This window comes from Miniopterus natalensis, chromosome 8, assembly GCF_054644295.1.
Source record: "Miniopterus natalensis isolate mMinNat1 chromosome 8, mMinNat1.hap1, whole genome shotgun sequence".
Taxonomy (NCBI): domain Eukaryota; kingdom Metazoa; phylum Chordata; class Mammalia; order Chiroptera; family Miniopteridae; genus Miniopterus; species Miniopterus natalensis.
This window is the reverse complement of record NC_142088.1, coordinates 44,979,803-45,121,532: the sequence shown is the minus strand read 5'-3', so window position 1 is coordinate 45,121,532 and position 141,730 is coordinate 44,979,803. Positions and strand designations below refer to the sequence as shown.

At 36.4% G+C, this 141,730-nt stretch overlaps 1 protein-coding gene across 1 annotated transcript; it reads right to left on the bottom strand.

The window, feature by feature from the left end:
- Positions 1 to 65,761: 65,761 nt before the first annotated feature.
- On the bottom strand, positions 65,762 to 138,779 carry SCN7A (sodium voltage-gated channel alpha subunit 7). The gene is given in 25 exon segments (XM_087819802.1): positions 65,762 to 66,828; positions 69,497 to 69,767; positions 70,107 to 70,207; positions 71,309 to 71,450; positions 72,220 to 72,273; positions 73,010 to 73,288; positions 75,981 to 76,088; positions 78,037 to 78,210; positions 80,806 to 80,960; positions 81,612 to 81,717; positions 82,818 to 83,252; positions 87,810 to 88,166; positions 89,640 to 89,813; positions 90,919 to 91,157; positions 91,850 to 91,943; positions 99,149 to 99,349; positions 101,748 to 101,889; positions 103,633 to 103,702; positions 106,644 to 106,850; positions 111,895 to 111,986; positions 113,381 to 113,509; positions 114,564 to 114,654; positions 115,004 to 115,115; positions 118,702 to 118,943; positions 138,702 to 138,779. Coding segments are annotated over 25 exon segments (5,052 nt in total). The 5' UTR covers positions 138,712 to 138,779.
- Positions 138,780 to 141,730: the final 2,951 nt, after the last annotated feature.

The following is a 141,730-nucleotide window of genomic DNA, read 5'->3' as shown; positions in this document are numbered from 1 at the left end:
ACAAATATTTGAATTTCTTGTTTCTTTAATTGTGATTAGTAGGATTAATATATAATATTTCATTCTTTTAAGAACCAGGAGAGTAATTACATGTTCGTAACTCTATAATAATCTCAAGCTCTGTTTTATATTTCATCATTGAATCTCTTACCTGTAGCTAACTTAAATTCTATTTATACAAAATTAAAATTAGTCCAATAAACCATTTTGAATGTCTGCCAAAATCTGAATCAAATTAGGTCAGATCTAAATTACTTAAGACAGTGGACAAATGTAAAAATAAGTAAAAAAGAATGTTTTATTGGTGCTTACTGTCGGCAAATGAAAAACTGCTTTGAAAATGTCACTTCTCTGGAAACAGTGATATTTTCCCCAGGGTAAAATTTTGGCTGGAACATCATTCATTTTTAAAGCATTCTCAAGACACAATGGAATCAATACATGAGCATTAAAAAAAAAACATTTAAAAATAATTTATACTTAGCATCAACAATGATAACTCATGTTGATAATATATCCCCTCAACATGTTATGATGAGAATGGCACTTGTACATATATAGTCTTCCTCCCCAAAACTCATAACTTAGATCTAATCATGAGAAAAACATCAGAAAAATACCAAGTCAGGGATGTTCTACAAAATACCTGACCAGTAACCCTTGAAATGGTTAAGATCATCAAAAACAAGAAAAGTCCAAGAAACTGTCACAACCTAGAGATGCCTAAGGAGGCAGGATGGTGAGATACAATATGGTATTTTGGATGGGATCTAGAAAAAGAAAAAGAATAGTAGGGAAAGACTAAGGAAATGTGACTAAAGACACTAGTTAATAACAATATTGTATCAGTATGATTTCATTAATTGGGGTAAATGTACCATACTAATGTAAATTGTTAGTAATAGGAGAATCTGAGTATAGGAACTCTGTCTTATCTGCAGAATTTTCCCATAAATCTAAAACTATTCCACGATGAAAAAGATTATTTAAAAAAAGAAATCACAGATGTAGAATTACACTAATGTTATATAAAGTTAATAATGTCTCAGTAAACTTGACTTTATCAAGTAAATACACCGCCATCATCTATAATGTACCTAAGGGATAACAGACCTACAAATTCAAACTACTTTTAATTAAAATGGGTCATAATTAATACATAAAAATAATATTTTACAAAATACAAAATAGCATCAGTTTGATCAATGAAAGATCCATTAGAAATGTTGATCAATTTTTTAAGTCATTATGTTCGGGAAGATAATTTCTATAAATGTGCCCTCTTGGGTAAATGAGCTTACGACTTATAAACATAGAACTAGACTGGAGTCACAATGTCTGGGTCCTAACTATATTTGAGATTCATTATGACTAAGTAGGCTAAAAAATACATCTGTAAGGGATTGTGTGTGCTTTGTTTTAGAATAAGGGTAATTTAACTCACTTGGTAGTGTTAAATACACTAAATATTTTTTTAAGCTGTTAAATTAAGGCTTCATTATATATGTCTTAATGATGCTGTTACCATACAAAAAGCTCTCTTGGTGTCTGTGCTACTCCAGGAACTGTGGAGTAACAATGAGATGAAAGAAACCTACGTGACTCAGAAATTCCCATTTTGCTGACAACTGAACAACCGATAATCCAACAAAACAAGGTGACAGACAGCTCCACTTTGGTCATCAGGGGTACGCTTAGCCATTGCTTAAAACTATCAAGACTCTTTTGCTACCATGGCATTTCAAATCTTCTCCTATGGTCAGTGGCATCCCCTCGACCCTTTCCCATTCATAAACTCTAAAATCCCATGATAAATAGAGAAAGACATCATCAGGAAAGATGAGAGGCAATGTTTACTCCCTGTACGAACTGTTACAGTAAAAGCTTTCTCCCATGAGAACTGAAATACTTCTACACGAGCCTGCACAAGTTCTGCTCTACATCTGCTCTACATCTCAGCATCAAAGGAAGTGGTGGGAGTCCTTCCTACACCCAGCCTCAGCATGTGAGAGGAATATCAAGATCATATAAATCCTATATGTTAACAAGGCAGATAAAGCTGAAACATTCAAAGACAAGAGGCAGTGCACTATCATCCAGTAGCTCTACTATTTAGATAAGAAAGTGAAAACTGCTAGAGGACTGAATCTGGCAATCATAGGAAAAAAATAATTATAAACCAGATTTGAGCCCAGTCTTCTCTGCTCTCTGAATTGTAATTAAAAGGTCTCTCAATAGTTTTTCATTTTACTGATAATTGAACACCTGAGAACATCACTGGAGGAAGCAGCAGACCCACCCTGACTGTAAGGAACACACTTGCAAATCTGGGTCCATCTTTGGCAGAATGCTTTGGTAGCATTCATGTTACGAACCAAGATTTTTCTGTTAAGAATAAATGTTACATCACATTGAACACCAAGACAACAGACATAAACTGGCCTGCTCTGGCAAGCTTAGACATATGCTCATCTGAATTTTGAGAGGTCCTTGGAGAAATTACCAAATAGGACCTAAGATCCTGGCACTGCCTAGTAATATTTTCCTTTCTGTGGGAACAAAGGAGACTGTCTTGATGATTATTTTTTATCAAGGTACACCAAAGTTAACCTGTGTTTTTCTGGAAGACAGATTTCATGGCTGCAGAACAGTATTAAAATAAACATGAGCAGAACTTAAATCTTAAGTTATTAAGATTTAATCATACTGACATTTGCTCCTGTTTGGAAATCCTGCACCTTGCTTAAATGGCATCCTCATGAGTCTTAGAGCTTGGGCCTCAGATAATGAAAGATTCCCAATTTCAGTTTTCCAAATACTGCTTGGCATTGCATTTAATATGCACTAAAATATGACTCCCCCCTGACTAATCTTTTAATTTGCTGTCTTGAAATCTGAGTTATTTTGATCAAAATAAAATACATATTTTTAGCTCTAATTATGGCAGACACTCCACCACTTCCCGAGGATCATCAGGTTATTACACCTGAAGAAATGCACAAATTTTCAAATTACCAATTGTTCGACCTCTGATGCTTTATCTTTCACTTTGCACATTCAATAAAATCAATAGTTATAACCATTATATTTAGATATTTAGGTGATGGCCACATTATTTGTTTTGTTACTTGAAATTTAAAAGTTAACCAAAACTTTTACACTTAACTAGGCAGTCAGAGGACTGGAATTAAGACAGCCTTTATAAATCTACATACAGTCTTCTTTTTTCTCAATATAACAACTCCATTTGCTTCTAACTTTATAGAGTTTCTTAAAATGGCATCGGAAATAAACAGTCAAAGATTAACAGTCAAAAGTTATTTATCAAGTAATTGCCTATCTTCCTCAGGGACTTCTCTAGTACCTTTCACTAGAAAGCTAGTTTGACCAGGATAACTGTCCCAGCCCCCTGACCCATGATAACTCCTAGTGGTTCCTCACACCTCATCAGTACTAAGGAGCTTTCCTTGACAAGGTAGGTTTGGACACTTCTCTGTGTCACCTTAAACTATAGTCCATAAATACATAGCTTCACTTCACTGACTGTTAGAATTAGATTATGAAATCCTAGAGAGCAGTGTATCCTTAGCCTGTAATTGTGTTGGAACAAAGTAGACCTGCTGCTTGACTTCATAGTCAGTGGTCCCTGACAATCCATAATATTATAGGAAGTAAAAAGATCCTTCTACAGTGAGGGAGTTCTGTATTTTTATTCCAGTGCTGGTTGCATGATTTGTATAATTTGGAAGAATTCATTGGACTATATATTTACCATATATGTATTTTTCTATAAGAACAGTGTACTTATTGAAAGGAAAATGTGAAATTTAAAAAGACGACAAACTGTGAGAATTCATCACTGTACTAAAATATATATTAAAGGAAGTGTTTAGGCAGAAGGAAAAGATCCTAAAAGCAGAAAAATGAAAATGCAGAAAGAACTGAAGAACATTAGAATGGGTATGTATTTGTGTCACATCAGGAAAAATGGACTCTACCATGCAAAGTGAACAAATACTAAACAAAGCAATAATGATCATGTCTTATGGATCTTAAGACTTTGTGGAGTAAGATGAATTCCAATTTGTATCTTTTCTTAAATCTTTCAATTAGTATATACAAACTAGATTTTCTTTCATCTAATTTGACTTTCAATTATTTCAGTCTACAACATTTGAGTGGTTTTATTATTAAGGTAATTGTTCTCAGGTTTTTTAAAAGTTGATGGAATTTTTCTCTGTTGTGAAGAAAACACTGTCCACAAATTTCCTTACAGCAAACTGTTGATAAAAATTACTATTTTTCAAAGTATCCTTATTTTGAAAGACCCTATAACTTAAAAGTAATTAGAAAATTAATCTTAAATGACCAGTCATCAGTTAAATTATCTGCAATATTATTTGCATTAAAATTTATTTTTTTAAATGCCATCGAACAACCTACTAGCAGAATTAACAAACTATGCTTTGGGGATTTTTATTTATTAAGATACCAAAGACTAAATCAAGAAGACCTAAATATTATCAATTCCTTATTGTTCAAATTACTAAGACAAAATGAAAATAATCTTGATTTTAAGATGACCCCCCCCACAGGTTATACAAATAATGATTGTCACATATGTGAAATCGCATGATGCTAATATTTCTTTCCTATGTTCATTCCATGTGATTTACTCTTCAACCATATTTTTAAAGTGACTACTAAGTGCTAGACACAATGCCAGGTGCTGGGTACACAAGGACAAATTAGGCATCCTTGGTCCTGGTCCTTTGGGACCACAGTCTATTGGGGAATGTGGCAGGTAAACAATTGCAATTCAGTTATCATCTGAAAGCAACGAGCACACACCACCCGGGAAAGGCACCTGACCTGGACTCGGGAAGGGAGGCTCTGATCAGGGAGGGAGTTGATGTTCACTGTTCTTTATCAGGACGAAAAAGTACCCCTAATAAGTCCTCTCCCTCGACACTCTTTATTCAGATTATTTGTTAAGTGCTTGCTATGGTCCAGCAGCTGTTTTTGTCATTTTTTAGGTTTTTCTCCAGTCTGATCATCTTCACTACTCTTGGCTTTTCCAAACAACAAAAAATCATCTTTGGCTTTGTCCTTTCATGTAATTCGATATGTGTAACTTCATAAACTCTTTACATTCTATTTCTAGATTTATCTAAACTCAGGCTATTCTAATTTAAAATAAAAAGTTTGCACAACACTTGTAAGACTGAATAAATACTTTAGCTATTTTGTGGATAATATAAACCAAAGTTCCTGTACTCTATAGATTTTTTTTAAATCTCGGGTTTAGAGAATTAAAACTCCCCAGTTCATGGCCCATTGTCATCATTGGCCATGCAAACCTCTATTAATATTATTTCTTTGTCAGCCCCATATTCTACTCCCCACCACTCCACCCCTTTTCCATTCCCATCCTTAGGCAACCATCCAAATGTGTTTACTGTGCATCTTTGTGTTAGTGTGTTCTCTTGAAAATTGAATATTATCTTAGATGTACATATATTTAATTTACATTAATTGGGCTATACACCTCGTTCTGTTTCTTTTTCTTTTTTTCTTTACTAAGCACTATGGGTTTAAGATCCATCCATGCTACTCTAAGTACATCTAACCTATATTTCTAACTACTGTACAATTCTTCAATGTACATTATCAGACACTGTACCTACTTGCTCTCTTAGTTGGAACAAGTGGGTGCCATCTAACCCCCACAACCCAGAGACAGATCCAGGTTTTATTGGCCTGTAGCTTATACAATTGGTGGGAGAGACAAAAATGAAAACTATAAATACAAATTAGATACAAAAATAATTAATAAAAGTGACCTCAGAAATTAAATGGATAGCCCATTTTTAAAAAACTAATACCACAAATTCCAAAATTGAATTAATGAACTCGCGTGCACACCTTTGTAATTACTTTCCCTCCGTTTTTACCTTCATTTTCTTTGATTATTTCTTTACAGGGCAACCATTTTGAAATAAAGGGAACAGAAGCAACTTAGTCTTTAGCATGACTCTGTGTGTGTGTGTGTGGTGTTTTTATTACTGGTAATTGAGGAAATTATTTCAAATATTTTTTGTCCTTTTATTTCTTTTTTTCTTGGAGCACCAATAAGTACTATGAATAACCACTTAGTGTCAGATACTGGGTAAGATCTGGGAATTCAATAAGACAAAATGCATTGCCCTCAAGTTTAACTGCTTCGTTTTAATATAATATATTTTTTAGTGCATTGCCTCTTGCACTAATCTCATCTTTTCATAATATACTACTTTGTAGTTTGCTCATCAAATTAGAGAATAGGCATATTTGGGTCTACAGCACTTGGGAATTCTCTAAACTACAGAATTACAATTTCATAGTTAGAAATGTACCACAAATTATCTCTTACCTCCAAGGGGAAGGGCTAACTATTGCCATTTGGTGGCACTTCAAATGTAAGACGACACTATTTGAAAATCATACTACTTGAGGTAAAATACCTTCTTATGCTTCAAGTACATAAGACATATACATTTTAACTATTCAGTCACTCCAAGTCTGATTGCAATACCTGACCAATCTTATTTACTTAATTTTTAATCCAAAAGCAAATTATAGATGGGTGTATGCATATTATGTGTGTGTATATGTTTCTACACACACATATATTTGTTTATATGTTAATTATTATTATTATGTTTATCCATCATCCAGGATTTTTTATTTGGAATGAATGGGGATCTCCCATTCTGAGTAGCAGTGAGGGAACCAGAGACCCACCACTTACTGTGGGAATTCAAGGTGAACTATACTTCTTTCCACCTTTGCAGTGTGGTGAGGCCAAACAACTCCTAAGCTTATCCAAATGGGTTCCCTTGCCCTTTACTTTGATCCTGAAATGAGTGAAGCCAGGGTGGAGGGAGGTCTGGCTGGGATTCCTCTGTGCTGGGGCCTTTGTGCAGCTAAGGCAGAATCGTCCCCCGGTCCTGGCCAGGAGAGTCTGCCAAACAGCCTTCAGTCCTCTCTTCAGTCTGCTCGTTTCCCCTCCCGCCCATCCAGCTTCCCAAATCCTCCCAATGACTGTGAGAACCCAGCACCTTCCAATCTCTCTTTCGCTTGAGTTAGCGAGCATTTGTTTCTCTTGCTTTCTATAAAGATTCTTAATTAATATGGAAAAATTATTTTGACTCATTGTGTTCTGGAAACTAGACAGAGCAGTTTTGCTAAGCGATTAAAGCATTTCTTCTAAATTTACCTGAAAAATAATTATGTAACCTCAAAAGTTATGATTTAAAAGAAAAATAATGTAGTCTGAATCCATTTCATATGACTTAGTTTATAAAATAGATATAATTATTTTGCCTATAATCTCTATAGTATTTTATTTTATAGAAAAAAGTATTTCTATTTCTGTAAAATAAGTAGTTCAAAACTTCTATTATGGACTAAGTTCAATCTTTAACCCTCACTTTAAATATACTACTCTTCTATTTCCACCACTACTATTCTCAGCCTTTAAAGGAATCATGGACATGTACGTGCAATAAACTCAAGCCCATTCTCTAACCTGACAGGACCATAATCCTTCAATGTGACCTGGCTGGAAGACAGAAGCACCAGAGCAGGAAGGCAGAGAGTCTGGGTACTCAGTGGCTTTGCACCAGTTTTAGATACATACGTTGGGCTTCTATTAAGTGAAACTATGAAACCTTGGCATTTGAGCTGCTGTGTTCAAGTCTCTATTGTTAGCAGCTGAATATAATTCCAAATAGCAATAAAGCTGCATTAAACAACTATCAAATTGACATTAATGATTCACAGTAAATTAAACTGCTTAACTCTGAATCAAGTTATTCTTAATAATACCATATACAACACTGAAACACATTTTACATGCTCTGTTTTTTCATACTTATCAAACTTTATTTCGTTTTTCACAATTATTTCTAATTTTAAGAAATTATCTTACTCATTGTTTGACATTTTACTGAGGTTGGTTCCTCAAGAAGCAAAGACTTTATAACTTGGAAAGGGGTATAAAAACAATCCCATAATTGAACAATTTTAATACCATAATTAATATTTTTTCCAAAGAGACAAATAAAGCACAGGGCAACTATATCCTAGGTAGCACTCATAAGGAAGTTTAAAGCACAGCAAAATATCAGTTTTACTTATAAGAAAAATACTATTCTGTAGTATTTGGAGCTTAGAGGAAATCTAAGGTAATATTTTAATAGTTTAATTGAGAGGTAATATTTTAATAAGATTCCAACAATTATAGTATATATAGACCTTGATCCAAATGGTCTGCATATAAATGGCTATATTAAAACAATTCTTTCTAATTGAAGTTTTCCATGACCAGTAGTGCTAAAATCTATTTTATAGCCTAGAAATAAAATGAGAATTTGAGTACTTAAGAAAACTACATTAATTACTATTCACCAAGACTCAACAATTATTAACCATCTTGATTTAATATGCAAATTTCAGATGGCAATTATCAGACTTATTGTTTTGAAAGGAACAGGATGCAGCAAAGCTAACATTAAAATTTTAACCATCAACTGACTTTTAGGATGCAGCAAATATTTTAAAATGCAGCAAATACTTTAAAATATACCTCACCCTAACAGGGCACAATATTACTTAGTGCCTTAAACACACTTCTCCTTTCCATGACAAAATTTAGGGTAGATAATAAAAAACCCTTTGTCATACATATTTCAGGCATAAATTATCCTGGTTTGTGTTGGCTTTGTTTTGGGGTTCATTGTTTTGGGGCATGACTTTATTTATTTATTTATTTATTTATTTATTTATTTATTTATTTATAAAAGGGAGAGAGAGAGAGAGAGAGAAATACTGATGTGAGAGAAAAATATGGATCAGTTGCCTCCCACATGTGCCCCAACCAGATCAAACCCGCAACCCGGGTATGTGCCCTGCCCAGAAATAGAATCTGCCACCTTTTGGCGTACGGATGATGCTCCAACCAACTGCACCACACCAGCCGGGGTGGGTATGGCATTTTTAAGGCTATGACAATTAAAATTCTGTACTGGGAATAAATGCTACTTGCTAAGTTTTTCATTTTCAACCATTATAAATACAGTGGGAAAGCTGATTAAGATTCTAGAGAAGTTCTTTTCACAATTTTGGACCATAACCCATAGTACAAACTGTATTTTATACTGTGTCTGAGTACACATATTCACCTATATCTAAAATAAAGCTTCACAAACAATATTTATTTTTACTATATAATATTCACTGATGTCCTTTCTCACAGTCTATCCCATCCAATTTTGTGTCAAATCTACACCCTACAACTCACTAATCCCACTTAAAAATACTATTCTAGAGTGTTTGGAGCTTAGAGGAAATCTAAGATCTCTCAGTTCACAAATAAGGAAACTGAAATGTCACCTAGAGGGTTACTTTGTCAAAGATGATAGAGCTGCCCTGGCCAGTTTGGCTCAGTGGTTAAAGCATCAGCCTGGGGACTAAAGGGTCTCGGGTTTGATTATGGCCAAGGGCACGTACTTCTGTTGCAGGCTGGATCCCTGACCCAGGACAGGGCGTGTGCAGGAGGCAACCAATTGATGTGTCTCTTTCACACCAATGTCTGTCTCCCTCTCTCTCTCTCTCTCTCTCTGAAAAGCAATGGAAAAAATACCCTTGGGTGAGGGTTAAAAAAAACAAAAGATGATAGAGCTGTGTAGATCAGAGCCAGGACTAGGAAAAAAAATAACATTAAGTGAGGGATGTCTGTGTCTTAAGAAATTCAAAATATGGAAGTATATGGCATAGAGTATGTACTGTCAAAAAGGCCTTGACATCAGAATCACTGAAGTTTTTAATTGATGACTCATTTGACTCTTTTCAGCAGGCCTGAGTTTAGAAATTCAATCAATGAGTAGTTTATCTGCTAAACTGCCCTCGTAATTAAATAAACAATCCTCAGAAACTTAATTGGAGAATGCCTACCCATCAGTAACACCCAGAAGCTACACTGCTTCTGACACGCTGCTCTTTGAAAATCTAATTTAAAATGACAGGCAGGTTGCTCTTGACGTCCTTAAAGGCAGGAACAAGTCATTGCAAACTCTCTGATATTTAATGTGCCATAGAAAAGGCTCATTTGGTAGGTAGCAATCTTTAATTAACAGTAATATAATTTGGGAATTTCTAAATTCATAATTTAGAGTTTACTATAATTAAATATGAATAAATATGCAAATATCGGTGAAGCGAAGGGAAAATTAAAGAAATGCCTTGAGCCCTGGCCAGTGCGGCTCAGTTGGTTGAGCACTGTTCCATGCACTGGGAGGCCATTAGTTTGATTCTCAGGGCACATGCCTGGGTTGTGGGGCTGCATGCCCAGTGGGGGGCATGCAGTAGGCAGCCTATTATATCAGCATATTATATCTCTCTCATCTCATCAATGTTCCTCTCTCTCTCTCTTTACCTTCCTCTCTCTCTAAAATCAATAAAAAAATATTTGAAAAGAATGAAAAAATCAAACAAATCCCTTGAGAAGGAAATACATTTCCTTAGTATTTTGTTGAAGTAAAACGAATCTATAGGTCCATGTATTTTTATAGGCCCCCTGCCCCCAAGTACAGTAAGTTTATAAAGGTGGTGGAGAAGCTTCTTAAACCTATTACCTTTCATTCCAATATCTGACATTGAGTCTACATATTTAAATAAAAAGGAAATACATTAACAACAAATTTGGTACCCTTGCATCTAAGTGTCTGCTCAATAAGTAGTATTTGTTAATTAACTGCAAATTCACCATTGCAAAGAAGAAAGTTAATATCAGTATAAAAATCATCTTAAGATGTATCTGCTCTTTTATTTTAATAACCTCTATATAATAAAATGGTAAAAACGAAGTAAATGGGAATCTTAGTACAGAATATAAGTCCATATAACATTTCTTATGATATCTCTTTGAAATTAAAGCCTACTGTCTATAGAGGCAGCATATTATACTTGGGAAATCATAAGCTCTATCGTCACAAAAGCACAGGTCTGAATGCTGGCTTTACCACTGCTATGTGACGAGCAAGTGACATGTTCTCTCACTTCCTCGGGAACTATACGTCTCATTTCACTGGTGAAGAACTGACCTGGCTGATTTGTTGGGGAAAAGGGCATGAGATAAGACCTGTCAAGAAACAGATTAGTTTTATTCTACAGCATCACAGCAGGGAGGGAGGCAGGGAGGGAGGGAGGGAAAGGAAGAGAAAATGAGAAACCTGAAAACAAAATCTCCAAATAATAGAAACTGGGAAGAATTTACTTTTAAAATCTTATAATTTATACTGACTGCATTTTACATGGAGTTTCCTCCAAGCTATATAACTTTCACAGTAATACGTATTATTTAAAGGAAACATACATAGTATTTTTAGCAAATATTGTCTCTACATCAATCCTACTACTACTTCTCACTCCATTTTACTTTCCCTCTTTCAACTAGTACTATTGATTCTTGGTTTTCTATTTTTATTTTATCAGGTTTCTAATGTTACAGACTCAGTATTCTAATCATATCATAAAATTTATTTCTTGATGTACAACTGTATACCAAGAATATGGCATTGTGTATTCCTGCTACCATATTCTAGGTACACATTTGTATTCAAGAAATAAACTTTGATACTCACTTTTAAAAATAAAGGCACCAGTTTAGGCAGTATGCCTAAATACGAACATGGGTCTCTTTTTTCTAAGACTCTCATATGGAGACACTGGTAAGAGTTCATAGGAATTAACTATGCTTATCTGTGAGTAAATTCTTAGTTCACAGGTGCTATGGGAAAAATGAAAGATCCAATTACAAAGTCTGAAAGGTTTCCTATAATTAGTGGCTATTAGGTTACTTTTGCTTATGACACAATACAGAGGAAAGGGAAAATGGAAGAGGAATTGCTGTTTCATTTATTATGTTCCTAATTGCTTTTTTTTTTTTTTTTTTTAACTAACAGCTTATATTTCAAGGAAGCCAAGCCATAATCATTTCATCAATAACATTAACCTGTCATTTCATTCAGGAAATATGAGGTAAGTTCTGGTCTTCACTTTAAGAATACTAGGAGACTCTGGTTTTGCTTGCATGGTCTTGTAAGCATACTTGCTGAATAATGTGTTCAATACATAGGAAATGTCTCAGACTTACATTTCTGTGTGTGTAGGGCATAAATATCTGTCAAAGTAATAATTAAATGAGGGATGACTTTGTACACTTTCCAAAAATCTTGTCATGATGATACTATACTCTGACATTTGGGAAATGATGATGTCTTACGAACAGAAAATAAAAAGCAAATAAATGTATATGAACGCCTATGCACAGAGAGGCTCAGTTCAGGTCCTACACCCACCACCAAAACCTCCCTGGAGAGCTGTGGCAAACATGTGCCCATCTATTCCTACCTTCATACTACAAAAATACCTTTAGTACATTAAGTACATCTGGTTTTAAAAATAGCACGCTTTCGCTCTGGCCACTGTGGCTCAGTTGGTTAAAGTGTCCTATATACCAGGAGATTGTGGGTTCAATTCTCAGTCCGGGGCAGGTGAGGGAGCAACCGATCAATGTTTCTCTCTCACATCAATGTTTGTTTCTCACACTGATTTTCTTCTCCCTTCCTCTCTCTGAAATCAATAAAAAAAAAAAATGTTTTTAAAAACTAGGATTCTTTCAACACAAAGATTAACTGTGACATCTTCTGTATAACATCTTTCTAGCTGTTATAAATTAACTACATAATTTAGTGCAAGTGAAAGGTCTTACTCATATGAAATAATTATAAGAATGATTTTTCTGAGGGTGAAAAAGCAAGCACATAAAAATCTTGTCATATCCATTGCTAGTTTTACAAGAGAAAAGTATATGTTTGGGAAAGCTCATTTACAATTCTACCTGATGTTTTATTTTGAAAGAAAATCAGAAGGTAAGTATTTATATATGGTAACCCCAAGCTTTGAGGGGACTTTATATATGTCACTGGAAATGTCTGGGTTTCATAAAAGAAGTTCCCAATTGATGAAAAACATATGGAAGATGCTTTTTCTGGGAAAGAAAAAAAAATTGTGGTCTTTTTCCCCCAAAGAATTATTCTATACATTTCAAAATCAGGCAGTGGGGGAGCCCTTGGTTCCAGGAACAAAGCCTAATATTAGGGATTATGGGTCAGACAAACTTGAGTTTGAATTCTAGCTCTATCATTTTCTGGTTATGAGTGATAGACAAGTGCCTTTTAGTTCTCTAAGCCTCGGTTTCCTCATCTAAGAAATGCCCATCCTCATTATGTTATTTTTCTGCATTACAATAGATGTTGCATATAAAACCATCTGCTTTATATAGATACTTTATAACAAAAAGTGCATTAGGGGTGCTGAACAGAAGAACAATTCAATAAACATTAAATCCCAAAATGCTGAGAGTCAATTCTATGTTTGTGTGAGATGCAGTAACTAGTAACTAGTTCGGGTCAGGTAAGACTGTGTGAGAAAATGTTTTTCCATGTAGAATGCAAAATATTCCTACAGGGACCCAATCCATTGCATTAGCTTCAGTAGCATCATTTTCCAATCAACCAGACTAAACTGGCACAGATGAATACTTAATTGAAAAACTATCAACCACATCGCATTACTTAGAATAAATAAAGCATCATTAAAACCATATTTCGATATATTTTTAACTTTGTAAAGCTTTTTAGTGTCTATTATTTCATTTGAATCTGACAACACTGCACTGCCAAAAAGATACCATTAACCATCACCTAGAGTTAACAAAATGTGAAACATGAGAAACCACAAAGAAAAGCCTTTTGGTGAGAAGGCATCTGGTGAAACTAAGGATTTGTAATTTTTCACATTGGCTTTGAAAGGGGTCCGGCTAGTCGTCTATCAGGAATCATTCAGCCTTTCGAGAGTACTGGGCTTGGTCAAAAGAAACCAGAGAATGAATTTCAAGATGTACCTGAGCTGTATAAATAATCATCACACTAGCTATTCATCAGTATGTGTTAGATCTTGTTGTGCAAAAGACAAAAGAAAATTTCCTGTTGCTTGGATATTTTTCCCCACTGCAAATAATATCTGATTTATTTCGAAATGCCTTTTAGTGCCTCTCATGTGTGTTTTATGGAAAGCCACCTAAATCCTTCGTGCAAACAGAAAACAATAATCACGATGACAAACCAAGGTGGAAATTTCCACCAGTGATGTCACTGATGTCACAGCTGTGCTTGGAGATGAGCAAACCCAAAATATGTGAAAGGAGGTCACCAAACATAAAATCCCCTGCCTCTGATGTGAAGCAGGACTGCAAGTCAGAGAGCAGTTGAGTCATGCCCTTTGTTATCTGGATGGGCAGCTTTTTCTCAAGGCACCGAAAGGGAGCTCTGACCATGGTTCAGGCCTCATAAAATTGATAAATTAGATTTGAGCTGACTGCACTGCAAATACACCCCAATTACTTCAGAAGTTAAAATATCACAGCTGCCACGAAGGATGGACATCAGGTGGCCTAAACTGACTTCAGCTACCATCTGAGGGGAAGGCGAGCAAGCATATAGTACATATCTTGATTTAGTAGCACCCGAAGCTCCTCGAAAATCTCTATGCTTAGGCTATCTTTAGAACATTTCACAACAGAATGGGTACTGCGCTGTGATGTGCTTAGCTTAGAAAACTGGCCAGTGATAAGGGAGTTCTTACAAAGCGGTAAAGGTCATCAGGAGAGAATACAGCTTCTGAGAGTAGTGGATTCCAGGGTGCCCTAGAAGAAGAATAAGTATAATAAATAATAATATTATTTATGATAATAAATATAATTTATATAAAGCAGCCATATATAAAGTGTTATGTAGTGTGCTAGAAATAAAAAATTTTCAGAAGACTAAGGATGCGCTATTATCATCATTTCCCTGCGCGGAGACTTACACACTACTTGATACTGCGAGGGAGGGGCAGAGGCAGGGTTTAAACTCAGTGCTGTTCTGAAAGCTCTCCCCACGTGAGGTCTGTGGGCTCTTAAAACAGGAGGGGAAAACTAGGGAAAAGGGGGTTATTGACTGACATAGGGATGCGAGTTACAGGAAAACACAAAAGAAATAGGCATTTCAAATCAATAGAGAAATAAAAACTGACACAAATAGGTAATTTGTCAGAAGGTCCTGTTGAGGGTGAAGGGGTTTGTCGCTTTGCTTCCTTCTGAGCTCCCAGGGCTCTGAGGTGCCCTGATTAGGAAAGAGAATGACAGCCTTAGTGGCAGTTTCCCTACTACAACCTCCTTCCTAAGCAAAACGAACGGTGTCTAGCCTCTACCTTTTAATTCTCACGCCGAATGAACATCTTTCTAATTGTAGACGTTATCGCCTGTTATTTAAAGAGACTGCTTCAACATAGGCCTTATAAGTTACACTTTCCAACACTGTGACTGAAAAACAATTAGACCTAGCATCCTCCCTGAATCTTGGGAATGTCCTGCACTTAAAACAGCCACCGTGGAACATGCGGTGAAGTTCTATGTCATTAGGTCTCCAAGACGGAGGAGAATTCCGTGTTGAAATGCCAGCAAGGAGTGTCTCCTCCTGCTCCTGAGCCTCCTGATGAACCCGTGCTGCTGGGGGAGGCCACCTGTCTGGCCACTTGTAAGCAAACAAGGGAAGTAGGATCAGTGACGTCCTAACCCTGCCCCCTCTTTCCTGCCTTAGTCACTTTCTCAAATGCCATGGGCTTGGTCAAGGGATATAAAAATGGAACAGGTCATCATGAAAATCTTATTATTTAGGTCTAAGCTTAATTCTAAAAATATAATACCAAAGACCATGAGCTTTCTGCCACGAACCCTTTCTTCATTTTTTTTCCTCTCATGAGTCTAACATGACTTGGCATTTTTCATAGACTGTTTCAGTTCTGCCTCGGGAAGGCCGATCACCTTTGATTCATCTCAACAAAACAAAAGGATTTACTAAAATTCTTAATATTTAAAACAATCCCATCCTGTACAACCAAAAGCATATTAAAGAGTTTAATGTATACAAAGCTCAACCCATGTCGAGGACATAGAGATGATGAGCCTCTAGGGGCATTTTTCCTAATAAATGGGAGGTGCTCTGCCCAAGCTGGAAAAAAATGTATCACCTGTTTGTGAAACATATAGTTCAGCTGCTACCTTGACAACAAAACCGAGCACATTAGCAACCTAAGGGACTGCAGAGATGCCTGCTATTGTTTGACACCGAAATGAATTGGAAACTTACTAAACATGGAGCAGGTGCAGAAAAACCTATCATTGTTCTCTCTAAAGCATGGGTTCAGGTGGGAATGGAGCTCACTGAAAAGGGCATATAATATATAAGAGCACATAATAAAGTATGTGATATCTAATAGTAGGTGGAAAAGCCAGGGAAGGAAAAACTCAGAGAGACAACAAAAATATAGAAAAACAAACATCTACACAATAGTTTTGAGACAATCATGCCAATCATTTGAGCCTCGGACTGAACAGAACTCAGTTTGCTTGAAGATACATATTTACGTGTTTTATATTTCAAATGAAAAATAAAATGAGGAATTGTGATTGGAACTGAGTCACCCACGTGTCTGCCTCATTTCTCTACATCAATTTGCCGATATCTTCCTGGTATATATCTAAAAATGTTATCATGCATTATCGTGACGCTAAATAAGAATGCTATTTAGAAAACAAAAACAAGAGGGATTAGTATTGCAAGTGTGTCTAAAATCTTTGTGCTTTGGACACTGATCCACCATTCTCTCTTTCCATCTTCCTAGCCGCTGTCTTCTCCCCCTTCTGAGTCTCCATGGGGATCCTATGTTTTTGGAGTATTCTGCTGTTCCCACTTCCATTTAACTCCTTAATAGAAATGTAAAATATTTTATTCATCTCAACCACCTAAGAATACAGATGAAAATAATTTCACAACATCATTCTAAATCTAGAAGGCTCATGAATCACGGCCCTTAGAAAGACTCTTGACACCCAGGGGATATCTTTTCATGCAAGCAGTCTCACTGGGAGGTCAGCATTCCTGGTGTGTGATGTTCCTCACGTAAAAGTTGTGTTTGTTTTTCCTGGCTTAGTAAAGTGCTATTTAAGTGGACCCCCAATTGAGGTGAAAAGCCTTGAGTTCTGTACTATTTAGACTGCCTCTCAACTGTTTCATAATTAACTAAATTAATGCTCAAAACACACCTGCAGCACTGTTAGTACTATTCCATCGTTGTTCTTGTTATAAACACATTAGGTTTTATGTGAAGTAATAAATAAATGACAACACTGAAAATAAATCCAGGAATCAGTGCCTGAGTACCTGGAATTGACTGGTAGACTATTCTCCCCTAACCCCATCCTTCACATGCATTAGAAATTCATATTCCAGAATTTAAAGGGTCTGGGACATTCTGGAGTTTATATAAGGGGTGTTGAAGAGACAGAAAAGAATATTTGGGGAAACCATAGGATAGGGTTGCCAGATAAAGTACATTTTGCCCAGATGAATCTTAATTTCAGATAAACCCAGGACGTACATAGAAACTGGCAACTGTCCATGAGCATAATCCAGAAGGACTAAGCCTTATTGCTATAGCAGGATGGCTAGGTACTCAAACTAGGTGCACATTCAGAGAGAACATCTGGGAGAGCCAGTGCCCACTTCCCAGCTGATAACCTGTGACTCTCAGAGAGGATGCCAGACAGCAATCAACTCGTGAGCCAATGAAAATTAACTAATATACCATTTTTGCATGTGTGGAATTGTTTGTTGATTGTCATATAGATTGTTTCCTACAAACTAAAAATGGAAAGGCTTTCCAAGGTAATAATACGAAAAACAACTATTTTCCAGTCTAGATATGTCCATCGGGTTCAGCAAACTCATATCTAATTTTTCATCTACTCTTGCATGAGCCTGCTCATTTAAATGATGCCACTAATCAGTAGCCAGTGCTAGAAATGACAAATATCATTCACTAACTGGGGACTCAGAATAGACTCTTCACATCTAATCAACAAGTCCTATTGATTAATCTCTCTAAATCATCTCTAAATTCATTCCTTTTTACATCCCCTCGGCTTGCCTCTTTATCTTTTTACCTCTTATCTGCATTATCGCCAGTCTAATTTCTAGGTTTCCTGTCTCTTTTCCTCTTATCTATAGGCCACACATTACTATCAGAGTGGTAAATAAAAACTAATCACATCACTTCTTTCTTTAAATGTTGTCAATGTCTCCCCCAAAGGCTCATGAGATTAAGCCGCTAGGGCTTTTTCCAAGTGGTTCCAGCCTCACTCCCTGCGATGCCCTGGATGGGTGGCTACAGTCCCATGGAGCATCCCCAGTCATCCTTCAAGAGCCAGTCCGAGGGTTATTTCACCCAGGACCACTGTCCTTAAATCTCCAAAGTAGTTACTCCCATCATGATGTAACATCGTATTCATCTTTCTAGTCCCAATGTTTAGCCCAATGGGGCACATAGTAGTCAGTCAATAAACATTGATTCAATAGTTATACATTTTTGTCTCTATTCCTTACTCCATAAAGAAGGGAACAGAAAAGGTGAGAAAAGTCTCAAAACTTAAGGTCCTAATGAAAGAAAAAGGAAGATGTCAAAGTTATGAGTTTTTCACTTCCCTCTTGTACTTATTTTCTATTTATTTGTTTCAGTTTCTGCATTGAAGCAGATGTTTTTACTTATCTACTGAACCTTTTCTTCTCATCCTGCAATTTAGGAGTATTAAATTAAATATTCTCAATGGCCAGACAAAATTAAAATATTGTTAATTCTGCAAATTATAATTCCTCCACTACACTTTGAATTAGGGCAAAATTTTACCAAATACTCCAAGTAGTATTGGAGGCAATGCATCGTAGGAGGCTAGAGAAGCCACCTATACAAAAATGTTTGGTCTGCTATAGAAAAGTTGAAAGCCTTTTTACTGTTGGTTCATGAACTTAACCCTAACCTGGTGTGTTATAGCTAAACTATCTCTGGGCATCAAGAATATTTATAAAGAGTAGCTTCGACTAGGACATCTGTAAGGTTCCTTTCAGCATGAAAACTGTGTGATTCTATTTTTCCTGCATGTATAATTTACAAGTAATTTGAGTATTGCGTATAACCACAGAGATTATCAAAGAGGCTAGTGAAGATGCCCTTCCAGGCACTTCCTATTCATTCTTGTCTGGGCTTGTTTGTGATACCTTTCTCTTTGCATGCAACATCCCAACCACTTGGTCCTAGAACCAGGCATTCCTGTATGTGCATCAGCAGCAGATAACCCGGTAGATTCAGAGCTCCCTCCCTGCATCTGTGCCGACTTTGAAGGTTTCGAGATTTAAGAGTATGGAGAGAAATTTTGATTTGGGGGATAGGATTAGTGTATATAGAGGTGTGCTCAGGAATTCACCAATGAAATTTTTTAAATGGCAATTACTTTTTATCATTTCTTTAACTGGGCTTCCTATTACCCTGGACACATCGAATTGAGCTCTAAGAAACTTGTTTGCAAGACAAGGAGGTAGACCCTAATTTTTGAGGGCACTTTCAATGTAGTCATCTATGATTCCATGATTGTAAACACATTCCCTGTCAGTCATCTTGCAGTTGCCTACTGATGGCACCAGGGGAAAGGGGAAAGGTTATTCGTAGCTATTAATCTGTGATGGGCAGCATATCATTAATCAAAAGCTGGTTAAGAGTGAGAAATAAATTTCTAGAACTATATAGTCAAGGTTAATGCTATTGAGTGACGTTTCCTTATGACTAAATTTTCTTTAAGCATTGTTTTAATTTTAAAAAGCTTATTTGGAACGCTAAGATTAATTTTCATGAACACAAAACATGTATTTTTTCTAATTAGATATTTTCAATATGTTTATCTAAGTGACAATAATTTATTTGGGGATACAAAGTTTTCTAAAGGAAGAATTTTAAAAAATAACTTAAAGTATAAAATTCCTAAAACATGAAGAAAAATAATATAAAACATGTAAAAGGTAAAAACATGTTCCCTTTTCAAGCAGGAGAGACTGGTCACATCATGATGCTCTACTGCAATATCTTCACGGCTCCCTTGCCAAAGGACTGATGTATATTTAATCACTTTGTCTAATGGATGTGATTTCTCAAGTCATAGTTACCCATTAGGAAAGCTCTTGCTCCGGGTTCAGCTGAGCACTCTGATTACATTTCCTGACTTTGTGGTTTCAGAGAGGCACAGTTAGGTTAGAATTCCCTGGCTGATCCATCTGTCTTTGCCAGAGACAAGTGAGTACAACATGGCCATCCAAGCACTAGGCTTGGGGGTTGGGTAGAAAAACCAAGTGGATTTAGAATGTATAAACCCTTTGAACCAGGTGCCCATATGGTTAACTTTAATACCAGAAGACAAATCTTTTATTTTTTTCCAAAGTGCCTTTTCCTTCTTGATTGGAATGGGAACAAATCTCATTCTGGAGTTTTAAGTGATCACTACAAAGCACATGAGCATACCTGATAATGCTACCTAAGAATATGCTTACATGCCAAATAGTATATTTTTTTACTATTGTAAGACATAGCAAAAAAGAGAAAGAGGACTGGACCCTCTCACAAATACTCTTTCCCACTGTCCTTTCTTGGCATGTTGTTAAGGCACATGCACAATGTTGAAAGTATACTCGACATTGCTAGCAAGTAAACCTTATACCTGCAAGACTGAAGAAAAACTGCTAGCTTGGAATACTGGTAAGTTTTCCTATCATAATTTGAACAGACTATCAGTTTTACACAGTCTTGCTTTTCATAGCTTAATAGAAAATTTAAAATAGTTGAATCCATATTGATTTAGATCTTTCCCTGCTTGAAAATAAAAGACAGCCCTCCATAGCTGACTGCCACCTGCAGAATCTCTGCCTGGCATAAAAAATTGACAGCCTCTGTTCTTCCCCTAGTTCAGTCTACGTTCTAGTCGCATCACTCTACATTTCACTTACCCAAAGGGCAGCCAAATATTTTTATAATCCTTGCCTTCTCAAGATGCTCCTTCTGTCTATTTTCAACTATCCTGATCACCCAGTTACTTATCTTTTAAAATATGTGGCTCAACACCTCTTCTATTAGGAAAAAGGTCTGACCTCGTCTCCTCCCTTCTTTTCCTTAAATATAGATTAAACTGTACCTCAGCTTCTCTCATCACCTGTCTGCTTTGGGCTCCCAACTGCTCCTAATGCAGGTTTTTACCACAGTTCCAGTTATGCTTCATTTCTTTCATTAGTCTCCATGCGTTTTTCAAATAAGCTCCTTAGATAGGAAATTTATCCCAGGTATCTTTTATCACCAGTGTATAGCATGACATCTGGACATCATAGAAACTTGTTCAACACTTGAGAAATGATTACTTCTCTTAACCCAAACACTTGAACAAGTAAGTATCTTCTCCTTAAGATAAGGACTGATTTGTAAGCTAACTTTAATTATTACTTAACGAAATTAAGATTTTTCAATATTTTGAGAGCACCTTCAAATACTTGTAATAATCAATAACTATCATTGACTTTACATCAGAAACATTTTTTAAATTTATGATATTCTCAGTTTTTCTTTTTATCTTCATTTAAAAAACTAAAACAGATTCAGAAACAGTGCAAACAATTCCTAAAATTTGTAGGTAGCCTGATGTGTACAAGAAATATTAAGTCTGTTTCTCACTTTAATGACACCAAAATAAAATCTACTACCTATCTGCTTAAGTTAAGTAAAGCAGCTTTCTACCAACCATAAAGAGTAAAGTCAAAAGCTTGATTTCCTAATTCTGAATTACACTAGTCACAGCAGAAATTAAAAATCTATTAGGAGTATTTTTCCATTTTCGCCAATACTGATGCACCCCCAAATTGCAAATATTTCATTTGAAATTTATATTTGATTACGGACAAATCAACAAATGTCTGGATATCTAACGAAGTGATAAATTACAAAATTGTTTTAGAGACACAGGCACAGATACAATACTAAACTGTTGATTAATCCTAACTTAATTTTTACCATTAAACAATAGAGTTTATTTAATAGTTTGTAGGTAAATAGCTGGATAAGTTAGAGAGGAAACGTTTTATTATCACTAAATCCAAGATAAAATTCTTTGCAGAAAGTTGTGCATAAACTAAGTTGTGCATATAACTATTAATATAGTTGGATATAAGTATAGCAAATTTTCATTGGTAGAAAATTTGGAAAATGTTGAAAAGCTTAAAGTGTAAGATAAAATTAATCTATTCAGAGAAAATTACTGAAGTTTTGAGCTATTTACTTTGTCTTTTTATGTACAAATGCTTTCCACAAAGGCTGTAATACTTTATGTTCCCTCCAGCAATATATAAGCATATTTTTTCCATACCAGAACAATACTAACTATAGTAAATTTTAAAATTCTTCCCAAATTGATGGGAAAAAAGTTTCCTTTAAAATGTGCAATACATGGAACATTTCTGTTTCGTATCTGATGAATGTGTTTATCATCTTGGTCTTTTTTCTATTGGGGTGCTCATCATTTCCTTCTTTGATAAGGAGTCTTGTTATGCTAAGGATACTGATCCCTTTTCACACAAGTTTCCATTTATTTATTTGTCAGTTTACCATCTTTCAATTTTTATCTTTGGTAAACCTGTTGTTTTTTTTTAAAAAATAAAAACAGATATAAAATTACTGCTTGACAGACGTATACAGTTATTTTATAATGAAAATATTCATACTTTTGTGCATATATATTTTTCCTAGTATGAGAGCAGGGTTTTATTTTCAAGATATATGTCTGGGAATTGTAGACCTGGGAATGAGATATTCACACAGAGCCTGGAGTCTTGCCTGAGGCTCAGAGAGTTTGCCCATTTTACCTCAAATGGAAATACCCTGAACCATTGCTGAACCATTGCCTCTGCTCTTTTCTCTGTATTTGAGACGTGCACCTCCTCAGATCTTCTGTATAACCTTTTTTGCACTTGGATTTTTGTATAATGCAATTTCTTTAATTCAGATGACTATTCTCAATAAGCCTAATATTATATATTTTTATATACATTATGATTTGCAAAACATTTAGATACATCTTTCATCATCATTCATTCACACTCATCATTCAATTCACTCCAGACATATTTTTGAGGACCCTTTCCTTGATTATAATCCTAAACTTCAGAGGAGTTAGTAACTCCAAGAACAGAACACTTTTAAGTTGAATAATTGGGCTAAAGCTGCATATTTATGACTCTTGTTTTCTCCCTAAGTAGTACTTTTATATTTATTTTTAAAGAATAAATATAGTTACACAACTCAAAAGTATGTATAATGAAAATTAATTCTCCTTTGTTTCCCAGCCACCTAGATTTCTGTCCTGGAGGCAACCACTGGTACCAATCCTTTGTGTATCCATTTACTTGTTTTCATAAACACCTATATACCTATTAATTTTTCTTTTCACACAAATAATACCATATATACACACTGCTTTACATGCTTGCATTTGTCACTTAAAAATATAACCTGGAAATATTTCCATATTAGTATGTATAGTCACCACTTCTTTTAACAGCTTCATAAATTCCTATTCTACAGAAGTACCAAAATTATCTAGCCATTCCCCCACTATAGAACATTTAGGTGGTCTCCCAAAGGTATCATCATTATCTTCTAATACATAGCTTTGCAATACAGAATTATATTTGTGAAAAAAATGCCTAAGAATGGAATTGCTGGATCATAATTTCATCTGTATGTTTAATTTGGAAAAACAATATTGCTAAATTACCATTCATAGAGGTTCTACCAATTCATACTCGCCACGATGAGTCAGAAATTTTTTGCATTTAGTTTCAACACAGTGTTTTACAATTTTTTTCATCTTAGCCATTTTTAGAAGAGTGCATTGGTAAATTTTCATTTGCATTTTCTTTATGCTTGAGGTTGGGGATATTTTCATATCCTTAGATATGAAAAGACTGTCCATTTTTATAATGTGCTATTGGTCTTTCTTATTAATTTAGGAACTCTTAATGTAATAATGAAATTAGCCCTTTTCTGTGGGATAAGATACAAATATTTTTATCAAGTTGTTGTTGTTTTTCTTTGGTTTTATGGTAATTTTTGTCCTTTAAAGTACTTATTTTTATTAATGGAATTCACCATCTTTAATGGCTATGGTGTTTCATATCATCTCAGAAAAAACTTTTGCTTCAAGATATTGAAAACATTCTACATGTTTTCTTCTAGTAATAACATTTCTTCTTTTTTGTGGTTTGTATATTATATTTTAATTCATTCATCTGAAATGTATCTTGGATTAGGTTATATACATGACTATCCAGCTGACCCAATGATACCAATGATACCTTTAACTAATATATCTTCCCTGCTCTTTAATACTTAGTACCATCTTAATTATATTAATAAATCCTTTAAATCATTATTATTTCTTAGAGATGCATAATTTGAGGAGGGGTGATAAATCCTAGTCTAATTGTTTCAAAAGAGTAGTTCAATATTCCATATCCTAAAATCACTCAAAGAGTTTTATGATATTTGAACAATTGGTATGCAAAAAAACTTAAGGTTGTATCTGGTAACTTTATATTTAGAGTGACAGATAAATAGTCAGGGGTTTATTTCTAGATTCTTTGATGAGAAAAATATATCAAAACATTGTGGTCTAAATCTTTCATAACATCCCGCAATGATTGCCTATATAGAGGAGTCAGTAGGATGCCAAAGTCATAGTAGCAGTCCATCAACCTTGACAGGATACAAAAGTGCTTCCATGGTATATAATGTGCAAAATATTACTGTCCTTGCACCATGTTTTAGTTTCTAGGATGTAAACATTTAAAGATACCCTCAATTGTAACCTCTTGTCATATGATCCCTTTTTTCCTCAAATGATAATAAGGGCTTTGAAGAATCAAAGCCATTGCAAACAGGAAAATAATATAAAAGGATTACATATAAATCACCAAAAAGATATTGTACGGAAATTAGAAGTTTCCCAATCATTTATTTGTCCAGAATGGGATCTAATGGAAAAAAAAAAAAAAAAGCACACTTAATTGCCTTACAGGTTGTCCCATGCCCCTCATTGTTGAATTGGCTTATCATACAGACCTCTATGCAGACTTAACAATCTTTTCTAAATTAAGAAAAGACCCTCCTCTTCTACTAATTTCTACCTTGCCTTCTGCATTTCAGCCACACTGATTTCCTTGCTGTTCCGCAAGCACATCAGATATGTCTTAGGACTGCTGCAACTGAAGCTCTTTGTGACTGGAATGATTTTCCTGTTGCATAACTAGCTCCCTCACTTCCTCACCTCTTTCTGGTCTTTGTTCAAATATCACCTCTAAAAAGAATTTCCTTTCTTACTTTCAGTTTTATATCCCACATATGGGTGAAATCATCTGGTTCTTGACTTTTTCCATCTGACTTATTTCACTTAGCATGATATCCTCAAGATCTGTCCATGTTGTTGTAAAGGGCAGTATTTCATCTCCTCCTATGGCTGAGTTGTATTCCACTGCATACATGAACCACATTTTCTTTATCCAATCATTTATCAAAGGACACTGGTTGTCTCCATGTCTTGACCACTGTGAATAATGCTGCAACGAACATAGCAGTGCATATATCTTTACAAATAAATGTGTTCCAATTTTTCAGGCAAATACCCAAAAGAGGGATTGTGGGTCATAAGGTAACTATATTCTTAGTTTTTTGAGGAATCTCCAAAACTGAAAGCAATAAATGAACAAACAAGACAAACAAACACAAACCCATAGACATACCCAACAGTATGGTGGTTACCAAAGGGAAGGGGGTGGGGAGGGAGTGAAGGGTGAAGGGGGTCGGGTGTATGGTGACAGAAGGAGATCTGACTTTGGGTGGTGGACACACAATGCAATATACAGATGGTGTATCATAGAATCGTACACATAAAACCTATATAATTTTATTAAGCAATGTCACCCAATAAATTTAATAAAAAATGAATTTTAAGAAAAGAGAAAAAATTAAAAAGCTTTTAAACCACCCTTATTAAATAATGCCTCTTGTCCTCAATTTTCTTTGTCTTGCTGTATGTTTCTTGACAGCGTATATTATAATAAAAGGACAGACTGTGGTAAATACTTGTTTATTTAGTCACTATCTGTTCCCAAACTTGCATAAAGTTCCATGTTTTGTTCACTGCTGTCTCTACAGTGTCTACAATAGTGCTTGAGTAGCTGTTCAATAAATATGTGCTGAAGGAAGGGAGTGAGTAAAGGAAGAGGGAAGGAAAGAAGGAATTACTGTTAAATATCAGAAAACATATGAATGCTGAGAATAGTGATGCTAAAGTTCTGGAAGCTGACCAGAGCAACTCAGCATCCCTTTTCCACTACTTTTGGGATCTCTGCCAGGTTCTCCCTTCCCACAAACCTCAATGTCATTGATACCAACTTGGATTCCAATTCATGACCTACACATTTTGGAAGCCAACCAGATAGGGCTTAATGATTGATCACCAGCTCAGTTGGAAATTTTAGCTCTAACTCTTTTATTATTATTATTATCTGACTGCAGTTCTACGTCTTCAGCAAGTCCTCTAACATATAACTCTCAGGAAAGGATTTGGGCATCAGCCTTTGTAATGTATCAACTTGAGTATATGTTAAAATAGTTTGGGTCCTTTATGCAAAGGAGATTAAGTACTGTCATCTAAAATTAGTGAACCCAAACTGTGGGAGAAGATAAGCAGGAGTGCTGTTCCTTTCCTGAGTAAGAAATAAGATATATGACTGTTTCATCAGGATCTAGTAATGATAGAAAGCTAGGTCTGAGAAACATGAACTAATAAATCCGTCATAAATTATTCCGCCTACATTCTTACAAAGTTACAGTGAAAAAGAACTATTTTTAATAAAAGTTGAGCATATACAGTTGTGCAATAAAGGATTCATTTAATCAGCAGCTATGGATTAAGAATGACTGCATGTAAGAAGCCATGCAGGGATGTCACTATGAACAAGTTATGGTCTCTTCTCTTAAAACCTTAATAGTCTAGTACAGTGATTTTCAACCTTTTTCAACTCATGGCACACATAAAGTAATTACCAAAATTCTGCAGCACACTAAAAAATATATTTTTTGCTGATCTGACAAAAAAATGGGTATCATTTTTATTTATTCACACTGTACGGCTATTGTTGTGGCTATGGTCATTTTTAAAAACTTTAAAATCTAAGGGAAAAGAGGTCAGTGCCCCTGACTAAATAGTCAGGTATTCCATGTTTTAAAAATTCTTGCAACTCACTGGTTGAAAATCGCTGATCTAGTAGACATGCTGCCAACCCACAAACATTAGAACAGATTGAGATGTATCATAGAACTCAGGGGTCCAATTTCCTATGGTTTCTATATCCCAAACTAATATAATAGTGAAAGAAAATCACTTGCATTAGAAAATTATTGTAAGTATAATATAAATTAGGTTAATTTTCCAAAACTATTTTAAATCCCTTAAGAGTAACACCTGGAATTATTGATGCAAAGAAACACTTTAATGGACAAAAATCATTGCCTTTATAACAATAAGTACTATGATTTAGGTTACATTTGTGCATATCAACTTTTGTTACTAAGAATATTTGTACTCTTCTAAATAAGAATGTCTATAATCTTAATTTCTCAGACACAGAGCTTTAGAGGAATACTGTCTCTTCTTGCCTTACCCTGCAAAAGGTCACTTCACGTTTTCTACTTCTCCATTCCCTAACCCCAGGATCTCATATGTGCAACTTCATTCTGTTTTTCCATTACATCACTCAAAGATGCATAAACTTCATCTAAGACATTTGATATACGTATTCCTTTCAATGACAAGAACCCTCTTCTTTCAACTCTTGTCTACCTTAGGAAGTCCCCTTTACTGTTTTGATTCCCTCATAATAAAACAAACAAAGTACTCTAATCATGGTCAAGCCAAGTCAGAGTAGTACAATGATAACCCTAGACCAGGAAAGGAGTCACACAACCTCTAAAACAACCTCAATAACACTTTAAATGTACAGATACGCTGGATAATATATTCAAACATCCACCTAAATCTCAACTGCAATTTAGCACAAATGCACCCTCCAAGAATCAGCATTCAAGATGAACACTGAAACAATCTTTAATCTCTCCTTTTCTTGTCCCCCAGTATTGTCACCACATTGTTCACTATGTTCAATTACAAATGCAGATGATTTCAGCTCCACTAGGGGTAAAAAGGTTTTTGTGGAATCCTTGGTAACATAACCATCGGGTACATCTGTGTGGGGTATGTGAAAGTATATTCTTGGGATAAATAAGATTTTTACTCCCTTAAAAAGAATGAGTATGTCACTCAGGTTTAGTAATCACTGTGAGTCTTTGGGAAGGTAAGGTAACTTCTGAGCCTTAGTGTTCTCATCTCAAAGGGTGGTTGTAGGGATTTAAAAGAAGCATTTGCAAACCCTTTAATGTATTGCCATATTTGGCAAAAATGAGACTGCTGTATTTGAGGCTGTTAACTTAATATTATCAGTAATATTAACAACATGTAAACTGGGCTGCCTATATTTTCCCTCTTGGCAGTGTACCTGTTATACAGTCATTTTCTGTCTTGACATTTCCCTGGCCAACGTCTTGCCATACATAGTTGATTATTCTTTGTAACTGGGGAAGAACTGTGGACTGATAAAGAAAACAGCCAGGCCGGAGTGGCTCAGCGGTTGAGCATGGACCTATGATCCAGGAGGCGGAGGTTTGATTCCGTAAGGGTTTCAGGTTCGATCCCCAGCAGGGGGCGTGCAGGAGGCAGCCGATCAATGACTCATTATTGATGTTTCTATCTCTCTCTCTCCCTTCCTCTCTCTGAAATCAATAAAGATAGACTAAAAAAATAAAAATAAAAATGATTCAATTATTACCCTTAATTTGACCATTTGTTTTAGAAGATTCTAATTTTTGTGAATGTATCAAGTGAATGAACATATTGGAAAATACTTCCCTCAGGCTCAGACATCTTATTTGCTGATTTAAAAATTCAGAGTTACATTCCTGATGACTGAATTACTAGAATAAGTTTGCTCTCATACATAAGTGAAAAAGTCTATGATATGCTCTTTAAAAAAATTTCCTGTAATAGTAGTTATTAGTTGTAAGATGTACTAATTTATAGGACATCTGGCAGGTCACCTCCACTATACTGTCTTCATTAATAAAGAATTCTGATAGATCAGGTTCAAAACATTAAAATATACATATAATTGGATAGTTAACAAATTCTTGATTTTTAAACATCTCTCCCATATTTTCCTACTGATAAGTTTTTAGATACTTCATATAAACTATTTGTAATAGCCTATAACTGACAACTTTAGCAAGAGTGTTATAAAGAGTTCAGAATGGAATGGTCCTATATTACAGAGATGTATAAATGTTTTAAAAACAGTCAGGGAAACTGCATTATTAGTGTTCATTGAAATAGGATTAAAAGCAAAAACTGAATTTTAGATGCTGGACCATTTGTATTTAAGACATAATCAAAATAAATTTTGATTATAATATACTGTTCACAATTGTATACCTATTTACCATGTGAGACACTAAAATGGACTTTTTAGTGTGTATGTTTATATATTTAACTTTACTTGTATAGATACCTTTAGAAGTAGACACTACTTATTTTACAATGAAGTTACATTTCAGAATTTAAAGTAATTGACTAAGACCACTATACTAATATGAATATAATTTTATTCCTCTGTGTTTTTAACACTTTATAAAAATACTTAGGAAAATTCTGAAGTACATTAGGGACAGAATATGAATTTTCAAAAGAGCCTCTTTCCATAACCACTCTACAAACATTCATTCCTGAAAGTCTGTTGGATGGTCTCATGGGAGGGTGAGAACCTTGCTCCCAGCTGACCCCTGAGGATGCCATTTGCCTTCTCCCTACCTTAATTACCATGAGCCAAGTTTGTCCAGGGTAATAAGAATATATTATGTTAAGAGGACAAAAATCATCATTTAAACTTTGTATTATTTTATTCCATGAAAGGATCATCTATAAAGACTGGTCCCATAATATTTACCAAGATGAAATGTTAACTTTATATCATCACCCAGATAAAGTGAAGGCATATTTTACCAATAAAATATTCTATTTTCCTATTCAAAATGTACATTCAAATAATAAATTATCTTTACCCCATACCCTAAAAGAAGTACTGACCACTGGACATAAAAAAATAGTCATCTGGAGTTTAAATCAGCACCTAAGGGGATATCTCATTATCATGTAACTTTTTTTTCATTTTCTCATTTAATTTTCCTGTATGGATTTGAATATCTACATTTACTTTGTTTTTGAATTTCTAAATTATAGACCTTCAAGAAGATGACACATTTTTAACAATTACATTATATTCTAAGATACAGTTTATGAACAAGTAGTACAGTTGACAGACACTACATCTAGTGGAATCACCCTATTTTTCAAAAACAACCAGACCCAGGAGGTCAAGTTTGGCATATAGTACATAAAAAATTTCACTCAAAATCTCTACAGAAATGTCTTTTTGCTTATATTTTAATTCATCTATCCAATCTTATTAATCTTCTTTAGAGACTCAATTTTCCAATTCTTTGTGTTCCTAGTTTGACCTATTATTTGAGCAAAATTTGTATTACTGGCATGTCTATCAAAAGTTCAGAATATGAGATGGAGGAGAGAAGAAAAAAGGGGAAGAAAAAAGCATTCATTGCAGGGCAAAGACGGTTGGTTAATGACACTGTAAATTTCCAAATGAACAATCACAGGTGCAATTAGAGTTTTATCTTATTTTAATAAGTTATTCAGAAAGCTTTGTAAAAAATCCAAGGAGACATTTTAAAGAAATTTATGATCAATAATATCAGTCTTTCAAATACTTAACACAACAAAAGGAAATAAAATGAGCAATGAAATGACAATTAAAGTAATGGTACATTTTAATAATAATATATGGCATATTTGGCTCCCTGTTACATCACTTTAAAAATCTAAAAGTATTCCATTTCCTACATAAAGGAAGCAATAGCGCCATGTTTTCATTTAAAATGCAATTGTTATTTTAAAGACAGAACTCTTTTCTCAGTGAAGTAAAAAGATATCGAATTCAAGTCTACATATAATGTCAACTCAAATTTGTCTGTGGCAGATTGTGTACTGGCACTGTTCAAGGATTCCCTTCTCTTTTCCCTCTTTATCATGGTCTGGCATGTTTTTCTCACTGCCCAAGTTTCATTCCTCCAAACTTCATTCTAACTTTAGCTGCCAAGCGCTGAGGCTTTCCCTGTGGTCCAAAGCCAGTTCCTTCCAGCTATACAGAAAGGAAGGAGTAACTTAAACCTTCGATGAAGAAATTTCATTTTGAAGGATGGCAAGACACCAAAACTGTTCTCTCATATCCCACAAAAGAATCCTACTCACATTCTGTGAATGCTCTCCCATAAATCCTCATATGAAAATGATTTTTATACAGTCTTATAATATCCTTTATTATGACCTTGTCATCTTAAGTGGCAATCTGATTTTACATAGTTCTGAAGAAGGAAGCTGGAATACCCCTGGGTAAGAATAAATTAGCTAATTTGTGACATGTAAAACAGAGGCCCATCTTCAGTTAGTACACAGATACACTCCAAGACATGACAACAACCACAATGTGCTACCTCAATAGCAAATTTTAAAAAATCCCTGGGGACAATTCATAAAATACTTTAGTCCTCCAGAAGAGATATGGTTACCAAGTTCTTTATCAAAAACCCCAAGAAACAAAACCAATATCATGAATCAATGCTGGTCGCCTATTTGCAAGCCAAATTTTCAACCAAATATTAATAGCAAAACTACTTGTTTGGTATATCTTTAAGTATAATCTCAAAAAACAACAATAATAAATGGGGGGGGGTTATTGCCACACTAAGTTTTGTGAGTGTCTGTATGTGTGTGTATGTGTGTGTGTGTGAGTAAATATGATGCTATCATTAACCACAGGTTTTTTGAAGCCCCTCCTCTGGCACCCAAGAATAGTGATGGATATTCATGGATTAGCACATAGTGTCTCTCTGAGCCTTTGTTGGTGAACACTTTGGATTTGTGAGATAATGCACTCCTTGAGCCTGGAGTAAACACCAACTTAGATCATGTGAGCACTGGATCTAAAGCCTCAACCTCATCTGACCATATGAGGTTGAGGCTTTACATCAGCTGAGCCTACTCAAGTACTCGCATTCATTACAAGACAATATTTTAAATTTAGTGATTACAGAGTAACCTTAAATTCTCGGTAAAAGATACAGATTTTAACCGAACAGTCATCACTGTATATTAGGAGTCACTTGTGCTAAAGTCATATTGGCTTATGTACTCCAATTTTCTATATAATATATTTTAATTCAGTTGTGGTCACTGCTTTCCTAAGAATGCATTATAATCTACTTATTTTTGAACATGTTATTGTCTAATAACTGCTTAAAGATAGGAATACATCTCAGGATACTTAAATTTTACCTCTTCAAAATCATAGTACAGGGCTGTAAACATACCAAATACTCAATAACAACAAAAAAATCAAACTCTAAAATGCATATATTTACTGGATTGACATGCTTTATGATGAAATAAGTCATATTTTTGTACTTTATAATTTACATAAATATCTAGAAACACCCTCCCCCACTACTTCATGCCAGGCACTGTACTGGAAGCTGAATCAACAATAAAGACTTGCTCTATGGAGCATGCAATGTACAAACCCACAAAATACCCGTGTGCTATATAATGAGCACTATGAAGGAAAAAACAAGGTACCAAGACAGAGACTAACAGATGACAACCTCCTTTTGACAAGGTGATCAAGAATGGTCTGAGGAAGAGGCCTTTGAGCCAGGGTTTAAAGTTTGAGAAGGACCTAGCCATTCAAAGAGTGAAAGGAATAGTCCAGGCACTGATGTAGCATTTGAAAACGCCTTAGGAAATTTCTCCATGTGTTCCAGGTACTAAAAGATCAGTGTGGCTGGAGCATATAAATGAGGGGGAGATGGGTTCAGTGAGGTTGTAGAGAAGGGCCAGATCACAGAGTGAGCTGTATGTTAACAGAAAGAATTTGCTGTTGGTAAGTTTCTGTGTTTCTGCATTTATTCATATTTTTCTATGCAGTCGTGAGCCAATGAATATTTTTAAGAAGATGCATCATTGCTTATTACAAAGAGTGACCTGCAGGGGAATAAACTATGGAATTAGAGAAAACTATGAAGGCAGAAACCCAGGTAAATTATGGTGATTGTCTAAACTAATTTGGTGGTAGTACAAATATAAATAATGGGGTGGAAGAGATACATCCGAGAAGTATAGTTGAATAGAAGTGTGTCTGGGCAATAAGATTGGCAGATCAAAATATGGCCTGGTTAGGGATAAAGTGCCAGCATGAGAAAGGGGGCAATCAACACTTGGTGGATGGTTGGGCCACTTATTCAAATGATGGAGGTGGGAAAGAATCTGAGATCAGAGTTTTAGGGAAAATCATAAGTTATTACCATTATGACGTTTAGAATGACCCATTCACATTACTAAACATTAAGCTCCTTTATGAGGCTAGAAAAATACCATATCTATCCTTCCAGCACTTCATACCTTTTCACATACCTAATAGGAAAAGATAGTAGATAAATATTAGTTTTCATTATTCATGTAAAACATTAGACTGTTTTTTTTGTCCTTGCCACAGAGAAAGTGAGTTGGTCATATTAAAAAGGTGACTGGGACCCCTCTGATTCCACCTCCAAATTCCTTCCTTTTTCTTTCCTGCCAAAACTCATCTCAGCCACAGGTAGCAAAACACAAGCACTGCCACGGGAGCGCTCCCCTGATTATCTCTGAGTCCTAGAGACACAGGAGGCACCAGAATGCTCTTGGCGGACAGCCAGACCTGACTCATCTTTCTTCTGCAGAGGCACTAGGTACCCTGTGAGCCCTGCCCTGCACTGCAAGAATCCTGGTATATTGTGCACCCACCCTCCGTAAAAAGATGCCACTGTGTCCCGTGACTGCACAATAGTTCACTTCCAAAAGGAACCTCTAACAGACAGGTATTTTAAACACCTACAAAATACAAAAACTGACCTTAAGCAAAACTCTTATCAGTTGCCTAAACAGAGGCACATTCTCCATTACATCAAATACCATATTTTGTCTAGCATTTTGATGTGAATAAGCAGTATTCTAACAATCATGATAATTCCATACACAGAGATCAGATTAGACTAGTTTTGAAATAAGCAATACTTTTTAAAAAAATCCTGAGAAAGTGAACTCTATACATTTTTTAAATATTAAAAAAATAATTAGAAGACTTTTCAATAAAAAGACTACTTAACAATTGGATTTGGTTTGCATATTATATGTAGGTAGGTTTTATTGATGTTAAAGCGAAAATCGTGAAAATACCATAAGAAAAAAAGAAAAAAACAACGTCTTTCTCCTGCCCACGAGGAAGGAGGGGAAATAAAAAAGAACATTACTTGTGTTTCGGAAAAGAACTTAACCTGCAACCCTGACGCTCAGCAACTGAAAAGCCACCATTCTTTTATAAGGTCATGTTGACTTGGTCTTTATCTTATTGAAGTGAGCTTTTAAAAGACTCCCCTAAACTTCTCTCACATAAAAATTGCTCTTAGCTTCAAAGGAGATATTACTGGGAAAGCTGCGAGTGTAATAATAATAAAAAATAAAAACAGTAAAATTACGAGTCAAATGTGCGCTATAATCACAAAGTTGGCATTGAACGTTCTGGCTTGGTAATCTCGCTTGGATCTTTTAATTGTCTTTAATGCAAGTAACAGAAGTACCTCCCCCCCCGCCCCCCCAAAAAGTAAGCGACGGTTTCAGCTGAAGTCAATGAAAAAGTTAAAATGATTTTGAATCTTATCGGAATTTCACTATAAAGGCTTAATCATTTGAGAAACAAACTGGGTGGAGAAACGGGCTGAGCAGCGCGCGTGCTCCCAGGGCTGCGGCGCTCCCCCGCTGCGCCCGCAGGTGGCTCGGCGGCCGGTCCTGCGCGCTCACCTTTGCCAGTGGGAAGCGGGGCACTTTTTTTTGCTCGTAAAGAACACGACCTGTCCCTGGCACAGACCCCATCCGACACCTCCGCTAGCATCCACAGCAATAAAGAGGAGAAAGCCGCCAGGCACAGCCGCCTTTCCCTTGCCTCATTTTCAGAACCTGGCAGCAAACTCCCAGGGTGAAACCCCGCAAGGACCGGCCCCGCAGTGGAGCAGGGGCCTCTCCGGCCCCCTCCAGCTCCTCCGGCCCCGACGGTGGGACGCGCCCGCCCCACCCCGCCCGGCTTTCCCCCTCTACTCTCCAGGTGGCACCGGGTGGCCAACGCCGAGAGACGGGAACACGGACACAGGTGGGTGTGGCGGGTGAGGACAGCACTGGCGAGACCGGTGGCCTCCCTGCCCGCCACACCGGAGGAGCAAGAGAAAAGGCACTTACTTGCAACCTTGCCCGCCGGTCATGCCCACCCAGCGCACCCGCAGAACCTGGCCCCAGGGAAGGGCGCGGGCTTCGGGGACCCTTCCTCGCTAGCGGCCTCTCTCCCCCGGCGTTCTCTCTGCTGCCGCCTCACCCTCTTTCTTTAGGCTCCTGTTGCTCGGCGGGCGCCGGCCCCCACGAGCCGCCGGCCCCCGAGCGAGCCCAGCCCCGGCCAGCGAGCCGAAAAATCGGGACCGCACACGCGCTGCGGGAGCGCCGGCGAGAGCCCGCGGCCAGACTGCGCCCCTCCTTCCGGGCGCGCCCAGCCCGCGCAGCCCCGCCCCCGCCCCGCGCCCGCGCCCGCACCCGCGCCCGCGCCCGCGCCCGCGCCGGGCGCCGCTCCTGCCCATCCGCGCCTCCCGCCGGGACCGTCCCCGCCCTCCCTCCTGGGGCGCGGGCGGCGGGCCGGCTGGGGCGCGGCGGGGGCCAGGGTGTATCCCGCCCACTCCGCGCCAAGCAGAGGGCAGAGGAGGGGTCGCTACCTCTCTTCCACAGCCGCCCCGTGGGGCGGGATCTGTGTGTGCGCGCTCGCGCGCGTGTGAGTGTGAGTGAGTGTGAGTGTGTGAGTGTGTGAGTGCGTCCAGCAGCCAGAGGAGCCCCTCCCTTACCCCACCCCCGCCCCATCACCCCCTCTTCCCTTCCAGCTCAGCAGAATCTGCGAACGTTTCCGAGAAGTCACCTGGCGCGGCTCGGCGGACAGCCGGAGGGGGACTCCGCGCAGAGGTGGGGAGGTGGGGGCCCGGGGCCCGGGGCTCTGAGGCTCTGAGGCTGGGAATCGGCGCCTTCCCTGGGGCTTTGCCCACGGAGACGGGCGGCGGCGCGCAAGACCTGTGTCTGGGCTATGGTTCTTCTTTTCTTCTTTATAATCGATCGGTCGGGTGGCCGAGCCTTCCAGGCAGGCAGAGAATACATTTTGTTTCTAAGGTGGAGTGAGGAGTCACAGGTTGTGGATGCAAAGGTCCAGGCAGGCAGAGAATACATTTTGTTTCTAAGGTGGAGTGAGGAGTCACAGGTTGTGGGTGCAAAGGGGGGCGTGGGGGAGAGGCTGCGTTCTCAGAGCAGTGACCCTCTTGCCCGCTTACACCATCGGTCATAAGGGTTCTGAGTTTGAGCTGGGTAGGGATGACTGTGAAAAAAGATTTTTTAAATCCGTGTGTGGGTGTGGGTGGGTGGGTGGGTGTGTTTTCTACAGCAGCCTGCTGGGAGGAAGATTAATGGAAACAGGGCTGAATTATCTTCCTCAAAGAGAAAGTCAAATTCCAACAAGGGGAAAAATCAAAGGATTACATTGGGGCAGAGCGCATTTCTGGATTCAGGCTTTAAAAGGGGGCAGATCACTTTGCAATATAAACCTGACTGATCGACATTTGCAGCTCTACTATTGTTTGCTTCCACATTTTCTATTGTGTGCTTGATACCTAGTGGTAAACACACAGGATTCTAAGCCCCAGGATTTACCCTTCCTTGCTGCTTACTGAGCTTCTGGGCTTTTGGATCTTACTGAGTCTTGGGCTTTTGGACCTTACATCCTTGACTTGTAAGATGTGCCACTGGAAGAAGGAAACGTTCAGTTTCTGAGCCTTCCACTGAAGGGTGAACTTAGTCACTTGGGGATAATTCTCAATATCAAGTCACCTTCTCTTCCTTGATTGGTTGCAGACCTAAGAAGAGTTCAGCTGCACTAGCAGTGACAGCCTTTTTGATTAGATGCAATCATTGCCACTTTCTCTGCTCAGCACCTTCAAGATCGCCTTCAACTAAATTGTCACTGAGAAGTAAAATGAGCTCAATCAACCCTTTCTCATATAGCCCTCTGACATCTGATCTCCTGTCTATCAGAAAAATCCATATGACATGGAATAATTAGCACCCACAGGATTTCAAACCTATGTTATATTTTTCCTTAAGAGGATAAATTAGAACATAAAGACTCTAGCTGATTATGACAACTAAAAATGATCAATGGCTCTAAAGTTACAAAATTTATTAATCTGATTAGCAAAGATTTGATCAACAAATTCCAAAATATGCAAAGTTAATCAATAACAAGTCAAATTACTATATTATAAACTATAGAGTGCATTTACTGGATTTGTTATTCTTACAAATAACGCAAAATGAAGACAAAACAAATCTAGGATGAACTGACAAATGATGGCACCATTTGGAATTATTATAGGAAATTTAGGGTCACCTTTGGTGGTTAATGTCATATAGCTCTACCCAAAAACATCACTTGGATAGTGATGGGATCTTAGGCTGGGTGACCCATTGGTTTAATGAAATATAGCATTTTTAAAAAATCCTCACCGAAGGCTATGTTTTGATTGATTTTTTTTTTTTTTTTTTTTTTTTTTGAGAGAGGGAAAGAAACACCAATGTGAAAGAGAAACATCTATCGGTTGCCTCCCATATGTGCCCTGACTGGGGATCGAACCCACAACCTAGGTAAGTGCTCTGACTGGGAAGCTAACCCACAAATTTTTGGTGTGTGGGATGACACTTCAACCAACTGAGCCACCCGGTCAGTGCACGTATAGCAATTTTTAATACTGGGCAAAAATTACTTTCCATCTGTGTACTAGGAAAGGGATTTGTTGTCCCTTTCCCCCTGCCACTAAGAAAATAATGAATAATATATATCATGCTTTGCCACTGAGCGTATGTGTGTGTTTTTTAATTTTATATATATTATATGTTTATATGTATTTATTATATATTTTCCACCATAAGGGTCCATTCACAAGAACATACTATTTTCAGTATAGCGAAGTTCTTGTTAGAAGTTTCAAAAATAAAGCCTCCTAGGTCTGTCTGAGATATCTCTCGTAAGACTTTGCCTATGAGCTCACTGGCAAAGCACAGTGTATGTTGTTTATTATTTTCCCACTTCTCTTTCAGCTCCAACTATTATTTACCTTACATCTGTTCACTGTATGCACCATTCTTAGTCTCCCAAGCATTTTGTAATCTGTTCCTTTTAGTCTATGCTGTCTGTTTTTATTGCACTTTTGCCAGCTCTGAGATTTTTGTCTCTGTTTAAATCAAGAAAAAGACTATCTGAGTCTCTCATTGAATATTATTCTAAACACCTCTGCGAGTTCAGCAAACACTAAGTGATGGTATCACATGTAGACATAAGCAGACAGTGCCAATGGGCAGGCTAAAGGGTGGGCTTGAATTATGGGAGGCAGATAGGATACCTTGTTGAACCAGCCAACAACCAATAAATTCCAAGGACTATTCACAAATGACTGTCTATAATTTGGGTAGAAAAAAGTACAGATGTTTATATGTTGAAACTAATCTTGTACTTCAAAACCAGAAAAGGAATAAATAATTTTACAGAGGTCCCTCGGTTTTCGAACGTAATCTGCTCTGGAAGCCCGTTCGAGCTCTGAAACGTTGGAAACCGAGGGATCAGCAGCCGAGAGCTGGGCCTCGGGATCCTGCCCTCAGCGGAAGCCGTGGGGCAGGTTCCACTTCCGAGGCGGGTTCGGGAACCGAAAACCGAAGCGTTTCCTTCCAGGTTTATGGCGTTCGTAACCCGAAATGTTCATCAACGGAGACGTCCGAAAACCAAGGTGCCACTGTATTTTACTTGATGGTACTGTGGAAATCTACACTTCTATCTTTTCCATAATTGCTGCTCCAGGTATTAAAACTATGGAAGTTTCTGGATGAGAGATAAGTAGACAATACTATGAAGAAATTTTACCTAAGGCCAGGGCAAAACAAATGGAATGCAGCAGTTACTACTGTGTCTTCCAGTGGACACGTATCCTAATCTCTGTGTATTTCAGTTTTCTCCTCCATAAATTGGAAGGTCTGTGCTAAATTAATTTTAAAGTCATTTCTTCTCTAATCTTTTAGATTGTTTCTATTATATGAATATATACAATTTTCTAAGTAAAATTTAAATAGACTATTCTTTCATTGAAACATATTTTCTACCAGGGAATTGTTTGTGAGTGCCATGGATTTATATTTTCTCTATTATGGCTACTTTTAGAAGAGAAATAATCAAATGAGACTATTAAGGAGAAGCTATATACTCAAATATGAAATAAAATATCTTTACTTCACTGGATTATGACTTTCTTTCAGGGGTACCCCAATGCAAATTCTAGCACAGTGCAGACAGTGGACACTGTATATACTATTAATTTGCACACATATACAGGGTGTCCCCAGAAAATGTATACATACTGTAACAGCTGAGAGCTCAATTTTGAAAAAGAAATGTATTTTAATAAACACTGTCTTTATAATTGTTCACAGTGTGTGTATACTTCTTTGGGGACACCCTACAGTTCAAAATCAGTTTCCTCTCCCTCATTCTTTTTGATAAATGCTATATCTACTGCCACCTGGTGTTCAAAGTAAGTCAGATGTGTTAGAAAGTCATCTAAAACCTTTTACATTTTATTCTTAAACTTCTTTTTAGGGCATTTTTAAGTCTGCAACAAAATTCAGAGGGAAGTACAGAGAGTTCTCATATACCCCCACCCCCCACACGTGTATAGCTTCCCCCATTATCAACATCACTCACGAGAATGGTACTTTTTATTTTTTCTACCCAAGGATAAACCTACATTCACATGTCCTAATCATCCAAAGCCCGTAGTTTACCTTAGAATTTGGTCTTGGTGTTGTCCATCTATGGGGACAAATGTATAATGGCACTTGTCCATCACTATAATATCATACAGAGGAGTTTCACCACCCTAAGCATACTCTGTGCTCTGCCTTTTTTCTCCCTCTCCATCCCTGGCAACCATTAATTTTTTATTGTCTCCACAGTTTTGTCTTTTCCAGGTGTTATATTGTTGGAGACTGGCTTCTTTCACTTGGTAATATGCATGTAAGTTTCCTTCATAGCTTTTCATGGCTTGATAGCTCATTTTCTCTAGCGCTGAATAACATTCTATTGACTGAATATATGACATTTTATTTATCATTCGCCTGATCATTCGCTGAAGGACATCTTGGTTGCTTCCAAGTTTGGGCAATTATGAATAAAGCTGCTATAAATATTTGTGCTCAGGTTCTCATGTGGACATAAGTTTTCAACTTCTTTGGGTAAATACCAAAGAGTACAACTGCTGGATCATACGCTAAGAGTATATTTGGTTTTGTAAGAAGTCACAAAACTGTCTTCCAAAGCCGCTGCACCATCCTGCCTTCCCACCAGCGGTGCATGATAGTTCCTGCTGCTCTGCATCCTCACCGGCATTTGTGCTGTCGCTGTTCCAGATTTTGGCGGTCCTATAAGTGTGTAGTGGTATCTCGTTGTTTCAATTTGCATTTTCCTAATTTTTAACATGATATGCAATATCTTTTAATACAGCTATTTGCCATCTCTATATCTTCTTCGCTATATCTGAGGTATCAAGGGTTTTTGGCTCGTTTTTAATAGGGTTTTTGTTTTCATATTGTTGAGTTTTATCAGTTCTTTGTATATTTTGGATAGCAGTTCTGTATCAGATGTGTCTTTTGCATATATTTCCTCCTACTGTGGTTCTTCTAATTCTCTTAATACTGTCTTTCACAGAGCAGAATTTTTAATTTTAACGAAGTCCACTTATCAATTCTTTCTTTCATGGGTTGTGTCTTTGGTGTTGTATCTAAAATACCATCAGTGAATAATAAACTGAGGCCCAATTGGTACAACCGCTCTTCCTGTTCTCTTAGGCCATCAGCCCACATTAGGGGATGTTGTGAGCATCGGCCTTATGGGAATCAGAGAAGGGAGAGAGTGGCAAGAGCAGGCTGAAATGATGGCTCCTGCTAATTGTAGCTTTTAATGATCTACCCTACAGGTTTTTGGAAGTCTCCCATATTATACATATTTGAAAAATGATCTGTATCATCAAGCTGAATTGGCAGGGACGTTGTATTTCTCAGGAATTAAGAACGTAATGACTCCATTTTGATAGATTTATGTGATTCTTTATTTCCTTTAACATTCTCTTTATCAATCACTGTGCTTTCTACCCCTTTTCCAGTGATTCAGCTTTGTATATCACTAGTGATGAGCTGTAGAATAATGCCATTTTATCTTGTTTCTTTTCTACATTTAAGTTCAAAATCCTATATCTAGACAAAGCTAAATAAATCTGTTTAGGGTCAATATTAAAGAACATCTTTTCATTTTTAAAAAGATGAAATAACAAACCTATCAAAGGGTGAAGCATACTGTAGTATTTAAAACCTAGGCTTTCAAGACAGGCAAAGCTGTTAATTACGTTGCTATGAGAAAGTCTAGGGTCTAGTTCTCTCATCTGGGAACAAAGATACCTGCCTTTCCGAGTCGGTGAGGATTGCATAAGACTATACCTATATAAACACTTTAAAAACTTTAACACGGGGTTTGGCCCATAAAACACGTACGTAGTTAATGCTCAATGATAAATACATAAGTAAATAGAAATATAGATAGTAAGCTTTTTGAGGGATCGTGACATGCCAGGCATTGGCACACAATCACATTAAACCCTCATGACAATCCATGAGGTTAGAAATGTCATTACTCCTGTTTAACAAATAGGGAAATGGGACCGATATGAGATAAATAACTTTTTACACAAATAATAAGTGACACTATACTAGCTCTTTTGAGTGGAAACAAAAATCAACAACCAAATGAGGGGCAAGAGAAGGAGGAAGGGAAAGAGGAAGGGAGGAAAAGCCAGAGAGAGAAAAGAGAAGCAGTGTTTTTTAGGCTGTTGGAACGTGAAATTCTCCTTCATTTCGAGGGCCTGTGACTATGCAGGTTTCTCTGATTGAAAGGACATCCCCATTCTTTGTTTAGCTAACTCTTTTCACCCATTATTTCTCAGTTTGTAGCCAGTTCTCAACTCCCAAGGCTGAGTCAGGTTTTCCCTGCTTTATGCACTGAACTTTCCTTTCATCACTCTTGACACAATCGTAGTTAGTTGCCTAATTATTTTTTTAGCCTAGCCTGCTAAACAAAAGCTCTGTGAAAAGGAGACTATATCTACTCTGTTAATTACTATACCTTAATGCTAAAGGATGCCCAGGAAAAAAGAAACTCAGTTATTAAATGGAGTAATAAAGAATAAGATGTAAAGTGAATGTGGGGCTGATGGTGGTGAGAGACCCCATTAAGCAGCATGTACCCACATGGAAGCAAAAAATAAAATAGTGCAGTAAAAGAATTACAACCTGTAAATCCCTCAACGATGGGGCCCCTGCCTGTTGCTTTCACGTCATCGTCTGCATTCTCCTCACTCACAATATTCAAGCTCACGTGTCTTCTTTCAGGTATTAGAATCCACCAAAATTGTTCTGAGCTGTTTCTTCTCCTAGGGCCGCTGCAAAGAAGCACCACAAACTGGTTGCCTTAAAACAACAGAAATTCATGCTCTCACCGTTCCGGAGACCAGGAGTCTGAAATCAAGGTGCTGGGCAGGGCCGGCTCCTGAGGGGGCATCTAGTTGTTTCATGACGTCCCCCTTGGCTTCTGGTGGTTGCCAACATTTCTTGGCGCTCCTTGGCCTGTAAATGCATTGCTTAGTCTCTGTTTTTACATGGTGTTCTGTGTGTGTGTGTGTGTGCGCGCGCGCGCTCGTGTGTGTGGTGTCCAAATTTCCCTTTTCTTATGAGCACTTCATCTCGTAAGACCAGCCTAATCAGTTATGTCCTCATTTCAACTCGAATGCATCTGCAAATATCCTATTTCTAAAGGTCACATGCACGGATATTAGGGGTTAGGACCTGAACGTTTCTTTCTGCAGGACTCAATGCAACTCACAACATCAGCCTAGAATTGTTTCTTCTGCCTGGAATGATTTGCTCAAATATTAGCATGGCTAACTCCTTTTTAGTTAAGTACCTGCCCAAATTTCATCTTTTCAAATCAAAAGTGATCCCACACCAAAATGTCCCTTTTCCCTGACCCCGCACTTCATGTCTCACATCTTCTGTTTCCCAATCGGTCTCTATTATACCTTCTAGCTGGATTTTCTTTTTCTTTTTTTTATTGTTTACACTATTACATATTTCCCCATCTGCACACATTTGTTTTGGTCTGTGTCCCTCTGTGGAATGTGATCTCTGCAAAGAGCAGGGACCTTGTCTCCTTTGATTACCACTGTAGGCCTAGCACCTACAATCATGTCTGAAATAGAGTGAGCACTCGAAGTCTTGTTCAGCGAAACTTGTTCTATATTCTGTCCGTTGTTTTTGGCCATAATAATAACACACAGTCAAAACATTTCACTGGCATCCAACATTCAGTATTTATTGCCACAGTCAGGAGTTTACTGGGGGCTGGATGTGTGGCTCTGCTGATCTGGGCTGGGCTTACTCACACACCTGAAGGTTGTTGGCTAGAGGTGTGTAATCTGGGCTCATTCGGACTGGCCTCCACTGGGTAACTTCCGACAGCTTAGTTCTAACGGACAGATGGCTCCTCACCCGGCGGGCTAGCCTAGGCGTGTTTTCACGTTTTCGGGCACAAGACAGTAAGTGGAGACATGGGTGCTCTCTTTCAGGGTGGGCTCCGGATTGGTATGCAGAGCCTTTTGCCACATTCTAATGGCCAAAGCAAGTCACATGGCCAGCCTCAGATTCCAGGGTGGAGAAGTGAATTCATCTCACTCTTTAGTGAGATAAACTGTAACATCACATAGCAAAGGGCGTGGATACAAGGAAGACTGGCAAATTTGTACCATAAATACAATCTACTACATAAGTATTTTTGAGAGTTACCTTAGCTCCATTCTAGAGCAAGATGAGGTACTAATAAATATCTATACAAATACAAGTTTTTCTTAATTTATGAAAACAAAAAAAGAGAGGTACTTCACATGTTTTTACTTAGAAGTACTGAAGTATAATAGAGTGTGACCACATAGGCTTGACTCTTATCTCTAAAATATGCTATCCTAAGAATCATCTGTAAAATGGGGATAATAATAATACCCATCCAATGGATTTCTTTGTAAGGAGATAATAGAAATAAAATGCTGAGCATTGTTCCTAGCTTATCATAAGCATTCAGTAAATGATAGCCACTATTATTAGCTATTGTCATTCATTACCACTGTGGGCAGGAGTGGGATTTATAGTATCATGCATAAAATGACATATATAAATGCTTCATTCCTTTAACCATTACAGTGTTTAATGTAGATTTATTTAAAATGTATTTTCTTAAATTTGCATGTGGGTAATTTGGTTGATAAAAGACACGCCCCAAGAATCGACTGCCACCAATGTATCTATTATTTATGCTGTAGACTGAGTAAAGGAAAACCATGATCAGAATTAAGAATAAAACTAGTATTTTCTCCAATAAAGTGAAATATCCTGTGATTTATTAAAATTATACATAAATTATTGATCTATGAGAATTCCCTGATTGGTACTATTTTATTAAATCATTAATTCTACTAGAGTCCAACTTAGGACCCATCTTGCTATCTGAAAAGCCCTATTTCAAAGCCATTCTTTTATTTGGATGTATTTGGCTCAGCCAAAGATTATCGACTATTTCTAAAGATAAAGTGTTCCTGAAATTATAATGTAAGGTAGTGGGAGTGTGTGAGAAATCACTAGTCAGAACATTGTTTTCCAATACCTTGGCTGAAGTTACTCTTTTCCATTATGGGATTAGGTTACATAAATAAGTAAAAAGGAAAGAAAGGCAGGGCAGAGGGAGGGAGGAAGGAAAGAGAGAGCAGGAGCATTTGAGGGAAGCTAGAAAGGAAAGATGAAAGTTGTGAAGGAAGAAAGGAGGAGGAGGGAGGGAGGAAGCAAGGGAGGAAAGAAATTGTTGCTGTTTTTTGTCTGGAAATATGATTACCTTATTTGTTTGTTTGCTTATAATTGTCTTTGCTGTACTTGAACAATTTCTCTTCCATGTGAATTTTAGGATTAGCTTGCCTAGTTCCAACGATATTAAAACAACCTTAATTGGAATTAATTTTACATCTTTCTGATATGGAGGTTTTCCATCTGCACACTTATCTATTTATTCCTTTTTTTTTAATATATCTTTATTGATTTCAGAGAGAGGAAGGGAGAGGGAGAGAGAGAGATAGAAACATCAATGATGAGAGAGTCATTGATCGAGCCCGCAACCCGGGCATGTGCCCTGACCGGGAATTGAACCCCGATCGCCTGGATCCTAGGTCGACGCTCAACCGCTGAGCCACGCCCGGCTGGCCTATTTATTCCTTTTTTAAAAATGACTTAATAGTTCTTAAAAATTTCTCCACAATGTTCTTGTTCATTTTTAAAATGTTCGTGTTCTTTTAAAAATTGTGTATTATTTATTTGTGTGCAGGTTAGATCAAGTTCATTAAGAGTGTTCTTCAAATCTTCTAAATCCTTAATAATTTTTTTTTTTACTCAAAGAAGTATGTTAAAATGTTTCTTTATAGGAATATATAACTTTTTCATTATAATTCTGTCTCTTTTTGCACCACTAATTTTAATGCCACTTATTGGGTTTATGTTTTTTATTTCATCATTAGGTAGTGTCCCTTTTTGTCTCTATTAATGCATTTGATTATATATTTAATGTTGTCTAATGTTCACATTGCTTAACCTCTTTTGTAAACGCATTTATGTTTCTATTTCTCTATTTTCAGTCTTACTCCAAGATATATATATATATTCTGAGGATTACACATTTGTTTTTTGGTTTTTTATTTCTATAGTCTTAAACTGTATGTATCAAGAACAAATTTTATGGAGTTACTTTTGTTCTAATGTGCATTTTTGTGGTTTTAATTTTTTAAAAATATTTTTATACAAGCTTGTTTTTACTCTGTTCTTTTATTTTTGTGTTTTGCTTGAAATAGATAACAAAGAAATTTGACCTCTGAACAGCACGTGTTTGGCTGTGCAGGTCCACTTATACTCAGATTTTTTTCAATAAAAACATTTGGCTTTTTGTATATCTGGGTTTTGCATCTGTGGACTTAAGCAACTTTGGATTGAAAACATTATTTTCTCATTCACAACCGCAGTTTCCCAACCTCGGATTCTCAACCACAGTCGAAAATATTGTTTTTGATTTGGAACCACAGATGGATAATATTGTTTTTGATTTGCAGTTGGCTGAATCTACGGATGCAAAGAGCTGACTGTAGAGTCAAAAGTTAAATGCAGATTTTCAACTGCATGGGGTCAGTGCTCCTACTCCCATGTTGTTCAAGGGTCAACTGTCATTTGTCACATTTACATATATATATTTATTACATTTTAAAATTAAAAATTTTCTGAGCAGTTTTAGATTTACAGAAAAAAAATAAGATAATAGAGTTCCTATATACCCTATGCCTACCCAATTATTAACATCTTAATTTAATATGGAATATTTGTTACAATTAATGAACTAATATTGATAGGTAATATTAATAAAGTCTATGGTTTATTAAGATTTCATTATTTATTCATTTTTAAAATATACCTTTATTGATTTCAAAGAGAGAAGGGAAAAGGAGAGAGAGAGAGAGAGAGAGGGAAACATCAATGATGAGAGTCACTGATCTGCTGCCTGGCGCACACCACCACCGGGGATTGAGCCGGCAACCTGAGCTCTGACCCCAAATCGAACCCGGAGGGATCTCCTGGATCATAGGTCGATGCTCAACCACTGAGCCATGCTGGCCTGGCAAGGTTTACTTAGTTTTCACTTAATGTTTTGTTTCTGTTCCAAAATCCTGGAACAGGATAATACATTGTAATGTATCATATTGTCATGTATTTACTTGTCACGTCTCCTCAGGTGCCTCTTGACTGTGACAGTTTCTCAGGCTTTCTTCATTTTTGATGACAGTTTTGAAGAGTGCTAATCAGTGATTTTGCAGAATGACCCTGTGTTGGAATTTGTCTGACACCTTCCCCATGATTGCGCTGATGTTACAGAATTTTTGGAGGAAGATCACAGAGGTAAAGTCACTTTGTTGCCTCATCCTATCAAGGGTGCATGTTATCAACATGAACTATGACTGTTGATTTTGACCGTCATCTGAGAGTGCTTGCCAGCTCTCTCCACTGTAAAGTCATTCTTTTTTCCCTTTCCATTCTGTATGAAAACCTGTGTTCTAATGGGTATTACTATCTATTTTTCTCATTAAACTTTGTTTTAGTGAGTCTCAAAATCATGTGACAGATTTTGAGTTTAGTTGTTTCCATTAAAAAGTACTGATTGAGAAAAACTAATAACTTAAAAAAAGCCTGCCACACACACAAAAAATGGTCCACAAAACACTCTCCCTTCCTTCTGAAGGTTTTGCCATTCATTGTAACCACTAACCAGTCTTTTACTATTAAACCTAAATGGCCAATTGAGACAAACAGGTATATCAATTCAATTTATTGTGATCAGTTATGTATTTGAACTTATTTCTGGCACCTCATTTTTCTCTGTTTAGACTACTCTTTTGTATTCTTCTTTTTATTCCATTGTTACCTTCTATTTGATTGACATTTTCTTTATTTCCTAATTTCTTGTGATAATTTTTAAAAATGTTTATAACATTTTTAACATGTATAGATTTTTCTAAGAAAATATTTTATTCGTTGTACCTAAGTTCTTTCCAAAAGAATACACTACCTGAAAGAGTGCCATAATTAATGCCTTAAAGTCTACTTTCCCAGAATTTTTTAGGCATACACATGTGTCTATGTAATTTAGCATAACAAATTTTACATTTTCAAATCAAATTTATTGAAATATAATTTATATCCAATACAGTTTCCTATTTTATATGTGTAGTTCAATGAGTTTTGGCAAATGCATAGTTGTATAACCCCTACAGGCAAGATACTGAATTGAATACATTCATCACCCCAAATGTAACCTTTGGTCCCTTCACACCACCTCCAGCTCCAGGCAACCATTGATCTGCTTTCTAGCACTATAGTTTTTCCTTTTCTAGAATTTATGTTAAATGGAATCATAGAATATGTAGTCTTTTGTATCTTCTTTTTCCAATTAGCCCAATGATTTTAGCAGTTCATTCCATTTTTTTTAGTAATATTTTATGGCATGGATATATCATAATTTATTTATTTATTCACCAGTCAATGGATATTAAATTATTCTAGTTTGGGACTACTATAAAAATACTTGTATAAATACCCTATAAAATTTTTAAGGAGACTTTTGTATTCATTTCTCTTTGATACATAAATGCAAATAGGTTTTCTGGGTAACAAAACTGTGCTTTAAGAAGTAGTCAAACTATTTCCCAAAGTGGCTATGTCATTTTGCATCCTCACCAATAATATATGATAGGTCTAGCAGCTCTGTAGCTCCACCAGGACCTGCCATTGCCATTTTAAAAAACTTTATCTTGAGAAAGAAGAACAAAGTGGAGGTATCACAATACCTGATATCAAACTATACTATAAGGCCGTTGTAATCAAAACAACCTGGTACTGACATAAGAACAGGCATATAGATAATGGGACAGAACAGAGAGCCCAGAAATCAACGCACTTCTTTATGGTCAATTAGTATTTGACAAAGGAGGCAAGAGCATACAATGGAGTAAAGACAGTCTCTTTAATAAATGGTGTTGGGAAAATTTTACAGGTACATGCAAAAAAATGAAACTAGACACCAACCTACACCATACACAAGAATAAACTCAAAATGGATAGAAGACTTAAATGTAAGTTGTGAAACCATAAAAATCCTAGAAGAAAAAAACATAGGCAGTAAAATCTGAGACGTCTCTCCTAGCAATATTTTTGCTGATATGTCTCTTAGGGCAAGGGAAACAACCACCATAAAAATAAACAAATGGGACTATATCAAACTAAAAAGCTTCTTCACAGCAAAAGAAGCCATCAACAAACTGGAAAGGGAACCCACTGTAAGGGAGAACATATTTGCCAATGATACATCTGATAAGGGGTTTGTTTCCAAAATATATAAAGAACTTATACAACTCAACACCAGGAAGACAAACAATCCAATTACAAAATGGGCTAAGGATCTTAATAGACACGTCTCCAAAATGGACATACAGAGGGCCAAGAGACACATGAAAAAATGTTCAGCGTCACTAATCTACAGAAAGATGCCAATTAAAACCACAATGAGAGATCACCTTACACCAGCTAGAATGGCACCATCAATAAACCATCAAATAACAAGTGCTGGCGAGGGTGTGGAGAAAGGGGACCCTAGTGCACTGTTGGTGGGAATGCAGACTGGGGCAGCCACTGTAGAAAACAGTATGGATTTTATTCAAAAAATTAAAAATGGAAGCGCCTTTTGACACAGTGATCCCACTTCTGTGAATATATCCTAAGAATTCTGAAACACCAACCAAAAATAATATATGCATCCCTGTGTTCATAGTAGCATTATTTATAACAGCCAAGATCTGGAAACAGCCCCAGTGCTCATCAGTAGATGAGTGGATAAAAAGCTGTGGGACATTTACACCATGGAATACTATACAGCTATAAAAAAGAAGGAACTCTTCCCTTTTGTGACAGCATGGATGGACCTGGAGATTATTATGCTAAGTGAAATAAGCCAGGCAGAGAAAGACAAATACCACATGATCTCACTTCAGTGCGGAATCTAATGAACTAAATAAACTGATGAGCAAAATAAAACCAGAGGCATAGGTACATGCTACAAAATGACAGCTTTCAGAGAGGAGGGGAGTGGGGGACGGGAAAAAAGAAGGTGAAGAGATTAGCCAAAGGTCATATATATATAACCCATGAACACAGACGACAGTGTGGTGATAGCCAGAGGGAAGGAGGATATGGGCACGGGTGGGGGAGGGATGGGGGCATCTGTAATAGTGTCAACAATAAAAATAAAGTTATAAAAAACTTTATCCATTCTAGTGGGTATGTACTGGTATATCTTTGTGCTATTTATTTGCATTTCTCTTATGACTAGTCATCTTGAGTATCTTTGTTACTTGTATCTCTTATATGTGTCACTTATACCCCTCCTTTTGTGAAATATCCAAATTTTTGCCATTTTTTATTTGTTCATCTTCTTAATATTGATGTATAACAGTTCTATATATATTATGGATCAAAGTTTCTTGTAAGGTACATGTTATTGAAATATTTTTCCCAGACCATAATAGACTTCATTTGATTCCTGTAGTAGTTCTTGCTTTTATGTCTTCTTTCAGAAATCCTTGGTTAACCCAATATTATAATGATTATCTTGTATGTTTTCCTGTAGAATTTTAATGGTTTTGGCCCTTATGTTTAGATCTAATATCTGTTTTAAGTAAATTTTTTGTTTAAATGGTTGGAGGCATAGCCAAGGTTTTAAAATTTTATTATTATTATTTTTTAAATGTGACTATCCTGCTGCTCCAGAATAATTTGTTGAAAAAAATTATCTTTCTCCATTTTACTATCTTGATACCATTGTTGAAAATCAATTGATCATTTAATTGTGGATTTATTTCTGGACTCTATTCTTTTCCAAAGACTTGTGTATGCTTATTCTTATTCCAATACCACACTATCTTGATTGTTGCAGCTTTAGTGTAGCTTTTCAAATCAGATAATGTAAGTAATCAAAATTTGTATTATTTGTCAAAGTTGTTTTGGCTCTAGGATCTTTGCATTTCCATATAAATGTTATAATTGGCTTGATGATTTCTACTGTGATATTGGTTGGGATTGTGGTGACCTACAGATTAATTGGGTAAAAACTGACATCTTTAAAAATATTAAATTTTCCAATCCATGAACAGTGTATTTCTTTTCATTTGTTTACATCTCCTTTAACTCCTCTCAGAAATGTTTTACAATATTTGAGTACAGATCTTGCACATAATTTGTCAAAGTTATCCCTACATACTTCATATTTTTATATTCTTGTATATAGTATTATTTATTTAAAATCAATATCCCAATAATTAACTAATATTATAGAGAAACACTCTCTAATTTTGTTTATTGACTTTGCATCTTTTTAAATGCTATTCAATGTAATAGCTTTTTAAAAAATTATTTATTAAAATGTCCATGGAATTTCCTATGTACACAATGTTTTTGTCTTCAGATAAAGACAGAGTTCATCCTTTCATTTCTATTTCTCCTTTCACCTATTTATTTAAGTGTGGCTTTCATTTTTAAAAACTGGAAAGATTTTTCATATACTTTTATTTATTGATTTTTGTTTACTTTTGATGGGGTCAGAGAACAGATTTGTCTAATTTCAGTCCTTTCGTATTTGTTGAGATGTGGCTCAGTTTATGTCTCAGCTTATTGTATCTGAGTGGATAATTCATTTGTACTTGAAAACAATTTGTCTTTTGCTGTTGCTGGCAGTGTTCTAAAATGTCAATAAAGTCAAGTTGGTTGTTCATATTTCCTGCATTATATCTGATTATCTGTCTACTTGTTCTGTCAATACTGAAAGAGGACTGTTGGAATGTCTGAGTGTACTTGTGATTGCTTATTCCTCCTTTTAGTTTTGCTTTATGTACTTTAAAACTCTACAACTATTTGCATATATATTTAGAGTTGTTAATTCTTTTTGATAACTTGACCCAGTTATTATTAAAAAACATTAAGCTTATTTCTGCTAATATTTCTCTCTTAAACCTACTTGTTCTTTGTTTTAATACAGCCAGCCCAGCTTTCTTTGGATTAGTGTTTGCATGGTATATTTTATAGCACCTTTGTCCTTTAACCTATTTGTGTCTCATATTTCAAGGGGCTTTGAACACACAATACGGTGCACAGATGATGTGTTGTAGAATTATGCACCTGAAACCTGTATAGTTCTGTTAACCAGTGTCACCCAATAAATCCAATAAAAAGGAAAAAACTTGAGTTTGATATTTTTTTATCCTATTTGACATTTTTGTCTTTTGGAGTATTCAAATCATTTACACTTTACATTTAATATTGTTGAATTCAAATCCTGCTAGCTTACTTTTTGTTTTCTATTTGCCCTGTTTTTTGTTTGTTTTTTAAATTTTTATTATTTATTTTAATTCTAGAGTTTCCATGTGTTCTTTTATTTTTGTTCAGAATATCACGGATGTCCCTTTTTCTCCCCAATGACCCCTTCCACCCCGTCCCACCCCCTCCCCAGTCCCTCTCCCCACCATTGTCCATGTCCTTGGGTTGTGCATATATGCATATAAATTCTTTGGTTACTCTCTCCCCTCCACCCACCTGCTCTCCTCCATCCCTCTGACATTTGTCAGTCTCATCTGTGCTTCCATGTTATTGAATCTATTCTGTTCATCAGTTTATTAAGTTCTTTAGATTCCACGTATAAGGGGGATCGTGTGATGTTTGTCTTTCTCTGCCTGGTTTATTTCACTCAGCATAATATTCTCCTATGTTCATAGCAGCGCAGTTTACAATAGCTAACATCTGGAAACAGCCCAAATGCCCATAAGCAGATGAGTGGATAAAAAAGCTGTGGGACATTTATACCAAGGAATACTATGCAGCTGTAAAGAAGGATCTTGTACTGTTTGGACCAGTGTGGAAGGACCTGGCAAGGGTGTGGGGAAAGGGGGACCCCAGTACACTGCTGGGGGGAATGCAGACTGGGGCAGCCACTATGGAAAACAGTATGGAGGTTCCTCAAAAAATTAAAAACAGAGCTGCCTTTTGACCCAGTGATCCCACTTCTAGGAATATATTAATTTCATAATTAATGTCACAACTGAATCTGTTTCTTTTCACTTCTGCTTAAGAGCCATATTTTTCTGCTTCTTGCCTTGTCTGACAGTTTTGATTGTTCGCTAGACATTGTGAATTTTACATGACTGAGTGATGCATTTTATTGTAATCCTTAAATAGGGCACACACTTAACGACTTTCAGGTTAATTTAGTATTTTTGAGAGTTGTGTTGAACTGTATTTAAGTTAGGCCTGGAGCAGCCTTTTAATATTTAGGCAGGGATTTCAAAACTTAGTTGTCTCAGGACCCCTTCTGTCTGATATCACAATTCTGTGCTGCCTATTGTCCAATGTCAAAAAATATGTGTTTCATACATTTTTGTCAAGTTCTCTAGTTGTTTACAGTGAGATGGCAATTCTCACTGCAGTTAATCTTTCATACATGGAAGCAGAACATCTTAACTTCTAAAATTTAAAAAAATCTCAAATTAATTCCTCTTCCCCAGTGACTGAACCTCACACTGACGACAGTTTAGAATTTTATTTTTTTTCTCTTCCACATTAGCATATTTAATTTTTAGGCATTAAACCAAAAACGATAAGGAGGAATAACTAATATATGAAGAACATAACCAAACAGAGTACTAATAGAAACAAAACTTTCTACAGACAGTGAGCAATATAGAATCTCTAGAGCACCTAGATAACTCTGTAATCTCAGAGAAAAAGTAAATCAGATACAGTTCATATTAATATAGAACTTATTGATAGCATTATGGCTACTAAGGTGAAACGATATAAAACAAAACAAAACAAAACATGCAGAAATCACTGTAATACTGCCTTACCAACGCCTATATTGGTTACTATAATAATAATTCATGGTCTAGTTGAGATTGTATACCACATTTCAATCTTCTTGTTAAAGAAGATTTGTATAAAGGAGTCAAGAGGCTTTTATCTGTCGTATATGACTTGGTCATGGAGGACATCTACCCTCCTCCCCCTCACCACCAACAGCAATTAACTTTCACAATTGGGTTGATAATTCTGGCTAGTTGAAGTGAATGCACAAAAGCCATTATATTTTAGGTTTAACAAATAGTTTGTGATTTGAGGGGGGAAAATTGCCCACTGTTTTTTTGTAAAAGAATAAAAAGGTAATGCGATCTTATTGGAGATTAATGATGGCTGTTCCAGGAAGGTGCTTGGAGTCTCCTGACAGTTCTTGTCACTGGTGTTAAGAAAATGGACTAGAGTGGATTCATACCTTACAGGCTGTTCCATGGGTAATACATCAGCAGTCGACGTTGCCTTACAAGCACTTACCCAATTATGAGGTGGCCTCCGTAAGCTGCTTTTGCTTTTTACATACTCTGCAGTGGAAGGATTGGTCTGGATTCTCATACTTGTGGCTTTAAAATAGTTTATAGTTCTGTTAAGCCTCACAATTCTGGTTATTGCTACAATTTACGTGGGTTTTCGGTAGAAAATAATGCAGGTCAATGCAAGCTAATGCACATGCAATCGATGCCTTGCAAAGCTTTTAATCACACTTTCTTCCTGTACAGATCAATTGGTAATGAAGGTATCCAATTACTTTCCTTAGAGTGTGTTTGGGAATGGCATTAAGTGAAGAGATCTTGACATGGCCACCTGTTTATAACTGTGCATTATTCATGAGACCTCTCCTCTGCGCACCAAATGCTGCTTCAGCAGAGATCCCTGCAGACCTTGGCTGGTTCTGCTTGGCTTGCACTGCAGAAAAATCGTTGTGTGCATTGGGAGGATGCGATGTTTTCTTCTGCAGAAAGCAATGTGAGAACAAAAAACATATTTCATTAAGGTTCAAGAGAGAAGCAGACATCCTAAAGGTGATTCTCAGTTACTCCCGTGAGGTAAAAGAAAGTAAATCAACACACATTTCCTTTAATCAAACTGGTGTTAGCATTGCAGAGGCTTGCTTGTCCTAAATATGTCAGTGCTTTGCCTTGATCTAAAGAAGGTTCACTCAGTTGAGAGAACAAATCCATTTCTTCAGCGGTCTATCATGATTGATAGAACAGTGAAAAAGCAATATCTATTCAGCAAAGACAGCTCTTTCACACACTGACACAGCATGACGTACCCAGTGACTGAAACACACTCCTGCTTCACACTGCACTGTGGTGCGGGCTCACGATCGTTTCCTTCCAGCTCAGTCGTTGTCTCGGGACCTTGGAGCGATTTGTACTGAGCAAGAAGTGAAAGGCGATGTACAGTCGGAAACTACTGCCCTTAATACCCGTGGGATATTATATTAGACTGCTCTGTTCTCTGTTGCACTATTGTATAACAATTATTCAGGTTTAAACTCTAAAGAATATAGCACTGCTATAATGAATGGTGTGTATTTCTTTTTAATGATTTGGACCTTTGTCTGGAAATCTTGGGAAAAGGTTTGAGACCACGCCAGTGTTTCTTATTTTTCTTGATAGGTTAAAGGAGACAAAATATGATGTGACTGTTCCCTGCTACTTTATGATTATCTGAACCGAGTTCTATCACATTCGTTATCATTCATGGATTGATGGCTTCACTTGTTTCTTAACAGATTGCCCCACCTCTTCACCCATGTTCCAATCAGTAGAAAGAAGTTCAAAAGGAGAGAATTTATTTACATGATCAGCCTTAACTGGAAAAAGAGACTCTGAAATGTACTACTTATTCTAGAAGGCATGTGTCCAGCTAAGAAACAGGAATACTATTATCACAGAAGAATGGGAAAATGAATTTTGGGGGGAAATGGTCATTTGTAACATCCTTAGTCTTCTCAGTGATGAAACTTAATTAGAAAATAAACGTCGATCTCATTTAAACTTACACTTATTAAAAGCAATTTATTGAACAGCTCTCATTACCATGCCTTGAATTGTCTGCAGTTTTGCTCCTCTGAGTGCAGGGTGGTGCCCATTTGGGAAGCAGGCTGCGGTCTCTGTTTCTTCTAAATAAACCGGAAGCTTTGAGAGTTAAGACTCAGCATCTTTGGTGATGGATTTCCAAGTGCTCAGGCTGGGCTGTGGCAACAAAGAAGCAATTTTCTGTGCAAAAGATTCAACCAGTTAGGAGTTAAAGCAAAAAAAGAAGCAGCATTGGGCTGAAACTTGTGAAAATATTGTTTGTTCTAATTGTGTGCCTACTGTTAGTGTGTGGTCAAAGGCCAGGCCAAGTCCTGTGTGGTATCAATTTAGCACCTATGATACATTTACTTCCATTAACAATTTGAGTTGTAGCATAAATACCTTTAATTATTTTTATATCATTTTGTTCATGATCTGTTGCCCCACCTAGATGATAATGTCTTGGGGTCAGGGAGTCTGTATTTTCCCTTTTTTTGTACCAATGTATATAACTTAGTAACAATTACTGACTGGCTTATTCGCTATAAGAATTTTTTTTTAAATATATCTTTATTGATTTCAGAGAGAGGAAGGGAGAGGGATAGAGAGATAGAAACATCAATGATGAGAGTCATCATTGATCGATCGGCTGCCTCCTGCAGGTCTCCGACTGGGGATCGAGCCCACAACCCAGACATGTGCCCTGATGGGAATCGAACCCCGATCACCTGGATCCTAGGTCGATGCTCAACCACTGAGCCACGCCCGGCCGAGCTATAAGAATTTTAAGACAAAAAGATAAAGAGGCTATTTTGCATGTTTTAAGTATTGTTTGATATCAATTCAGATTTTTGGACCCAGTATTTTATCTTTTCTCTCTACAGCCCCTACTTTCCAATCATCAGGTAGAGAATTTATTTATTTTTTCAAAACTCAAGCAAATTATGTGTCAACACAAAAGGAGCAAAATAGCCTCCAAGTACATAAAGATTTTGTTTTTGAAATCCTAGATCCTTTTGAAAACTAACAGGTTTAGGTCAGTTTCAAGATAAAAACATAGTATCTTGGAAAGTCAGAGGGGAAAGATGACTTCTTCTTCAGGTTAGAAAAAACACCTTCTCCTCAGATAAAAACAGATGATGAGATTGTTTCATGGCAGTGCCATGAGGGAGATGAAAACAATATGAAAAAATCAGTTTAAAAATCCCCACTAGCTGTGTCATTTCTCCCCAAACTTTTCTTATTTAGCCCTTCAATATTCAAGTTTTCTCTTTTAATTCCTGTGCCCTCAGGGACATATATTCTCTTTATTCCCAGCATTCAGTTCAGCTGTGGTTCCAAGCTTTGTAACACAGCAAAATACAAGTATTATAGCACATACGCAATGATAAGCAGTTTCTCTTTCTCTCTCTCTCTTCTCTAAGTCTCTCTTTTGCCCTCCCTTCCCCCTCTCATTTTCCATCTCAATTTTGACAAAGAGAAATGATATTTAAGCTTACACTGGGGGAAATTATTAGAGAAGATGATTTTGAGTCCTTTCATTTTCAAAAACTATAGATGGCTGAAAGTTTAGTTGGTATATGGATCAAGGGTAAGGTCTTATTGTAGAAAAATTAAGTCACATTAGGAAGGGAGAGTTTAGTGAATGGCTTGTAAAAGGTATGAGCAAGGTTTAAGGAAATCAAGGAATTCTGTTTCTAGGCCTGAAAGGTGGTGGAGGGGGAGGGTGTGACCAGCACAGTTCTCTAGAGACTAGATATAGCTATAAGAAAGGGCTCTTTAAAGAAGGTAAAAAGTGGAAACTAAACTCAAGGATTAGAAGTGGAAACAACTTGGGAGGGAGAAAACATTTACCCTGGTGTCTCTCATTGGCCAAACCCAACCAGAAGCCAGAGGACAAGATAACCTAAAGCAATTTTGTGAGTGAGCCTCTAAGAGCACAGAGCAGGGGGATGGAGAGTGGTTTGTGCAGGGCGAAGGGAAGGGATCCAGCACTGCTGACAGTTCATGGTTATAAATACGTTTCTGACAAATTCATTTATTCCTAGATCAGTGCTATCTAATAGGATTTTCTGAGATGATGAAATATAATAAGTTTGTGCTGTCTAATATGGTAACTCTAGACAGATACTTGCTCAGTACTAGAAACGTGGTAGTGGACCTTAGAAAATAAATTTTTAGTTTTATTTGCTAATTAATTTAAATAGGCACCTGTAGTAGTAGCAACAGTGTTGACAATGCAGGTATTGACAGTGCAGATTTAAATAATTGTTTCTTCAACTTTAGTGTTCAGTAGAATCTCCTGGAGGGTTTAATAAAACACAGGTGTCTGGGTCGCACCCTCTTAGTTTCTGATTCTGTGATTGGGTCATTGAATTTGCATTTCTGCTAGTCTGAGGAACACAACTTGAGAATCAGTGCTCTAGATCCAGATTTATTTATGCAAAAAGCGATTATAAGTTTTGATGGGCTAATTCGGTTTTTATTACTGTTTCTTTTTTTTGGGTTAAATAGTGATGCATTATTAACAATGATGATTCTAAGCATCCCAATTTTGACATCATAATTTTATGTACTTTTAATATTTAGTATTAATTTTATAACATGCTTAGTAATTTTTAGTATTTATACAATACTATACTTATATAATTGTCCAATTAAACTTTAACAATTTTAATAGTCCTTTAAATATATATATCATGAGACTTTTGTTTCAGACAAGATGTCATAGAATATATTTTCCTTGCTCTTTTCTGCTAAACAGAACTGGAAATGGCACAAAAGACAACCAGAAAAAAGACCCTGAGAAGACAAGCTGCTTTGAGACCCCAGGACTGGAGACACACCATAGTGAAGGGCATTTTGCATCCCAACACCTAACAGCAGAAGGTTACCCACCTTTGATCTAAAAATAGAAGGCAACCCAGGTGGGCTCATTCTTCCTTTGGATCTAAAGAGAGCCCCTTGGCAACATTAGACAAGCCTTCACTAGTGACAAGGAGGAGCTATTGAGAGCCACCAAAAATAAGGTCCCTGGGGAAGAATCCTCTTTCTCTGGTGGGCTTGAGATGTCCCTTTTCTAGCGAAGCAAGGGGTGGAACTGGCAAGAGAGGCCCAGCTGCAGGTGGGCTGGCCCAGAAACCCTCTTTGATCCAGAAGCTTGCTCAAGACTCTCTTTGCCTGCCTGAGATACAAGCCTGGGGGTGTGGAGCCAGAAAGGGGGGCGCAACCCCAAGCAGCCCAGTCCGGAGAACCTTTTCCTCATGAGCTACTTGTAGAGGGATTGAAGGACTCTCCTCCCAGGCCCTCTCCCGCACCGTGAGAAACCGGCTGCCTGTGGAACCTCTTGCAGTCCCTCAAGCAACACCAGAAGGGACCACTGGGGAATCAGTCACGCCAAACCAGATAAACCAAGAGGACCAAAATAACACCACAAAGCTTCTGAAAATTAAGCTCCCGTGGAAACTACAGCCCACAAAAACAGATCAAGACCTCTGTGCTAAACCGAAACAGTGGGACTGCCTGCTAAAATAAAAAATTTAAATAGGATCCAGTATCTCTACATAACAGACAAAATTCCAGAGGAAAAAATATATTACCCAGCATACCAAGAACTAAGATAATCATACACAGAAAGGGAAAAGACAATTTGTGGCAGTAATAGTAAGGTGAATCAGGTGTTGGAATTATCTAAGAAGTATTTTAAAGCATCAATTAATTAAAGATTCTCTCAAAACATTTAAAAAATAAAAAATTCCCAAAGAAATAGATTTTATAAGAATAATTAAAATCCTGAAACTAAAAAAATTTACAATAACAGAAGTAAATGTCCATAGATGGGCTCAGGAAAGGAGTGGAGATGCAGGAGAAGAAAATCAGTGGACTTGAGTACAGAATAACAGAATTTACCCAAACTGGACAATAGAGAGAGAGAGAGAAAAAAATAGACTGGAAAGAAAATGAACAGAGCCTCAGGGACCTGTGAGGCAACAGCTGAAGAGTCATTTTTTATGTCATTACACTCCCAGATGGAAAGTATAAGAGTGGGCTGAAATGTTGTTTGAAAAAGTATTGGCTAAAAATGTCCTAAATTTGGTAAAACAAACAAATTTACAATTCCAAGAACCTGAGTGAATGCTAAACAGAATAAACACAAAGAAATTCATGCCAAAGGTACACCACAATTAAAAACATTTAAAACTAAAGCCAAGGAAAAATCCTGAGAGCAGCTTGAGGAAGATAACATGTTACCCAGATGGAATGCCAATGCAAATGGGTTTCCTATCTGAAGTCACAGAAACCACAGAGAAGCGGCACAATCCTTTCCAAGTGCTAAAAGAAAAGAACCGTCAAGCACAAATTCTATATCCCATATATTTTATCCTTTAGGGATGAAAAAGAAAATATTCTCAGAGGAAGAAGAGCTAAAAGAATGTGTCACTAGCAGACATAGTTTTTTAAAATTTAGTTTAACCCAATATATCAGAAATGGTATTTCAACATGTAATAAGTATAAAAATATTACAAAGAAATAAAATTCGTTACTCTTAAAGATTGGCTAAACAAAATTTTTCCAATGGAAAGGAAAGAAAAATGGAGCATGGGGAAAAAAGAAAGAAAAATGGAAAGAGCATAAATATGGGTACATAAAAGAAATTTTCTTTTCCTTGTGAGTTTTAAATCCATATTTGATGATTAGAACCAAAATTATAGCAGCATCTGATTCTCATGACGATGCTATTTAAAAATGGAGAAGTAAAAGGAAGCTCAATGGGGCTTCCACACTTCAAAGTGGTAAAATGTTGAAACTGGTAGATAGATGAAACTGTGTAAGATAGATAGATAGATGATAGATTGATATATGATAAACAGATGATAGATGATAAATGATGACAGATAGATGGATAGATGATAGATGATAGATGATAGATAGATAGATGATGATAGATAGATAGATAGATAGATAGATGATAGATAGATGATAGATAGATGATTGATAGATGATAGATAGATGATAGATAGATGATAGATATAGATAGATAGATGATAGATAGATAGATCAATAGTAATACTCAGAACAATCACTACCAAAATGTACAGAGAGATACACTAAAAAAAACACCATAAATAAATCAAGGTGGAATCCTGAAACATGTTAAAATATTGTGCAGAGAAGCAAGAGAAGAGAAACAGAGAAATGAGACCAGAGAAAACAAATAGAAAACAAGTAATAAATGGCAAACTTAAGTGCTAACATATAAATAATCATCTTAAATGTAAATGGTCTAAATACACCAATAAAAAGATTAAAAAATGTGACCCAGCTATATACTGCTTACAAGAAACTCACTTCAAATTCAATGACATGTGTGTTAATAGTAAAAGCATGAAAAAAGAAGATTGCCCTGACCAATGCAGGCAAACATCGTCTAATTGATTGAGGGCCCTGCCCAATAGAACAAAAATGTGGAGGAAGGGTGAATTCCTCTGTCCTTGAGCTGGGACATTCATCTTCTCCTGCACTTGGACATTGGAGCTCCTGGTTCTTGAGCCTTCAGGTTCAGATTCTGGACTTACACCAGTGCCGCCCCCACCTTCTCAGACCGTTGGCTTTGGACTGGGAGCTATGCCATTGCTTTCCCTGGCTCTCAAGCCTTTGGGTTTGGATTGAATTATACCACTGGCTTTCCTGGTTCTTCAGCTTGCACATGGCATATTGTGGCATATCTCAGCTTCTACAATTGGACAAGCCAATTCCCATAATAAATCTTCTCATATATATCTATATATATATCCTACTAGTGTTTCTCAGGAGAACCCTAATACTTTTTTAAGGATGACAACCTTATTTCTCTCTGAAGTGCTTTGACTAATATCTAGGAGCTGCTCATAGATTTTTTTGAAAGGAAATAAGGGAGGGAGACAAGAAAGGAAGAATGATGAAATTGTGCATAAATGGGGACTCAGAACTTATGGATCATTTGAAGATGCTACTTCCATGTGATCTAGACTAGAACCCAGGAATAGGGGTGTTATGCCACCTGGATAGTTAAATAGACTACCTGAAATTTAGGGAAAATTCTTTCAGCTAATGTGTAATTTTGAAGTCAATGAAGATAAAGAGGTTCACGGACAGATGAGACGAGTTAGTGTCTGACTCTGACAGTTGTAGGTGACCTAACAAAAAGATGAAAATCCCCTACTGTGAAGACCGTCATTCCCTGGAGCTCTTTATTGACTGTGGAATTTATGGGAAGGGACAGTTAAGAAAGGGGTTCAACAACCAAAGAGCAAAATAAAGCATTTCTGGGAAGGGATTCAGGGTGCCCAGAGTAATTCTCTTCCAATTTCCTATCCAGTCTCTGCAGTGGAAATTTTATCTCGTCTTTGTTTCCTCTCTCTTATTGTCAAGCCTGAAAAACTATAAGCTGGAACCTTAGGTCTTATCTCTGTGATGGACGCCTTGCCTTAAAAGTGTCTCTGTGTTGAATATAGTTACCTTCCTTTCTCATTGATAAATTTTTTCTTTTTCTTCAGAGGCCCACTTTATTAATGCCACCTGTAATGTCCAATCAGAACCCATCCTTCTTTCCCATATACATATTACAACTTTTACCAATGGCATAAAAATTAACATATAATGTAATCAGCTGTATAGTTATGTTTTTCCCCAGTAGCCAGTAAGATCTTTTGTCTCAGATTTGTCTTTATATGTATGTATGTATGTATGCATATTTATCCAGACTCTGGGTTTACCTGTACTATCTAGCATTCAATAAATGTTGAATAAAAAACCTTTATAGTTATATCCCCTCTGTCTTTCCTTCTCCCAGGGGTTGTCTCTACTTTTAAAATTTCCTCCACAAAGGGGGACATAGAGATCAACATAGAAATAGAAATAGAGAGATATTCCTTATCTCTGTACAACAATTTAATTAATCTTAAACGTCCTCTCTCTCTGAGATCAGGTCATTTATTACTAGACAGTTATTATACAGAGTGGTTAAATATTAAGACTCTGAAATTAGACCTGGTGTAGAGTACTGGCCTGTCATTTACAAGTTCTATGCTAGATAAAAGCCCTTATAACCCTTCTAATCCTAATATTTTTAATCAGCAAAATGAGACTTATCATTGCTTCATGAGTGTTGTGAATGCTGAGCTCACGCATGATAAATACTTAGCAAGAGGCTTGGCATAACAGTCTGCTCAATAAATGGCAGCTATTTCCAATATCTTTATAACTGTTTGAGTATATTATAATTATTAGAAGGCCAGAACAATTTTTAAAGAAGCAGATATTGAAAATAGCAGCAGGCCAATAAATTTAATTTCAACATTATTTTCTATAAGCAAATTCTAATAATACTGAGATACATGTAGTGAACTTATTATTAGGATTTCAATAAAAAGAATGCTTTTTACATTTTGTTGATGTGTAGGGGTCTCTGGTAAGCTCACTAACATTAATTTTACTAAATTAAGTGAATCCAAAGGAAGCACAAATTTTTCCAGTTTTGAATTTTGAGCTCGAATGAATAAACTTTAATGTAAGGCTCATTTAAAGATGTTTTTATTATAGAAAGGTGCCAAATTGACTTTCCAAGGAAAAGAAACAAAGCATAGTGTGGTTAACATGTTGTATTTATTATTTTCTCTATAGTATCTAAAAAGTAGAATATATTGCATGACTTTGTTAAAAATAATTCTTTATACAAGTTTGGTAGGTTATTGTCAAACACAGTGTACAAGTAAAAGAAAATTTTCAAACTAAAATCAGTGTGTGGTCTTTATAGAATTTACAGAAGCAAGGTAAGATTCAGTTTAAATATCTGAAGCAGTTTCCACATTAAAGCATTTCCAAGATATAGAAAACTGGTAAGCTTAGATAAAGTACCAGCTGTCATCATGTCACCAAGTTAACACTGATTCCTCATGGTCCCCATCACATACACAGTGGAGAACAGGAGGAGAAAGGGAAGGAACACATAGAAACAGAACCCTGAAGTTACATTTGCTTAGGGGATTGGATTTCCCAAAGGCATCTTGGTCAGGTTAATACACTTCTGAGGAGCAAAAATAGATTATAATAGTTAAGGCTCAAGATCATGCATTCATAATAAAATACAATTACTGATATTTAAATGGCATTGAATGTCATAGAACATATTGAAAGCTTGTCGTTTAAATCAACAGTATACCTATTTTCTTTTTGAATCCTTTAGGACTTGATAGGCACATTGAAAGCAATCTTCATACAAAAGGAATACATTTCAGAACCTCAAACTACCTGGATGTGGCTGCATTTTTATGAATATGTCAAAAAACAACTTTGTGCCTTTTAAAAATAATTTCAATACTGAAAATTAACGTTCAGGATTTAAAATATTTTCAGACATAAAACATTTTCCAGAGTAATTATGTATATGACGAGATAGAAACAACAAAGAACTTGGAAAGATAAATGAGTAAGTGAAAACTAACTTGCATACATTAATGTTATAAAACCCCACCAACAACAAACTTACACTTTGATCTCCTAATTCAGAGTTCTCACAGCTTCAGTGATCATTTTCTTTCTCTAAGTTATGAAGAACCATAAAGTAGAGCAAAACGTATTTCAAATTGGCCAGTTTCCCAACTAACAATCAAGACACTGTGAAAATCCCTGGACACAATGGTAGCCCTTGACTCTTCTAATTCATATTATCATATACATCTGCCAGATATTATATACTCAATGTTACATTATAGATAAATGGTAAAAATACATCAGTCCTATGATAAGGTAAGACTTGAGTCTACTAACATATTGTCTATGATATCATTTTAGTACATGTGTACTTTTAAAAAATGTAAATGAGAAAACCATAGCTCATCACTGTGTTCCCTTTATTTTTTTTTACTTAAGAATCCATTCTGTTGAAGAGCTGAGCTTAGGTGGAAATAGCCAGAGATGAGAAACCAGGAATCCAAGAACAATGAAACAACATTAATTCCCCTTCCCCATACCAAAACTAAAATAGGGCTCTAATCAATCTTTTTCAAATGTGGTTTGCTTTGGCCTAAGGTCTCTGTGATTAATCTCAAAGGCACTTTCTAAGAACTGCCCTTGTCCCCCAATTGGCATCTGTGTAGGCAAGTTCATGCTTTAATGGCCTGTAGCATTGTACGGCTTTTAAACACCATCCTACATTAAAAAAAGAGGGTCTTGAATCCCATCAAGTTAAAGTAGACAAAATACACAAGGAAGGCCCTTTTGCTACTAATCTCTACCACCACCACCCCAGCTCCAGAAGCAGCACGCACTACATAAATCATAGAGAGAAACCAAGCGGTGGATTACCAAGTGGCAAGTTTAACCACTTTAACTCACTGCAGTGATTTAAAGGGCTGTCTTGGTTACACTGAGTATGGAGGGATAAAAAAGTGAATTTTACATGGAGTCTTGTGAAAACAAGCTTAACCTCCGTGAGTTGTAAACAATCAATGATTGAAATCTTTAATTTCTCTAATCTTTTATTTCTGACTTAAACTTTTAACATTTTTGAGATATGTGAAGAAAGTGAAAAGGTTGTAAGTGGAATTAGATCTGGCCTTGAATAGGTGGCTTTTCCTAAGTTTTATCAAATTAAGCATCTTCTTTGGTAGCTTGAACTTCCCTGTCATCATCTATCATATGAATATCTGATGTATTTTTGTCACTTTGCCTCAAACGGTAACTTTTGTAAGCACGCTGAATGATGGTTGCTGAAACTGCCTCCTGTTTGCGCTTCAGAGTAGTTGTAATTGGCTCATATGTGATCTTAAAAGGGTTGGCTAACACAAACCCTGATTCCATCTCAGAAAGAAGTTTCTCTATCCTCACATCTTTACCCACAACTCGCTTTGTAAAAGCAAGTAAGATGTCAAGGCAGTGAATTCTGTCCCCAACAGCCATTGGAAGATCCATGGCGACAAGCTGGCCCTTGTTTGGTTTTGCCATGTAAAGAGGAGGATCCAGAGCAGCTGCAAAATCTGAAAGCTTGCTAGAGTCTATATACTGGGTCCCATCAGGATCAAACCTCTTCCACACCTGAAAGTATTTCCTAAAATCATATTCACTCAACGTCTTGGCTCTTTTTTTAGAAGCAATATTTACAAACTCCATAACAAGAACAATGTACATGTTTACAATGATCAGCCATGATATGAGGATGTAACTGACAAAATAAATAATTCCAACGATGGGGTTACCACAATCTCCTCTAACCTGGGTCCCAGGGTTAATTTTATCAGGATCACAGTCGGACCACTTACTGTTAAAAATTGCATCGAGCATCCCATCCCAACCAGCAAATATTGTAACCTGGAAAAGACAGAGCATGCTGCTGCCAAAGGTTTCAAAGTTGGACACATCATTAATTCCAGCTTCCTTTTTAACATAGGCAAAATTGTACATTCCAAAGATGGCATAGACGAACATGACCAGGAAGATGAGAAGACTGATGTTCAACAGCGCTGGGAGGAAGAGCACCAAAGGAAGCAGCAGGTCATGGAACACCTTCGGGCCCTTCCCAGGACGCAGGACGTGGATGATTCGAGAGAGGAGTATCAGTTGCACAAGGGAAGGGGATACAAAGTAGTACCCTACCATCAGAGGCAGAAGTAGTCCTTGGTGTGGGGAAGATAAAGCAGGCAATAAAATTATTCCAGTTCGATGGTATTTGGAAGAATATAAATTATTTTACATTTTATCATTTTCTATATGTTAAGATCATTTTATTCATCCTTCCCATATAGCATTTAGCACATATGGAAAGTTTGGGTTAGCCAAATAATAACTGTGGCATGCGCAGAGTATCTAGCAAAATTTGGAAGAGAATTATTTGTACCATCATCTTAAGAGTCTTGTGTATCAAATACTTCTGGAATCACAGAGGGTATGAGTCTGTAATATAGGACAATAGTCATTTTTTTCTGATTGTAGTTGGATCAAGAAATTTAGTTCTATGCAACCTTTATTGGATAGTTAATAAAGGTGTCGTGCAAATATCCAAAGATGAATACTGTGATTTCTGTCCTCAAAGACCTTGTAATCTGTAGAGGTAGACATTTAAGCTAATTATAATGCAAAGAAGGAAAATCTGGTTGATAAATACAATTACAAAAATGTTTTTTATTGAATTTATTGGGGTGACATAGGTTAACAAAATTATACAGGTAGCCGGTGGACAATTCTACAACACATCATCTGTACACTGTATCCAGTGACTCACATATTATAATTTAGTTTATTTATTTCATAAATAGTATTTGGGCCCTTACGAGTTTTTCAATGTGAACTGAATTAATGAGTCTTCGCCTAGAACTTTTTTCTGGTAGTGTTAGGTGAATGAGGGGACTATGAAAGTGAGAGAGAGAACTATAAAACAAAGTGAAATCATAATTACCATAAAAAGCATAAGGGATGTTCTCTGGAATTAGTGGAGGGAACATGGTTCATTTTGAGTTGAGAAGGTGGGGGAGGGGAGAATCATGTGAAGCTTCTAAATGAGATGGTATGTTTGCTGAATATGGAAGAATTATGTTCCACATTTCTGTTGAGCTTTGTCACTGTTAATGTTGGCATTCTCTCTGATGCTCTGTCTTATCTATAACCTCGTCTCTGCAGATTAATGAACCTTCTACTCTGGCTCAAGTTTTCATTTCTCCTCAATTTTTCAAACTCTTCCATCATGCAGGAGTTATTTATTAATTGTAAGCATATTTTTCTACGTTCTCTAGAGTACAGACAGCTCATTCTTTCCCACTCCATATTTCTCAGGGTAGAAAGATGGAATAAGTAGGCTTCTATTATTTTCCTTTCAGACACCTTTCTAGATACCTTTCCTTCCCATTGTTTTTAGAAAGAAAAGAAAAAAAATTCAACTCCTTGTGGAGCATGTCATTTAACAATACCATCTCCGACATTCCTAGCTCTACAATCTAGTCATTCCTCCTCATCTATATTCAACTGGAGTCTTTGGTACTTGGCTCAAGTAATCCCTTCCATCTCAGCACTTACCATCAACCACCCATTCAAAGGTCAGTCTCTCAGTCTTTGGCTTTTTAAATTTTAACAATCGCCACCATTTTACTTTAGTCATACACATCTTTGGCCACATTCTGGACCCAGCAGAATACCTGCCTTCTGAGATCTCAAGTTCAAACAGCTTTCTCTCTGACTGCAGTTCCCTCTCTTTCCAGGTTTCTGACTTAGTAACTCTTACTTCAGCCTCATAAGACTCTTTAATTCCATATTCCTTTGTTACCTTCCTATCTGCTCCCTCCTGTCTTCATGTACTTTCAGTCAAGCTTCTTGTACATGTCGGTCAATGCTTGCACTGCTTCCACTACCAGGTGAATGAGTGAATTTTCTGGAAACATAACTGGGCACAGTTCATGTATATTTTTTTACTACTGACTACACAGAATAGTCCTTGACAATAAACATTAACTACTGACCCTATTCTCATGGAGCTGACATTCTAGTAGCTGTCCTCCAGGGGGCAGACAATAAACTTTCCTCTTTCTAAAACACTTTTTTCCCAGATAATTTCTTGGCTACATCCTAATCCAATAGGTAACCATTTACATTTTTGCTTCTTCCATGACGTTTTCTCTGACCTCTTCTTACTGATGAGGTGTTCCTCACTGATGTGCTGCTGTAACATGCCTTACATAACCTTACTGTATCCTTAATGGCACATTAAAATGCACTGTTCATTATTTGTGTCCCCTAATAGATTATAAATTGTAGGCATACAGGAATTATGCCTAACTTGTTCACTAATGAATTCTTTGCATATAGTGTAATATCTATTCACAGAGAGGGTAATCAAATATACTGGTTAAATAAAAGACTCAGATCTTTAGAGTAAAACTAGTGGCCAATTTACTAAAGCCTGAAACTCTACTGTTGTGAAAGTTGTAAACAGTTTAGAGATTAGAGGAAAGGAAAAACAATGAGCTTGAAAGGTTATATCCTGCTAAGATATATAGATACCTAGTGTTATCCTAGAAAAATAATGTAGGTGATATGCTGAAGGGGTAATTAAGTATTTACCTTGTGGCCTGTGAAGTAGTCTATGTATTAATTCAAACAGCATTTTTGAATATCTTCTATCTGTCAGGCATGTGTACAGGTATGATGCAAACATGGAAAGCTTTTCTATGGAAATAACAAAGGTCCTTACCTGTTTTGCTGAATTAGAGGCTATATCTCAGGAGATGTTTACTATAAGAACTTGCCTGAATTAATAGTACTACAAATGAAAATCTCACTACACAAAAATCTTACCTGTGATAGAGAGAACGACCACCATAAAATCAAAAATGTTCCATCCACTGGTGAAATAGTCACAGTGGAAAGCAATGAGCTTCAGCACACATTCTCCAGTATACAGCATAACAAAAACTAGGTTAATCCAGATGAGAGCAGTGTCCATTTGTGAACTCTGTCCGTCACTTTCTATCATAATGGTTATTGCTTGGAGACAGATAAGAACCATAATGACAATATTAAAAACTTGACTTGTTACCAAGTCAAAGATGAATCTTTGGAACTTGTTCTGTGGGTAAAGAAAAAGGTGAAATAGTCGTATTAATAGGATATCCAGACACACACACAGGCTTTAGATTTACAACTTTCCTCCAGGCATAAATATGAGGATATGTTAGGGCCCAAGTTTTTACCAAACTAGAATTACAGCACAGCGTCAAAACAAACAAGAACACCATGAAAAGCTTTGTCAAGGAACACATTTTTAAAAATTCTGTCAGAAGTATTTGTTGCTAAGAATTTTGTTGCTAAGAATTTTAAAAACACATGTTTATTTTTAAAGATGAAGATATCAAGGGAACTTTTTTAGCAGCTTCAAAAAAAAAAAAAAATCTAGATATTTTCTTACTCCTGGGCGAGGTATTATTTTTTGCGAGTTTTCACACATCAGCTTCTTCAGTGCACAATATTGTTTCTTCTGTTTTTCTGTTATAAAGATATTTGAGCCTCCTTGGTAAAGGCATGAAAGAAAAATATATTAAAATAAAATTTAATCCAAATTTCACTTTATATTAATATGCATTTTGGAAAGCTTGGCAATGATTGGTTTAATCTTTTATAAAAGGCTTAACTGCAATGAACCAAATCATGTTCAAATGTGTCTGACTTTCAGCACGATATAGAATATGTACAGATAGTGACTGATACTGTTATCTTCTGGTGTACCTTCCTGTGGGTGGTCAACCTTATTTTAACTTTTCAGTTTCCTGAGGCCGACCTCTTGTTAGACTGAGACAAAGGAGAAATGGAATGTCTAGAAAGGCTTATCTTTCTATATATTTGACCACTGACCTCTCTATTCCCATTTGATTAGTGGAGACTCAGAGTTGTTTGTTTACCAGATTCTGCACACAGCTAAACGTTGATGACATGGCTAAATTGTACTTTCAAAATTAAATGATTCTTTTCTTCAATTCGTTAGAAGGCTTTCCTACACCAGTAGAAAGTAGGTCCCTGTGGTTAGACTAAGCAGACGTAGATGACTTTTGAGGCCTTTGCAATTTGTAGAAACCCTGAAGGGAATATTTGTGTGGGGATGGCACCAAATAAGCTGTTCAATTCTGCCTCTGAATTCTTTCTTATTCATTTCAAGCACTCCTATTTAGGCCATCCAATTAGAATTTATGACTCTCTACTGCTAGCATGAAAAGCTACTCTGAGAAAATGTCTGTGCTGGTTATGACTCTGCAGGCTTTGAAATTTTCAGAGAGGGAAAAGTGTGGTTGATTTTTCTTAAACTTCTACCACATATTTGTGCAAATGCACAATGTGTTTTATTTTTTAGCATGTCATTATTTATTAATATACATACAGAAACACTTGCAATCTTTACCTTCTAAACTTGTCAGTACATATTTGAATATAGAAAATAATGTACAGAATGGACATTTTAGCAATGTTTATCAATATACAGGAACATCAATCTTTTTTTAGATAAGTGCCAAATGAAAATGACATTAAGCTGAATCTAAAACCAATCATTTGAAGCAGGACCTTTTTATAAATGTGTTTGATTTTTCTCAGGTTTTGATGAACAAAGAATATTTATACTTATCTTTATTTTATGCTTGTTGAAATTAGCAAGGATAACACCGATCAGCATAGTCAGAGGGAGAAATAATCCAATGACAATAAAGACCAGAAAGTAACAATACATGTAGATGTTCTTTTCAAAATCAGGCTGCATATCTACCTAAAAGTTAAAAAAGAAGCAAAATAGGAAAGAGCATTGAGGATTTTTACATCAGAAAAATACTCTGTCTGACACTGTAATAATGAGTACATGTCACCATCCATTTGTCCAAACCCGTAGAATGTACTACACTGAGTGAACCCCAAGGTCAACCATGAACTTTGGGTGACTGATGTGTGAATGTAGATTCATTTGTGGTAAAAAACACACCATTCTGGTGAATGTTGTTAACAATGAGGAGGCTATGCATGTGTGGAGGAAGGGGTATATGGGAAATATCTGTATCTCCCTCTCGATTGTGTTGTGAACTTAAAAGTGCACTAAAAAGAAATTCTTTAAAAATATATGAAAAGTGGGGGGGGAAAAAAGAAAAATATTGATACTGACTTTTTAAAACACAAGATTTATAAAACAATTTCTGACAAGGAAATCCAACAATGCTACTTGAGGTATGTTTCCTCTTTGATCCTTGGTGAAGGGATACCATTGCTTTGTTTACTGGATTTTAAAGTTTATTGTATTGGTCTAATAATTGTTATGAAGTCTGATATTCCTTCAGATGGGCGTATTGGGCTCAACCACTGTATATAATCCTGAAAGGATTTCATTGTCCATGAAATACTCAATCTAAATAATATTTAATTTTTGTCTAGCATAAGCATTTGCTTTTACCCTGTTAATTACTGTTCTTGATGGTGCCCAGTTCTTGAATTACAAAAATGACTTTGCTTGAACTTTAGCAATGACTTTAAGATTATATTGTACTTACACCAGTAGAATCAACAGCTGAATTCATAATAGAGATCCATCCATTAAATGTTGCCTGTAAAAATTGCATATATTTAATTCTTATAGAAATATTATGCTTCATGGCAAGTAAAAGTAAAACTCAATCTGTTATTAATAAACATTTGATTAGTAAGGCTGACCACACTTCAATATATTGTGTAGCAGATCTTTCCCATTTTCATTAGTACCTTTATGTTGTATGTTAACTATTTAAAACTATTTAGTGTAACTGTAGTTAATAACTTAAATATTTTAAGATAGTATAAATAGAAAGAGGGAGATATAGGTAGAGAGGTAGATAAATAGTAAATAAATATGTGCTACCTAAGTGTCATAGTTACTTGTAAGTGCTATATATGTGCTCTTCTATGGGGGATCTAAGACAGGAATGGTTCACCTCCTCACATCTGCTTGATGTTGGGTGACTGAGTAGCCATTCTTCAAATAACTAAGCAGAAATAAAACTGTAGTAACTTGAGTTGGCCCAAATATTGTGACCCAATTACATGATCATTGATGGAAACAGGTTTGGCCAGTACCTGCCATTTCCTCAGTCAGTCCTGCCTTCATCTCCCCTGGTTTCTCCAAAAAGTGCAGAAACTGTTTCACTTTTGTTTTTCCAAATGAACTTATTTGTTCATAATATGTTTCTACAACAAGTAATAGCTAAAATAATTTATAACCAATTGTATTAATCACCCACATTTTGTCCTTATGTTGACCCACAGCATAGATGAACAGGTAATAGATAAAATCAAAAGCATACTTACTACTTGAAGCAATGAAAGAAAACCATTTCCAACATTATCAAAGTTCAGCTTTGCATTCTCCCATGGCATGGACTCATTGAGTATAAGACTTTCACAGTGATTCTTATTCCTGACTTCATATGTAGGAAACCTTTCTCCACTTGTTGGGTCAATGCACTGATAGAACTTGCCAGCAAATAAGCATACTCCCATGATGCTAAAAGCCAGCCAAATCATAAGGCAGACCAAAAACACATTCAAAGCAGGTAAAGTTGTTTTTATCAAAGCTCTCACAACCACCTGGAATGTAAAAAGCAAACAGGTAAACTTTAGGTAAGAAATGTGAAAATATTTTGATTAAATTGGAAATACTAATTAATGTAATGTCATATTGAAATAACAGAAAAAGGGCCATTTCTAAAGATTTAATGGGCCACACCCATGCTGGTATTTAAATAACCAAAATAATAAATTTCTATTAAAAATATGCATTAAAGCCAGCCAGGCTTGGCTCAGCGGTTGAGCGTCAACCTAGGATCCAGGCGATCAGGGTTCGATTCCCGGTCAGGGCACATGCCCGGGTTGTGGGCTTGATTCCCAGTCGAGGGCGTGCTCAATGATTCTCTCATCATTGATGTTTCTATCTCTCTTTCCCTCTCCTTTCCTCTCTCTGAAATCAATAAAGATATATTTTCAAAAAATGCATTAAAAATCCAGATATTCTCAAAATGTTTTTAGTAAAAAAGAAATCATTAAAAGAACAGAGCCGATTAGTATAAATGCTAGAATAAAGAATTATTTCATGTTTATCAACTATTGTGCAAGAAATGGGCAAGACAAGTGAACCTGTGTGTATGTGTAAGACTATCTAGAAAGCATACAAGGCCCTGGCTGGGTAGCTCAGTTGGTTAGAGTATTTCCAGTTGATTGGAGTATCCTCTTGATGTGCCAAGATAGACACCAAGGTTGTGGATTCAATCCTTGGTCAGGGCACATACAAGAATCAACAAATGAATGCATAAATAAGTGGAATGAATAGGTGTTTCTCTCTCTGCCCCTTCCTCTCTCTCTCCAAAATCAATGGAAAGCATATAAAATGAGAGCAAAATAGGCCCAGGCATAATTCTTGGGGATTCTAACCTTCAGAAGGAACAGCCTACAAAGGAGAAAGTAAAGAAGCGGCAGAGGAAATAAGAGAAGATCATGAGATTGTTTCAAGAGACACTGATTAAGCAGCTAAACCTCACAAAATCACAAAGCACTTCACTGAACCACTCTGTGTCCCTGGTAAAACACTTCAAGTGGGAAGTTTGGGAAGTGAATTCACCACCTAAATTTGAGTAACAGCAATAGTCTATAATCACTGCCTCCATTTCCTCAACTCCCTTCACCCTTTAATATTACAATCAAAATGTTATTCTTATCACCCCACTAATGCTGTTATGGCAAATGTAAACCAGTTGTTATATCCAATAGAATATTTTCAATCTTTGCTACTTTTTAAATCTTCACCAGAAGATATGTTTTTATTGACTTTTAGAGGGAGAGAAAGGGGTGGAGAGAGAGAAACAGCAACAAGGGATGGAACCCACAACCAAGATACATGCCCTGACTGGGAATCAAACCCGAAACCTTTTGGGTCATGCGTGGACAAACCAACCAGCTGGGCAACTCAGCCAAGACAATCTCTGCTAGTTCTTTATCTTTCAGTGAGCATTTACACCTTCGACTCCCTCCCCCCAAATCACTTCTCCCTTTTTCTGAGAGACCACTGATTTTTCTCTTCTACCATTCTAACCTTTCCTTCCCTCAGCCGTTACTGGATACAGATACATTTGCCTGTACTTTCTTGCTTATATTCCTTAGTTTTCTGGTCTTGATTTAATATTTTGACTTTTAATTGTGTTTTTAATAAGGCTTTATTTCTAAAACTAAGTCACATTCCTCTGTCGACACTTTAGATATTTCAACAGGTGCACTGATGCCTCTGATAAAAAAAATGCTATGCCTGTTAGTACATATGTAATAAAAGCCATGGAGATGGTTGACCCAAATATTTCAAAAGTGAGAGCATCAAGACCTGAAGTTTGTTAACTACATAAAATATTAATTTTGTAATCTTGTAGCTCCCTTATATACTCAGTGCTATATCCTAGGAGAGCATTCAAACCACAGAACTTTCGGAGGCTGAGATGGAGCTTAAGATCTGGATCTGACCCTGACCTAAGAACGGCTACTGTAATCCTGTCCTTGGATTGTCCGGCTGCGCTCTCCGCGGGAGGCAGCTCCGCGGCTGCTCCCGTCACCCCTGCGCTGGGCGCTGGGCGCTGGGCGCTGGGCCAATGCGCACCCTCACGGGGGGCACCATCCCCCCCCCCCCCCCCCCCGAAGGTGAGTGGGGCGGGGAGGGCAGGGAGGAGGGAGCTGAGGAGTCGGGCGAGCGGCCGCCAGGAGGCCCCGCAGCCCAGCTGGCTGCACCCGCCCGCTCCCTCCGCAGCGGCCCGTTTCCGCGGAGCCAACGCTGGAGGGTCCGCGGCGCAGGGTGGACCCAGCTCTGCCCTCGGGGCGCCTCCGGGCGCCTCCGGGCTCCCGAGGCCCCGTCGAGGAGCAGCGCAGGGGGGCATTTGATCGGGAAGGGCTGGTTCACAGCCTCCCCAGTTCCCAGGTTCAATTCCAACTGGCCCCTTACACGGGTTTAATAAGCAAGGGAACTCAGGGACGAGGCTTGCCTTGGGGCGGCGACAAGGCAAGTGGATTTCTGCCAAAAATATTTTCTCTTAACTATTAGGGCTTTTTAAATTTTTGTTTATTTTTATTAGTTTTCATATCTTATGAGCAACAGACCTAAAACCCTAATAAGCATAGGTAATATACCTTTCTTCTATAAGTAGTAGAATATAAGGTTTTTGTATTAGAATTGTTAAAGATATGAGATTACAAAACCTTACGTCTGTAGAAGTTTAGTAGATTAGTTTAGAAATTTCTCTCTTACCTTCATTCTTTCAAATTGAGATAGAACTCTAAGTGCCCGAAGGAATTTAATGGAAGCCAGTAGCTTTAGCTCTTCCCGAGATTTGCCGATTAAGTTAAGACAAAATACCTAGATATATGAAAAATAAATAATAGGATTTGATTTTAACTTTAACAAAACAGTCTATAAAAAGAACTCTGCATTCATTAAAAAAGATACATAGTCAAAGCCCATCAAGAAATATGCAAAAGCTTTAATATATATATCAATACATCTTAACGATGACTCACAAAGTTGTAAGAGAATCATTTTGTCGAAATCACTAAAAAAAGATTTAAATTTTTTTTCTGGTAATAAGAATACATGTTATTGAAATAAACAAAATTCATACATTTGACGTTCTTTATAATTAAGGATTAATATTTATATCCATTTTTAAATTTTGAAATGAGATTAAAAATCAGTTTCATTATTATTTTCAATATAGTAATAGTAATAGTATACAACTTATTCATTGAAACAAAATTTTAAATATATTTACAAATGCATCCATATATAAATATAGTTAAGATAATATAGAAAATTAGATTTTAGAGGACAGGCATCAAGAAGGATATGAATATTGTTAAGTCTAAGTACAAAGTATAGAAAGACAGTAAGGTTATTTTTTAAAGTAAACATATATACATAAAAATGATTTGAGGGTAATAAATGTTAATGGAGATTGAATAAGGTGGTAGAGTTAAGATTAACTTTTATTGTACCTTCATATTTCTGTATTTACAAGGCAACATAAATGAAAACGTTGTCCTTTTTTAACCTATACTAAAGAGATGGTCTTGAAGTGGGCTTTGAAATAAGGGTATCATGTGTAAACATGGAGAAATATGCAGTCTGGTTTGGTTGGAGTAGAAGGTTAATTTACAAGAAATAATTTAAAAGAGAGAAGTCAGATATTTTAAGTTATTATTTACAGACTGAGACGTTTCAATCATTACTTATACAATAAGGTGCCACTGGTTCATTCAGCAAAAATTATTGCACACCTACCACGTGACATGAATTATTCTAGGAATTGGTGATAAGGAGAGAACCAAATTGAAAAAAAAAAATTCTGTCCGAACGGGGCTTATCTTTCAGTATGGAAAGACAAGCAATAAGCAAGATCAGTTAATAAATTATATAATATTAGTAGGTGCTTTGGAGACGAAGAAAGCAGAGAAAGAAAAGGTAGTGGAGTGACTGTCGTTTTGAAAAAGGTGGTGCAGAAAGACCTAACTTCAGAGTTTCATTTAAGCAGACATAAATGAGCTGGGCCAGCAAAACTTGCAGGTGGATGGAAGAGTAAGTGCAAAGGCACGAAGACGGAAGCAATCTTGGCATATGTGAGGCGCTTCAAGGCCAGTGCTGGTGGCACAGCACACAGACCAGGATGGGGGAAAGAAAGGGTGAGTAGGAGGACATAAGACTGCATCATACAGAGACTTGTAGGCCCTTATTTGCAAAGACTGTCGCTTTTACTCTGAGTGAGTCCATATGGAGTGTTTGTTGGAGAGTTTCAAGAGAAGTGACTTGAGTTGACTCCCATTTTACAATAGTAAAATAGACACAGTTGCTATGTGGAGAACAGAATGAAAGTGGGAGTGGTGGGAAGAAGAATATCAGTTTGGAATCTACTGCAGTATCCAAACGAGAATTTTTGGTTGCTGGGATTAGTGTGGTACTGGTGAAGGTAATGATAAGTAGTCTCGTTTTGGATAGATAATTTAACAGTTGAGCAAACAGAATTTAAATATTTTAGGATGGTGATATTTTCAAAATACTGTGCAATAAACCTATTTTGTTAGCGGAGGGTACATGGGTGACTGTTAGAATAATCCAGGAGTGAAGTGCTGAATTTTAAGCTTTAGAATAAGAAAAGGGTAAATAGTAAACATTACAAATGAAGAAATTTGGGATGTTGGTGACTAAAAACGTATAGGGAGAGGAGGATACAAGTAAATGGAATAGTAAAAGAGTAAGAGTAAAGAGGGAGCAGCAAACCAAAGAGCTTTAAAATTTAGTTTTGCATACGTACAATAACAACCATGAAGTCTAGCCTGTACCAGCCATTAGTGAAATAGGCTTTAAGACCATATGCCATCCACTTTAGAAGCATTTCCAGGATAAAGATGTAAGTGAAGATCATGTCAGCATATTCTAGTAAGATTTTAATGGTCTTTCTTTGATCGATATATATATCTTCAAAAGCCTGTGGGAAAAAATTTAAGGATTAGCATACATGTAATTTCTAAAAAGTCTTGCCTGAGGGGAATCGAATGCCATCTCTAGTAAGCAGATGGTGAGCAAAGTCATAGGCTGTAGTCACAGGGCTGGTTCACTTTGCTTGGACTTATTCACATAGTCCACAAGTATCATTTTCTGATCCAATGCCTGTAACAGGCATCATTAATTGATCCAAGAACCACTTCTTAAAGAGATTGAACTTGGTCTCATAATTGTTCTAAATAGTGCTCCAAATCAGTTAATCAAGCTTAACAGAAATGTATTTTAATTATGATGTATCTTGGTGTGGACCTCTTTAGGCTCATCTTGTTTGGGACTCTCTGTGCTATGTCTATTTCCTTCATGAGATTAGGGAAGTTTCCTGTCATTTTTTCACATAGCTTTTCAATTCGTTGCTCTCTCTCTTCTTCTTCAGGCATCCCCATAATGTGAATGTTAGTATGCTTGAATTTGTCCCAGAGGCTCTTTATGTACTCTCATTTTTAAAATTCTTTTTTTTGGTTTTTTTTTTGCTATTCTGATGGAGTGTTTTCTATTTCCTTGTCTTACAGATCCTCTGCTTCATCTATTCTACTGTTGATTCCCTGTAATATGTTCATTCAGTTAATGTATTTTTCATTTCTGTCTGTCTCTTTTTTATACATTCTAGTTCTGTGTGTTTATGTTTCCTATCACTTTGTTGAAGGTCTCACCAAGTTCATCTACTTTCCCCTAAGTTCACTGAGCATCATTATAACCAGTGTTTTGAACTCTGCATCTAGTAGGTTGCTTGTCTTCATTTTGTTTAGTTATCTGTCTGGAGTTTTGTTCTGTTCTTTCATGTTTCTTTGTCTCCTCATTTTGTCAGCCTTCCTGTGTTTGTTTCTATGTGCTAGGTAGAGCTGCCACATCTCCTAGGTTTGGCAGAATGCCTTTTTGTACTAGGCGTCCTGTAGGGTCCAGGGTCACAACCTACCAGCCACCCAAGTAGGGTGCTCCAGGTGCCCCTGACTCCCCGTGTGGGCTGTGTATACCCTCCTGCTGTAGTTCAGCCTTGACAGGTGTTGGCATGTCAATGGGAGGGGTTTGCCCTTAGGCTGATCAGCTTCAAGGACTGGCTGTGACTACTGTGGAGGATTAGCTGTGTAGGGGCCAATCCTACAAAGCTGGACTCACTTCAATGGGGCTATGATGCCTACTGAGTTCACCTTTTCAGTGTGCTGCTTGTGGAGGTGGTTGGATGGTGCATCGACATAATCTGAAACTGTCCACTGGGTCTGCTGCCTCTGAGACTTATGAGAATTCCTGGGAGGTGCAGGCCAAGGTCAGCCACTGCCTGTATTTGCCCAGGCCACCTGACATGAGCTACAAAGTGGTATGTAGATGGCTACTACTTGTACTTTGTTTGGAGGTGCCCAGGAAAGGCTAACCTGAGAATCAAGACCAGTGCTGGGCTTGGGGAGACTTAGTGAGAGGTACAGGCACTCAGAGACCAGATGCTGCTTGTCTGAGAGATTTTAGGAAAGTCTGAAGCATGAACCAAAACAGGCCATTCATACAGAGAAGCCACTGGAAACAGCTTGGGTGGGCCCACAAGTTGGGTGGTGTGAGGTTTCAGGAAATCACTAGGGTGGGGTCAGGTGGATGGAGACTCAGATATAGCACCTGCCTGCAGGCTGTGTGGAAGGAGGGCTCTGAAAAGGAACAATGGCCTCTGCCAGCACTTCTGTCTGGGAGAAAGCTGTCCCTCCAGCTCTTGCCCTGATGCCTGATAATTCACTTCCTCCCTGTATGTCTTTGGTGCCTTTGAAGGTGCTGCCACAGTGCTAGAGCTCAGAGTGAAAGAGTCTGAGTAAGTCCATGCTCAGGCCCTTTAAGAGGAACGCTTGGGACTCCAGCAGTCTCTGTGTTACCCAGCCACAATCTCTGCTGATTTTTACAGTCAGAAGTTATGAGGATTTCTATTCCTGGCACTGGAACCCTGGGCTGGGAGGCCTGGTATGGGGGTGGCACCCCTGGCTTTCAGGAGGGATCTCTGCAGCAAAGATATCTCTTCGGTTTTTATCTACCTCACATGGGTGTGGAATCAGCCCATTTCCCATCTCTGTCCCTCCTACCAGTTTTGACGTGGCTTCTTCTGTATATCCTTAATTGTAGGACTTCTGTTTAGCTACATTTCAAGTGGTTCTTAATGACTGTTGTTCTGTAGGTTAGTTGTAATTTGATATGACTATGGAAGGATACAAGTACTGTGTTTACCCATACCGCCATCTCGACCAGAAGCCTAAACTTTGTTTCTTATATGAAACTTTATTAAAATAAGAATTAGGATCTCTTAACATTCCTTTTTCCCCACTGTCATTTACATATTTTGAAATTGTATTATTTATTTAATGTTAAATGAGGCCTGTATAGATTTTAAAGAGACTATGATGTATGTCTTCAAAACTAAAATCATAGCCTATAAACTTTGGTGCTATAGTAAGTATTACAGGGGGAAACTAACTTGGTATGGCGACTTTACAAATTAACAGACTTCTAATATACTTTTCCCATAAAAATCTCACATACTTGCACTTACCAGAGCACCTGTGCTGAGCAAAGTGACAAGGCCAATGAAACACTTAAAAAAACTGTTTTCTACTATCTTGCAGCAGGTTTTCCTTATGTTTCGCCAAATTTTTCCTCTTTTAGAGTCTCTACTGATTTGACCTGGTGAAGATCTTCGTTCATAACCTGTCAAGAATAAAATTGTTAAGAAAAAAATCTTTAAAATTTATGAAAAAATAAACATCTCATAGTTTCTTCCACATGCTTTCAACTATTTCTTTATAGAATCTAATATAGGTGGTCTCTGACTTATAAGAATTTGATTTTTACATCTTCTGTGCTGAACACTACAATCACTGAGAAAGCAACAATAACAACAAAAACCCGTGAGTTTGGTAATTAAAAGAAATTGTGAAAGGCAGAGATGACTCAGTGCATTCCTTAAGCCTTCGGGACAGAGTCTGAGAATAGAATTTATTTCCTCCTCCTCTCTTCTTCCTACTACTACTACTACTAAAAAAATACACACACACACACACACACACCTGAGTAGCATATTGGCATAATGCCTGAAAAGTCATTCTTTGAAGATTCACGTGGCATACAAACATTCCCATTTAAATTCATAAATATTTATGAAATATTAAGAGTTATAATATCAGTTAAATCAGTTAAATTGATTTCAATTCTTAGATGGCATGGGAATGGGAATTTTATTTGAGACTATCTAAGAACCAACCTGGATTATGGAGTACTTTGTGAATAGGGCACATGTGCATAGGGTTTTGAACTCTACTTTCCAGTCAAGAAATTTAGTATAAGGAACTTTTTTCTTACTGTTTTTACGGTGCTTTGGCTTTTCATGTTCATAGATCATTTCTTCTTCTTCAGAGAGAGCAATATCAACTGTGCTGCATTCAGATGAGCTAGATGGCTTTACCTTCTGAAAAGTAAAGTCCCACCAGAAATGTGAATAAAGTTTCATTTAGTCACTGTAGTTAAAATTTGCTTCATTTTTAGAAATAAGAAAAAAGAAAACTATGCACACAAAAGACTTTAGGCCAAGTTCATGATTGATATTAAAATGTGTATATATCTGTGTGATTGATGTTTTAAAAGTTATTTTAAAAATTAATTTAAGATAAAATAATTTTTTTAATTAAAATTAATATTTAGTTAATAACACTGTCCACCCAAGTGATATATTAGGTTATCTCCAATTTCCAAAAGGATTTGAGTTCCAAAATTTTCCTGAAGTTATTCACCAAGTTCCCAGTATGCTATTTCAATGAGATGAGTAGCATCAGAGTAAATCTCCCCTTGATGCTAAAGATGGGGAGACAAGGGTATACTTAGTATTTACTGTATTATCCAGTCCAGACATTCTTATGTATGTCATCACAGGATGAGACATGTAAGGTTATCCTGAAGTGAAATGAAGAAACGGCACAAGGAACACGGTCAAGGACAGACCTAGGAAAGTGGTTCCAGCCCTAGAAAAGAGGCTACTTGCAGAGACTGATATTTCTTCCCACTCTGTTCTTGACTGAAGTTCAAGACTGGCTAGAATAAGGTAGTCATGACTTTGTACATGTGGTAACAATGCAAATGACATGCTTGGCCTTTACTTGAAATGATTTTCTCACAATGCTTTACTTTACCTTACTGGAAAGTGGACATAAACATATCATCTTTTAAAATGACCAAGATCCTAAAATTAATAGCGTAAAAAATCACTTTCTCATTATAAAAATTAAAATAAGTGTTTAAAACATTTGGAAGAAAAGCAGTCTTATTTCTTAAAGATCAAGGAAAGCTCTAGATGCAGTATATAAAAAAGAAAATTACAAATATTTGTCCTACTTCTTGGTCTTATACACAATACATGTCAATGAAATATAATTAGGAAGCTTTGTTTGCTTAAACCTTAATGGTAATTGTCAATAAGCCATTAAGGTGCTCAATTAATCAGTGCTGACTCACCTTCTTATCAACAATGCTGTAAATCAGTAAATAAGGCATCAGGCTACTGAAATATCTCACCTCTTTGCTGCTGCCGTAACCCGACTTGCTCTGAATCTCCTTGTTATCCAGATTTTCTATATCAGATTCTCCAGAAGCAATTGGTACAGTTTCAGAGACACTAGGACTGGGGATAAGTGATTGACTCTCATTTTCAGTCATTGTGTTTTTGTCTGTGCTAGTGCTTCTTTCCTTGACCTTGAAATCTTGGGTGTTGCTCAATTCAGAAAGAGTATGGTCAGAAATGTTCTCTTTAGCACGAGGATTGTTTTCATGGTCCATTGTGTCCTTGGGACCATCTAGTCTTTTACATAGTATTTTAGAAAGCACATAGCTTACTCCTTTCTTAATCCTTGCCAGGGCACGCCAGAGATTTTTGGCTTCATCATTCTCTTCAGCCGTTGCAGCATTGTATGAACTGAAGAAGCTCACCAATGCCAGAAACAGGTAAAGTATCTAAATGAATAAGTAAATAAGGTTAAGTGTATCTCATTTTTTGTTTCCCTTTAAACAATAAAAAAATCCTTTAAAAGGGCTGACCTGAGATTTGAAAACAGCATATGAACTACAATGCTATTCAGTTCTTACCCATCTGCAATGGGTCTGGTGCTGTGCTAGAGGATTGTGTAGCCAGAACGCATCTTAAGCGCAGAACATTCTATGAAATATTTGTTTCTCTTTTATAGAGGAAAAAGGCAAAGTTTATAGATGTTAACTATCAATGGTCACACAGATTGAACTCAAGTCTGTCTTACTCCAAAGCTTATTTTCTTTCCCTGAGTCAAGCTGCCTCTCTCGCAAGGTGAGAAAATGAATTGCTACTCCAGGTGGCTGACTTCACTTTGGTTCTATCCCAGGAAGATGTGTAATGACATCTTCATGGATTCTGCAAACCCATAAGAAATTTCACTGGGAGGGATCAATTCCGGTTCTGAGGCCCATATCTAATTTTTCTGAGACATGCAAGCACAGGGATTATGTAGGTTAATTGATTATTTGTGGTAATAAATTTGGCCAAATAAGAAAAAAGTGATAGAAGAATTATTACTAATACTTGCCAGTTATTCAAACTCAAGGATAGTGTCCATGTTGATGTTTACTATCATTAAGAAATATGATCGATCAAAGCATGCTCAGTTTCCAGGGAATCAGATTTTTATCTTGTTTGTAATTGTATGGTATAGATGTACTTTTTGGATTCCAGAGTTGAAGATTAATATTACGTATTCTCTTAGATTTAAAGTAATAATTTGAGCATTTTGTTTATTATGGAAGTTTTTTCTCCTCTCTTCAGATATTTGAGCTTAAGACTTAGTTAATTTTATGCTTTACATATTATTTTTAGAGGGCAAAGTTCAAATGACATGCATTATGTTTAAGAATATGTAAACCGTAAGTCCTCACTTAACATAACGTCGTTCATAGGTTCTTGAAAACTGTGACTTTAAGTGAAATAACATATAACAGAACCAATTTTGCCACAGGCTAATTGGTATAAATAAGAACTAAGTTCTTACAGCATATTTCTGGTCACAAAACATCACTAGACTTCTAAGTAAAGATCCAAAACATTCCTAATAGTAAACCATGAAATAAATGTGAGCCATACATACATTTAGAAAACATTAGTAGAAATAAGTAAGACAATTATTTTCCAACCTGCTTATTCTCTTTCAGGGTCATGGTCAGGTGACAAAAACGACATTAAGAGAAATGTCCTTATTGGAGGAGCTGCTGTATATATAACTTACATAACGTTTCCTGTCTGTGTTTCTGATTACTTCACACATTAAGATCTACTCTTAGCATAATTATACTGACATTAATGTGTACACAAAACAAAATAAGCCTATAAAGATCTCCAAACGCTTATTTGTTAAAACTTCTTTCAGCATTCTGCATCTATGTGAAGAGATGAAGTTCTCAGATACTCTGATAATTACTGTCTTTCTCATGCATACACACACCTGAGAAAATATGAACTGCTCACCATATAGTGTTCAATCCTAACTGACTGCTTTTACTTCTCTGTAACTGTATCTTCATATACATAGGAATAAAGTTCAAATAAGGCTCACAGAAAACCAAAATGTTATTGCAGACATTAATGTCATCCAATAGATAATCGTAAATCTTAACCATATTTTGGTGGAACAATAAAATATAGAGTACAAATGGCTCAAAATTGGAAATTTCTTACAGGTGAGATCATCTGAACTGATATATTTTCTATAACCTATGATGACAGAGTCTCAGAGGACAAACTGAAAAAAATAAACATAACTGAAAATACACTGATCAAATGCCAATACCCCCAGAGATTCACAGGATTGTTCTCACGCTAATGTCTCACTTGACAATAAGGCCAATAAGACTTACAGATAACCTGGGTTGGGCTCCATGACCCTTATAGGAACTATACTGTTAGCCTCTCTACCATTCTCAAAGGATAGTAAGTTCAGGATGTAAGACGGCAAGACCAAATATAATTTAAGGTAGCTGGCTGTTTCTTTTCCCTCCTTTGTTTGGGTAAGTATTAGGCACAATGACACATAAGGAAAGGGTATTAGGTAAGAATTTCATGACTATAAGCTTCATATAAACAAGAACCTCATTTTCTCTTAAGTAGACAACTAGCACAGTGCTAGGCACAACGTTAGTAATAAATAAATATTTGTTGAAAAAATGAATTAATTGTAGAATAAATGAAAGAATAGATTTTGTGCCAGAATTTGGACAGGGGAAAATTATGCTACAACAATTGTATTTTTAAGAGCTTGCAATCTAAGATGTCTTATATTGTAGACATACGTGCCCACACCCACACATACCCACACACACATATACATGCATACATACATATATAATAAGAATGTAAAAAGGCTGAAAATAAAGGTCCAAATATTTGGGAGGGAACTGTGGTACAAATGAAGAACTTTTAAATATTGTAAAGTGCTTCTGCTTTGTTAAAGGGTGCTCTGAATTTAAAATAGCCTGGTCTCTTGAAGGATTAAAAAGGAAAAACTGTATTTTGTAAATGATCAAAGCTATAGAGCTTTGATTACCTCTTCTAATTTGAAGATTAATAAAGAAGGAAGGGGAAGTTTATATAAATTATATTATATAAACTTAGGGTTACTTTCTTTCAATCACAGTGTTACAAGATTCAAAACACATATTTATTGCTTTTGTGTTGAGATAAAAGGTGAAAGAATGCATATATAAGAAAACATTCAAAAGTGTTCCCTGAAATTTGCTCTCTCTCTCACCTCAAATGTATCTACCTACTGTGTGAGAATTGAGCAACTCATACCAAAATAAAGTAATATGGAAGAGAAAGAAAATTCGAGATTTACTTAAGTAATTATTTTTGTGATTAGTATTCAAGGAATTTAAAATGTATTTAGGCTCTCCTATTTTAATATTGTTCTAATTATATCTTAATTTATATTTAGCTTGGGAATATATAAGTATATATGGAATAACATACATATTTATAAGCAGATTTTTTATTTTTTAAAAGTAACTGGATTTGACTTTGGGTGGTAAACACACAACACAATATACAGATGATATATTACAAACTGTACACTTGAAACCTATATAATATTATTAACCAATGTCAACCCTATAAATTTAATAAAAAATAAAAAGTGACTGGATTTTATATTAAGCTATTTCTTTTCATGTTTCTACCCCTCTCTGGCTTACTTGACCTTAACCAGATACCACAATTCACCTGGCAGAAACTACTTAAATTTCAGGCAAAACATCTGAAAGGTGCCCAACTAAAACTTCTAAATAATGTTAAGTAATTAACAAAATTCTGTACAAAGGCAGAGGGCATTGGAATACTTTTACATGCTGGGCACTGTTCTGGGCTTTGATGATCCAGAGAACAGCCATGAACCCTTCCTTCAAGGAGCAGTTTAATAAGAAAGACAAGCACACCAACAATGAAACATAATGCCAGTGTGACAAGTGTATGACAGGGGTTATGATGAGGGTGAAACAAGCGACAAGGAAGGCGACCAATACCGTGGAGTCTTAACTTGAGTTCTCATTTTTAGTCTTTTGGGAATCTCTATCACTTATGAATAAAAGCAAATATTGAGTCCTGTTTTTTTTTCTTAGTGTAAGAACAATTTTCTTTCATAAGCCATTCCTTTTTCTTTGAAGAAGTAAAAGCTACTTATTTAATTCATAGCACCACCTCAATTACTGGATATTTAAAAGTGAAGCTTTCTCTCTTAGTGGATGCATAATGGTTTTATAGACCAGAGGTTTTCTAACTTTGCTGCACAATTGAATCAAATAAAGATTCTTTAAAAATCCTGATGTCCATGTACCAATAAAATCAGGATCTTTGGGAATGGATCCAAAGCATTAGTATATTTTTATAATGCCCCAGGTAATTCCAATGTGCATCCAAGTTTGACCATTAGTGCTATGTATAAGTGGTTCTTAAAATTTAATGTGTGTACATATCACCTGTTGATACCGTTAAAATGTAGCTTCTGTTCCCACAGGTCTGGGATAGGCTCTGAGAGTCTATATTGATAACTATCTCCCACATGATGCCAATGCTACTTTGAGCAGCAAGGTTATAAGCCAGTGCTATCCAACAGAAACATGATGCACATCGCATATGCAATTTTTCAGTAGCCACATTCAAAGCATAAACAAAAACAGATAAAATTAATCTGCTAGCATTTTATTTAACTAAATATATAAAAATATTATTTTAAAATGCAATTCAATAAAAATTATTAATGAAATTATTTACATTATTTTGGGGGGGTAAGACTTCAAATCCAGTGGATAGTTTTACATTTGGGGCACACCTCAAATTAGACCAATCATGTTTTAACTGATCAATTGCCACATGTGACTAGGTGAAATCACACTGAACAGCAGTTATAAAACACTGGATCCCATAAATCCACATCATGAAAATACTTGACTATATTACATCAGTTTCTCAAGGAAAATTTAAAAGCATGGATTACTTACCAATAAGTTTCCAATTAAAATGACCATCATATAAAAAGGAATACAGCTGAATCGGCTTGCTATGTCAAAGCAATCCCATAAAGTCTCTATCCACTCTCCACAGAGAATCCGGAACACATTCAGGTAGGAGTGGAAGAAGTTGATCATGTGCCAGCGTGGGAGTTGACAGTCTTTGTCTAATTTGCAGGCATATTCTTGGTATCTCAAACCAAACAGCCTCATGCCAACAATAGCAGAAAAGAACATGAACGTGAACAACAGCAGGATCAAGTCTTTCAGGGCCACCAATGACTTCGTAAGAGTCAGCAGCAGAATCTTAAATGTCGGCCAGTATTTCCCCAGCTTGAAAATTCTTAACTAATAGAGCAATGTAAAGAACAAGAAACAAAATACCAAAAAAACTTGGTTACTATTTATGATGATACACATTAAAGTTTTTATCAGCATTATACACATTCACATATATTGTCTTTAATGTAATGTTCAGTTTTGAGCATTGTTAATATTAACTATTAAAATTCATTTTATGTACAATTCTTAATACATCATACATATTCTATAACTTTTTACATGACATCCATACATATCTTCTTCTATTGATCTGTCAATGCCCATTCAATATTATACTATTATAATTACTAGTATAATATTATACTAGTATAATTACTATTATACTAGTATAATTACTCTAGCTATACATTTAATTAATATCCAGTAGGGCAACTAACCATTCTGTTTTGCTTTTCACAATACATTGGGTATTTTTCCACATTTTGACATATAGATTATATTGAAAAAACCTGTCGGTTTCCACTGAATTCTATTGAGGTTTTTATTATGTATTTCCCTTCCAAGTAATACATTAAAGACCAAACACAACATTCTAGGTTTAGTCTGAATATTTTCCTTCTTTTCACTAAATTTTTTATTTCTATTGATACAGCACAGATTACTTTCACATTTTAGCCACCATATCACAAGAAAATTAGTCATCTAAAACCCATACATCATTTTTATAAACCTTCCTTAATTTTTTCTAGTACATATATATTTGGCTTTCTGGGCTCAAGAGCTGGGCTTTACATTTATCCATGTAAAACTTAATCATCTTATAGTCAGTCCATTACTAGCCTTTGAGACATTTTGATCCTATTTTTGATCATGGTTTTTATATTTCCCAGTCTTGTTTCATCCATAAGCTTGATAACTACATCTTTTATATGTTTTTCTCACTGATTTGAAAAGTCTACTGGTGAGGTTTACGACAGGTTGTTCTTGATTCCTGCTACATTCTTTCAACTTATTGACAAATACTTAACATTTTCATAAATACCATTCTAATAGCATTATTACCTTGCCTAGTTTTCTGATTCTTAACATCACCCTTCATTGCAGACATCTATTGGTTCTGACTTAATAATATTTATAACAACATTCTGCTGGTCTGACTGGCGTTATATGAAGTTTTCTATTTAGTAAAACTTTCTACCCTGCATTTAGAAATACCTGGTTCCAGTTCCTTAGCTACACATTGATATTCAGCTTCTGGGGCTCTTCATCACCTTGCTCCTCAAAACTGGCCCAGCACCCCTGGCCCTGCTTGCTAGAACTACATCTCAAATTTGCTCCATATATGGCTGGCTTATTTCCTTTAATGCTCTGGTTAAATAATAGCATTGGAGACTGCACACTCTTTCTTGGGGCAGTATTAACTCATTTAATACTCCCAGTGTCCCAGTGGTATTTGTATTACTACTTTTTTCATTTTATGTTTCAGAAAACCGAGATATATTTTCATAAAATAAAATTTAGGTCTTGGATTCTACTTACCACCCTGAGTGATTGAAAAACAGCCAGTCCATGAACACTTGCTAGAAAAAGTTCTGCTAAACCATGGAGCACAATTAGGCTGTCGTAAATGTTCCAACCTACTTGGAAATACCCATATGGGTGCATAGCAATTATCTTAAAAATCATTTCTGTTGTAAAAATTCCAATAAAAACCTAAATAAAAACAAAACACATGAGTGAGAATGTGCCTGCAATAGCTCTGTCAGAACCCTCATGCACAGACACCGTAACTTCAGTGCCACATTCCTCACAGTCCTTCTGTCAATATCTGGTTAGTTTTGGAGTTAGTATAACAACAGACTCATGCATTTTATTTAATAATCTAACATCAAACACTGTATAGAAAAATCCTTAATTATTTTTATAGCCAATCTGGAAGAAAATAAAAGAATATTTGAAGGTTAAAAAAGTCTTTTCACTTTGAGTAGTTCCTTTTGGAATATAGAATATTTGTTAAGACATTTAATTTTTAACTTGTAAAAGAATAAAAGAAGTACATACATGATCCAGAAAAAATGCAGCAGAATAAACCTATGGAACCTGTCTTTTGAAAACTACACTGTCAGAAATAACTACATTACTGTTTTGGTATCAAGTAAATGTATAATTCAAAATTGGTAGCAGTTTGGCTGTTTGTATGAGCACTACGCAACTAAACAATAACAACCTAATAAAGGGGGGGAAAAATTAAATACAATATGTTTGCTTGAATGTGACTTATTTTTAAACTCATACAAATCTGTTTTGCCTTTTGCATTGTATGGGATAAAAAGGATATGTGAATCCCAACAATACCTTTCAAAGGATAAGCTCCAATGTAAGGCATAGACAGGTGGTGAGAGCAGACAGGGTCAGGTGCAGCTGTAGTCAGGACTCAGAATCAGGTGTCAGTGAAGAACTTGGGTCTGTTATTTGACTTCTGCTCTACTCTGAACTATGGGACTATGGGACTGAGAGGATATACTTGGGAAGTGAGAGGAAATAATTTCCACTTAACCTGACTGCTAAGCAGCTGGCGAGGAATTGCAAATTTAAATGGCAGAAATTTAAACTCGAGGTATAAACCTATTCAGTGATAAGAACATTTACAAAACAGGGCTTGAGGCAACAAAGTGGGGAAGCAGGAACACAATACTTCATCTTGGTCTTATATAATGCATTTGCAACATACTGAAGTTACAAAATAAAATAATGGGATAATGACAACTAAAAATATATTGAAATTGCAAATTAAAATAACATAGAATAAGAGGCTTACCAGGTTTCCAACGCTGAGAACACTGAAGATTTCCTCACTCATTGGATAATATTCCATGGCCAAAAAATATATGTTTAGAATTATGCACATAGTGAGAAAAAGATCAGTAAATGGGTGCATCATAATCACATGGAGAAACTCTTTCAGTTTTACCCAACAGGGAGAACAATTCCAGATCAAGAAAATTTTAGCAAATTTATACCAACACAATGGGCATCTCTTCTGAGAATTTTTATGTTCTGCAATGAAAGAACAGGAAAGTTAAACTTTAGCAAATTGCCTAACTTTAATAGAAAATTTTGACTTTTGCATGTAAAAAGAGGTTTGAAACTAGACCTCTGACTTGGAATTAGCAAAAAAATAAAATAAAATAGAAAAATATTTTATACTAATAAGCAAAGTAAATTTCTTCTATTTTGTTCATGCTAGCTGAATTAGACAAATGAAAATGAGACAAGCTGTGAATTAGAAGTAAAATATAGGAGTATCTGTCAAAAAAACAAATATGGAATACAGTTGAGAGTATTATAATTTATAATTTCTAGATTTATAGGCTTTATAAAATAATGTCTTTCAATATTGGCATGATAATGAGTTACTGGTTATATGTTAAAAAAACAGAGTCAATATAGAGAGGAGCTTATTAATGTTATACACACACACACACACACACACACACACACACACTCTCCAGGCTTTATTTTTAGTTACAAGTTGTCACTTCTATGTCACTTTCAGTGTTAAAAAAAAAATTCCTTGGCACTCTTTGGTGACCCTTTCCAATGTTTAAAACACTATGTTTATGTAACTTTTATAAATTGTTCATCCTAATATTCTCATGTTATTCCTTAAATTTTAGTTATTGTGTAAACTTCTGAAGCAATTATAGAATTTCTTTAAAAGTGAATCTTACGAATAGTTTTTCCTTTACCTTCATGACTGACAGCAGCAGCATCCAACACATCCAAAGGAGCAAGTGTAGAAACTGGTGATCTTTTCTTCATTTCTATTTGTGTGGTCTTGGTCTAAAAAGAAATTTGATGAGTCTAATGCTGGCTTCTTCCCTTTGTTGACCCAGGACTATAACTATAAGGTTTATAACCTCCTTAAAAATGCTGAGTTTTACCTCCAGAAGCTTTTCTTTTTCTTTTGGAAAATGAGTATAACTTGCAACTCAACAAAATAATGTTATGATATGAAGTCCACTATAAAAGGAGTAAATCAGAGAACGATAGTAGTATTACTCATATTTGACAAATAATTCAATGTATAGTTTATGATTAGTGTAAGATATCCAGTTGGCAAACATACTATTGAATAACAACAGTATTCCTCTAACACCTTAAGTTTTTTCCTTCAGAATATGTTAACATTATAACTTTGCAAATTCTCTTGACAAAATCAAAATGATTTGGTTTTATAATGATGAAGTAAGTCTTGAAGAATACCAGGTAATAGATTTTTTAAAACTGCTTTCATTAGAACATATATGATAATTCCATAAAGGAATCACTCCTTCCTGTCTCTCATGTCTCTTGAGCAATGGTTTTAAGATACCCTCTGCTTTGCTGATGTAGCCACACAAGGTTAGAAAGAATCCTTGCACTGAGAAGCCACTCCAGACTCCTAACTTTGATGGAGAGGTTACAAGTTCTATACATTCACAAGTATTACAAATATAGCTCAAGGTGTTTCTAGTGACCATGTATAAAATTTGTAATTGGATTTAAATGGTAAGAAATTGACAATGGATGGGGAGATAATATTACACTATAGATTTTCCAAGAGTTTTCCATTTGGCACACACAAAGGATAATAATATTTATATATTTGTTAACTTGGGGTAAACAGGCAAGGCTACGCTTGGATAGAGGTAACTGGTTTGGGAGAGGATGCCACCTTCACACTGAGAGAATTAGTAGTTGAGGCTCACCAATAACCTATACGCATCACACTCAGGTTGGCAAGTTCTGCTGTGGTCTATTTGAAGAGGCATAATAGATATGAAAGGAGTCATATTCACCTAACTCAGTACCAGTTGAATCCCCTCTAATTTCACAAATAGTGGACCTAAAAGAGGTGAAAACCAATCGTATAACATACTGAGTTCCATTAGCAGAGACTGCAGTTCTACAGATCTTGTTCCCCTCCCCTCCCTCCCCTTTTTTAATTCAAAAAGTAAGCTAAAAGCTGAAGATGTAAAGTTAACTTATTTATTTAAACCATGATTATTTAAGAAACTATTTTAGCTTACTTATAGTTACATAAAATATGTTATAAATTATACAATTACAAATTTCCATGAGATTAAAAAACAACAGAAGTACAACTTTTCTGTTAAGATTTGACAAGAATTTCCCAAGTGTATCTTCATAAAGATGACACTTGGGTGATATAGGGAATAATATCTTCTACTGTATATTCTTAATATAAAGAAAATACTTCTCATAGAGCTATTTCTGATCATGATGATGTTTGATGGAATCACACCAAAGAGCAAGTCAGTAAAGACAGTGTGGGGAGTTGAAGGGTAGAGTGAGTAGAATAATAATGTTATTGTTTATATAGTCAATGCTAAATTTTCTACTAATTTGGCCTGAACTATGGATGTATTTTAGAATATAAAATGAACAAACCGCATATTTTGATTGAGCTTCTCAAAAATATTAAATGAATGTCCACAGTGGGCCGACTCCTGAGGACACAGCTGTTTACAATGAAAATTCAGAGGATCATAACTCAATAACTTTCTTTGTGGAAGTTTAAGAGTTAATAAGGGCATATGCCTGGATTTCAGATAATTCAATATCAGAATTAGGCTAGGAAAAGGGACTGGGCTTCTCTTCATAACTGGTTTAAATTCTCTCTGGAGGGAGGTATAAATAACGAGGAACCCAGTCATACTTGTGACATTAAGCAACAAATACCTGAAGTGTTCATCTTGGACTCAGATTTGCTCTCTCCACTTCAGCCACACTGGCCTTTTTAATCCTCAGACTCACCCTGTCCCCCCCCCCCCCCCCCATGTAGTATGCTCATTCCTCTGATCTCAGCTCAAGTGACAGTTCCTCATAAAAACCTTTCCTGACTCGGAGAAATGCTTTATCATAGTCTCTCAAAGCAGCGTATTTCTCTCTTTTATAGCATTTGCTAGTTTTGTTTTTTTCTCAGTAGAGAGTAATACCATCAACCACCAGAAACCTAATATTCAGCTTCAACAATATTATACTCTTCATTTCTAATGTATTATTCATCCAAGCTTTTTTCTGAAAGATTTTAAATCAATTTTTAAACATCATATAATTACACAGAATAAGCTTTTTTTCTTACTTTTCAATTATAGTTGACATTCAATATTATTTTATATTAGTTTCAGGTGTACAGCATAGTGGTTAGACATTTATATAATTTACAAAGTGATCACCCCGGAAAATCTAGTACCAACCTGGCACGACACACAGTGATTATGATATAATTGACTATATTCCCTATGCTGTACTTTACATCCTCATGACTATTTTGTAACTGCCAATCTGCACTTCTTAATCCCTTCACCTTTTCACCCAGCCCTCCAACCCCTCCTCCCATCTAGCAACCATCAGCTTGCTCCATGCATTTGTTTCTGTTTTATTTGTTCTGTTCTTTAGATTTCACATATAAGTGAAATCATGTAGCATCTGTCTTTCCCTGGCTGACAGTAAGCTTTTTAAGAAACATAATCATAACACCATTAGTAATTCCTTAATATTATCCAATACCCAGACCATGTTCAATCTTCTTTCATTGCTCAGAACCATTCTATTGTAGTTGATTTGTTCCAATAAAAATACAAATAAGATCTACAAATTGTACTTAGTTGATGGGTCTATTGATTATATTGTGATTTTAATTTATTTATTTTTCTATGTGATTTATTTGTTCAATATACTGGTTCACTTATACTATAGAATTTTCCACATTCTTTGACAGATTGTGTCCACTTAGTGTAATTTAATGTGTTCTTCTCTTTCCTACTGTCTCTGGAAAAAGAACGATCTAGAGGCTTATTAGACTTAGCTCAGATTTTTTAAAGTAATTTATTATATGTGGTGTTTTATGTTTCCTATTTCATAACATTGGGAAACACGTAATGTCTGGTGGTCTTAGAGTTACAATTTTGTGTTATAATTTTATAGTTTATCTCCCCACTAGATTATTAGCTTCATAAAGATAGATATTGTATTTGTATTTATTAAAGTTTTTTTAAATCTTCAGTGCTTAGTATAATGCCTAGCATATAACAGATTGACAATAACGTTTTATTTAACTGGATAGATGAGTTATGAAAAGGTCAATTTAAATGGGCAAATAATTTGAAAATATTTATAATCCTGCAGTTGTATGTAACTGATTCTCTTCCTGTGCTTTTGCTAGTAACTGACAATTTACAGAAAAGTTTCATTTGAAAATTGTGTAATTGATGGTATAATATTTTTTCAGCACTGAAACAAGAAGTAAAGTGGTAAACCCTGGGTTTTCTTCCTCTGTATTGAGAAATCAAATACCAATAAATATAGATCAAACTTTGAAACTGTAACTCCTCAGTGAGGGTTAAATTTGAGGACTCATGAAGGCACTTGTGTTTAGTACACAGCTGATGCTCAGTAAGCATTATTATTAACATTATTATTATAAATTACCCTAAAAGGGGATATAGTCAGAAGCAAAAATTTTATGTTGATGAAGAATTCTTCATATGAACTGCTGTGCCTTTTTATGTTCCCTGTAATTTGCCATTAACATTTTTCAGTTGCTTAGTATATTCTAAGAAGTCCCAAGCACTTAACATGAATTCATTTCATTTGAATCTTACAACAACCTATGAGACAGATATTATAGTTATTTACATATTACAGATAAAGAAGCTGAAGCTGAGAAAAATTAACAGAATTGGCAAATATCATACATCCATTAAGTGACTAAAATGGACTGAAATCTATATTTATCTTACTGCAAAATTATGCTTTCAGCCAATATGATCTAATGCTTTCTTATAATGTGAGAATATGAAGTATCTAAATGCTCTCCCACTAATACCAACATTAGAATTACACTCTGACTAGTCTTCATTCAGATCGGTCACCTAAAGGGTCCTCAGTACGTTACATGTTAAGTTCTTCTCTCTCCCGTGTTTTCTTATGTATAATAAAAAGCGAAAAGAAAAGAAATCTTGTGAAAATGTTTTTTACTCTCACTCTGGAAAACCTTTGCATGACAAAATGTCCTAGTACTCTTCCAAGGAAAGAAATTCTTTACAATTGAAATATTTTAATTAAAATCAGAAAGGCTTTGTGTGATCCAGAGCAGCCAAATGAATGAAGATATTGGAAAATTAGGAAATAATCCAAGTTCTTAAGCAGAGTTAATAGGGCATCTCATCCTGGGATAAGAGAAGCATTGTGGTCTTGGATACATTTGTGTATAGCCCTTGACATTTGAAATGTCACTTCAAAACAAATTACACATTCAACATATCATTCAGACTGTAATCATTCAATATTAAGGGCCCTGGACTCATTTCTAGACACAGAAAGCTTTTGTATTGTGTTTCTCTGTGACTTCCTCATGGGTGATATAATGACTATACTCAATAGCCTCTTTTTATACATGTTTTCTTCATATGGTCTATAATTGCTTCTTGTTTCAATGGTATGTGTGTTATGGACCGCGCAGAGACAAGTATTTGTCAATAAGTTATTTGTTATGATCCTGTATCATGTCGTTCCGGCCCACTTTTTGGAAGGATGACTTTCCTAGAGCTTATTTATTGATAATTGTTAGATGGGCAGGTACAGAAATTAGGGTACAGAACTCACCAGGGCAGGAAGCCCCAGGTGCCTAGCAAGGGGCAAAACTGGGAAAACAAGAACCTTGTCCCCAGGGTAATCTATCCTCACCTAGCATATTGCTGGTCATGCAGTTTAGACCTCCTAAGCGTTTCTCCCTAAAGATAACATCTAAGCCTCAGTTGTATTTCAGCTCCAGGCCCAGATAAGCAGCAAAACCAGGCAAGTGATGCAGGCGGCTGGCTAAGGACCAGACACATTGACTAATGACCTCCTGCCCTGGCACCAACCAATCAGTGGAGACCAAGACCCTGAAAGAGCACATCTGGAAAGTTGATGAATATTCTATTGAGACCTTCCCTTGAGACCTCTCCTAAGATTCCCATCTGCAAGACAAACAAAAGACCCAGGGTGAGCTCCCCACTAGGGAAGCATATGCTAGCGCCATCTCTACCCGTCTGAGGGGACCCAATAGGACTTGCAACCAGGGGAGCAATGGACAGCAGCAGCTCATCCCAGGCTTATCTCCTGAACCTGTCTCCAAGGCCCCCTTCTCTCTGACTTCTCAGTGAGCCAAAGCAGCCCTGCCTGGGCTCTCCCGTTGCTTCTTCTATGCTATTCCTTGTTTCACTGTCCCAAGTATATTTTTGCTGCCATCATGGACCCAATATCCTTTGGCTCAGTGCTGTGTAGCCCTTCCCTTTGGATATCCCCAACCCCTTTTAATAAATTTAATTTTTCTTTATTCACCCGTCTGAGATCGCTATCTTGCTTGCCTGTGCAATACCAATAGCCTTTTAATAATGATTTAATAAAAAGGGTTACATATGTAGGTAAGTTAACACTTTCCTCTTTTTAACTTTTTAAGAAGAAATCTTTAGTATTCATGAACATTTTAGCCAGATTTGCTACACATTCCAATCAGTGCCAGAGTATATCTTTTTTTTTTTTTTAATATATCTTTATTGATTTCAGAGAGAGGAAGGGAGAGGGAGAGAGGTAGAAACATCAATGATGAGTCATTGATCGGCTGTAGCCTGCAACCCAGGCATGTGCCCTGACCGGAATCGAACCCCGATCTCCCGGATCCTAGGTCGCTGCTCAACCGCTGAGCCACGCCTGGCTGGTCACCAGAGTGTATCTTGACCCTTTACTTTTCCCCATCTCTTCTATATGAGGGTCCCTGCTATAGTTTCTTTTTATCATTTGTCAGCTACCTCAATCTATCCTTTTGCCATATAATAGAAAATGTGGTTTGATCCCCGCCCCCCCCAGTGTAAACAATCTTTATTAGCAGGTATCAAGAGTGCAACGTAGTAACAAATCCAGTGAGATCCAAAGGAGGCAGGACATGGCTCCCTTCCCCCAACCAAGGGCCCATAACCAGACTAATGGGGCAGGAGCACTTGACTGTGGCCAGTTTGGACCCAGCGCCCTTCAAACAAGATCTCGGGGGGAAAGGAGCAACACCACTGAAGAGGCATGGCCTGGGTACAGTCATAGGTTGCACGCCTTCTGCTCAACACACAGCTTCACAACTCCAGGAAGGGGTGTTAGGCAACTGGCTAAAACTATCCCTCTCCAAAGCAAGGAGGTGCGAGATTGCCAGCTCCTGTGGAGTATAAGCAAAGTACTTCTGGCTCATTTCCTGGGTCTTGTTTTCCCTTTTAGCAAACCTTTCAGCACGATTTAGATTGTAAAAGAAAAATTCCTACAACTTCTTTAATGCTACTTCTGTCAATTCTTTTAGATTCATAAACCAAATCTTTTGCTTGAAAGATAAAAATCTGAAAATGTATTCAAACACAACACTAAGATCGTTGAAAATTAGAGTAAATCCTTGTTAAGTTTTACTAATCATGAATTTAATTACTCCATGAATAAAATAACTCCCTATATCATGACACACAGCTCATTTCCTCTTGAAGGAGCTAGCAAGATAATGAAGTAATTTTTTTAAAAATCTTTTTACAACTTCAACCCTGTACTTTTATCCATGCTTTTAGAACTTTGTGATTTCTAAATTATGGAAAGCATTATCACTTTGAGTTGAAAATGGAAATTTTCCATAGTTAATTCTGAAGCAAGTTTGAATAAATAAACTTTACCTGCATTGTGAGAAGTTTAAAAAATATGTATATATATATTCATAGTTTGTGAGCAGTAGTAATACATGTTTTGGAACAAAAAATGTATACATTAATGAAATCTTTAAAGATATTGGCTATTCCTACCATAGTGCATTCAGGAAAGAATGCTATGTAGCAAAAGCAAATACTCTTATCAGAATCACTTTTGGTCTTATCATGTACCAGATATCGAGCATCTAATAATGCACTCCTTGAGAAGACCTTGAGAAAATAACTCAGACTCTGTGATTCTAAGAAGCATTTAAAAAATTATACCTCAGCTGCTTCATTTTCTTCTTGAAGTAAAGTGTGCTGAAATTTTGGATCCATCTTCTTGGCTTTCTCAGCAGCTGTCTGCTTTTCTTCTTCATAGGACATAGCAAGTATGCCCAAGAACAAGCTTGCCATATAAAAGGCAAACCAAAAGCTTATTACAATAAAAAATATCATGTAGACCTTTCCAGAAGCATAAAGGACCTAAGGAGAGGTGGAAAACAGGACAAAAGAAGAAAATGTTATTTGTCTTCCAGTAATCTCCTGTTTTAAAATAAAAAATGAATTTTTTTATAAAAATAATTTAGTCATAGCTGGAATGTAATCACAAGACAGTTTTAGTACTGGCTCTATGTGGAAAAAATAAGCAAAAAACTCCTCAACTTTAGACATATCTAAGGTATAATATATATGGTATAAAACCAAAGAAAGAATTGAGTAATTTAATTAATTTAGGGTGAGCATTTGACCTTTATGTCTTCATTAATAAAGCAAACATAGTGAAAAAAAATTGTTATCTCCCAACAAAGAAAGCTGATGATCTAAATATGGAAGATAATTTCTTTGCAACAGAATCTTTAAATATATGAAATTTAATAAAGTTAGAGAATGAATGTTTAGAGATCACTTTCTTCTAATAATTACTGTATAGAAATAGCACAAGAAGATACAAAATCAGGTATTCAAAGGTGTGGGGAACAGAAATACTTGTGTATCTGTCAGAATATCTGCTTTGGTAAAGAACTTTGGATGAATGACAAGGAAAAGTTATATAATTCACTTATATGAATTTATTTATAAATAGAAAATCACAAAATTTTAGAGTTACAAACTGAGGATTGACTAGCTTTTATTTCATAATAATTACCTAAGGTAGATCAGAAAATTTAAAAATTTAGAAAGTTATAAGTAGATATCACAAATTCAAAATGTAGCCCACCAATTTATCCTGCTCACTGATTAAAAGTATAAGAGCAAGTAAAAAAAAAGTTTAATTTTTAAGCATTCATTTGAATCAATAAGTATTATTTATAGAAAATACTGTGTTAATATAGTTAAGAATGTTTACAGATTAATAGGAAGTTCTAATACTCAATCAGAAATATATTTTTTTAATCTATAGTATATAGTCTTTAAAAAGTATTTCTAATAAACCTCTTATCCCAGTGAGTCAGCTACTTAGGATTTGGCTAAGTATTTTTTCCACTGAACTAGCTGTCATTTACTGTACTATATTGAGGAGTCCGTAATAGATTTTATGGAGTATCCTGTAGGCCAGGCACATTAACAATGCTTTATGTTTATTATCTCATTAATTCTGTGCAATATATTTATGTGGTATTTACTATTACTTCCAAAGTGCAGAAGAGAGATGAAAATAAGATGGGCAAAATGATGCAGGTACCGCATGGACTCCGACACCAGGGAATTCCCAGACTGGTTTCTCATTTCAGGGGAACTGGGAAAAGATTTCCTTCAAGCCAATGCTAACAAGAAAATTAGCTAACACACTTTGAGGGTTATAAAGAAAGCAAGACATTTATTATTATATAAAATGACACAATCCAAAAATTCTTATGTTTTTTGTTTATTAAGATTTCATTAAGCATTCCTACATGTTAGATGTTGAGAACACAGAAATTAAAATAAGACAAAATACTTCTTCATAGGTAGCATATCTCCTAGTGGAAGGAAGAACTGAGCAAACAATTAAAATAACACTGTCAGAGGCAATGATAAGGGACCATGGGCTTCCGGTAGGAAATGATATGAGCTGACGGAAGAGCTCAAAGGAGAAATCTGGCGTTGAGGCATGAATCCAAGGCATGAGACTGAAGACAGAAAAAAATTTGGATTTGAGGCAGAGTGCAACAGGGATTAATAAAAAAAATTATGGGAAAAGCTTATGTAGGAAACAGCAAGTTTTTTTTTATACTCAAATAGAGCAGAAAGTACATAAAGAAAACCTGAATCTTTGTTTTAGTGAGTATTATGTCCTTCTGAGAAACTATGGCACACAAATTATCAGTGATGAAGACAGGCTTTCAGAATTTGGATTTCAGGTTTCATAACAAGCCTTCTGTTACAATTGAGGCACAATTGAATATTAAAGAGAAAGGAGAATAGAAGCATTGAAAGGAAATAGCACATTGTATGTATTCAATAAACAATTGTGTAATACTTGGTAATCTCATAGGTTCAAATTTGTGACTAAAGAATTGGTATCTAGAAATGTTCTTAACTCAGTTAATATCACAAAGCAGAAGAGTGATACCTGGCACATGTATGTTTGTAACTTTGGGGAGGTTACCCAACCACTCTGATCTTAATGTCTTCATAGAAAAAGTGGATGTATATATACACATACTGACCATGTACAATTGTTTAAAGCTTAAATATCACACATAAGAGCACAGACTTTGGCATAGTGTTAGAATATTGTTTGACCTTTAATAATTCTGGTTTTCTTTCCTTCTGTCGCCAAATTCTTCTCCACATAAAAATTTAATTAACTATGTTGCATTCGATCATTATCTTAGAAGGGAGGAGCATGGAGCATGGTACCATTCTTATGTGCACAGCAGATTATCTCTGTATTTACCTGGTGATACAGGGCTTCAGGGAAATCCTGTGTCATTAACCGGAATAGGGCTAGTAAGGCCCAGCCGAAATTGTCAAAATTTGTGTAGCCATTATCAGGATTTATGCCAGCTTTTACACACACATATCCTTCAGGACACTGACTAAAAAAGACAAAGAAAAGAAAAACTGCTTACTCTTACGTGACTTTCAGATTATGGCCAAATCATAAATGTAGAACATCTGTCCATAAATAATAAAAGGCTCTCGTTTCTACAGGGAGCAGTCTTTTCCCAAACAATTCCCAATGAAAAAATTGCATATGTCTTAGATTTTAAGTTGGTATACGTGAACAGTGCTAATATAGCTAAAAGGAAATAGGGCCTTGACAAGTGGTTTTTGCCAAGCCTTTGTTAAAGGTTTCTTTACTACCCAATATCAAAGTGAAAGTATAACCGATGAAATAGAACAGTGATAAAAATAAAACTGCAATAGGTGAGGGTGAGGGTTTAATTTTCAAGTAATCTCACCTCAACTCCTTAGAGCCTATTATTCAAGGATGAGAAAACATTTATCACATTAATAATTATAAGCAGTACTTTCACTACCAAGGAAAGAGCAAGTATTTATTTCATTTCCTTTTATGGAGTCTTCATACTTTTATCTACTGGTGGCTTGAGTGTCTGGCCAATGACTGCTGCAGTGGCCCAATAAACCATGCTTCCCTCTATTCACCGGCTTGCCTAGTTCCCTCCCACATTATTTTGGCTTTGGCCATGTGAATTGTTTTGGACATTTGTTAATGGTTAATAAAGGTCGTACAAACAGAGGTTTAAAAGTAATTGTGCCTTGAGGCTTGCTAAACTGCTGACTCACATAATCTGAACAAATGAATTTTTGTTCTTGTCTTAAGGCACTGACTTTTGGGATCCTTTACCCTGCAACAAGGTATGAGGGCTACAGGCGAAACACTCATGACTCTCTTCTGGCCTTGAAGTGTATCATTGTGATTCTGACTATCCAAGACCAAGTATCTTCCATATGAGTCTGGAATGTCCACAAAAAGGGTTAGCTAGAGTTGTATGGGACAGACATACAATGAGATGAGTTCCCAATTTGGACTTGAGACGAGAGTGTAAGCCCAGAAAGAGTTGGGCAAAAAGAGTTGAGCAAGTGACAAAATATCCAAATCAACTGAATATAACTAAACTACATAATTCATGCTCCTCTCCCCATCGTGTGCCTTTCGTCAATCTGGGTCCCCAAGCCTAAGAAAGAGTTGAGCCTACAGATGGGTATCAAATCATCCAAACTGAGGGAAGTAACGTAAAGAACGACACAAGGCATAGCACTGTGCAGAAGCTATTTCTACTTCCATATCTCATCTGAAACAGCAGGACAGGAGGACATGAGAGTTGTGTGCTCACTGAAGAATTACTTATAAATACTGTTTTTAAGAACAAGAAGCTTTGTATTAATATAAGTTACTGTCATAAAAGATAGTCAAGCCATAAAATAAGTGAAATAACAGCATATCTTTAATATTATTTTCTTCAAAGGCTCTGGCCAAAGAAAAGATTACACTATTGTCCTTTCTGGTAATTTCCACTAGCTCTGAGGCACAAGGAAAACAGAAAAAATCAGACCTTGTTTAAGTCCCAGCTCTGCTGTTTACTAACTTCTTGATCTTAAATAAATACTTTACGTATTGTCTATTGGTTTCTTTTGTAAAATTGTTTTAAAATTGTTTTAATAGTATTCCATAATATTCACTTCTCAACATGGTTTTGATGATCAAATTAGGTAATCTAATCAAATGGGAACCATAAGTAAAGGCAGTAATTATTCAATAAATACTATTGATTGGTGATGGTGACTTGATAGAAGAAAACATCAACATCACTTACCCGGCATCTGTTCTGTTGCCGCAAAGGAGAGCATATCTTTCTCCTTCCAAATAATAGAAGTTTTCTGTTTCTGAAAATAGGAAAGAAATGATATTCTATATCTAATCATGAGGGGATAGCATATCTGAAAACCATTTAAACCACTATAGTGGGAATGAATTAGCATATAGCCTGGCTGTTTTTTGTTTTGTTTTGTATTTTAATCTAGGAGGCTGTCCTAGCATCTGATGCACCAGCCAAAAGACCTCTGGCAATCCACCTACTTCACTTACCTGAAGGTGATAAAACTCAGTATAGAAAGAGGAGATTTCCTTTCAAAATCAGAGTTCAGGAAAATGAATATAACTAGCCAGGTATGATTAGGTCCCTGAAGGAAAAATTTCCAAGACTAATATGTTTGAAAGCTGAGAACCTTTATTTCCAGAATTTATTCCTGATGCTCTTCCTGAGCAGAAGACCCAATTTTTCTGTCTTTGGGTTTAATTTCCATTCTCTTCTCACTCTGACACTTATTTTTCTACATAGAATATCCAGTGCCAATTACTTCCCTGATGTCACCCAATTTTGACCACAACTCAAGCTGATCTTAATTACAGCCCATAGAATCTATCCATGTATCCTTCCCTGTCAATTAAAATGTAAACTGTGTATTTATAAATATAGTTACCAGGGTTGGGAACATGCATCCTTAAGAGCATTGGTTTTTAGGTTCTAAATTCAAATCACAGAGATCAAAACCATGAGAGCAGTCCTGAGTGTGTGTGTTTGTGTATGTGAGTATACATACAAACATATATATGTACACAAAATTGTATGTATATTATTCATACAAAATTGAATTACTCCAATCTCAAATAATGTCACCTGAAATAACTTTAGAAAAAATTGAAATCATAAATAATTAAATCATCAAAACTTTTGAATGACAGTCAAAAACCAAATGGAATTTGACATTAGTAAAACTAGGCAGTTTCAATTACTTTCCTAAGTACAAGGACTATGACATGTCAATTAGGTTAATAATATAATATATTCAGCAATTCCTAACTTGCTATTTGAGGAAATGGATTTGACAAATTTTAAAGTGGTAATCTTTAAAAGTGATTTCTTTATAATATACGGTGTCCCCCCAAAATGTATATACACTTTGAGCAGTTATTAATTCCAATGTGTTAAATCTGAAAAGAAAGAAATATCAATTGAGCTATCAGCTGTTAAAGTGTGGATACATTTTTTGGGGGCACTCTGTATATTTTAATAAAGATGAAAAGAACCTGTTTTCTTAGCAATAACTAGTGAAGTAGCAAAAATTGCCAATTTTTAAGTAATTAGCATATTTTTGTTACCATGTCAAAGAAACCAAAGGGTATTTCAATTGGAAACTAACATTCAGTATCTATCTCTTGTCCTCACCACTAAAATCAGGACCTTGAAATTGACACACATAATAAGGAAACATTTCACATACTCATATACTAATAATTTTGTATTACTCACATCATAATCATATTATGGGGTAAACTGAAGAGTAAAATTTATTAAGATTTGTTTTAGAACTTATTAAATCCAAAGTATAAATCAGTGTAGAAGGACTACATAAGAAGTACCAACATTTGGTTTTTATTAGTTAAAATATATCCTTTTTTCCTAAATACTGTCAGAAAGGACTTGATAATTTCAATATGAGAGAAAAATCCAGTAAGAATGTGGTCTGGTGAAAAGGGAATCGGTATTAAAGCCAGGTTGTGCTTGGTCAGAATCCTGGTTTTATCACCATGTAGTTACAATGCTCTGGAGCATTCACTGAATTTCTCTGAACTTCATTTCCTTGTTTGTAACAGGGGATATTAGTGTCTCCTCTGCAGGATTATGGTGAAGATATATGACCAGGCTTGTGAACTACTTAAATATGAGTTAAGCAATACCTATGTGGCATTATTTCTATTAGCCTAAAATATTCTCAAAATTAAAAACTTTTGGCCTCTAAAGGTCACTGTCAAGAAAGTGAAAAAGCCCAAAGAATCGAGAAAATGTTTTCAAATCATGTATCTGATAAGAGTCTGGTATCCAGGATATATAAAGACCTTATTTCAATTCAATAATAAACAAGCAAATAACCCAATCAGAAATGGACAGTGGATTGAAATAGACATTTCTCCAAAGAAGATATACAAGTGGCCCATAAGCACATCAAGTGCTGTTGAGCAACATTAGTCATTGAAGAAATGCAAATCAAAGCTACAGTGGGACACCTCATACGTCCTAGAATAACTATAATTAAAAAAGGGGTAATAACAAGTGTTGTCAAAGATGTAGAGGAACTGGAACCCTCATATACTGCTGCTGATAATGTAATGTGGTGGAGTAACTTTGGAAAACAGTTTGGAAGTCCCTCTAAAAGTTAAAATTACCATATGACTCACCAATTCTATTCCTAGGTATATAACCAAGAGAACTGACAGGAGATGTTTACACAAAAATGTGTACATAAATATTCATAGCAGCATTATCCATAATAGTCATAAAAGATAAAAAACATATCAATCAATTGATGAATGTATTTTTAAATGTGATATATACATAAAATGGAATATTACTCAGCCACAAAAAGAGATGAAGTACTGATTGGTGCTACAACATGAACCTTGAAAACATTATGTTAAATGAAAGAAGCTAGTCACAAAAGACGATACATTGTTTGATTCGTTTATATGAAATGTCCAGAATAGGAAAATATATAGAGACAAAAAGTAGATTAATGGTTGCCAGGGGCTGGTGCAAGAGGAATGAGAAGTGATTGCTGATGGAGAGGAGTTTTTGTTCAGGGTAATGAGAATGTTCTGGATTTAGACAGTGGTGATGGTGATACAACCTTGTGAACAAACTAAAACTGTGACTCTTATGGTATGTAAATTATACATCAATTTTAAAAACCAAAACTAAAAACAACATGCCCCCCCGCAAAAAATAAAAATTTTAATTTTTTGACATAGATGGCAAGTGATTCTTACCTCGAATGTAACCTGGGTTTCTGGTTCTGTTGTGCAGGGTTTCAGTTTCATTTTCTTGGGGCCATCGGAGACATTTATGCTTTAGGTTGCCCATGAAGAGCCCCATCCCAATTAGAGAAAATACGCTCAGAAAAAACAGAGTAAGGATAATGACACCAGTAAGTTTCTTCACGCATTGGAGCAGGGTCCCTACATAAGACTTCACACCTGAAAAGAGACAGGTTTGTTTTCAATAAACTAAAATCTCTTAGTAAAGCAGTAGTAGCAAACTTCTCCCACAGCATATACATACTCCATCGAAATTGGTAGCTTTGTGCTTCATAATCTAATTTATCATTATCTAGGTCTAATAAATTAATGAAACCCCAAACTTTAAGGTTTTTGTATTGTTGCTAATTTTTTACACCTAACAAAATAATTCAGACACAATATATTTTAAAATTAGTCATCTGTTCGTTTCTCTGTACTACGTAAAGGACAGACTTTCTCTCTTGGTTACTGCTTTTCATACCAATCACCATTGTTTATAAGCATAAGTAAAGATATAGTTATTAATCAAAATGGGTTGCAAATGTTGTTGAAGCAAAAAGTAGTTGGAAATAGCAGTTTTCTATAATATTCTTTCATTAATTTTTAAGACTTCAATTTTTGGAAATGATTAAATAAAACATGAAAAATTTTAATGATTACAAATGAGAAAAACACAACTGTGATATATGCAAGCTGTATTTATTTATTTTTATGGATTTCAGAGAGAAGAAGGGAGGGGGGGAAGAGAGAAAGAGAGAGAGGGAGAGAAACATCAATGATGAGAGTCATTGGTCGGCTGCCTCCTGCAATGCACTTCAGAGAGTGGAAGGGAGAGGGAGAGAGAGATAGAAAGAAACATCAGTGGTGAGAGTCATTGATCAAGTGGTTGCCTCTTGCAACGCCCCACACTGGGGACTGAGACCATCACCGGGGTATGTGCCCTGACCAGGAATTGAACCTCCATCTCCTGGATCACAGGTCAATGCTCAACTGCTGAGCCACGCCCGGACAGGTGCAGGCTGTATTTATATCAGAACACTTTCTAACTGAGAATTCAAGTTTAAATTTGGCTTTATTTAAAGACATTTGTTATTCTAGTTATTAAAAATAAGACATGCTTAATTCTGAAAACGTAGAAAACAAGAAGAAACAAAACACAAAAAATACACAATTGTACTTCACAGATGAAACTACAAATTTCCTTCCTTCCTCCTTCCTTCTCTCCTCTTTTCCCCTTGGTCTCTTCTTATTTGTTGGTCTGTTTATAGTTAGGATTCTAATAACTGCTCAGCTCAACAATGAACGAGAATACAGTAGCTCTGTGATGCCAAGCAAGTTAATCAACATTTTTATACCTCCATTTTATTATCTTTAAAATGGGAATAATAACACTTATTTCATATATTATTGTGAGAATTAAAAATCTATTTTTTTAAATGACCTCCACAGATGATTGGACTTCTTGAGTGTAATAGAATGGGGCTGAAATAAAGCTACTCTTACGGTTAAAGAAATGTGATATGTAGATTAAATACATTTTTGGGGACACCCTACACATTCAATGGCTAGTATATTAAAATACATTTATATAGCCTAATTTGCTACTTGAAATTATACTATTAACATTTTTTGCTATATACAAGTGTTTTTTTTAAGTGTTACATAAGAAATGGTATGACCACTTAAGCATTGACACATATGTTTAAATTGCTTTTCAGAGATGTTAAACCAATGTGTAAACCAAACACTATATATGTATATAGCCAAGCCTTCATTAAAAATAAAATATTAAAAAAATTATTTCCAATTTATTAGAAGAAAAATGAGATCACTTTAATATAATTACTGTGATTACTATAATGAACTTTTAAAACATGCATATTTGCACTGTACTTTGTTTTATAACTTTCCTGAGTCCTCTGTATATTATTCTACTGAAAAATTTTTCATATTGTTTTCTTGTAGTTATTTTTAAGAATAGCTCTTAAGAATAGGTGTGTGTATACACACACACATATATACCAAATTTTTATGAGCTTTAATTTATTGGTGACATTTTGTTTGAGAGTAAAAAAATCACCATCCAATTTTACAGAATCAAATTTATTAATAATTTTCTTTTTTTCACCATTCATTGTTATTTACCAGTCAAAGTTCTGAACCATATGCCAATTTTGATTTTGATTTCCTGGTTTAACTTTCCCCTTCATTTTACTTTTAAACTTTCATTTTGTTTTAGTTTAGGTATCTCTGGTGAAGTTCAATTTATTTCTGATTTAATATTAAAGTCTCTACATATTGACAGAAAAACTTAAACCAATAATTTTCACTTTCATAAACTGGCTTTATTTTGGATTGGCCTTTACCATTTTGGTTTTTGGTTTTTATATTCCCCTTATGATTTACTATGTATTCTACATTTTCTAAATAAAGTTCAATATCTTTCTTTATTCTTCTAGTATATCTATTTTGAGATCCTGTATCAAACTTAAGTTCTTATTTTGAACAAATGTACTCTCCACATCAAAAATAAAACTGTATCTACTAGTCTTACCACAAAAGAACATAACTATATTTGCTTTCTCACATTTCTCAATTTCCACTTCTCAGTTTTTATTAAAGTAATTTCAAAACTTTGACCTAATTATAATTGTTAATTTTATGTAGTTTGCACTGTATATTCTCTTTCATGATTTATAGGAAGGATAACATTCAAAGTCTACAAAGGTTTCTCAGACAATATAAATTCATACAAATAGGAAGAGGAGGAGACTGGGTTGAAGATGCCGGACCTAAAGGGTCAGCTGCTCCACAACTCCAGCTGGTAGTTGCATCCAGGAATTTGGTTGGATTGATGCTGACAGTTTATCCAAATTAATTTAGAGTTTAATGTTAAAATCACCAGATTTTTATAAGGTTGGTATCTATTCCAAAGTTTTTAATAACACAAATAAAATATGTTTCTAGTTCAAGAATGACTTACAGATGTCCATGCCAGAATTACTAATTTATAATATTTGTATTCTGTTTTGCAACCCACTAACAACAGTTATTTGGAATTCATTCTCTATTGAAATGATTTAAAAGTTCATTGCGATTACGTTTGGTAGTAAATCTTCCCATTGTTGAATATTTTATTTTTATACTTTCATTTTTCAACAGATATTCAGGAAAGATACACATGTAAAATTTCAGAACTCTTATGTGGCTGAGAATATATTTCTGTTGACTTCACACATGAATGACAGACAGGTATAAAATTCTAGTGTCATAACCTCTCTGCCTACACTCCCCCTGAAGTTCTGAAACTCCACTGCCCACTCAAAAGGTCTAAGGATGGCCTTTCCATAGCCTCTTTTTTTTTTAAAAATTTTTTCCTTGTAGGGGTTTTATAGTACTTTTATAAGTGTATCTTTTAGTTTTTTTGTGTGGGTTTTTTTTTTTTGTCTTATATAAGATGAACCTTTTCCATTTGTGACTAAGGTCTTTCTCAATTTAAGTGATTACAAAAATTCTGATGTATTTTTGAATAATTTGTCTTTTACATTTATTCTGGTCTCCTTTTTAGTATTACCAATTATCCATAAAGTGAAACTTAGTTTTCTTTCCTTCAGTAATCCATCCAATTTTTGGTTCTACTGTATTAATATAGAGCACCTCTAGTTTTTCTCTACACAAGTGGTTTTGATTTACTCTACCATAATATTATACAGATATTATATTGTACTGCTTCTATTGCCCTCAAATATTAACCAAGGGTTATTATAATTTTTATCACCTTTTAATTTTAACAATCTTTTTATTTGTCATTTTATAATCTCGTTTTCATCTTCTGCTTCCAAGAGTTTAGGTTTTCTTCTATTGGGACTACAAAACATGAGTTTTTATGCTTGCTCCTATTTCTTAGAGCACTTTTTTTTAAAAGAAAAAAAGAATTCTTTTCAATCTCTGAAATAGTATGTTTCTCTTTCTATGTTGCAAAATATTTTTATACACTTTATATTGCTGCTATGTGCCCTGCTTATCTTCTCCCTTAAAGAAAAAGAGTAGGTCCTACCAGCCTGTGTGCTGTGAACTCCAGTAAGTGTACTCCTCTTGCATTAACTGGGGTTCACCTGATTTCTTCTATAATCCTTGCCTCTACTCCTAAAATGAAGATGCAGTTGATGCAATTTTATTTTCTAGTAATTTGCGGAGACCACTAAGGAAGTTAAGACTGTGACAATTCCTACCAGGGCAACTCTCACTGGTTGCTTCACTGGGTTTGGCGAAACTGCCTTGCCACAAACCATGTTTACTATACAGCTCTATTGAGATATAACTTATAAATCATACAATTCACCCATTTAATGTGTACAAATCAGTGTTTTAGTATATTTACACAGTTATGCATCCATCATCACACTCTCCAATCTTTTTGCTGTTTTACCAGCCTAGACTCCAAGTACATAGTATGTGTATGTGTGGCCTCCTTTATGGTGTCCCAGTAGACAAAAATTGCCTGTAGTTCTTACTTTTGGTATTATCACACTTTCCCCTGGGCTTATTGATCCAACTACTTCATAATAGTCTGACTCATAGCAGCCAAAAATCTCTGATAGGAGTTGTTCCTATCTAATTGTTTTAATTCATTCTGAATAACAAATTAGGTGCTGGTGGGGTTCTTTAGGATATCTTCAGGAATGGGAGCTATAAATTAGTCCTCAGCATCTTCCATCAATGTGGTCACAGCCTTATTTAGCAGGACCTCCTCAAACTTTGTGGCATGTGGAATGCACCCTATCCAAGCACTCAGAACAAAAGGGGATTTATGTCATGTTACTTTATTTATTTCATCTGATTGTTAGATCCAATAGGAGAAGAAGAAGAAGGTTAGACATCTGTCTGGGCTGCTATCTCTCTCAGAAGCCTAAAGACAATTTTATAAGTTCATACTTAAGATGTAAGAATAAATAAATAGTAGAAAAATAATATTTTTGATTGAGCTCTATATTTTATCATAATTAATGAACCCACTCCAAATAAATAACAGTCAAATGTGACATTTTTTTGCCTTTCCTGTAGTGACTGAAATAAATTTAAATATCAGATAATTTATTGATTTCAAAGCTGAAGCAGTATTCAATTTAATATTTCTTCAAATAGTAACAGAGGAATACAAATCAATATATGGGAATACATAAAACAAAATGAAGACAAGGAACTCAGTGCCATTTCTTACCTTGGTTTAAAGGAATAATTTTCAAAATTCTCAAACTTCTCGCAATTCTAAATATTAGTATGAAGTTCAGAGGTGAATATATTGTTATATGCCTGTGGAATTAAGTTAGAGTTATTTAGAGGTCATACTGAGATTATGCTAAGTATCTTTGGCTTTTTATATTCTTTAAAACTTATTTTTAAAACCATATATCCAAATATTTCTCTTGCTCTCATTATTCCATTTTGCAAATAGTGTATTACTGATTGGAAGACAAAGATTGCTGCAACGTGCACAGTAGCCAGGTAAATACTAATTCACAATCAAATATGAGAATTTATAAAATTTTGATACTGTGAGTTCTCTTAATTCCATATTTATGTCATCTTCATAAATACTTTGTTATCTAACTAATAACAAGATAATTTAAAATAAAAACAGTAATCTTTTAAAGGAATGAGCTTCAGTTGAAGGAATTAAGGTGATTTTGATGAGAACAGTGGTAATGGTGACGATAGAAGAAAGGAAGGTACACAGTGGTTAAGAGCACAGGCTCTGGAGCCAGACTGGCTGGGTAGAAATCCAGGCTCCACTCTTTACTGGCTGAATGATGGAAAAATTATCTAATCTTTACTGTCTCAGTTTCCCCAGAAGTAAAGTGGGGATAATAATACTTCCTTATTCTGAGGTTTCTGAGGGGATTAAGTGTGTTAATACATGTAAAGTGCATAGAAGAACAACTGGCACAGGCTAAGAGACATCTAAGAGTTAGCTGTGTTAAGTGTTTGCTAACACAGAAGAAGAAATAATAATAGTAATAGTAGAAGTAGTGGTGATACTAATTGCAATGATTTTAGCTACTATATTCTGATTGCTTACAACATGGCAGAACTAATTATTAACCTTTATAAATACATTTTTTTAATTTTTGACACAGAATCTATAAATATAATATTATTTTAACTTTAACAGGCATTTAACACCATTGATCACTCAACCACAAAGCGGAGTACATTAAAAAGATGTATTTAAAAAATAAATGCATATGCAAATTATTAGAATTTAATGTAACACTTTAGGAAATGTAAAAAATTATGTGTGTGTTTTTCAAATAGCTTATTCAGATATCTAATATAGTTATTGGTCTTAGGAAATGTAAGTAAATAAAATGTAGATTTGAGACAAAACTGTATATGCTAGGATCCTCTCCTAAGTCTCCAGATTTTCTGCTGACTAAAAATAACTTAAAAAGCAAAAATTCAACTTCTACCATCTTTGCTTCATATGGAAAACATAGATAATATCCCATTCCTTTCATTTTTATTGCATATTCTGAGACCTAGTTCAGTTGGAGCTGCCTGAGGGAGCTCACTATGACTATAATTTATGAAATATTCTTTATTTGCAAAATTTTTTCAGGGAGAAAACTTTTCCACCCTCAATTTTTTAATGAAAAGCATTTGCTTAGCAAGGTATTAAGATGTTTGCAGCTTAAATAAATACTCACTCAAACAAAGTTACACTGAAGTCAAGCCAGTTCCATGGATCACCAAAGAAATAATAAGATCCTGTCCAGATGCCTCTTGCAACGAGTTTTACAAGTATTTCAAATGTGTAAATTGCAAGCAAAGTGATCCTGCAGAAAAATTTTATATTTACATTAAAAGTGAAAATAATACATTGTCAGTTCTGAAATACAATGTCTATGATAACTATCTGGCAACCAATCAACCAACGAACCAATCAACTGCCAGACAACAATCCAAAAAGCATGTGCCCTTTGAATCGTAGGATAGGCTTTAGATAGGGCTTCTAGGGTGGCCTATGTCTCATGGCATCAACCATACAATCTGACTATCAGTTTTTTCAACAAGTGCTAGCTCAGGATTATAGTCTTTATATTTATTTAGGTAAATGATGAAAATTTCAAATATCAAATTTATTCCACGTTGGGAATCATGCAATAATTAACTCAATGGTAAAGGGGTTTAAAGAACTAATTTTATTATATGTACATATAATGCCTTTTATGGCTAATCAGTATTATATTTACCTTCCAAAGTCAATTAGTTTTAAGAGCAGAATTAAACTTGAGAGACAGCATCAAGAAAGCCTTCATCCCTAGAAAATTTAATGGGCCTTTCCATCACTGTAGGCTAACGCCAAGTCAATCTACTCACATACCCCAGGAAAGAGAAAAGAAGTAGAATAGAAAGAAAGGCGAATAACTTTCATAAAGAATGAAAAGAAATAAAGTTATCTGAGTTTGAAACAAATCAGGTGTGGGATTGCAACAGTAAAGAAAATTTGAGGAACTGAATTATTATATTAATCCTTAGTGATTAACTTTAAAATAAAACCTCATTTGTATGATACCAGAGGCATAAGCCTATAGCTAGAGACTCAAACATTTACATAATGTTAACCTAACAGGTTGGGAAATAATGAAAGAGCAGAAAAACATTAAAATTGATTAATTGACACATATGTATATTTGTTTCTACTTAGAAAATTCATTAATCATGGTAGGTATATAAATATTATGTACAATGACTATTATGTTATATATAAGATATAAATATTAAATTGTACAATTTTATAATATTTAGTATATAATGTACAGTAGTGCCATATGTAAATATAACATATAATCTTATATTAGAATATGTATAATAAACTTTATTACTTACTGTAATTCTGGCCCCCATTTTGGCAAATTAGTCATGGACATAAATACGCAGTCAATCAGGACACTAATCAAAATAAACAGTCGAAAAAATGTAGATTACAGTCAAGGAATAATAGATAATAAATAATATTGGAAATACATGTTTCTAAATCTGTTTATATGCATATACACGTGAAATAAAAGTTTCTTAAACTATCAAAAAATATATATTATTCATATTGACAATGAAGATTAAGATTTGTGAATATTTACTACTGTTATGTGTACTAAAAATATATTTAAATGCATTTTCAAATATGGGACACTTAGTGCAGTTGATCCAGATTTCAATATGACATAAAGTGAGACATCAATTCAAAAGAGGAAAAGACTGCAGCGCTATTTGAACAGAATAGTTGCATTTGATATTTACACATTCTAAAGTCAACAGAAAAGGATATGGGTGCACCAAAATCTTCACAGCTGTTCTTCTAATTAAATTGAAAGGCGACAGTGTACACCAGGTGGCATTAAATCTGAAAATTGTTCTCTTTTTATTTAATACCATGAAAGTCTGTAAGGCAAAAAAGAGCATCGTGTGAAATGAGAACTATGAACTATATAATCTAACCAAGTATGCGACATATTGACAATGGCTATTTCAGCCATGAGTTCTAACAGTTATGTTTTTCTTATATTTTGATATTCTTTCACAGACAAAATCAATGGAAAGGTGTGAGTTTGAAAAACAGAAACAAAAATAACCCTCTTTTCATTGATATTTAGGCTTATCAACCACTTTTTTTTTTTGGCTAGCATTCTACTTGAGAAAACCATTTGCCATATACCAGTCCTCAAGTCTTCCTACATAACTGAAATAATAGAAAGAAAGGTATATATTAACAGCTTATGGAGATGCATTTAAACATACTAGAATTCAATAAATGTAAAAAAAAATGTTAATTTAATTTCAAGGCAAATGAGGTGTGGGATTACAATAGTAAAAATGATCCAAATGCACTGAAATATTACATCAATCATTAGTAATTATTCATGGTTTAAAACCCTACTTGTTTGTTATCATTGTCATAACATACATTTAGATCATGTAAAAATAATATGTTGAGATATAAAGCAAAACAAATGAAAGATAAAAAATATCCTAAAAATGAGTCATATACATATGTATCTATGTATATGTGTGTGTATCTACAATATATATGTACGCACTCTGAAAGTGTGTAAGAGTGTATGTCTCTGTATACACACCTTTACTATAATACACACCCATTTGGAAAATTCATTTATTGTGGTATGTGCATAAATATATATTGAATATTACATATGTTATAATATAACAGTATATAATATATGGTATATAATGCAATGTAATACAATATACTATAATATACTAAAATGATATGTTTAAATATAACCTCTTATACAGGGCATGGAAAAGTAGGTTTACAGTTGTGAATATGTGAGTTTACTTTTGTATTATTATTTATTAATTATTGTATTATTTTCCATATGAACAACTGTAAACCTACTTTTGTCCCACCATGTATACTATACTATATTTTATATTACATAACATATAATTATACAGAGGTGTATATGATGAATATATATTGGTACTTACATTTGTGTGTGTGTGTGTGTATATATATATACACACACACACACACAAATATATTAGTGGATACAAATATATATTTGCCAATTATTTATAAATATATGGTCTGAATGGAAACCTTTTCCAACATACAATCTGTGGATATTTGGACTGTGTTATAGATATTTTCCCTCTTTTCATTTAAATGCAATGAGAAAATTAAAAAGGGCACCCAAAATAAATCTGATTATTTAAAATGTGCTTTCTATATATTTTCCAGAACAATCTCAAATTTCAAGAAGATGAATGTGCAACCAAACAGCTTATATGTCTTTACGAAGCAAAGAGTAATTCCAGGTATAATATTTTCCAGTTAATGTTTAAGTGCTGAAATTGTTTATTTAATTTTAGAATCATTAACTGCTTTGCCATTTTTAACAGAATAAATTGAATATAATTCAAAATGTTAGTAACTGTGTCATCATTAATAACTACTTTTCATACTAAGCTATGCTGCAGTTTTTGACTTGTCTTATTTTTCAAAGTCCTTTTTTCCTTCAATAACAAACCTGATTTACTTATCACTTCAATATATACTACAAAGAACTCCAAACTTTGCTTTATTAGAATTATCTCTAAGGTTATTGTGTTATATTGAGTTTTACGATTAAAGCACAGCAAAAGCTAGAAGCAGAGATAATTGAGATGAGGACTTCCATTTCCACTAAATGTTCTCAAGATTTTACAGGTGTTTATTATTAATGTTGTATAATGCCTTGGAGGTCACCACAGTCACTGGAGTCCTTTGTCAATGCATACATTTACACTGTAAAATGCCAATACTCTCCCACCATGCAAAGATTCAAGAGTTGTGGTTGTATAAAATGATCACTTTGCCTTCCATCCAGAGTTTCGGTTCAATTCCATTTCACCCACTTGTTAATATCTATGAATGCTCTACAAGAATATCAAATTACATTTGTCCAGAATAGGTCTAATCCTCTTCTCCCTCAAACTTGGTGTTTTTTATAGTTATTGCCTATTTGTCGCAGCACCACCATTCTTTCAGGCTTGAAACCTTGGCATTATTAGTTAGTCTTCAAATCCTGCTGATCCTTCTTGGGTTTGTTACCTCTCTCCTCTGAAACGCTTCTATAATCCAGGCCTCTGACCATCAGTCCTGGATTTCTCTTTCTCTCCTATTTCATTTTTATGACCCTATCACTTCCATGCAATAGTAATTTAGAAATCTTCATATTAATCTTACTAAATATTGCATTCATCGCATCAGTCTTTTGGCCATCACATTAAATCCGTGTTGAAATCTCACTTATTTCATCTGTTTCCTACAACTTGCAACACAGTTGCAAGGGTTCCGGGTCTATCATCACCCTGTTTCTTCCCTGTTCCAGAACTCATCATTGCTCTTGCTTGTTCCAAGACCTTCCCTTTGCCTCATTAAAATGGGAAATATCCTCTAAACTCACATTCTGTTTATTTAATGAAGACTCTTCCAGCTGTCAGCCCACATGGATCTCTGCCTTTTCTAAACATAAGTACTATTTTTATCATTTTGTGCTTTTTCTTCAATTGTTCAAATATTTAGTAGGTTTCACAAGTTATTCTGGAGATAAGATAGAATGTGAATGTATGAGTGAATAAAAAATGATAAATAAAATATAGATTGGTTTTATTTTCCTGACTACTAAGTGAGCTCATCAAGTTGAACACAGGAAACTGTGTACATATTATAGAAATTTTATATTATCGTTATTTTAAAATTGATAACCTTAAGTAGCCAATCATCATACTCCAATAAAAAAAATCATTATTTTAAGGCATAGCAGAGGGGAGATGGTGGGAAGGTCTAGATAAAAGAAGGTGAAGAGGTTAGCCTAAGAACATATATTCATAGCCCATGGAAGCAGACAACAGTGTGTTGAAGGCTGGGGGGTGGGGGGCAAGGGGGACAAGAGGGCTGGGTGGCGGTGCGCAAAGGGGGGAAATGAGGGACAGCTATAATAGTGTCAACAATTTTTAAAAATTATTTTAGTGAGGTTTCAGGTTATAAGATTAATATTAAAAAATCAATTGTATTCTATACGGTAGCAATAAACAAGCCAAAAATGAATTAAGGAAACAATTCCATTCATAATATCACCATAAAGAATGCAATAATTAGGAATACATTTAATAAAAGCATAACACTTGTATACTGAAAACTACAAAACATTGTTGAAATAAAGAAGATATAAATAAATATAAAGACATCTAATGTTCACAGATGGGAGGAAAAAAATTTAAAAAGGTATAACAATACAGCCTATTACAAAGTAAAGTAACCCCAAACAAACTAACCAACCAGGCAAGCAGTGAGTTTTGATAAAAATCTCAGGTATGTGAGAGATTTCTTAGGGAGTTTTGTAAAATTACTTGTTAATTTATTCTTCATTCTCTTTTTACATCCTATCTCAATTATGTTTTTTGCATGTCTGCAAAATAAAATGATAAAAATGTAGTCACAATAAGTTAAATTAATCCTTACATTTTGATTCTGGTAGTATGGGTCCACATCTTCCAATGGCTCTGACACCATCCCTCGAGGAAGATTTCCGTAAACAAATGGAAGCTCTTTTCCAACTTCCAAGTCAGGGTTTGGCTTTAAATCTTCTTCTCCATGTTCTTCATTGTGTTTTTTAGCAATACGCTGTTCCATAAGTTCAAGAGATTCCTTGGTGAAGGCGACAAGGCCCTTAGGTTCTGGGGAAGCCATTTTCAATTTTGCACCTGCAATAAATGTATTTTCTTTAGCTCTATATGAAATTTGGATACACTGTATAAAGAAAAATTTTAAATTAAAAAAGTTTAGGATATGAATAAAAGATAACAATAAACTGAATAAATGTATTCAAAAAAAATTCCTGGGTTTTGGAGAAATCTGAATTGTTAAATTAGATTCTGTTATACTTAATATTAGACTTAATTTGTAATTTCATGAGTAACTCATTCTGCTTTATTTACTTATCCATTGAATCCTTTTACCAAAACCATCCTTTCCATTTCTTCTCTGTAATAAAAGAGTCGTGAAGTTGCTAGAGATTTGGTGGTGGGAGGTGGGGAATCCAGTTATTTCACTCTCATCTGCATTTAACCATTGACTAGGCTTTTCTTCCCTAAAGGCAGTATTCATTGGCTCTAGGCTCCATTCTTCCTTTTTAATTAAATTTATTGGGGTGACATTGGTTAATAAAATTATATAGATTTCAAGTGTACAGTGGTCTAATACATCATCTCTATATTGCATTGTATAAAGTCAAATCTCCTTCCATCACCATACACTCAGCCTCCTCTACCCTTCACTACCCCACCCCCTCCTTTTTCTTTGAAGACCACCATACTGTTGTTGGGGTCTATGACTTTTTGTTTGTTTGTTTCTTTTGTTTATAGCTACATGAAAAATTTGAAAACATTTGTTTGCAAAGATTATATGCACCCCTATGTTCATGACAGCATTATCCACTCTTCTTTTCTTATAGCTCTGTTATTCCCCTTGACTCAGTTCTTCCTTCCAAATTTTAACTCTGATATTCCTTAAAGTTACGCTTTTCTCCTCTAATATAGCCTTCTTTTTGGTGAATGCACCAAAGTTTCAATTACAGAGTTTTAATTACTATACATGGATACGTACTGAGTACATTTCCCAAAACACTGTCTTTCCTTAGTCATCTATGTGGCAATCCCACCAGTGACAGCAACTTAACAAGTAAAAACAACATTTGTTTTTCCCCATGACTAGAATCAATCTTTAACCTTCTAGCCATTGTTAAAAAAAAAAAAAAGCACAAATACAAACTAATTATCTTGAATATTACTCATGAAATTTTTCTTTGTCATCAATTTCCCTTAAGAAAATAATGTTCTTCCAATTACTTTTCATTATGTATTTAAACATGATTCATTGTTTATATATTTACATCAACTAAAGTCATCTTTGTAATTCCATATCTGGGTTGCTGTAGTAGTCTTTACAGGTTTCCCTTAATTCTAGTCTTTATCTATTTCAAATCATCCTACAGGCCACTCAAATTTGTCTTCATTAAATATAATTTTAAGTACCAATTCCCCATTCATAAACCTTGATCTTTCCTCTTACATAAAAATATGTTCTTTTGCTAGCTTTCTCCAGCCTAATTCTTGTCAAAAACTATGCAAGTGACCCTATTCATTGACAACTGACTGGTAATTCATTCCCCTTAACCCTCTTTGTAATTTTATTATTGCAATTAAAGATAAGAAATTTTGTAATTGCTATTGTGGCATTTTGTATGTGTATATTTTGTGTCTTCTAGTGCTGGCCTTGGCTGAATTCCTTCTATACCGTTTTCCTAAAACAGTAATCACACACATATATTCTGTATCAGAATTCCACACTGTTTAGTGAAACTGAGTTGTTTAATAGTTTAGTCCATTACTTATCTATTAAGAAAGTAAGAAAAGATGTCAGTTAATCTTTTGTTGTTATTGTTAATCCTCACTTGAGGATATTTTTTCCATTGATTTTCAGATAGTGGGAGGGGAGGAGGGAAGGGAGAAAGAGAGAGAGAGAAAGAGAGAGAGAGAAACATCTATGTGAAAGAGACATATCGATTGGTAGCCTCCTGAACACACCCCAACTGGGGCCTGAGACTGAGCCTGCAATCCCAGGTACATGCCCTTGACTAGGAATCAAACTCATGACCCTTCCTTGTGGGGGACCAATGCTCTAATCGCTGAGCAACAATGGCCAGGGTGATGTTAGTTAATCTTAATGGAGTATCAATCACTGTAAAAATCAGACTCTTACTGCTAGCTTAAACAAATGGTGTGTGGCCGACATTTTAAATATACAAATAGCAATCTCATAGACATCCAAGGAGAGAACACATAGTTCATTTCTGTGTCCTGGGAAATACAAATGGAAAATCAAGTACTGGGATGACTCCTTATACCTTTCATGGGATCACTGTTTTCTGGACTTTTCATTCTATCTAAAGAATGGCTTTGTTCGCTTACTTCTAAGAATGCACATTAAACAATGCCACCCCAGCTTCACCTTGGATTTTTCAGTTTAAGCTCCCACCACATGTCTATAACCTCTATCTCAAAAACTGTAAAAAAATAATCTTAATTGGGGTCTAGCCCAGCCTAGGGATTTATTTTCCCTTAGCTCAGTCACTTGTGACCAGAGAGAGGGACATTTTCACAATAGCAATAGCTTCTTTTGTCTACTTCCCTCAAGGGATGTTACAAGGATGGAGTGTGAAGCAATTTTAAAGAGAGAAACATGGAATACTCATAATGGCATATCTCTTCTTGGAGCTCTCTTTCCAGATTAATAGTTTAAAAAACTAACAATTGTTCATCTTAAAATTTACTTCTTTTCCAAATATCTTGCTCAATATCATGCACAAAAGTAACACATTAAAAGTTGGTCAGGAATCATTTATATACACCATCTATACATATAAACACATCTATAACAACACCTCACAATTTATAAACAGAGGCTACAGATACTGCAGTTTGTTCTCACATACGGAATTCTCTTCCTTTAAAATATTAAATGTGCTTTCAAAATTGAAATCTTTACATGGAGTCCCTTGAATACAAATTATGATTATAGGCCAGTATAAGCAAATAAAATCATGAGCTTTGAAATTAGATAGACCTGCATTCAAAACCTAAATTATGTTACTAATGTTCTGAGAGGTCTCAGTCAAATTACTTAATATTCTTGAACCTTTGGTCATAAAATTGGTATTACTCTTTGGATTAAATAAGAATAAAATAAAAAAAATACGAGTGAAAATGCCTGATACAGTGACTGGCACCTAATAAATGGGAAGTAAATATAAAGTTTTAATTGTATTAGATTTTTATATCTTAGAATGATGGGCCAAACCTAATAAAATAATATACAATGGAATATATGTATGGTTATGAAATTTGGACAGAAATATCCCATCTGCACAAGTACAGTAGAGAAAAGATATGTTTCTTTGTAGCAAAGAAAACTTCCAAAGGATTTTACTGAATAGTAACTGCCATGTAAATCAACACCGGTTTGTATCTGCCAAGAAAACTATATAATCTTTATCTGTATTGAAGGAAGGTGGAGGAGGCAGCCCTTCTCTATTCTGTTGTAATCCATGACCACACCCAAAAGGCATGTAAGTAAACTGGAGGGTCCTCAAGTAGAATCAGAATACTGATTGACTCAAATCACAGCATCTACAGACTACTTAAAAGAATGGAAGATGCAGTAGTTGAAATAGAAAAGACTCAAGAAAAACATTATTTTTTCCAAATGTCCTAACATTGCCTGAGTCATATTTCCTCACATGTAAATTTTGGAATCCCTCACATATTGCACAAGGTCATAAAGGGTAAACAGACCATATACAGAAAGCCTGCACAACAGTCCTGACTGTCAGTACTAATTCTCTCCCCCAACTCAGTCAGTTATCCCAGAATATTTCTGTAGTGATAATTCTGATGTTGAACAAAACTACTCTGGGTTGTTCACTACATAAATGAATTGAAAGTGAACATTGCCTTCTATAGCATGACAAAGAAATACAAGTGCTTATCAAGAGGAACTGGCTTGCATTTGACTTCTGGATGGCTAAGAAAAAATTATAAATTATTAATCATTAAGTCATAATTAGGTAAAAGCATTCCTGTGGGGAATTTATAAAATATGGTGAAGGCACTATGCTTTCCGGTGAGTGATCTTAATACAGCATGCTAAAGCCTGAAAAAGATAGAAAGATTAATAGTTAATCTGTCCATTAGACTGACTTTCTAAAAAATCGAAAGCTAAAGTAAGCTTTTGGCAAGAATTGTATCAAATTCAACTCAGGCTTGGGCTCTAACAAGTTTTAGTTGCACTAATATTTTATATTGTTGATTAAAGTGCAAGCCATATATCTTGGATATCACAACCAGCATCAATATGGGGAAAAGAGGTGCATCAATACAGAAAAAAGTTCTCCTTAAAACAATTTTCAAGCATTTGAGAATGAGCCAATATTTGTCATAATTAAGGCAATTATAATTTTGGTGACGCTGAGTGACTACCATTTTCATTTTCGAGGCATTGGACTAGATGTTTCTATTATCTCATGTTCTCACGTCATCCTTGTGATCATCATCTACAAATGAAACAGAGATTGATGTGTTTCATGACTTCTCCAACATTATGCTAGTTGAGTGGTGAAGATACATGCTAACCCAGATGTGTCTAAATCTAAATTTGTGTACCATTAAACTACATCACAAAACTGCTTGCAAGTTGTAAATTTTTAGACAAGTGCTAACAATTGATGTCCATATGGCTTCTTTAGAGATATCCACAAACTAATGGGCTTAATGGGATAATTTAGGCACCAACTTGCAGGACTGAGTAGCTGACAAGTTCATCAGGTGGGATTGTCTGTAAAGTGTGGTCAAAGTCAAATATTTTGTAAAATTTTGTAAAATTGAAAGGGAGCGATTTTTAAAGACTTTTTTCTCAGGGGAGAAACAAGATGGTGGCGTAGGTCACAGCTGTACCCGCCGCCTCCCGCCACCACATCAAAATCACAACTAAAACACAGAACCACCGTCACTCAGAGCCTCCTGAGACCTGGCTGCACAGAAGCCCCACAACCAGGGACCTGAAGAAGCACCGAGACCGGGAGGAGGGGCGGAGACGCGGGCGGATCGGGGCTGAATCCCGGAGACTCGGCTGCAGGCCCACACCCGGTGCCTCGGGTTAAACCGGGGAGGGAATCTCAGCGGGGGAGGTTTCCCGGAGGAGGGAGGGGTCCCAGCCCCACAGCAGGCCCCCAGCCCAGGGCTCCAGGGCAGGGAAGAGACGTCCCCACAGCTTGAGGCTGTGAAACCAGCAGGGACTGTGGCTGAGGGACTCGGAGGCTGTGGGAGCCCCAGCAGCTCCTCTAAAGGGCCCGGCACGGACTCACTCGGACGCTCCCTCTGAGCCCAGCGCCGGGCAGCAGCCTGAAAGGACCCGGGACACTCGGGGAGGAACTAACCTGCCTGGAATCCGGCCAGAGGTGGAGGGCGGCTTCCTCCCAGGCAGAAGGGCTGGCAGAGGCCATGGCTCCTTTGACGAGTCCTCCCCACACACAGCCGGCAGGCAGGCGCCATGTTTGAATCGCCAGCACCTGACTCTCACCTTTGGCCCCGCCCCGTGATTCCCGGAGGCCCCGCCCTCCCCACCTGCAGCTCATCCAGGCCATTTCCAGGGGCTTTTCTGTGCCAGTGGCCTCTCGAGCCTCATGCTTAGGACTTTCCTAAAATCTCTCAAACAAGCAGCAGCGGGCCCCATCCGGCTTGATAAGTGGCCCCAGGCCTGGCACTAGTGGCAGCTGCACTGGCTCATAGCTTGGCCTCTCCTGGGCACCTCCAAGCCCAGCACAAGTAGCAGCCAACTACGGTTTGCTGTGTAGCTCAGGCTGGGTGTCCCTGGGCAAGGCACTGGCACAGGCTGACTTTGCACCTCCCGGGAGGCCCCAGAGACAGTGCACCTGGTGGTCAGACTCCACCACGCTGGATTACAACCCTACCACATCCATGAGTGACACACTCAAGGGGCGCACTTGGTGAACACCAAAGCCCCACTGAAGTAAATCCTGCTCCACAGGGGTGTCTCCAGCACAGCAGCTCTTTGGCTGTAGTTGCAGCTGGTCCTCACAGCCGACTGGCCTGGGGTTCAATTGCTCCCAGTGACACCAACAGCAACCAAGGCTCAACTACAACAGGACAGTGCACACAGCCCACACAGGGGAGCACCTAGAAGGCCCAGCTCAGGTGACTGGGGAGGCTGAGCCACCGGACCCCACAGACACCTACTACACAAAGCCACTCTACCAATTCCAGGAGACATAGCAGCTCTACCTAATACATAGAAACAAACACCTGGGAGCAGCCAAAATGTGGAGGCAAAGAAACATGTCACAAAGGAAAGAACAGAAGAAATCTCCAGAAAAAGAACTTAATGAAATGGAGCCAAGCAAGCTACTAGATACAGAATTCAAAACAATGGTTATAAGGATGCTCAAGGATCTTAGTAAGACTATTAAGGAAACTAGTGAGATCATCAATGACATAATAAAGTACCAGTCAGAAATGAAGGCTACACGAACTGAAATGAAGAATAATTTACAGGGAATCAACAGTAGAGTAGAGGACGCTGAGAATCAAATCAGCAATTTGGAACATGAAGAAACAAAAAACACCCAACCAGAAAAGAAAAAAGAAAAAAGAATCCAGAAATATGAAGATAGTGTAAGGAGCCTCTGGGAAAACTTCAAGAGGCTCAACATTCATATTATTGGGATGCCAGAAGGGGAAGAAACAGACCAAGAAATTGAAAACCTATTTTAAAAATAATTACAGAAAACTTCCCCTACCTGGGGAAAGAAATAGACTTACAAGTCCAGGAAGCACAAAGAGACCCAAACAAGAGGAACCCAAAGAGGCCCACAGCAAGACACATCATAATTAAAATGCCAAAGGTTAAAGACAAAGAGAGAATCTTAAAAGCATCAAGAGAAAAGCAATTAGTTACCTACCAGGGAGCACCCATATGACTGTCAGCTGATTTCTCAACAGAAACTTTGCAGGCCAGAAGGGAGTGGTGAGAAATATTCAAAGTGATGAAAAGCAAGAACCTACAACCAAGATTGCTCTAGCCAGCAAAGCTATCATTTAGAACTGATGGTCATATAAAGAGCTTCTCAGATAAGACAAAGCTAAAAGAGTTCATCACCACCAAACCAGTACTACATGAAATGTTGAAGGGTCTTCTTTAAGAAGCAGCTAATGAACAAAAGAATCTAACAAACTAAATAGACCTAGAACACTGAAGCATGCAACAGACAGTTGTATCTCAGAAGGAAGAGGAAAAGGGGATGGGGGGGCAGGAAGAGATTAACCAAAGAAGTTATATGCATATATACATAATAATGGGGTGAAGGCCTGGGGGGGGGGAGCAAGGTGGACAGGATCAATAGGGGGGAAAAATGGGACATCTGTAATACTTTCAACAATAAAGATAAATTAAAAACATAAAATAAAAATAAATTTTAAAAAATAAGAGGGGCAGTGGAGAATCCACTTTTGCATGGGAGGCAGAAGCTTCAACCGCAATGTTCAGCAATTTAGGGAATAATACTAGTAGCAGTGTCCAGTGCTATGTTTTGGTGGTTTGAGCTGAAGTGTTACTGATGCTCACTGGATTGCTTCTGCCATATGATATTGGTTGTGACCTTGGCTTTGACTTAGTTTTTCCTCTCTCCCCCCCTCCCTCCATATTCTTCTGTAGATGCCCAGATTGAGGATTATGGAGAGTTGAGCTTAAATCTATCAATGGTTTCATTTCTCCCAGGCTGATTAGTTACTGTCATTAAGCATAATTTGAACATTGTTATCATGTAGAATCTACATAAAAAATTAGTTTATATAAAATCAGAGTGGTGGAATAGAAATTATTCAATAATTGATACAAAGAAGTTAGTGGAAAATGTGTTTCCTCACCCCCAGTATTTTCACCATTATTGAGAGTGTTCTCTTTCTGTCAGTCATTTCAACTTAAATTTAGGCCCCATTTTCCATAGAGCTTTTGAAGCATGAGAGAGAGTGCAAATGGACTGGTATTTACTTTTCCTATACAGGCATTTTGAAGGTTGGGCATTCTCTGACTTCTAGTTATGCTGATGGTGTGGGTTTTGTGTAGTTTTCTTTTTTTGTACTGTATTGTTTATGAAGCATATGTGAGGAGGTTCAGAACTAGGCAGTTCCCATAGTTCCCATCATCCTTGTTTCCATACATGTCTAACAGTCAAATAAATTTTGGATGGTTGAATGATTTAAATGCAAAACAAAATTTAAAATTAAAATCCCAAACAATAAAACTTTAAAAAAAGCATAAATAAATGGCCTTATAATAGTTAAAAATGGAAGTCCTAGTTTAATGAAGTGATGTTTAGGATGTGAGGAAATAAGTACTCTAATATAAACTTTTTTGGTAGTATAAATTGGTACATCTTGTCTAGAGAAAAATCTGGCACTAGTTCTCTAAATTAAAACAATACAACTTACCCTAGCAATTTTAGCAATATGAGCATACCCAATGTGTACAGCTCAAACCAATTAATGTGCAGAATGTTCAGAGTTGTATTTTTCATTGAATTTATTGGGGTGACATTGGTTAATAAAATTATATAGGTTTTAAGTGTACAGTAATATGATACATCATCTGCATATTACATTGTGTGCCCACCACCCAAAGTCATATCTTCCATCACCATAGATTTGACCCCCTTTACCCTTTACTACCCTCTCACCCATCCCGCCCCCAAGCTGTATTTTAACAGTTAAGAATAGAAATAATCAGCACGTTTCTCAGGTACAGCTGCTAAAAATATTATAGAGTACATTCTTAAGCTTATAAGGGAATAATTTTTATGCCTCTATAACCATATGGATTTTTTAAAGTATATGCGTGGAGAATTATTTTAAAAGTAAAAGCAGGTACTAACTAAAAAATGATGTGCTTCTTAATATCTTTACAAATTAAAAAATAACCTAATAGTTGATTCCTAACTATGTACATTGATCACAGGTTTTGACAGTGAAGTCTATAAGATCTTGATTGTATTATTGCTGTGCCATATAGATAATATGGAATATGGGAGAAGTACCAATTTGGAGATTAGGGTAGAGAGAGGTAATGTTTTATATTTTGGGGGTTTGATGTACATCTGAAATATCCGAAAGTAAAAACTCAGATATTACTTGGAAATATGGATTTGGAGCTTAATAAATATAATTAAACTTTATATGTGTGTGCATGTTTTATATACATATATAAGTATATGTGTATATGCGAGTGTGTGCATATGTCACACAGTATGCAATTATATAATTATATGGAGATATATATATATATATATATATATATATATATATATATAAATAGGTGAAACCAATGGAGTACAAAAGATCAGGTGTATTTGTAAAATGTATGAAATTCTTTACAGAATAATTTTAGGACAGCTCACTGAAAAGCATCTATCTGTCATTTAACATTTACAATGAAAAGAGTTTAGAAAGCAAGTGGTTTTATATATCACTACCAATAAGTGTTTTAAGCCACATGGGTCAAATATTAATAAATATCACCATCAAAAGATTCAAAGCACTTAAAGAAAAGTGACATAGTATATATTAGGAAACAATAATAAAAATGGTTACCGGCTCCTCATCACAATAAAGACAGTGTAGAATTCGATATATGGCAAAAGTATCCTTCAAGAATGAAGACAAAATAAAGATATATATTCAGAGGTTTCAGATGTCAATTTAGATCTTCGAGAAAAAATAAAGTGAAAGAAATTAGAAATATGTGGAAAAATATAAAGCATAATTACCAAAACCTGGAAGTAGCCCAGCTAACCATCAAGAGAACAGATAGAAAAATAAAAACCGTGATATATTTATACTATAGAAAACAGTTCAGCAATAAAAATGAATGAACTACTGTTACACCCAAAAATGACTGAGTTTAAAACAACTATGCTGAGTAAAAGAGGCCTTACATCAAAGGTTAGAGACTACATAATATACTTTAGGTGAGGTGCTAGAACACACACAGGTAATCTCTGGGAGTGGAGGAGGAAATGACTGGGAAGAATGATGAAATTTTCTAAGGTGGAGGTAATGCTCATCCTGTTAGAGGTCTGGAGCACACAGGTGTAAACATTTGTAAAAACTGACAGAACGATACCCTTAAGATTTATGCATTTTACTTTGTTTTACCTTTTAAAAAGTCCAAAAACAAATATTGAATTCTAGTTGACTATCTGGATTATGAAGTGTTTATAGGTGAGGCCTACTAGTGTTTGCAACTTATTTCAAAAGACATCAAAAAAATAAGAACAATTAATGGATGGTTTGAGGAATGCATGCAAACGTATGTGATAAAGTAAATATAAAATGACAATTGAAGATTTGTGTATTGTTTGGGTGTTCCTTGTGCAGTTTTGTTTGCTTTTCTAAGTTTGAAATAGTTTATAATAAATATTTGAAAAAATCTAGCTCCATAATATTTATTGGATCATCTGGATTCAATTCTGGACTTGAGAACTTTTTAACTGTGACCTTAAGCAAAGTACTTACCCTCTCTGTGGCTAGTTTCAACTATAAAAATGGGAGTAATAAAAGTACTTACCTCATAGAGTAGTGTGAGCATGGGTGAGTTAATAAATATAAAGCATCTAGAAGAGTGCCTGCCAGGTAATACACACTCAATATACATCAGCTGTTATTACTTTAAAGCACTGTATTTTTATGTTTAACCATCTTTTAAATTAAAATTACTGCCATACTTTCTGGCAGTATATAAAGAGCATATGCTGAATATAATTTCTTACTAATAAATCAAAGTAATAATAATATTCAATTACAATCAACTGCAATACTGTGATATCCTTAAATGATTTTTAGAAGAGTTCTGCTTTTTACATGTTTCTTCTGCTTTATTTATTTGTATCTTTTATCACCAAACTTTTAGTTTGCTTGTTTTTTCTTGCTGCTTTCAAGTTGCTTGCTTCTATTGGCTTCCTCTTTAACAATTCCTCTTTAACTTGCTAGGGGTAAACACCATAACAATGGCCCACTAGTGACAGCCCAAAATCTTTAATGGAAAAAATATATCAACCATACTATAAAAGTTTTAACTCTTCATAAATCTTCTCCCTCCTCCCTAACCCCAAGTCCCATTATTTTCTTGTCCTGAGATATAGCTTGAAGGGTTGCTAAACAGGGTAGAGCATATGTCTCCTTAGATTCCAGGATTCCAGTCATGTTTAGAAAAAGCTGCTGATATTTCTTCTATTATAATTCAAAATGTCACAATTATTACTTGATGACTTTAAGTCCCAAGAGTAGACTGTTTCTAGATGGGAGGACTGAATGACAGCTAGCTGGACAGACCTAACATCTAATAGCAAATAGCCTTGTACTCTGCAAGTACATAACCTCTAGTCTCCAAACTAGCTCAGATTTCATTTTATTTATTGCATAATTAATTTATATGCTTAGATTCTTCTTGTATTTGCATTTCTTTACTCTAGTGAGGCTATCATTTTTTTAATTTCAACTCTTTTTCTTGCCCCTGAGATTGTTTTGCTCTTTCCTGACTAAAATGACTTTTGATTTATAGCTCTTGTTTTTCCATTCTCTACAATTATATTCTGCAGAGGGTTCAGCCAATTTTGGCTAAGTCTTCTCAATCTGTGTGCCTGACCAAGGACTGACCTACTCTGGGTGGACATTCTGCGTTTTTTGGTGGCTTCATACTTCCTGATTGCTCAACTCTATCCTTCCCAAGCCCTCTCAGGACCCTTGGAACATATTATGAAATATGCTCTCTTGCAGAAAAAAGTTGTAAACAAGTAAGTCTCTCAAAAAAATGTATGGCCCTGGCTGGTGTGGCTCAGTTGGTTGGAGCATCATCCTGTACATAGAAAGGTGGCAGGTTTGATTCCTGGTCAGAGGACATACTCAAGTTGCAAGTTTGATTCCTGACCAGGGCATGTTCAGGAGGCAACTGATTGATGTGTCTCTCTCACATCAATGTCTCTCTCTCTCTCTCAAATTAGTAAAAATATTAAAAAATATATATGTATGTACACACATATATATGATCATCTGTACTTATATTTAATTCTATATTTTAACATTTTAATGTCAGATATATTTTAGAAAGTGAGCTCCAATTTTCCTTAAAAGATTGTTCTTGCCAGTTGATGTCATGTAGGGCACTATGTTTTTTGTAGGGCAATATGTTTAACCTGGGTGTTTGCTTTTGACATTCATTAATTTATCTCTCAATCATTTTTGGAATATATACTCATTAAGTGCCAAGCACTATGCCAAGTGGCAGTGCTAGAAATATTAATAAAATATAATCACTGAATTTAAGGTCAATGGGAGACAGAACTGTAAACAAATAAGAACCAAGTCATCTTGGTCATTTCTGAAAATTAAGTTTTAAGAGCAACATTGACTGAAATTAAAATCATCTCCAACACTGGTGGACCTGGATTCTACAGAGTATTTGTTAAATTTTTTAATAATCTTATAATAATGTCTCTCTTCTTGAAGTAGGGAGCAGCCTAGGACCCTAAGCTTCAGAATGACAGTCAATACACACAATAGGATTAGAAGTCTATAACCAGTGACAGATAATAAAATCTCCCTGTCTGCATCTGAGTGCAAATTTGTTATAAACAATGAACAGAAGAAAAACTTGACAGTTCAAACTTTGGCAGTTGAAACACCAGGAAGGAACACAGATCACTGGGGATAGGATCCCAATGAGGGTCTCCTGACTAACAAATGACACTATGACAATGATAGAGAAAGTCAGGCCGCTAGGAACACAAAAGTAAAGCTGGTTCTAGCTTAAATAGTCCCATGGGAATCTTCTAAGACAACAAAGGTTTTGGTTCCCTATCAGTGAGTCTGGGAAAGTGGTCTAGCCCAACATTGTAAACCACTTAATGACTCCAGTTTCTCCAGATGTTCTTCAAACTTTTACTCCTTTGTAAAATTGGCCTCTAAAATTTCTGAATTACCCCTTGTTACTCCAACTAAATGAACAAGTTGTAGAAGAGCCAGGATCTTCCTAGAATTGTATTTTGGGTGAACCCAGTCTGTCAGATCCTTGACCAAAAATTCCTGGCCAGTGACCACATTAGGGCTCAACAAGTACCATTTGTCTCTTCCCAGTGGAATGCATGGGGGGTTTGTCATGCAACCAGATTCTATAACCTGCCTTCAACCCTGAATTGCTTGCTGCAACTGGCTCCCCTGAGATGCAAGACCTGATCTGAATTTCTGTTTAATAATATCCATAACTGGATCTCTCCCTGGAGCTCTTGGGAACCATTCACAACCAGCTGACCTCCCTGAACATCCTCCTAATCTGCAATGAGACTGTTGAATTTCCCTGAACCTTCATTGTTGCCCAGCTTCTTGAGCAGTGGAACTAAGCTCACAGATCCACAAACCAAGACCTCATTCTGTGACCAGATAAAAGAGTTCTGAATCAGTTGCCATATAAAGCAAACCATAAACTTCTAGCACTTCGTCTGGCTCTGGGTTAGCTTGAAATATGTATAAGACCTGCAATAATGTATCAGACTCTGGATGGCTGACAGTGTCCAATCCCCAGTTCATGAATCCTGGGGCCTCTTAAAGGACAAAGGTGAGAGGATGGTGACCTCTGGTCAAAACCTTCATACTGAGTTGTAGGGAAAGCAAATTCTCTCAGTGCAGCTTTGAATTATACCAGCTCTTGACTACCTATTAGAAATCTTCTGGTACTAATATTGAAAATCTAGGAGCAAGTAGCCCAACGCAGACAATTTCAGAATATGTTGGGCCGAGACCCCCCTGAGACGACTCTAATGCAGCCTGTCAGACAGAAACATTCCTTTGGATCATAACCCAGCTTCATCCAACCACATTTATAACATAAGCAGAGGCATCATTACATTTTCTTTAGTTGTTTTTTCTTGTTTGATATCCTAAGTATGAGAGATGAAGCACACACTGGAATGGCTGAGGCCAATACATGCTTCAGAACATCACTTCCCCAGAAGATCGGCATCCTTTTTACCTCTTTGGGCACCAACTCTCCCTTAGCTCTAGAATTTCCTCATTCTCTGGGTGCCTGTTTAACAATGACCTTACCAGGTATTACCGATCTGCCACAGAGATCCTGGTATAAAGCAGCTCTAAAGTTTGAAATCAAATAAATGCAACTGGGACATCCACCTTATCCTGTTGCTCCCAGGTCCCTCAGGGATAACAAATTTCTTTTCCTTCCACTCTTTCCTCTCATTTCCAACGTACCCAATCTCATATTTAAGTATGTGATTAGAAGTCATGGGATCTGGAGACAGTGGGTTGATGCTTATTGTTGAGAACTAATTATTAATGGCATTCTTCTTCCTTTCCAAAAGCATCCTGAGTTGGAGGAAAAATGACATGGCCACCCAATCAGTGAGCCAATGCTCGATCTGTGCAGCTTAGTTCCCAGGAAGAGGCTGCATGCATAACGTTTCCTACCAGCAGCTGCAGCTGCATCTTCTGAGAGACAGTGAAGGACAGTGAAGAAAGGGCATGCCAGAAGTCAATGTTTCCCCTCTCTCCTCCCACTCCCTATTTCTCCTCCTGTGTCTCAGTTTGATTCCCAGAGAACAGCCTGCCAGTAATGCAGTCAGGCTCTGGAGACAGATTCTGCACATGTAGGAAGTGACTACTTAGGGCAGTCACAGCCTCCTCAATTTCATTTTTCTCCTTAGGGAATGAAACAACAACATACAAACAAACAACCTCTACGCTTCCTGGGAAGCTGGATTTGATCCTAGTGATGAGAAACAGATGCTAGATTTGCTGTGCTGAAAAGAATTATGAAATGTTCTACTCTACACTAGATAATGTATATTCATGTATTCTCCTAATTTACTTACCAAAGGATTTAGGGTAGCTTACAAGGGTGTAGGCCATTAAGCAAGATAATGTAAATTAGGAAAAATGAAGAAGAAATAGGAAAATGATCCATAGGGTAAAGGTAAGGATAGTATCCCAAATGCAAGTTCACTCTAACATGGAATAGGAAATAAAGAGTAAAATGACTTCTCACTTAGCTTCCAAACTATTTTGAAACAATTATACTTTCTATCAGCATGAACAATGCATCAGGCCTATTGCACCAATGAAATTCAGATAATTGTAATAGAAAAAAGTAATAACCGTAATGACAATGCTGATAAATAAGTTAACCTGGGCCTAGAAGGGACAACATGCATAAGTGAAGAAGACAGTTAATGTGATCACTGAGTAGAATCTATATGGTTGAGAATGTAGAAGTCACACAAGCTTTAGAGAAGAGACCAATTTATATTGACATTTTTGTTTATTGGGGCTACTTGACTGCACTTCATAAATATATTACGGCTTATATTTCATCTTTCCTACATTCTGTGATGACTCACAACTAAATTCTCTGATGCAGAGCCTTTGCCCTTAGAGCTCTCTACCATCTCTTTTTTTCCCCTCAGGGGTTTAGAACTCAAATGATACTAGATGCATTGATTTTTTTTCTTATGGAGGATACGAAAATATTGTTGTCTTTTAGACAGTACAAGAATATGAGGAGACTTGATTAAAACTCATGAGATTCTGAAAGATACGGATAAGATTAAAACAACTTTAGCAGTAAAGCTCTAGAGACATAACTGAGACTCTCCTCAATGGATGTGACCTTTGATCAGCTGGGATATAAAAGCAATGGGCACCTTCACACAGTTCAGGTGAGAGTGTAAACTGCCCAGTGAAGGTTCTTGTGAAGTTTGAGAAGTCATGTTTGCAAAGATGCTAGTCACAACAGGCTTTTAATTTCAAAGACTGGAAATTATTAAAGCTCCACCCTAAGAAGCTAATATTATAAATCACAGTACGTTGCTATCATGAGAACCTATTTTATAATCATGAAGAATGGGATATGTCTGTGCTCATATGGAAAGATTCCCAGAATAAATTTCTTAGTGAAAAATGTAACACTGAGAATGGCTTGCCTTACTTAAACTGTTTTATAAGGATTATATACATAGTGTTATAGATGCTACCACATGCATAATATTTCCTCTCTGGAAATATTCCCCTCTATTTATGGAGAGGAACTGAAAAGGTGTCAGGAGATTCTGTTGGTTTCTGGTTAATAGTTCTATGTACTACTTGAGTTTAATTTACCATGTATGTATTACTAAAATCCAGTAGTGGAATGCTTACACACTGAAGGCTTGGAAATAAAGAGCAGATTGACCAAAAAGGCATCAATCCACCTGGAATTTTGCAGCTGTCTGTTACCCTTGATTTCAACCCACTTGGTTTTCTGCTTTTGGATTATTTTTCCACTTGAGCTGCTTACTTCCTGTTTAACTTCAATTATCTGACTCCTACTCTTTAATTCTTCCTGGCATACGGTTTATCTTGCCTTAATTGACTTTTCCTCCTTTGTCCCTGGACCTGGATTCTGACTGCAGCTGTTTCTGCTCCCAGATCAGCCTATTTTCAATATAGCCACTTCATTCTGGCTCCAGCTCTCTCACTCTGACAATTTCAGCCAACACATTCCCAGAATGTCATCTCACAGAAAAATTATAAATAACCTTTTCAAAACCATAAGTATGCATTGCCATTTTGCCATTTTTAAAAATATTTCTTAAGAGTTTTAATCCAGGCATTCTTTTGGATTCAAAAACTAGGAAAACAGCCTTGTAAATCAAGAAGCACCAGCCAAAGTTCAAAGGGACAGGTCCCATCTCTCCCCAAATAAGAAGATCTCTTTTGAGAACTGAATTCCCCTCAAAATCTGGTAAACTTGGATTCCAGTGATGGTTCATTAAAATAATCAGGAGCTGAGGTCTTTGCAAATGTCTTCTTTCCAGGGAGGAGGAGTGCAGTTCACACACGTTCAGAATGGTGCAATGGATGCTGAGAGGAAGAAATCTGGATAAAACTGTCATATGACAGAGTCTTAGCACCCAGTCTCAAATTCACTTACAAAAATGAGCCCAAGGAAGGCTCAGCGGATGACCCAATGCCCTGAGAGGATGCAGGACAGTAAGTCTCTGTGAGAGACAGGGTCTCACCAAGGTGAGCCATCATGACTGATGAGGCAATGAAGGCAGGAAAGGGATTCCAAGGAACGAAGAAAAGCTGCCTTGGTTTTAAGTATGCCCACTTGAGCTTCTCTATGGCAACCTCATGGTTCACTAGCAGGGTCCCTTGTTTCCTGAACACGACAACAATTTCCAAGCTGTGCCTGCCCAGCCCACCAAAACAAGCATGTTGGGGAAAGGCCAGAAGGTTTCCAGAACTAACTGTTCTGTGACCCTCGTCAGTCAGACCCTTTACAAGGAAAATCTGGCCAGAGGCCATTTAAGAGCTCAATAGGGAAGAATGTATTGTTGCCCCGCTAGAGTAATACAAAGGAGAGCTTGTTAGGCATGTAACATCTATACACTTTGACAATCCTGAGACCTTTTGACCTATGGTTTTCGGTGCCACTGGATCCGTGGACTACAAAATACTTTTTTAAAATTCCGTAATAGGCACATTCACTGGAACCCTGAAGGCTTCCTAAAGCTGGGGATCCACCTCTGCTCCTCTCCCGATCACTCTCAAAGAGTTGATTTGCTTCTCCAGGATCTCCTCCCACTCCTCAAAACTACTCTTGCTTTTCAAATGAGGAACCAAACACATAGATACACAACCACGTCTCAAATTTCAGAGAAACTGGAGAGGAGCCTTGAAACATATTAGGGCAAAACTAACTATGGAGCAGAGCCAAAGTTATAGCCTGTAATTAGGCACTTAGATGGTGCAGCTTCTGGAAGAACTCGAGAGAGTGAAAGGCTGGTGGGCTTTACTCTGGCCACTGTGGCATCTAAAGCAGATAGGAAGGAATATTCCATTCAACATCATGGATTCAACCATGGACTACACCACCACCACCGCCACCAAATCAACATCCTCTGATGTTCCAGTTTAAAACTAAATACCCTGACCTAATTGCAGATTTTAAAAACAGAATTTCTCTGGGCAGGACCCTAGCTTCATCAAGCTCTCGGTTGACGCTAATATAATCAGTTTGGTAGCTGGCTGCCACCACAGAGCTAGTGATCCTCAGCCAGCAACAGGCTGAGTCAACAGAGTCAGAAATAATGTGTATACAACAGGGATATCTGTTGGCCAGACAACTGGGGTTCCCCCTTCATCATGGAGTATAACTAGAATAAGCCTGGTTTATAAATAGCAATGATTGAACAAATACATGGAAATCATGACCCCAGCCGGGCCAAGAGATATGGCCCAGCTGAAAAATATCCCTAGAAGCCATCAGATGAAAACCCTCTCTTCAGCCTTAAAGGTTCCCTCTTTCAGTGTTGTAGAGGTGAGACCCTTGCTTACCTGGCCTTGATTAGCACACACTAATAGAACAGAGGGGGACCAGCGCAGGAAAAAATGAGGTACATGTTAGCTAAAGCACATATTTTTGCAAGGATGGAAACTCACAGGTTAGAATATACTTGAAACTGTCCAGGTGGCAAGAACTCACTACCTGCATGTGAATTTCACTTCCTCTAGTCCGTTCTAGTGAGGCCTGTGAAAGCCCCTTTTATTGGTATATTGAACGCGACTTAAAATGAGAGCTAGAACAGTGAAATGTATAAAAACATAGAATAATTCTTTATGCAAGCAACAGTTACACATGACATGACCTTCACAAAACCCTTCACGTAATCTCTGTAATTTTGACCTTACCAGGATATATAAGTTTTTGATGTGTGATTTACAAATAAGAAAAATAAAGGTTAATCAATAGTTAAATAATTTGCTTTGTTTTCACAAAAATGTAAGTCACGTTTTATTATTCTCAGTCTCAAAGTCTTCTTCCTTAGACTTCAACTTATCATTGATTAACTAGGTAATTACTCCTTATGGGCCTTATCTTCCTGACTTGTAATTTTAATTAGGGCTCTTGTAGCAGGCATAGTATCCAGGACTCTCTTTATTACAGAGCCCAGCTTCCTTCTATGTTTGCCATAAACTACTCTCCTGAACAATAGCCAGGAAGGAAAAGTAACCACAAAAAGCACCACCCAAACTCTTTCCCATTTCAAGAGATTTTTCTGATCAATATCCAAACTTGCCTCCATCATTTCCATTAATAAAGAGAGTCTGTCACTGGGTCATTCAGCTGTATTCATCATTTGTCGTGCTTCGACTAGTATCCTAAGTACCGGAGGCAGTACATAACCAGTCACAACACGAATACCCGTCACCTCTAAGAGAAAACCTCTTAAGACATACGCGTTTACAGAGCTAAACAATGAAAAAAACCCCACCCCAAACCTGTTGATCCAAACATTACCAAAATGCCTAGTGGTTTAAAGTGGGCACACCATTTCCCACCACACCTATGCGTCTAATTTTACACTGTCAGTTCTTACATGAAAAGCACCAACCTTGAAATCGCTAAGTGACTTAGAAAGAGACAAGATTCCTTAGAAGTATACTCCATCCTTGCCTAAGGATGCATTCCTCCTCTTCTATTATTGTCATGTGACCTAAAAACCAGGGACATGTAGGGTTTCCAGGTATTTTACACTAACATCGCATCTTGGTTTCAGAAGCTTACCTGGTGGGATGAACAAACTAACCACATACAGTGCAGTGAACACACCCAGAGGCCACTGCTGCTCAGAGAAGTAGCTCTCTGGGTTCACGTCCAGAATTTGTTAATCTGCTGGGAACCTGCATGGGGTGGGGCAGGTGGGGGTTGGGTGGGAAAGACTGGCAGCAGATGGCAGCTTTCACTGTCCTGGGACTGGGCACGCACAGCAAGAAAAAAGCACTTACTTGCCACCATGGGACGGATCTCCACCAGCACCTGGGCCCCTTGGAGCCCCCTGGAGCTGGGCTCCTTGGAACCCTTTTCTCCTCCTGGGCTTCTCTTTCTTTCTGATCGCTCTGGTTTCCTGGGCTCTGGTTGCTCAGGTGGTGTTGCTAGACTGGCACCGGCCTCGCCAGCTGATGCCACCCGGGCTACGACGGTTCGGTAGTAAACGGCCCCACTGAATTGCCAGCTCGAAACCGAGTCCCCGGGGCAGCCGCCCAGCCGCCGACCCCGACACCCCCGGCCGCCAGATGCGCAGCGGAGCCGCGCCCGCCGCCCAGAAGCTGTTTTGAGCCCTCCCCACTCCTCCCCTCCTCCCCTCCTCCCCTCCCCTCCCCTCGGCTCCAGGCCAGTGTTCGACTTCCCCGGGCGTGGGCGGGTGCTGTTGACTCGAACCCGCGGAGTCCGCGGCCGCGCGAACCGCGGCCCCTGGGAGGTCTGCTCGGCCCGCCGCCCGGGAGGGGGGGCGCGGGGCGCGGGGCGCGGGGCGCGGGGCGCGGGGCGCGGGGCGCGGGGCGCGGGGCGCGGGGCGCGGGGCGCGGGGCGCGGGGCGCGGGGCGCGGGGCGCGGGGCGCGGGGCGCGGGGCGCGGGGCGCGGGGCGGGGAGAGGACCTGGGCGTGGAGGCACGCGGGGGCGACTTCGAGCTGGGATGCAATTAAGGCGGGCGGTGGGAGGAGAGGGGAAGGGACGCGCACCGGCGGCAGGGGAAGTGAGAGGCGGGCGCGAGCGGGTCCGTCCCGCGGGGGGCGCCCCGCGTTCCCACCTGGCGTGGCTGCGCGCGCCCGCGCGTGGATGCAGGTGCGCGTAGGTGGCCGCTGTTGAGGAAACAAAGGGCTGGCGCTGCGACTCCTCACCCTGCAGCTTTCTTTCCAGCTCCTGTGATTTGAAACCCAAGGGACAGAGGAAAAAGGATGCATTATGGAAATTGGGGGGCAACTGGTGGACAGCTAGTAATTTGATGGTGAAGGAAAGAGCCGTGGAACCTTCTTTCTCAAAGGGAGCTTGAAAATTTTCCCACACCATAGACCGTTCCTTTTATAACCCCAATTTGTTTCGAAAGGGTCAAGTTTCCTTAAAAAAAAGAGAAAGGTTTCTGCAACACACCAAGAAAGGATAACCAAAATGAGGAAACGGGGAAACAAATCATGTATATTTATAAGATACTCAAATTGTATACTGCCAGTTATAGAACAGAAGGGTGAAGTGGAACTAAGCTAACATGCTTTCTGTGCCAGCCACGTTAGGGACAGCAGGTTTCATCCATGATTCACAGAAAGGGTCCGTTGCATGTATTTTGCTTGTTTGCTTAAATTATACATTTGTTTTGAAAATTTTCAAACATACACAAAAAACAAAGGAAGTACAATAAACTCCTATGTACTCAGCCTCAACTCTTGTGAACACATAGACAATCTTGTTTTATCTGTACCCTCCCTCCCACCTTGAATTAACTTAAAAGTAGTTCAAACATCATATCATTTTATCCAAAAATGCATCAATATACGACTCTGAAGTATAAAGACTTTTAAAAAATATAACCCAGGACCATTATCATACCTAAAAATTAACAATAATTATTTTGTCGTGCCAAACCTGTACTTGATTTCTTTCTAATAGACAATATACGTATTACCAGCTTCTCTTCCTCACACTTTGTGGTGACAATACAAGTGAATTTTCTAGTACATAGAGCTTTTCCTTGGAGCAATCTGACTCACACATTCCTTCTCACTCAGTAAAACCCTATGCATCTTTCAGTACATTCAAACATAATATAAACTTAAATTTAATAATACTAAATATTTTATAGCTTAAGATATTTGACATAAAAAGTAGAGTAGTCCTCCTTATCTGCAGTTTCTCTTTCTGTGGTTTTAGTTACCTTAGGTCAACTACAGTCTGAAAATATTACATGAAAAATTCCAGAAATAATTCATACATTTTAAAGTGCCACTCCAAGTATCATGAGGAAATCTCAAGAGTCCCATGAGACGTGAATCCTCCCTTTGTCCAGTGTATCCACATCGTATATGCTCCTCGACCATTAGTCACTTAGTAGCCACCTTGCTTATCACAGTGATTGTCATGTTGTGGTATCGCAAGGTTTGTGTTCAAGTAACACTATTTTACTTACTAATGGCCACAAAGGGCAAGACTAGTAATGCCAGCCATTTGGATACTCCAACGAGAAACCATAAAGTTTCAGGAAAAGGTGAAAATTCTCTACTTAATAGGGAAAGAAAAACAAATCATATGCTGAGGTTGCTAAGATCTATAGTAAGAACAAATTTACTAATAAAATTGTAAAGAAGAAAAGAAGAAATTTGTGCTAGTTTTGCTGTTTGTTGCACCTCATATTGCAAAAGTTGTGGCCACAGTGTGTGATAAGTGCTTAGTTAAAATGAAAAACGTATTAAATTCTTGGGTGGAGGACATGAATAGGAACTTGTTCTGATTGAGGGCAATGTGTTATGCCAGAAAACAGTGAGCCTACAAGGAGATTTCAGCAAGGGATACCCTGAAACAAGTGACACCAAACCATTTACTGGAAGTGGTTACACAGGTTCAGGAATAGGTTTGCTATTTTATCATCTCACATCATTACAAGAAGAAGGGTGAGTAACTACAATAAAATACCTTCTTGAGTGTGTAGAGGGAGATCACATTCACATAACTTTGTTACACCATATTATTATAATTTTTCAATTTTATTACTATTTTTGTTAATATCTTACTGTGCCTAATTTATAAGTTAAAATTTATCATAAGTATGTGTGTATAGAAAAAATACAGTATATACAGTGTTCGGTACTATCTGCAGTTTCAGGCCCATCCACTGGTGGTCTTGGGATGTATACTCATGGATAAGGGGAGATTACTGTACTGCTTTGTGTAAAGTGTAATGAACAGCAGCTAGTCTCAAACAAATCGAAACCCTTCAGGGATAGAAACTCTAGCTGTATCATTCTTTCCTTCCTCTACTATAGCAAT